Below are 102,688 nucleotides of genomic sequence, written 5' to 3' on the forward strand. Positions count from 1 at the left end.
TGCAAAGGATGGGTTAACGAATGACGCGAGCTACACGGTAAGAGTGGCCTTATGGTAACGACAGGCAAAATTGATTTCCGTTTTTTCATATTTTATCAAACCGGTTAAAGTTAGTTTGGACGTTCCTAGTGCAAAAATCAAAAAAAGTACAAAATTTTCAAAATTAACAAAAATATTTTTCAATAGCCTGTTCAAGTCTTCAATAATGGAGTTTGGCTACCGTAGTTGCAATAATAATAATAGCAGTAATCTACGTTTTTATTGTACATTAACTGTTTACACTGTATGACTGTATTTAATGTAATGATTGTTTTGTGGCTGTTAGTTTGTTCTTGTGTTCGCTAATCAATATCATCTGCACGGAAAAAATTACTTTATTATACAGGCGGCCCGTGAAATGTTCGAGAAGCCTCTCACTGAGCATCTTCTGCGGATGACTGCGATGGTCGAGGGTAACCCTACCGAGACCACGGATTCTATCAGCGTCCTACCGGAGGAGTTGTTGCTGGAAGTGTTCTCGTATTTGGACACTGTGAAGCAAACGGAACTGCGCGCCATGTGTGCCACATGGAACGTTATCGGACAGAAGCCGCTGTTGACCATGAACATTGTCATCAACAGCCGCGGACGCGCTGTGTTAGCGCAGCGGGATGGTGGCATGCGCGACTATCTACTGACGTGTCCCATCTTCAAATGTCTGCGCACCACCACCAAGCGCCTCATTGTGGCCAATGGGGAACGGAGTCTGGATGCCAGTGATTACCGGAAAATTGGCGACATGATCAACTTTATGGCGCAGCACAATCCCGGCATCCATCTGACCGCCGTCCATCTGGTGGGCGCCCGTATCCGGCTGGTGATGGGAACCGCCAAGAGGCTGGGCGACCACATCCAGTGCGGGTTGCATTTGCCGGAGGGTGTGCAGTCCCCATCGGGCGATCCCGACCAGTTTCGCCTGATGGATTTCCTGCGAGGTTGGCGTCATGGTCCGTGTGAGACGATCCACTTGACCCGCTATGAAGTACAGCTGGTGTTTGGCCGGGAATACGATAGGCTCGCACTGCCGCAGCTGTTGGCCAACGTCCCCGCTGGCCGCATCCCCATGAACATGTGGACAGTGCCGTGTGGGATGTTCTGGAGGCGACGCTGCCGACACCGAGCGATGAGCAGCTGGACATGGTCTCCCAACTGCTGGCTTTTCTGACCTCCAAAGGCTGGGTCTGGAACCTGGACGTGTACTGCAAGGTATAGAGAGCGGGAAATGCAAAATCTCTTTATCCTGATCAGCGGTTATTCTTTGCTGTTCTCACTCCGGTATCATTACTGGTTGCAGTTGTTGTGTGCGGTGCAGACCGGTGATCCGCGCTCGACCTCCCAGTATCGCGGGAGAAAGTGGTGTGTCGACGGGCTGAAGAATTTGCGGTTGGAGAAGCTGTCCCGTCTGAGGCTACATTTCCTGATCCAGTTAGATGGCATTGTGCGTGAAGAGTTTCAGGGTCGTGGGGTGGTGTTTGCCTGATTATCGTCATATATCTCTGTGATTGGGTTGCGCCAAATACTTCCTTATCTTGATTAAATTTTTATTATTCCTAAATTAATCATAAACTGGGAAGGGTGGTTAGTTGATCATTTTGTTGCTAATTTGCGGGTTTATTCCGGTGACGTAGTGTGCTGCGGTTTGCGCTGGATGCTTAATTACGGTGCGGTAGTTCTGCCGATAACTTGCAATCAAATGTTTTTTTTCGTGGGCTTGAAATGTTGTGAAATCGAAAAGTTGGCTTTTGACACGTACAGATATGATAATTTCTTATTCAACAATTTAACTTTGTGTTAAGCAAAGATAATGACTGGATTAGCTGTAGATTAGCAAGATCTCGCAAAATGCTATCGACAAACTTCGAAACAGATCGCTGGATAACACGTCTCTTCAACTGTTGTACACGTGCATGTGTTTAAAAAAATTACAGTCAGTCAGTTAATCCTTTTGCGGCTATTAAATGGGACGTGTCGTGAGTAAATACTCAATACCGATCATGATTGATGAGTACTTATCATGTTTATTATAGTGTGTGCTAACCGTAAGTGACAATGGTTTATATGTCATCACAACAAAACATGCATCACAATAAAGAAAATTACAGTGGTTGTCGTAATCCTCGTATTACAGCCAGTACGGCACATGACCTTTCGAAACCGCAACGCACTGTTACATACAGTAACACGCGGTCATGTCAATCTGCGTATTCTAATAATATATTTTGGGGAAAATGATAAATACCCATATTCTGCAAGCTCATAATTACCCTGTTGTTGCGTGCAAATTTGTCCGTCCTTGTTAACTACACATTCAACATAAAACGCGAACGCGTACCCTGAGGCGCCGATGAACACTGTAAAGCCACACCCCCATATGTATTTCCTATACACGGCACAAAAGAATGCTGCTCATATGACACTGCGTTAGCGCAACATCCACCGCTCAGTAAATAAACAAAATGGAATTTGCCATTCGAGAACGCGTGTGTTTCCCCATATTTACGCCATTTTCCAGTATTCTGCAGAAAAAAACCCATTCACGTACGGCGTTCTGCGTTATTGTGTATATAAGCGACACGACCGTGCCAACCATTTCCAACTCAAACTCACAAAGCAAACTTTCCAATTTTCTTTCAAGTTTTTCGAATAAGTAAATCCTTAACCTTTAAGAATGTCCTCACGTGTGGAACGTCATATGGAAGCCGAAGTGTGCCGTGGCGGTGCGTACTGCCCACCCAACTGTGCCTACCATAACCGGAATATGAAGAGCGAGCAGTACGAACGCAAGGAGGTCCACCGCGATGATTCTCGTCAACCACAGCAGGAGATGCGCCGTGACAGTGCCGGTTCCCGTCAACAACAACAGGAGATGCGCCGTGACAGTGCCGGTTCTCGCCAACAACAGCAGGAGATGCGCCGGGATGATTCTCGTCAACAACAGGAGGTGCGTCGTGATAATAGCGATTCCCGCCAACAACAACAGCAGCCACAGTATCAGGAGGTCCGTGTGGAACGGGAAACCTATGAGCAACAGCCGCGGGACTCGCGCGGCGAACAGCGAGACGACTATAATCGTCAGCAACAAGTATATCGCGGTGAACGCCGGGACGATTATGATCGCCCCCCGATGCGGGAGCACGAGAAGGAGGTGGTCAATGAGACGCATGTCCATACGGAAATCCGCGCCCCGCTGGTGGCGCCCCCGGTGGCCCATGTCGAAGTCCAAGGTAAAGGTCAAACTCCTTTAGAGACCACATATTATTTAAATCATTATTCCAGTTTGCTTACATTTTTTAATTTTCGTTTTTTTCGCGATGTGCTTCTTATGTTTTTGTGGCATAGTGCTGAAAATATTTCGAACTCGAAATCTGCCACACTGAAATAATTATTCAAATACCGATTAAGGTAGATAACATTTCGTACGAGGACATTTGGGTGCTGTGAACATACCCTGCACGATTAGGCTGCGATGAACAGCCGGCTAAATTTATAGCCGTTTGCATTCAGACTGTGATATCAGTAGCGTTGCGAGCTACGGCTAACCAGCTGTTCATCGCAGCCTAATCGTGCGGGGTATGTTCACAGCACCCAAATGTCCTCGTAGTGGAATGGCGCGTTCTAAATGCAGCCGATGCGATTGTAGGTTTATAAATTAATGCGCCACATTATAAAAGAACTTATTCGAGGGCAAATAACTATGCAAACTAACTATTTTTTATAATAAACTATTCGGAATAAGCCATACATTTTCCTAAATACTTTGGCTTTAGAGCCATAAATGATCCATGCGGTCAAAAACGACGCCGATTTATGTTTGAACGTGACTTGTCAGTGCTGCAGTGTATATATTGCATGCCCGTGACCTTATGGTGACCCTTGTACTCCAGGTGGTTTTGGCGATCTGGCGGCCGGCTTCACGGGCAGCTCGGCCCGCTACACCGCCACCAGCGGTGAGGTCTTCGTCCAGCCAAGTCCCCGGGCGTTGGAAGAGGCGCGCCGCGATTCCCTGTCGCACCAGAAGGAAGCCGACTCCATTGCCCGCGCCCATGAACAGGATCTGATGAAGCGCTCGGAAAAGTACCAGAGCGAGACGGAAGCCGAAGCCCTGAAGATCCGCAAGGAGATGGAGAAGCAGCACGAACGCGATATCGCGTTCCGTAAGAGCTTGATCGATTCGGCCGTCGACCGACAGATCCGCGAGGTGGATCTGGAAGCACGCATGGCGAAGCGGGAGCTGCTGCGGGAGGCGCAGATTGCCAAGGAGCAACTGGATCGGGCATCGGCGGCTACCACGGTGGAGGTGGATCTCAAGACAGCCGGTAAGTTTAGCTATTTTTAAAGCAAAATAGCTCAGTCAAATAAATGTACATATTAATATTGTACTGCTGTAGATAATTAGTACCCTTAAAAAGGTAGATAATTTACAATAAATTAAATAAACAATGCATTATATTGTACATACTATTGTCTATTGTTACATCCATGTATGTAGTATGGCATGGTATACATTTATTGAATAATATATCCATTATAATTATGCATGTGGATTCATATATTACTGATAGAGTGATAGTGTAACAATAATATTCTACAATAAAATAAAGAATAAAATTATATGTCCATACAGTGTTATATTTTCTCTTAAAAATAATCACAGTTTTATTTGATTTGAAGTAATCCGTGAACCGACATACTCGTATAAGCAGAATATCGATCCATTTGCACAGTTACTTAATTAACTGCATAATCACTTTTTAAACGAATAGTAATGCTCAAACAGCGGCTTATTACGGCAAATGCAGCGTAGGATAATCACATTGTTCCCAAGACACGTATTTACAGAAATTGGCCGATTACGGCGCAGAAATAGTATCAATAGCTGATGGCGTTTTTTCATGTATTGCAGTTGGCCACACCCATTCTGCTGGGGTAACGGCATCGGAAACGGTCATGCGCGACGTTCGCACCAACCAGTAAACCCGGACATCACGATGCTGCAAACCGATGCCAAATGCTTTCAGCCAATTATTATAAATTATAATTATAATATTCACTCATTTTATAATGATTACAATTGTATAAAATTTTCGCGCTTTAGCCGCACAGATTCTGGTTATGCAGAATTAACTTCTTTTAACGCTTCGTCTCATTCCTTCTTTGTTATTTGAGACAAAAACGCACTGAATCACTGCACGAGTGAATCGCTTATTAAGAAAAATAAAAATCAAGCAATGACTATTTCTCCTACATATTAATAAACTTTAAGCACTTTATTGCTACACATCATCATATTTATTTATTGTATATTCCATTCATTTATAAGCACACTTGTTTTAACCTTTGTTCAGTTTGTTTAGCCATACGAATATGATAACAGTGTATGGGTATTTCGCGCTTTAACTTCACAAATTCCGTTTCTACAGAATTTCCTTTTTTAATGATTCTTCTCATTCCGCATTTATTGTCCTGGACAAAGCGCATTGAATCAGTGCAAACATCAATCGCATCACTAATAAATAACAAATCACATGATGACTATTTTCTTACACACATTGTATAACAACAAATGCAGGACAACAAATGTATATAACAACAAATGCTCGGACGTACAATAAAAAGCATAAGACACATAAGGACTCAATATAACACATAAGGAATAAGACACAAAAGGACTTAATATACTCGTATAATACATTCCAGCAAATAAAAAGTGGAAGTCCACAATAAGCATTGAGTGCCGAAACGAAATACCGGTAGAACCGTTGAACGTGTTGACCTTTTCCCGGTATACTGAAATTCCGCGGCTATTTCACGATTTAATTGCGTTTCAGTTGCTCCATGGCGTATCCGTCACACCGCTGTGCTGCCCGCCATACCCGGATGACCTGCAGCGCCTCCTCCTGTGTCAAGCAGCGCAGTCGGCGCAGCACACTGAGCTGCGCGCAGAGCGGCGCAAAGGCCTCGCCGGCGTCTAGCCCGGCGCAGTGCTGCTGCACGAAGCGGCAGAGGAGGTCCTTGAGCCCGATGGAGAAGACGGGGTTGAAGGGGCGCGTGAAGGTGTTCCACTGGCACATGAGCTGCTTCTCGGCCGGCGAGCAGTCGATGATCTTGTCGTGCTCGTCGTCGCTGTCGTGCTCCACCATGTGCAGCCGGTCCGGCCGGATCGGCTGCACCGTGTTGCTGTGCAGGTGGTGCCGCAGGGGGGTGATGGGCACGCCGTACACCGTCAGGATGTTCCGCATGCTGAACACCGGCAGCGTATCTAAACAAGAAATACAGATACAGCAAAATTATATGTAATTCGAATTGGTGATTAGAGACTGGTTAATTTTCTTAGTGATTAGAGACTGAAAACCGGCAGGTATCTGATAAATACGAACCCTGCACGGTAAATTAACAGATTTCTGCCGATTCAATAATTTTTCTTGGAGATTACACATTGAACACCGACAGCGTATCTGTCAACAGCAAATACACAAAATTCGAATTTGCTTTTTTTAGTCGAAGTGTAGATTAGAGATTGCCCACCGGCAGTGTATCAGGTAATTAAAAGCAAAACAATAACATTTAGTCTCAATACTTCTATAAAAACTTTTAACGATTTACAGGTACACCGATAGATCATCTGACAGTCAAGCATGTCCTTTCAACTACATTTCGTATGCGCGGCTGTGCACACTACTCTGTAAATTTAAAATTTTTTAACAACCGACAGTGCATGTGACGGCAAACGCAAGCGAAATCCAATTAATGAATTTCTAGTTGTATGAGCTTCACCTATAAAAGTTCACAGATACACCGGCAGTCTAACTGGCAATAACAGCGGAAAAAAAATACATTTATTTCGAGTTTAATAAGCCAGAAATGACCCAATAACTATACAAATAATGTGTTTTAGTGATTTAAACTAACAAAGTTTTATACTAAACTCGTAAATTAAATAAAACCGATTGCATTGGAAACGTTACGAAACAGCCGTCGATAAAAAAAAAGTGCTAACTACGGTACCCATCATTTCCCTGGTAAAATCTGCGATATTTGGTTCGAAAGTCCATATATTTTGTAGTTTTATCTTATATCATATCTCGACTGCCTAAGTTATTTTTTTTTACATATTTAAATACTTTAATATGTTCTATTTAAATATTTTAATATTAAATATTTAAATACGTTCTACAGAGTGTAGTTAAAAAATTACTAATCAGTATTCATAAAAAATACCACACGCATTTAATTTCGTACCGGCCACTCTGTTCTCCGGCCGAACGAACTTGGGCCCGGTCCAGCACATCACCGGCTGTGCCTTCTTGTAGTGCGTCGGTACCCCGAAAGGACGGCGACTGCGGGCCAGCTCCCAGCGGTCCAGCATGCCCGCAACGGGATCCCGCGTGAACTCGTGTTCCGGGGCGAACCAGATGTACAGTCGCTTCAGCTCTGGATCGTACTCGCAGCCCACTGAACGATGTAGGCCTTCGAGATGGCGGATGAGGTGGATCAGCGAGTCGCAGCGCATCCGGCACACCAGACAGACGTGCCCGCCCGCCGGGCGCCAGGTGTTGCTGAGGATGGCCATGTCGCACACCTGGTAGCTCTCGCCCGCCGGATAGATCAGTACGTATTCGTAGCCCACCTGTGCCGATACAAAATGCACTGAATTGCGCCAGCTAACCATAAAAGGAATTATTATAGTATAATAAAAAATATTGTGGCCGTTTTTAAAAACAGAACCCTGCAAAGGGAAAGCGTAATAATAAAGTAATCACTTTAACTACAATATAAAAATTCAAAACTAAAAAGCCGAGGAGTAAAAAATGGATTTAGTAATAATCAAACAAACGAAAGGTCACCCCGAAATCAGAGCACTTTTTGGCAGGCACCGACCTCGGCATCATCAGACGGCGAATGCTCATTCATCACCACCTCCATGACAGAGTCATCGTTCGCCTCCGGATTCAGTCCCCCGTTAATCTCGTTCTCCTTGTTACAGTCGCTGCTGCCGTACACAACAACGAACAAGCGGACGCGCGAGCCGCCTTTGGCAGGATGACGACTATCTGAAGTGACTGGCTCCGATCTGTGAATGGCCACAAGGAAGCTATTAGCTATACGCCTTTCAAGTCGCATAATGACTACTGCGTTCTCCAGACATTTTTTACTTTATCAGTATTTTTCTATTTTATTTATTCCTAATTTATTGCGTTTTAGACTGCTACACCAGGAATCGTTAATAAAAGAACTTCCTTGGTAATATTTTATAGCGTACGCTCATAGGTATAACCTCCCACAAAAATACTTATCCGCTACTCGGAAATTTTGTAAGCTCTTAATAATTTTCTTAGACTTATATTAATAATAATAACAATAATTCTGTTAGACTTATTAATTGTTTATTGAACTGATGTTTTTTTTTTAAATTTGTTACTGGTGAATCAACTTGATCTGCTCTTCTCACCTGTTGATGGCCACCTGCTCGACGACCGCACCGGCCGTTTTGACGCGCTCCCTCAGCTGCGCCACACAGCGTTCCAGATTGAGCTTCTTATCCACCTTCTTGCGCTGTCGACACGGGATCAGCGCGGCCAAACGGCGGTGAGTTAGGCTGTAGTTGAGAGCGCGGGGCAGGAAGACACCGGCATGGCGCAGCTCCTTGCCGCGGATGACCACGGTGGTGAACTGCGTCTGCAGCAGCGGATAGCGGCTGATCAGCGCCTCGATACTACAGCGAGGGAGGTCCTCAGGAATTAAGACAGCGGGATCACCGGCCGCTCGGTTGGACTGCTCCGGCACGAGAGGATGCTTGGACTTCTTGCCCAACTTTGGCTTCTATGATCACACAGGAGGACTGGCTTAATTTTTGCTGGAATCTTGAACATTTCGCTACGACGTTGCGTATTGCGTTCCTACCTGACATTTGCAATGAACGGCCGAGCGTTTAACACGCTTGTTTTGCCGAGGTTCTGCTTCACACAGCACTTCCACACAAGAACACGAGCGCGACATGACTGGGCGTTGATATTAAAGGTCATCCAATTTTAAGTAAAATATTTTGAAAATGCGGGGAAATAAAACTTGGCAGATCTGGCGACTCCGTAAACCATTACGTTGACGCTGCTGAAAGCGACCGATCTCGTACCTTGCGCAAAAGTTAACATCGTCGAGGCTTTGCCCGGCTACTGGTATACACGCCCAACGGAGTAGTACCAACAGTGTTCGTTGATCTACCAGATTGGTCTCGTCTAAAGCCGACTCAAAAAGACAAATAAATTCCGATAATCTTCAAAATACAGTATTTTATTCGTTTTCTTTGAACGCTTAGGCGCATTTGTAAAGCAGTTGATCCAGTACTACGCTAGTACAGTAGTTGAATTATGGATACGCTAATACGAAAGCGGATTGCATGGCCCAATAATCAGAGGCATCGAAATAACGGTTTCAAAACGCCTGCTAAAATAGCGCCCACGTAGCTGGCGTATGCATGGACGTAAAAACTGTTTGTGCTGGCAACATTCGGTTGCGAAATCTGAGAGAAAAAAAATTTCCAAAAGTTCACAGGTAGAATTGGCTCAATGGCCCTTGGGAACTGGAATGTTTCAGCAGGCCTTCCCGGAAGTTCTGCGTGTATCGCGTAGTGGGCAATGTGATCGACCCCTGACAAAAACAACCAGAAACCTTCACATCCAGAAATATTCTCATGCTGTACTCGTGATAAGGCGGTACAACTCTCAGGCAAGCTCCATGTGGTTGACATCCATGGATGCCGCACGCTATCTACAACGGCATCCAAGTAGCACAATTTCGAGCGCAGACAGTCCGCTTACCCTGTAAAACTATAATTACTGAAAACAACACAAAAACTGCTGAATAGTAACCAAAATGGAGTTCGTGATAAAGCGAGCTGTCCGGAAAGCCTAGCGAACGGACGCAAGCCAAGCCAGCATGGCTGCCGCCTGCCTCCGCCTTACGGCGTTCACGTGAGCCGTGCAGGCGTGCACATCTTGATGTGAGAAAAACGAGAATTCTGGCTGAGTTCTGCATTTCTGGTGTTTCTGCCTTTCTGGCGAAGTTGTCAGATTTTCTGATTTGGTTCTTTCACTTCAGGAATTTTGTTGGTAAACTTTACTGTAGTGATTCGTGTCCGTTTCCGTTCGATCAGTGGCAATTTTCTTCTGTAGGATTGAAGAGCAGCCTACCTTTCCAGTTAGTCAGTTACTAACGTGACCAGTTATCAACACAGTGACCCAGTCATGTCGAAATCCGACTGCGTTGTCGACGGTTCGTGGTGTGCCCAATTCGGAGGGTACGATAGCGGATAGCATGAAGGAGATGCTGTTCAGCGGACACCTGAGTGATGTGCATTGTGTGGTGGGACGGGATTTTGGGGGAACTAAAGAGTTCCACGCACATAAGTACGACTGTATCCCGTATCTTGATCGCACAGATGACAGATCCAACCCTGCTGCAGTGGGCAACATATTGGATGTGTAGCTGCGTTCCGTATTATACGTTCTTACCCGATAAATTATACTTTTAGGGTGATCTTGGCTGCCCGTAATCCGGTGTTCCATACGATGTTCTTCGGGAGCTTGCCGGAAAACGGTAACAAGTCCATCGACATCCCCGATATGATGCCAGACGCCTTCGCCAATATGCTCGGGTACGTAGCAAAGAATATTGTACTGTTCATCGTTCTCGCTGCATTCCGCTGTTACTGCTCGTAGGTTCCTGTACGCCGATGCGGATGATCTTGAGAATTTGAATGTGGACAACATCGTCTCGACGCTGGTTTGTGCGGACAAGTATGACGTGCCGCGGCTGACCAAGATCTGCTCCGACTTCATCGCCAACCATCTCAGTGTGAACAACTGTTTGACCATGCTGGAACGGGTGCGTCTGAATTGTGCGCCGCATTTTTACGATATTTTACGCAACAGGAATGGTTTGATTCGTGATTGCAGGCTCTCGAATGGAATGCTGACAGTGTCGTGCAGAAATGCCTGGATTTGGTGGATGCGAAAAGTGATCCGGTGCTGCGATCGGATCCGTTCACGGCCATCCGTCCGGCGGCATTGCGGATGATTCTGCAGCGCAGTACCCTCACGGCGGAGGAGAATGCGGTGTATATGGCCGCCGAACGGTACGAGTAACTGGCTGCTATCAGCTACCTAAGGTAGTATCTACCTTGCGGCATTTGTTGTGGTGGTAATTTTGGACATAAGAAACGTCAGGGCGTCAAATTTCGACATCTATTAGCGAATTAATTACATAAGCCAAAACAGGATACCAGTACCTCATAAAACACACTGATAAGGTAAATAAGGTAAACACACTGTATAGGTAAATTTTTTGTCAAAGTAAGCCAAGAATGCTTCGCATAGCGTGGTACTTACCTGTACTTTAATTTCAAAGGGAGGACTTGTTTATTGATAATAATTCTGCAAATCACGGTGGGTTGTTCTACGTAGATGGGCAGCGGCGGCCTGTGCCTGTAATGATCTGGAAGCGTCCGCCGTCAATCGGCGTCAGATGCTCGGTGACGCGTTGTTCCTGGTGCGGTTTCCCCTCATGACTCCGTCACAGCTTGCCGACGGTCCTGGTCAGGTGAGGTGACGTCTGGTTGGTCATTTGGCACGCTCATTGCAAGGTGCGAATTCAGTGAAGCTGTGTACTTACAGAGCGGTCTCTTGAATGCAGCGGAAATCGCCAGCCTCTTCATGCATCACAACGCCAACGTTAAGCCGGCGGCACTGGCATTTCCCACGGAGCGCCGCACTGGATTGCCGAGCGTTGTTGCGCCCGGTTTTCAGGCTGATGAAGCTGTGTTTGCGCGAACTACTGCAGTAGGAAAGTGGTGGACGGCGGCAAAGGTTATCAGATCGGATGGGATGCAGGTGACTGTGCAGTGGTGTCTTTCCGGAAGTCAGGATACCATATCGGCGGACAACGTGGTGCGCGCGACAGACATCTTGCAACCTGGCCAGCCACTGCATATGTTCTGTCCGGAAGGTTCTAAGCTTGTTAGCTATTTTATGTCCCCGGCGAATGGCTGGCATCAGGTCATCCAGGGTGTCCTTACGCCTACGGTGCCCTTCAGATGCTTGGCCCTTCTGCACCAGCAGGTCACGCAGTGGAAAGCGGTCAATGGGCAGTAAGAGCGCAAGCCATAGTCCTGCATGGACTTTTTAGCGTGTAGAGGTGGATTGTCCTAGTGTATATTTAAAATTTACATAACTATTTTTATAATTGATTTTGCCAGCAACCTTGGTCCTTTGTGAATTGTGATGCATGGGTTGTCTGCTCTTGTGCAATAATAATAACAATTTGTGCACGTACGGTTATACACACTCCAATTCTTGTTCCCAGAATCCCAGTCTATTGGCAAATCACCTGACTTATTATCTTTGCTGCAGAAAAATAACTATCTGTGGTATAACCGTGCTGGCTTACAATTGTACACAGCAATTGTCATTGCCGCTGCCTCCGTCGTCATGAGTAATTCTAGTGTTCCACATGTACAATCTGGCATATCTCCACGGGCGATGAGCAGTCAGAACAGCAACCCAGGTTCCTACTGTCTTTCGGTTGTGATTGCCATACTACCGCACTGCACAACGTGGAAGTGAGTAGCTGTTTTCACTGCTTCTCCAAACGGCCAAACCTGATTATAAACATGTTTGTTATTTATTACCAACAGCCGATTAACATAACAGCACGCCTGCGCTGCTAGACACTAATAAAGCATGTTTTTTGGAAAGGTTAAAGACTATAATTATGATATTAAGACATGTTGTGTCAGTCATGACACGTAGTATCGCGGTCTAATGCAGCGAATCACCCCAAAGGGCAGCTTCTGGAGATATACACGTTCATATTGACACGAGAAAATTGATATACACGAGAAAATTGATAGACAATATGTACAATACACGTTCATACGCTGTCATAAATAACACTTTACTATGAACGCTGGTATCGGCGCGCATTCCTGTGCGCAGTTGGAGCGGGTTTATGTACTGGCCCGTTGTAACGCCTGGAATAGATGCTACAGTAGATGTTCCGCCTTCTGAAGCACATTACCGGGCATGCTCCAGGTGGTTGACACCCGGTATGCAGCGTGCCATCTATGCAGCTTTCATTTGTCCTTTAGCGATATGAAAATTTTACTTCTTCGTTTGGCTGAGTGAACATTTTTAACTCTTATCCATATGTATAGTTAGCGCCTGGTGACCTTGGTGCGTGGAAATGTCGCCGGCTGAGCGCACTTTCAGTTTTGTGCGCGGCCTGTCCCGTCGTGGCCGCGCCGCGTCCAGTATTTCAAAGTGTTAGAGCAGAAAGCTCTGTGCACACGACAGCCGCCCAGACCGCCGCCTCCCTGATTGCTCAACACTAATTAATATTTTATCTGGATCTCAGCCAACATGCGGCGATGGTAAAGTGGCAGCCAACGGCTCGATTCCGCTTCATCACCACTTTTCGGAATTTCTACAACAGCTAGGACTTCATCTGGCCGCACTCCCTCGCTGAGATCACCACGGACAGCCGCACTTAGCTGGCGTCCTCTGTGACAAAAGACACGGCTCATCACCAAGATCAGTATTCCCCTGGCTCGGCTAATCCGCCCAGACTGCTGAGGAGATCGCAAGCATGGCACACTTCCGGTGTTATGGCTTGTGCGCGTCGTAATTTCTATCCCAACAACCTAAATTGTTTCATTAATCTGTACTGTACGGAAGTACGCAGGTTATCAGCTTCTTCCGCCCTATGGCGTTTATGATTTTATACAGTACTCCGTATTCCGCCGGGCACGATTATAATGCAGACTGCACAATCAGGCGATTGTAAGTTATGATGATACGGTAGAGGATGTTGGCTGGGGAGCTGAATGATGTGCACTTTATTGTAGAACGCCAGTTCTACCCAATTAAGAACTTCTCTGTGTATACAACGAATACAAGTACACGTAGGACCACACTGACAGCTAGCGATGTGCTTCCTTCCTTCGCGTCGCATTTGAGTTTACAACGGTGTGAAAACTGAGATACGAGACTGTGGAAATGGCCAATGGGCGGTGATTAGCATTTGCTGCTGTCCCTGGACACCCTTTCGTTCGATCAGTTGTTGTGACCTTTCGGCTACGCATACATACTGGCAGCTTGTGGTATTTACAGTTTATGAAAAAGATTCAAAATTATTTATTTGATCAAGGGATTGCAAAAACTGTTAACAGTCCAAAGTTAACGTTACGCCGGATTAAAACAAATGCGTGCACTGTGCGCTTACATCGTACGTACATCGTATTTTTCATTAGGCGTAGAAATTCGAAGGAGAAAATTATGTGTTCCCACAAGTCCACAACTATGAGCGAGCTGCTTAAAATGAACAAGTTTCAGAAAGACAAGAAAACTTGTTCGGTTCGGTATATTGTTTCGAACAGTTTGTCTTTGAATCTGTCTTTCGCTGTTCGGTCTTTTTCTTTTTTGTTCTGTCTTTTGAGCGAACACCAACTCTGGGAGCGCCTTAACTCGCAGCCTTCGTCCTGAGAATTCTGTAAAATCTTCGTTAAATCATCTCGGTCTTCGTTAATTCATCTTCGTTAATTCGTCTCAATCTTCATCATAAGTCGACCACCAATTTTGGAATATTACTGTATATTACGAGTATTTACATACATTTCACAAATTATATATATTATTATTGTGGAAGAATTTCCATACTTGAACAAAATACCACATCCTTCATATACTTCATCTTGTAGACTTCAAACTCAAGTTCAAAGTATTAATTTCAGAACATCCATTTTTTCAAACACTGGAAATAAGTCTGGAATAATGTGGTTTAACGGGATGTAATTGTTTGCAGCATGCCAATTTTATTGACAACTTTGAAAATTTGTTGTGCGCCTTTGGTTCGTCTGTTCTCGAAGTGCAAAGATTCATTATAAATCTTATAAATTGCACTTTTTAACATATAAGTTTTTAAAATGAAGCCTAAAAGTGCAAACGGGATATAGAATTTTATGTTGTATGTGCCCCAAAAAAACTGCGCTGAAGCACCCAATGGGGCAACTTCAAGTTTGCTGTTTCTAAATATAACGTATAATTATTTTACATATTGGATTTATTTTAAAAAAATCTTGTGTAAAAAACAGTAAAGATATAAATTTTTAAACATTAAACTAATTCCCCTAACTGAGAAAACCACTGATCGTTGGAATTCGAATGGCTCAATTCCAAAACCAAAAAAACCCAGTATGTAAAATAATTTTGTCTTTCCAAAGGTACCAAGAACAGCCAATTCCATTGCGGCAATGGATTATAAGGCGCGTAGAACTGTCCGAACTTTAATTCTAGTAAATATGGGTTTTTTGTTTTTCGAAAATGGTCCTCTGCATCGGCGCAGAAAAGTAAACATACCACCACGCTACCTGCAGGCTGCATAAAGCGTTCATCAAATCGCAGTCTGCGCGCGGTAGCAGCGCAACGCAGACACGCAGCCCGCGTGCGGTTGTTTGCGGTTCGGTTTGAGAGGAGATGGCAGTTAAGTGAATCGAACGTACTGCTGGACCCGAGCGTCGTTTTAGACCCACGGTACCTTTTGATCTTTTACACAGTTGTGCTTTTATTTGGATCTTCGACTTTCGAAAAAACATCCATTTTAAAGAGCATTTTTTTCTACCTGGGAAACTGTAGCTATTGTAACTCCTCTGAAAATGAAGGCAAAACAATTACCTCGCCTTAATAGAGAATTTACTTCTTTAATGCTTCGTTTAATTTCTTCAGTTATTGTCCAAGACAAAAATGCACTGAACCATTGCACGCGTGAATCGCTTATTTAGAAAAGAGAACAGTAATCACACGATGACTATTTTCTGTACTATTGTTATAATTTACAACAAAAGAAAGAACGTACAAAAACAGAGACGACAAGCACTGACTGCGGAAAAAAGGACCATATAATACAACCGAATCCCAACAAATCAACACTGTAATCCGCCAAATACGCATTGGGTCAAAATACTAATGCCGAATTTACAAAAAAAAGGTATCCCTAACAAAAAAAGCACACAAAACTTGTCACGATACGCAACCACCCGACGACCATCGTGCGTGTGACACAAAAAACCCCCGTCTGAATTAAAAAAATCAACAAAATAACAAAACTCCCTGAAAACATATCGGGATTGTCAAATCCGCAATAAATGCCATAAGAAACGTTGAGCGTGCTGTCTTAACTTAGTTTCGCGGTCTTTTCCCCTCCCAAAAATCCAGTTTAACTGCGTTTCAGTTTCTCCAACGCGTAGCCGTCGCAGCGATGCATCGCCCGCCACACCTTGACCACTTGCAGCACCTCCTCCTGTGTCAAGCAGCGCAGGCGGCGCAGCACGCTCAATTGCGCGCAGAGCGGCGCGAAGGCCTCGCCGGCGTCGAGGCCGGCGCAGTGCTGCTGCACGAAGCGGCAGAGGAGGTCCTTGAGCCCGATGGAGAAGACGGGGTTGAAGGGGCGCGTGAAGGTGTTCCACTGGCACATGAGCTGCTTCTCGGCCGGCGAGCAGTCGATGAAGTCGTTGATCTTGTCGTGCTCGTACTGGTCCTGCCAGTGGTTGTCCTCGTCGTCGCTGTCGTGCTCCACCATGTGCAGCCGGTCCGGCCGGATCGGCTGCACCGTGTTGCTGTGCAGGTGGTGCCGCAGGGGGGTGATGGGGACGCCGTACACCGTCAGGATGTTCCGCATGCTGAACACCGGCAGCGTATCTACACACAAAAGATGCAGGAATATCGCAGTTGATATTAATTAAATTAACCCACATAACAATTGCACTATTCCCAGCTCGTGCCCAGAAAAACTATACGTGCACACCGGCCGTGTAAATATCTGACAACAAAAGGAGCAAATTTACCGTTACTGTCAACCAACACCGGTACAATCGTTACATTCGTCAGACTGGACTCAATACGTAGCATGAAACGAATATGTCCATAGGCCATAGCACTACCACTCACAGAGTTAAACAGTAAAAACTAAAAGCAAAGTAAAGAGCACGGCCTTCAAGATCAACACATATTACAAACTGATTTTACTTATCGTACAAATTTAAAAATAATTTACAGTCACCACATATAAAAGAAATACACGCATTTCATACCGGCCACTCTATTCTCCGGCCGAACGAACTTGGACCCCGTCCAGCGCATCACCGGCAGCGCCTCCTTGTAGTGCGTCAGCACCCCCACCGCACGACGGCTGCGGGCCAGTTCCCAGCGGTCCAGCATGCCCACCACGGGATCCCGCGTGAACTCGCGTTCCGGGGCGAACCAGACGTACAGCCGCTTCAGCTCCGGATCGTACTCGCAGCCCACTGAAGGATGCAGGCCTTCGAGGTGGCGGATGAGGTGGATCAGCGAGTCGCAGCGCATCCGGCACACCAGACAGACGTGCCCGCCCGCCGGGCGCCAGGTGTTGCTGAGGATGGCCATGTCGCACACTTGGTAGCTCTCGCCCGCCGGATAGATGAGCACGTACACGTAGTCCAGCTATGCCCACACAAATGCGTGTGATTAGTCTAGCTACCATGAAACCCAGCGCTGCGAACGTTTTGAACTCTTAGCCTTGTAACACAAATTAGTAAACACTGAAAAGTAATAAATAATGTCGATTTTGGTGTTGCTTATAACTCTGAACGGCTGTACATTGTACAACAGTACGTACTAATTAAAAAATACAGTTTTAAAAAATTTTATGATTTATTAACAATCTAAGGATTTTGAGAAAAATTTTGAAACATTGTTACAGGTAATAAATAAGCGAAAGACGACTCCAAAATGAAAAATTTTAACCGGCACCAACCTCGGAAGTATGGGACGGCGGGTGCTTCTTCATCACCACCTTCATGGCATAGTGGTCCTTCACCTCCAGACTCAATCCCTCCTTGATATCCCGAATATTAAACGCGCAACAATTCGGTCGCCGCAGCGTGCCCGCCTCGAAGTTCACCACCAGATAGTCATTCAGATTCCAGCATTCCAGCCGGAAGCGGGCCCGCCCAAAGGCCACTTTGTTGTGCGGCCCCACCACGCCCTCCGTCTTGGGAGCGTGCTGCAGGACGGGCGGGAGCATGGCGTGCGATAGTTTCTCTTTGGGATTCTTACGCAGGATGCCCACCTGCAGGCGCACCACGTCGTCGCCGTGGGCGTTGCGGAAGGCGTGGTGGGCGATGGCGGCGGTGGAGCGGCGCGTCGGACAGCGCGGATCGTTCTCCTTCTTGCAGTCGCTGGTGCGGTACAGGACGAAGGACTGGATCTCCAGGTCGACGGGGTAGCCGCAGTTGCCGGGATGACGACGGCTCACCGGCTCGGGTCTGTCAAGAAATCACCGGCATGACCTTTTACGGTTTTCAATTCGTTCAGGCCGCTGATTCTGCGGGATATTTCTTTATTACATCTTGTAAATAAAAATTCAATAAATACAAAAAAAGCTAATACCGAAGAAATAATAATCGGATAGGATCTGTGAAGAAAACGATTATTTGCATGACCTTTAGGGTTAGGGTTTTCAACTGCGTGAAGACTGCTGCTTCTGCGAAATGTTTCTTTACGAAATTTCTCGATTAGAAATAACACAAACAAAATAATTATTATTAATCACAATTATAACAGTTTAATCGAAAATCTGATTTTTTAAATTACAAATCTGGTTATTAAAAATCTGAAACGTTTCTGCTGATGTCTATTCTGCTTTATTGATACGCCGTACGTTAAAGTTGATTATTTTGCTCTGATTCAAATTTCTGAGCCCGGAAACAGGCGTCACCAATAGAAAAAATTCTTTGCGTGTCAATTCTTTATAACATAATCGGTGAATTATTAACATCAAACAAAACTTTTGCAGTTTTCAAAATTCTATACTTAATAATATCCGCACAAGACAAGAGACGCTTGACTGTAAAGTCAGACTTCTTAAATTTTTCTATGCAACGTAATATATTGAACTGTTTCTAATGTTTCATTTTTGCTGGTTGGATTACTGCGTTTACCCGTTGTGGGTGGCCGGATTGGTGACCGTGGCAGCCGTTTTGACGCGCTCCCACAGCTGCGCCACATAGCATTCCAGATTGCGTTTCTTGTCCTCCTTCTTGCGCTGTCGACAGGGTATCAGCGCGGCGAAACGGCGATGCACCACGCTGTAGTTGAGAGCGCGACGCAGGAAGACACCGGCATGGCACAGCTCCTTGCCGCGGATGACCACGGTGTTGAACTGCGTCTGCAGCAGCGGATAGCGGCTGATCAGCGCCTCAATACTGCAGCGAGGAAGGTCGTCGGGGATTAAGACAGCGGGATCGACGGCCGCTCGGGTGGACAGCTCCGGCAAGAGCGGATGCTTCTTGAAAATCATATCCAATTCCGGCTTCTATGATCACACAGGAAGACTGCCTTAACCGCTGTTGATTACTAAACATTATGTCACAACGCTGCGTTTTAAGATTTCTACTGACAGCGGACATAAAAGCATATACGGTGCTTACAAATCGCACCAACCGGGATGCGATACAGAAGCACGGCACTGCTGGGCATGTGCATGATTAGCGAAAGGTCATATAAACTAAAGCCTTAAAATTCCTAAAAACAAAATAAAGCAGCATTTTTCCGGTCTGGCGTCAGCGCAAGTTTCTGCGTTTTCACGCTGCTAAAGAGCACAGTCAACGGCGTCGGAATTCAGCGTACTTGCACTTCGTCATCTGTGTAACTGTGTTCAGATACGGCTTTGCTCTGCCGTTTGTGAACGTCTTGGAAATTTCGTCGTTCATTGTAATTCGAATAAAAACAGCGTAGCTACGTGACAGAAATATTCACCGAAATCGATCACAATATCGCATAATGTATCGAAAATTACCTAACTACACCTGGATAACCATGCTCGTCATCTGTCTCGTTTTAACCCGATAGAAGCGAGCACCAAAGAACCATCAAGCAGACTGACAAATTCCGATAATTTTCCAATTATTTCATTCGCTTTCGTCGAACGCATTACTACTTCTGGTCTTCATGGCAGGCAATAACATACGATACCAAATCCCGTACTCTCCGGCAGGAAACTGCCTACGTGCTCTGCTTTAAGTTGAATTAAAATAACTAGCTGAATATTAACAGCATTTTAATTTAACCCACCTTAGGCACGACGGAAGGCGTCCGCGGGAGCAGTGTGCGACTCTTGCGGCGCTTCAGCGGCACTTTGGCATGCTTGATGCTGCCGTTGAGCAAGGGGATGTGGAGACTGGATGGCCCGGATGGCGCGTCGGTGGATGTCGAGGGGGAGGGGCTGTCCGGGTTATCCAACAGGGACATCTACGCCAATGCACAAACTGTACACATGCCCGTGCACATCGACCCACAACGCAGGTCTATCACCGTTTGTGCATACTGCACACAACTTGTGACCTCATCAAGTCATCATGCGTGTTATGCGACTGAGCGACTTCGTAAATAAACGCTGCAAATCAACACTCCCTGTTCGTTATCTGCTGATCTTTTGCACTGTAGCGAAAATAACGGCCGTCATCGCCATGCAAAGCCGCCCAAATCATGCAATTTCGACTGACGATTACAGTACATTACGCAAAAAGAAACTAAGCGTCATGTTATGGCAATTTGAACAGGCATTATATAATTTGTACGCACTAGCTTTCCATTTTCAAACAGAAGACCTGTCAAATCGCAAATACTAAAAGATCATAATATATTATTCAAAGTTAATGATTTAATATAATACGACTTCGAGAAGTTTCCTTTTTCTTCCAAGCAGCATCGTATATACTAATAATACTATACTCGTATAGAACGTTCAATCGGCGTACATATGTGTACCAGTGCTTCTATAATCTATCTGTTCTAACTTCTCTAACACACTGGAACGCGGTAAATCTGGATCGATAAAAAACAACTGCATGCGTCTGGCCTTGATTGTGAGGCACACCAACTCCTGTCTGTAACACGAAACTAGGTCAAACGACTAGCGACGCTGCTGACGCTCACTAATAACCGTTTTACGCAAGAATTGGCGTCGCGTTGGTGCGAAATGTGGTCTCACGAAAGCGACCACATTTTTTAAATTAAAGACCTTCAGATTTTGAGTCCCACCCCAGAAATAAAGCCCCCCTTTTCTTGTCCCTCTTTAAATTTTTTTCCTCTAAAATAAGAAAAACCTCATCCAAAACCATTACGAAAAACAACGACCCAATAGATCCAGCATGGTAAATAAAAATCATCACACAGTCATTAAAAAAAAGCTGTTTAGAGAGTTGTAAGTTGTACCTGCTCGGTGAGCCCGTTGAGCCGTGCCAGCTCGTCCTTATGCTTCCGTTTCCGCTTCACCCCCGCCATCATCCCACTGCCGTCCGTCTCCACCGCCAGGCGCTTCTTCCCATTGGCCAGCGCCCGGCCCAACCGCTGCCGTTTGGTCCGTTTGCCCCCGTCCCCCAGGGGGGTCGGCGTGTCCGCCAGGGCGCGGGTACGGGGTAGTTTCCCGCGGATGGCCCGCGCCAGCGGCGGCTCCGGGGAGTACTTGCTGCGCGACGATAGGGAGCGGGTGCGGCGCTTGCGGGCGTTGATGGCGGCGCCCTGGGCCCGCAGGGGGGACTGCAGGATCTGGTCCAGACGCGATTTGGAGGCAGCGTGGCCAGTACTGGGATCCTGGCTACTGCTGCTGCTGCTGCCGTCGGAGAAGCTGGTCTCCACGGAATGCGACACATTCAGATCGTCCACAGCGTACTTCATTGGGTGGGGGAAGACCAGGACCGGGGGAAGATGGTGGAGAGAAAGACTGGATGGGGAAAAGCCAGCGTCAAATCGTTCCTGGCTTCAGAGTCTCATGATTCTGCTGGTTTCGTTCGCGTCGTGCATACTGTACATGCATCCATCAGGAAAAATTACTCTGCGACAATTTCTACGGATCCGAATTGCAATTTTAATGGAGTGGGGAAAGAAATGCGGGTTGGAACAGGAGAGAGGGAATTGTGCGGATCCCACAGTTGAAAAATTTCACAATTTTCTCTGCTGCTCGGTGTGTGCTGTGCAGCTTGAACTGTGCGCAGCGTTTTGCAGGGCATCGAACCAATTAGGCAGAGTTTATCGCCATGCCCAACTTCCAATTAGGCCAACACCACTGGCTGGCCTGCGTTGGCTGGAATTCCATTGCAGCCAGACAGTCAGACGCTGGCTCACTGTCGATCCCAATGGAATTGCGGAGGCCGCCAATATGGATTACCCAATGCTCGGTGCCTTTATCAATATTTGTTTACCATTTCCGTTTTAATATTTCTCCCACCGTTATTGGTGGGTGTGGAAATTGACCAATGGGAAAATTGGCGTTTTATTTGTCCGTATCCGTACGACTTTGAGTTTTTTGACAGTCTCTTGTCCCTGTCAAAAAAATATCAGTGACAATCGCGACATTTCAGTGCTGGCCAGCGAAATGACCATTGCTTTATTAGGCCAGGGATAACAAGTGTCAATCAAATCAGAAGGATATTTTAGAAATTAGTCGAAAAAAATGTTGACAACCGTTGCAAACACCGTTGTAATTATTGCGACAAGAATGCGACGAATTTTCCGGCGTTTGCTTTTACACATTTTTCCATATGGCTTGATTGTGTATTCTGCATGTAAATCAATAATGGGACTTGTGAAAGCGTACGGCAAATCTTATTACCACACCCTACTACAGGTTTTACCGGTTTTCTACGGTAAGCGCACACCCTTCTATAACGTAATCATAATTTATCGGTAGCTGTCGACCGTAGCCCGGTATTGGTGTGTTTTGCAGTAATATGGCACACCTTAATCGGACAATCAGCGGTACATTCCCAGGGCTACAATTACGCACTGATGGGTCTGTCGGTGACGTGTGATTTCGAGTGGGGATTATGCGGATGGAACCAGGAGACAGCGCCGTTGGATCAGTGTGACTGGCGACGACAACGCGGTGTCGCCGGGAACGGCTGGTTTAAGATACAGGGCGATCATACTCCCGGGAAAGATGCACGTGAGTGGAAAATATAATAAATTTATTTACATTTAATCATTAAGGAGTAAGGACTAAGGTCATAAAAATTACTAGTTAATGCATGTAATGCAGTTCATAAAAATTAGTAATTACTAATTTATGCATCGGCTAATTTATTATCCGGTGGTTTTTTTAACTGGTCCGAGTATTAATTGTACGAGTAGTTCTAGCTGAATTGTTATAGAAGTACCGGTTTTATAAGTCACAATTTTTTAAATGAATGAAATAATTAACTACTACTCTAGTAGATAATTAATTGCCGTTAATGCTAACGCTTTATATTATAATTCATTGATTTTCGGCGGTTAGTACGTTTTGTATTCATACGTTTCCAGATTTCTAAGAGCTTAAGCTGTAACCTAAAGAAATATCAATACAATAATACCAATCAACATACGAGTAATTACGAACTCGGTTTTCTGCTGCAATATGCAGGCGTACAGCTACGAGTAGGTGGGTGGTGAAATGCATAATGTGTGAGAAGGAATCGTAGTGTAAAGGGTTTAGAGCACGAAAAAATATTTCTACCGATAGGCTAATCTGCTGCCAGTATAAATCAAAATAAAACTGGTCCGTAATATAATTTTTTGAAATATGAAGAAAGGATGAGTTCAGAGGAGATGAGATTCCTATAATTACCAGAAAAGGTAGCCTGCGAATTGTGTAAAGAAAAATGTGAATACATATATACGTATATATACATATATATATGAAATTATTTGAAGACACATACTCTGTATATTTTGTACAAACGCATTATTCCCATTGACCAGGGGTTATCAACTCACAAGACTAAGTTACACGCTAGTACCGTAAAACAAAATAAATCCTTATCAAACCGAAACAAGCACAACATGGGTTTATTATGGAGCAGATGGATACTTCCTGTTTCTGGACGCGGCGGACTGCCTGCCCAAACCCCGCCCACCCAGTATCCCTATGGATCCCGACCTGATCGACAGCTTCGAACAGCCGGAGCCCGACGAGATCCTGGCGCAGCAGATGGGTGTGGCCTCTTCCTCCCGCCTCCAGCCGCCCCTTACCGGCCGTCTCCAGGATCCGCCGCCGCGCTTCAACCGTACCCACCGGAAATGGCAGAAATCCCTCACCGGTAAATTCCTCCACCATCACCGGCCGCGACCAGCCGCTCTGACATCGGGGTATCCGTATAATCAGCGCCAAGGAATCAGTTACAATAACTATAATTATTATCCCGACACCATGTATCCGTCGTCGGCGTCCTATCCTGTAAAAAATCAATACGCCACGGGGCGGTATGTGCCGCCGGTTAACACGGATACCAACTCCGATACCAAGCCTTATGATCTGCCGGCAACGGGGGGTTATAATAGCGCGGGACAAGCCGCACCGGATCCCCGGGATTTGGCTGGGATGCCGGTGGCGCCGCCTATGACCAATCCCTTTAATATGCAACCTAGTAAGTGCGCGTAGTAAAACGATTTGTCCTTGATACAATAAGAATGCATTGCGATCGACTGTATAAGATGTCACTTATAACTTATAAGTGACATCTTATAAGTTATAAGTGACGTGTATACGTTGACAATAATTGCGAAAGAATCGTAATTTGTATTGGGTTTTAATAATGCAAGCCAACTCAGTTAGATGACACCATTATAAGAATAAAATTGAATTTTTAGCGAACTTATATGTTACGTTTACTTCTACAGTCTTTCTTGCAAGTGTAAAGAACAATATTCGATCGTATGAGCTCATAGTACTCGTATCTATATGAGAAATTGATACACTGTTGTTTAATGAATGTTGCGAACCGTAGACAATCATGTCGGACATATGCCGGCCGGCGGCGATACCGCACAGCCGTACACCGCCCATCTGATGGGGCCGCGCATCGAGACGCCGGTGAACTTGACGTTGACGTTCTGGTATCATATGCGCGGAAACAACCTTGGCCGGCTGACGCTCTACCGGAAGGTACTGGCACGGCCCGACCAGATCATCTGGGAGAAGACCGGCCAGCAGCATTCGGGATTCCAATGGATAGAAGCGCATGTCGCTCTGCAGCGCGGCAGTTATCAGGTATGCAATTAAACATCATTTTGTAATGAAACCCGTGTATAACATCTGTACGAAAGACCGCCTATACCTACTACGTATAATACACGAAGACGTAGTGTGAATTAATTCTTTGGCACGTGTAGCTCTTTTGATTCCTTTTTGCACATGCACGTTAAAAGCCCATAATACGTAAGTGTAATTTCTAATGATTGAAGATGTAAATTAGGTTAAGTTTTCTACCACTAATTTTGATCGTAGTTACTTTTCGAGGGCACCATCAACTCAGCCCAGTCTGCCGGTGCAGGTGCCGGTTACATCGCCTTGGACGACATCCAGTTGGACCGAGAAGCCGGTACAGAAATTCATCCTTAATAAATTTTCTGCTTATTCATCAATAATCACGAGTGTTGCGTTCAATTAGAATTACCGCTGCTTAACAGCCCGTCATACGTTAACCCCGCCACTCCACCGCCACATCCAGCATCCGCTGCCCAGCTCCCCATCTCCCACTACAACGGCTACATCCCCGTGGACACCACCGTCTCCACACACTCCACCCGCACCATCACTTCCACAACGCCTCCGCCCACCACCACGCCCACCACCATGGGGCACCCATTCCTGTTGCCCAACTGGAGCATCTCACCGGAGGGGTACCTGGTCTTCCCGAAATTCGTTCCCGAGACGACGCGTGCACCGATGACCTCGAGGGTCACCTCGACGATCGCGATGGAAGGTCACAGGACACCGGAAGGAGCGGCTGGTACGAAGGCCTACATTCGTATGACGCCGCGTATTCTGTCGCGGGAAGAGATGCCGATGGTGGGGCGAGCACGGATGGACAACGGTGGGCGCCACGAGGGGAATGCGCTGCTGCCGTTGGACCATACAGAGATCTCCGCGGTGATCAAACCACCTCCGGACGACGGGTTCAACCAAACCAAATTGTTTATAATTATCGGTAATTGTCGATAAAATGCAATACATCGAATTGAAGAACTGGTTGCTTCTAATTTTCGTACTATTTTATTATTAATTTAAGTATAGTTAAACTGATTTAGCATTTTACATTGCAGATAGCGATGGTTGTACTTCTACGTATTTAAGTAATGTCTGTGCAAAACTCAACATTATGGCTCCGTTTAACGTACTTTACTAATCCAATCTTAGTTTTTGCACTGCACCATTTAACAAACTTAATTGTACTGCGATTTGGGAACTGCCAGTTGCATGTTGACGTTTACTTGTATATTATGCTAAACGTTATGATAATTTGCTCGTACCCTGTGTAATTATGATTATCACGATTTGCAGCCTCCTGTTTCGGAGCGGCCGGCGTCCTGGCTATCATTGCCTTTATCGTTAAGCACGGCAAATCCGGTGTGTATAGTTTGATACCTTGCCTACGCCACCGGCTAGACACGATGCCGGTAACGCCGCGTGCCTCCTACGTCCGGCGACCGCGCCATCCTCCTCCGCCGCCTCCTGTTGCGCCCCGACAGTTTACGTAGAAACGAAATCCCCGGTTTAATTTAGATTCTGTTTCCTGGAATGTGTAGCGTTAAGTGTTAATGTTGCTGCTTAATACAACAGCACTGACCACATGAATTTTATACACTTCGATCTTGGTCTTTGACCTACAAATGTATGTGTCGATATATAGATATATGCAACGTCATTTGTCCCTAACAAAGGTACTTAAACATCGACACGATATTAGTAACACGTTGACATTATTAAATGATCATTTAAAAATGTTAGAGTGAATGAAAATCCCGTTTTCCTTATCCCTTGACTTCATATAGGGGGCGTTTGTACTACAGTTTTTTCTTAATTTTAATTCTTAATTTAATTTCATTTGTTGAGTGTAAGATTAACTTCGACGACGAAAATGCATTTTAATGCTTGTAATAGATGTACTCGTGTGTTTACTACGAATCGTGTGCTTTTGAATGATGCCTACTATGCACTGTAATTCATGTAATGTATTAACGTAAGTATCAGTCCGGGCTTTTGAACAGTTTTTTTACCTGATATTAACGGCTCCTGGTTTCACTTGATCATATTACGCTAACATTTAACCAATCCATACAAATGTCGGACAACATGGCTTCCTACAATGCCATATAGTTGCCGCATGGATGCACTGCACTTCCACCTGGATTCATGTCAAGATCTTCCTGATTATTATATGATACTTAAATGGCCGCATCGTGGTGTGTTCACTCATCCGGTCACGTTAACCGTACTCGCGTTTTCCCGACGGCTGCGTTGTGTGGTGTAAATCATAACAGACAAATATGGGTATGATACTCGGTAAAAGCTCTGCTCGACAAGGGGAAAATACAGTAATCATGCTAACAGTTTTCTCGGTAGGAATTTAAGGTTTCCGCCGGATGCACGATGCGGCGTCTTAGGTTGTGATCTGCAAGAAGTTCCACTGAGCCGCTAATAAACTGTTCGCATGCAGGCGGATCAGCTTGTATCATCATTATCCTCGTCAATGTTCCATTCGTACATCGCAAAAAATGACAATTTTCTCTTTATTGGGCAAAAAGCCATCAACATAAAAAGCCACGTATTCGCGTAATACTACATATGTACTTAAAATAACAATTTATCAGAAAATAGCGATGACGTGCCCCTGGATTTGCAAATGTAGATGTTACAGGAATAAAATATAAAATTTATAACAGTGTAGCCATGATTTCCATAGCCGCAATCCACAAAACAGTTACAAAACCAGTCGTGTGATTGTACAAATCACAAACGGGCGTTTATTTGTACTAGATTCTTCTGACAGAAAATAAGCACTTCTACAGTATGCACTCGTATAATAAGATGCTTTGATAAACATTATCGAATCTAACAGACATACTATCTATATAAAGCCGTATAATAGAGCAGAAATAACACGTTCAGTCTACCAGTATAATAAAGTGCGGCAAAATTTTTATTTGTATTAATTCCTCTTCGAGAAATGGCGATCTGAACCCTATAAAAAAACAAGTACAAGTACTTCTAGTTCTACTTATATTGTACAGAGTAGGGCAGTGATCAGTCGTTCGGCTATAGAATGCAGTTGGGCAGGCCCGCTTTTACCATGCCATATTATAATTTTATCTTCGAAAAATTTTCCCGTACAGAGTTATAAGCAGATTGCTAAGGGTTTCAAAAAAATGAATCAGGGATTCATTTTTCACATTTGTCAGATCTGCATATAGATATTTAATTGTAAAACAAGGATTTATTATCCGTATCGAAAACTAATTTTACCCGTTCAAGCCCGGGAAAAGGTATCGGAAAACTAATTTTACCCTTACAAAACATTTCAAGCCCGGGAAACAATTTCGATTTCAAACGCAAAACACCGAAGAACTCCAATAGCCGAAGCCCAAAGGTGGTGCCAAGATAGTGAGAATAGCCATTTTCTTGATTTTTTCTGCTCTATATATAAGCGAGGGCATTTGTGGATATACCCGTTGTCAACATCTGTTGCTGTTCCTTATAGGAGTCCGAGGGTCGGAACAGAATGGTTTTCACTTCAATGCCTCCGTACGAGCGGCTGTTGGCTGATGCGCAGCAGATGAGCTATCAGAACACGGTCGTCGTACGCCACGATGACGACGCGTATTGGCTGGGCCACATTCAGGATATCTCCGGAGAATTCGCGCTGATCGACTTTCGGTCCGCAAAGGTCAGATCTAGAGCCAGTTGGATCCATGCGGGCTGCGTATGGCCCTTGCCGTTCAGTAGGGATGCTAGTAAATATGCAAGCTGTAGAAATATGCAACTATTTGCGGCACTTCGTGATGAAGACGACGGGCCATTTCGTTTTCAACCTGCCGTTGTGATGGGCGGCATTAGTGGGTGCCAATCCTGCCAGATCGTTTACGTCAGAGTGGAAAGCGGAGAAAATGAGGGCGTTCACAAGGCTCGCATGGAACTGGTGGACAAATGCCAAATCGTCGTCAGCGAGCCGCCGTTGCTGTACCGAGTCAACGGGCTAATGTTCAAAACACTGTTTATTCCCTTTGACGGAGCGCAGTATATTTTCGCGGACGCTTCCGACCCATCTCGCATCATCAAGCATTATCGTGACGCGATGAGGCGTCACCGGCTGATGACCAACTTATCGGATTGCTGTCGGTTTCATCTTCGAATTCTACGCGATGGATGCATGTTTGTGGTCTTGACTCTGGCAGCAGATTCAGAGACGGCGCAGCGGATGGCCACCGCCCTGTCGGAAATGCTGCTGACCCATTTAGCCAGCCGAGCCGACCTGCCGCCGTTTATTCACAGCGATTTTAGCGGCGGTGAGGAGCTCCCATACGGAACAGATGGGAAATGTTGTTGTGCTTCCTACTTTTGCTGGCAAAACGTGGAGTCAGAACCCATACGTATGCTAGGTAGGTCTGGCGAAATGTAAAATTAAGTGCCTTGAGCTAGACAGATGCGTAAGGCCAATGTCCAAACGTCGGCAGAACTTGTGCCGGCCGAAGTTTTGTCTGGTCAAGATGCCGGCAAAAATTCTTATTCTGGTGGTCAAAACGCCGACAGAAGTTTTGCTACTTAGCGTATGTTTTGACTTTAATATAGCTTATATAAAAAACACAGTCTTGCATATTATCTGTTCGTTGATAGGCGGTGTACTACATGTAAGTACTTATATACTATGGTAGTACATGTGAGACTTAAGTGAATCTTTGTTTGTAGTACATTACTTTGTTTTTGTTAGTGGTACATTTGCTTTTATATGGATCGCACTCTATATACGGATATTACAAACATCATCTTAACAGCATCTTTCGGTTCTTGTAGATTCGCAAGCTGACCAACTGAGTGAAGATGCCTGTATTAATTACCTGCCGCTTGTCCTCCTGAGCGAAATTTTCTCTTTTGTGGAACTGCATTCGTTTATGAGGATTAAAAGGTATTGAGACGTTCGTATCTCTATTATCGCGTAGACTGGACGGGGACGTGCCTGGCCTGCGTTATTGGACAGATAATATTGCGAGTATATCCTCGTGTCTCAGGATCTTTTTTGCTTCATTTAGCTTGAGTGTACAGATAGTCCCGCAAAACATAAAAGAATCCTACGAAAATATGTATATCCCAAATCGCTACTCCCTCAGTACTGACGATTACCCGGTACCTCTTTTTTTGTAGAAGTATATACGCGATATATATTTTTTTCACTACGCTAGGATTATTAATTATTTGGTTTCTTTGTTTCGCAGAGTATGCACTTTATGGCAGCAGCTCCTGAGCAGTCGTGGCGCAATTGAGCATATCCAAGTCTGTTTGGAAATGTGTACTATAGAAACAGATTCCGACAACATCAATTGCTACAAAGTAGCATCTCTTCTGAGCCGTACCATCAGCTCAACGACAAAAAGTCTTGCTATATTGAAGCCTTTTTTCAACGAGCATTATTTAGTTGGTTTGTTGGAAGCCATGCAGATCAAGGTGCCTACTTTAATTTTCAAAGATTACACGATTACCGATTCCGGATACCAACGTGACTTCGACTGTAGTAGCTTGTCATCATCTCACGACAAAAAATTTCGAGTGATGCATAATGCGACAACATGGCTAACATTTCACCAAGACAACAGCGAGCGCATCTTGCTGCACAACTGGAAACAGAGCAATATTTTCGGCCGAGCGCTGCATGAAATATTTTTTACTTTGATTCTGCGTGACCTCGTGGTTTTGCCACCCCATGAGAGGGAGTGGATGAAACCGATCTCTCATGTTGATGTGCTGGAGATTGATAAACTGCAGATCACGATTCCCCAGCTCATTTTGGATTGCAGTCAAGAATCGCTGAGTTTGACTAGCCGATTCATGTGGGCTTTGGACAACAACTTCCCGCCCGTTCCGGACGACGTTCATACACAAATCAAGAAGGTCCACGCTCGCTGGGTGCAGACACTCGCTTATCCGCAGGAATGGGACAGCATTCGCGTAAATCTATCGTTGTAAGTTTATTTTAAAATTGATAAATTGAATTTACTGAAAATGATTAATCCGAAGTCAGTAAATTAAAAATTATGAATATTCTCAGTATTTTGCCACGTACGGTATTCTGCTCTGCGTCCACTTCCAGTCTAGAATCTAGCAGTCTTACGTCTAGTAAAATTTAGCAGTTTTGCGTTTAGTAAAATTGAGCAGTCGTATACCAATTGCTGCATTTAGAGTGGCGTTATAGCTTTCGACCTTTCTCAGCGCAGTGCGTTTTAGTTTACCTTCTGCTTTTCTTTTGGTTCCGCATTTCTCACATTTCTGTAATGGCATTATCAGAATACATACATTTTACTGTTTAGAGTCAAAGATTAAATTATTAGAAACGCCGGCTACACAATGGCACACTGGCATACTGCACGTAAGTATAGACTGTGTAGTACTATATATGGTCCCAGTAGCCACACGGCCCACAAAGCAGATTTTCCGAATTTTAGTTTGAAAACGAGTTATTTTCTCGTATTCATTATATCGACGAAATCGTAGGAGTTCCCAATTAGGTATAGCCGTCCTCATTGATAATGTTAGCTGGGCATACAGACATTGTTTTGAATTAAACCTTGATCCCGTACCCTTCGGTGATAACCGGCATGATAACCGCTGGCGTAACGCATGCTTGAGCCACACTTTAAATGCGAAGCCAAAATCGTGGTGGATGTCCGGCAAGAGGATATTATTGTCGAAGTGTAAAAATTGGTAACCGGCTCGGATATCTTTTGGGTTTGCGTTTGATTTGCCTGGACGTGTAGCAGTCACAAAAAATATGTTCGCAACGGGAAAATAAACAGCTAAAATGGCAGCAAATGCCAAAACGGTTCCCAATCGAAATTCTCAGTTGTCACACATACAGACGGCGACAGGCCAGGGGAACAAAGTTCTGTCTTTGTTCCCGCGCGTACCGACCTCTCGTGCACAGTGCCGTAATCGTAGAAGAGTGGTGGATTTTCAAGTACTGCGGTTATACGTTTGCTCTTCGTTTGGAGCCATGTGCAGGAGGTGGAATAAACGGGTTTTTGTTCGCAGGTTTAACGGGTTTCACGCGGACGGAACACCGAGATCATGGGTAGAAACCGATTTGCGAATTGTGGATGTGTCCAAGCTGAGCAGAATGGCGCTGTTTGGACTCGGGGAGGTGTTTCGCTTTGGACAAAAAGCGGTACCTTAGCGAACGTCGTTTATTTCATCTCGCTCGCTCTGCCCTGATTGTTCTTTCCCTTCCTTTAGAATCTGCTGACGTGGGGAAGATTTTCAGTTAACTAGCAAATTTACAACGGCCTACAGTTGTTGCGCTACAGTTGTTACAGTTTTAAAACCCTGAACAGCTTACCTGCTTTGCTATGGTTTATTTGATACGCTAGAGTAGGATGTAGTCCGTTATATTACTGTTGTATATTAAGTACAAGATCTATACTACGCGCGGCGCCCCATAGTTTTGAGATCTCTATAACCATAAAACTTCTGGAAAAACGGACAACGCCATTAGATCCGGGATAGTTCAGAAGTGGCCGGCATGTGTTTTTTTTATGAAAATATCGAGCCGGCATCAAGTCGGCATCAAGACCAGATTGATCCAACCCATCTTAAAGGTCACCTTGAAACTTAGAAATATTTGCCTAGATACAATACAAAATACCAATTGACATAATTATCACTCTAATTAAACCGAAAAATAAATAAATTATTGTACTTACTCAAACACTCGCGTTATTCAAACATTGCTGCCAGTGTTGCCGAGCTCGAAACACGTTTAAAATCAACCGATATAAAATGTAAAAATATCAAATATAAAATCAATACGAAAAATCACTGGACGAGTGAGTGACCGAAACACTATCACCGACCACTGAGCGGAATCTCTAGATGAGTGGGTGACCGAGCTACCACCACTGACCAGTAAGAAAAATCACTAGACAAGTGAGTGACCGAAACACCATTACTGCCCACTGAGCGGAATTTCTAGGTGAGTGAGTCATCGAGCGGGCTTTGCTCTTGCTCACCTAACGGGCTCTGTGCACTGGACAGTAGTTGTAGCAGGGTCACATCCTCACCTAGCGATTTTTCTCCTTACCTAGCGATATTTCTTACTGGACAGGTTGAGCTCGGTCAGTCACTCACCTAGTGATTGAGTGCGTCAAAAAATCGCTAGGTGAGTACGTGACCGAGCTACCACCACTGTCCAGTGCCCAGAACCCGTTAGGTGAAAGAGTACCGAGATACCACTACTGTCCAGTGCATAAATCCCGTTAGGTAGATGGGTGACCGAGCTACCAATACTGTAAAGTGCACAGAGCCCGTTAGGTGAACGCGTGACCGAGCTACCACTACTGTCCAGTGCACGAACTCCGTTAAGTGATCAGTGACCGAGCTACCAGTACTGTCCAGTGCATAGATCCCGTTAGGTAGATGGGTGACCAAGCTACCATTACTGTCCAGTGCACAGAGCCCGTTAGGTGAACGCGTGACCGAGCTACCAATACTGTCCAGTGCACAGAGCCCGTTAGGTGAACGCGTGACCGAGCTACCACTACTGTCCAGTGCACGAACTCCGTTTAGCGATCTAGTGACCGAGCTACCACTACTGTCTAGTGCATAGATCCCGTTAGGTAGATGGGTGACCGAGCTACCAATACTGTCCAGTGCATAGATCCCGTTAGGTAGATGGGTGACCAAGCTACCATTACTGTCCAGTGCACAGAGCCCGTTAGGTAAACGCGTGACCGAGCTACCACTACTGTCCAGTGCACGAACTCCGTTAAGTGATCTAATGAGCGAGCTAGCACTACTGTCCAGCGCATAAACTCCGTTAAGTGATTTAGTGACCGAGTTACCAGTACTGTCCTTTGCATAGATCCCGGTAGGTAGGTGGGTGACCGAGCTACCAAAGCTATCCAGTGCACAGAGCCCGTTAGGTGAACGTATGACCAAACTGCACTATTACTGAGCAAAACAGAGCAGGGCCTGCTAAGTTCTTAATGGGTGACCTATCTAGCACCACTGTCCAGTCTTAGCGTCCTTTTAGTTTGTAATGTGATACTCTCGTGGGTGATTAGATTCGGATGGTTTTTCGCTAAGAAAATTTAACAAAAAATGATCTGTAAAGTCAAAGTAACTGCGTTCGACTGCACGAAACCAAAACATCCATTTTTTTATAAAATTTTTGTTATCGGGCTTTTCAGATTTATCCGTTCTAGTTAACAATCCGTAAACCGGCCAAGGAGTTTAGAACCCAAGAAACGCGGAGGCGAAGCCGAGGCTGTTTCTTGTATTATATATGTATATCTATATATATATGGTGTTACTAACGTACTTCGGAGTACAAGTACTTACTGTATTTTACATGGTGCTGACTCTGAGCTCATTAGTCTTTGTTTACTCGTAGTATTTTTCGTGCCTTTGTGAGTGACGCTATTTGACTGAGTTGTTTAACTGCTCGTACATAGTTATTAGTTATTACAGAAATAACGTTTGTCGACATTCCCATATTTAAAGGAGACGGAATAATGCGCAGTAAGGCTGGCTCTACTTAATTAATTTTAAAACGAGCCAACGAAATAATTATGGCATCCGATGTAAGTCGATAAACTGAACGCAGACGAATGCTGCCCTACAGTTACCACGACTTATAAACTCTTGATATTCCTTTCAGCATTGTGCTTCATTTAACCGGAATCGGCATAATTATTGACTTCATTTGACCGGCATCTGTATAAAACCAGATCGCAAAACAACTAATTAATTTTTGTAAAAGTGGTGTAATTCAAAACCTGAAATGGATTACTCGACCACATACTTGATTACCCGGTACTTGCTCGACTAAAATTCTTGTATGCAACGATAACTACAAAATATTTATGCGGTTGCATTTTAACGTCGCTGCTATATACGAGGTATTATGGTATACGTTATAATAATGTGCTCGTACTCGTTTACTACGGTTGTACGGTAGCTTTCTGTTCCGGAGCGGCCGGCGCTCTGGCTCTCATCGCTTTTATCGTTAAGCATGGCAACTCCGGTGTCTATAGTCTGATACCGTGTCTGCGCGCCACCGGCTAGACACGATGCCGGTGACCCCGCGTGCCTCCTACGTCCGGCGTCCGCGTCATCCACCTCCGCCGCCTCCTGTTGCGCCCCGACAGTTTACCTAGGAAAATCGAAAAAAAATCCCCGGCTTAATTTTGATCGCGGCCTCCGCTTGTTTCCTGGGGCAGCTTGTTTCATGGGCTGTGTAGTATTAACGCAGTTGCTTAACCCAACAGCACTGATCAGCTCGTAATCGTTAAAATGATAATTAAAACACTCCGGTCTAGGTCTGCGTCAGTATGCAACGCCAGTTGTAACTAACCAAGGTACTCAAATACCTGCACCATATTACTTGTCATGTTAACATTATCAAATGATTATTTTGCATTCATATTTGCTTACTTCCGGTACCAGATCTATGACTAAAAACCTCGTTTTCTTTTTTTCTAGATTTCATAGGGTGGCGTTTTTACGTTAATTTTTCTTAATATTTATTAGGTGCTCTTTCATTTTTTAAATTGTAACAACTCCAACGAAAGCAATACATTTTAATGCTTGCAATAGCTGTGCTCGTATAATTCTACCATAAATCGATATCGTGTGCTTTTGAAGTATATCTACTATGTACTATATCTGTATAACGAAAAGTATCATGTGTTAATCCGTGCTTTTGAACATTTTTTAAAACCTGACCATGGTGAATCGGTGATATTAACGGCACATGGTTTCACTTGATTATAGCGCATTGACATTTAACAAATCCATACAAATGCGAGACAACAGATGGTTTCCTATAGCTACAATGTTATACAGCTACCGCATCGATGCACCGCATTTCCACCTGGATTGCTGTCAGGATCTTCCTGATTAATATATGACTTAATTAGCCGGTGTTCCATCATAGTGTTTCACTCATCCGGTCACAATGACCGAGGTCGAAAGCGGTACGGCATAAATGAAAAAACGTTACTGCTACATTCACCTTTGTAGAACTACCTTAAATCGCCAAGAGGAAAAATTACCACCACGAGCAAATCTGTTCGTTTCTTGGGTGTTTATTATCGAGGGAACAACAACAATTTGCGCGCTTGTTTTTGCTAGCGCATTTCCGGTACGATATGAATAACACTGGTGCCGTTACACCGGCTGCCGTAATATTCCTCCATAAATCGGCGCAGCTGCCGGTATGTATTTCCCGTACAAATCCGGCTGCGGCATTTACCCCGCCTGTATATATCAGCTGATTTAATAACCACCGCGGCACTATGCGTAATTAAAGGAACCGCTGGACGATCGATGCCACACCGTCCACCAGAAGATTTGTTCCTAATATGCTACATGATTGGCTTATAAATCCCGGTTATAATTGCCGCTAGAATCCCGCATGTATCGATCCAGCCAGCCGCTCGCTGTAAGCGTTCACATTCCAACCTTGATCATTTTATTTTGCTAAGCTGCCAAAGTGATTAGCATGGTCATGCGGGAATCGTGCTATTTTCCATGCCTAGCCGATATTTACTGTCTGCATGCTTCTTATTATTGAGTACCGTAATATGCTGTGTTGGCGGTGGACGGCGTCCGTTGAACGTCAACCTGATGACCTTTGGCTACAGCCAACCGATTTACACCGGGGCCATACCTTATGTGGGACCGGCGTATGATATGGCGCTGGAGGATATACGGGAACGATACGGGAGTGTGCTGAATATTACACACACGTATTTGTTGAATCACACGAAAGGCAGTTGTGATAGTGTGGAGAATGTGGAAGCCCTGCTGGCGGAGTTCTATTACCGGACCGAGGAGACGGCCGATCTCACCACCATGATTAATCCCGGTATTTTGCGGTGTACTTATACTAGTGTGATAAAGGATTTTCTATTTATTTGTCAAATTGTTGTAACAACGTATTTATAATGTATACCCTAGCACTTTAGTATTTTCTTTAATCCACAAAAAATTGATCAAAATCAAAATTGTGTTTAAAGCTTTACGCAGCATTTTGCTTTAGTATACCACTTATCATTACTGCTTTGTTTTATGGTTTTCTGCATTTAAATTTAACGCATCAGTATATATACTACCAAATTTTCATTACTTTGTTTAACCAAACATTTGATAATATTGAAAGTTATGCAAGTTTTTGCTATGCATACGTAGTGCAGCTGCCTTTTTAATTTGCCAGTAGATTAGTGCTGTTTGACACTGAAATCATGGCGAAATTGTTACAAATTTATACATATACATACATATATTCATATACATATACATATATTTATATATCATATACAGTATTTATACATATACATACATTTATTCTTTATACATATTTTAATCCTGCAAGTACTTGGAAACCCAGGAATACCTCGTCCATCTTTTTAATCGAATTGTTAATTTTTTGAGATGTACGCATGAAACATTAACGCGATTACAGGCTGCAACGATCCGCCTACGACTGGTCTATTAGCGTCACAGTGGAACATCTTGCAAATTACAACGTAAGACGCCGCATCATGCATCCGGCGGAAACGTCGAATTCCTTCGGAGAATACCGCAATAACATGATTACTTTTCCCTTCGAGCTTTCGAACAGACCTTGTACCGAGTACCAGTACTGCATTAGAAAAATTGTCTAATATACGTACTATAAAACCTAAATAGCGCCGCCGCCGGCAGAATGTACTATGTAATAGTTATCACGGGGATTTTTTCAACCGGCTCACATGCTTCATAAATTCTGATAATTGGCATCTGACCAATCTATGCGATGCGTGGATATAACCTGATATAACCGTCAGTGTAATTTGGGCTGTTCCGTTTATTAAGAGATCGTATCACATTATACGGAAAACCACACTGCCGGCGGCTATTTTATGTACTGTACCGATTTTTATTTATGTATTGGTATTTATTTATTGTGCGTCATGTATACATAGGGCATCGGACGCCGGTTTCAAGCAGGAGCGCCGGATGAATCCCACGTGGATCTCCCTGGCCACCGGGACCATCTCCAACGTGGTGCTGGCCATTCGCACCCTGCTGGAGGACTGGGCGTGGCGCAATATCTACCTGGTGTGGGATACCGGCTCCAGTCCCATGTACAAGTCCCTGACCAGCGCCACACAGAACAGCCTGAAGAATGCCAGTGTCGGCAAGGAATTCCAGACGACGCTCCGCACGCTGAATGTGCCGGGCGATCCGGCGTGGACGCTGCTAGAGATGCTGGCGGAATTCCGCAAATCCAGCCGCAGTATGTGCAAATTATTTACTAGTAATGAAAAAATTATGGATCGCCTCGTGTTATTTATATGGACCAATGTTTATTTTTTTAGAACTTTTATTTCATAAAATCATTGATTTATGTAAGGAAAACTGCAAATAATTTTGCATCGAATGCAAATTACAAAGTACTACTGCATCTTCCTGAATGTAGTGCAAACTCGAATACATATTAGCAAGTATTAAGTTTTTAGGATTCCAGGATAAATCAAAATTGACCTTTTTATGTGCAGTACGGTAGCGGATTTTTTGCTTTAATAATTTCTTTTGTTTTCAGTTATGATCTTTTTTGGCCATTCGAATTCGTTCCGGAGAACTTTGGTGAGCAAAATAAATTGTTGTCGTTTTGTTTTCGAGAACGTGACTTAAATGTAAGAAACAGCCGCTCGAATTCTGGCTTAAATTTTTTGTCAGTTTTGAACAGTTTAGAAATTATCGCGGTAAATGGTAACTTATCTGTACATGTGTACACTGTTGCAGATTGCGGCTGCCGGACAAAATATGACAAACGGGGATTACGTATGTCCATATTTAAATAATATTTTATTACCGCTTTGCAGCAAGCATTTTGTATTTGTGTACTATGTAGCAATAGGTGAAAAGCTTGCAACTTGTCCATGACCGTCGTGATTGTATATTTTATACAGAAAAGTAATTCAAGCGATCGTGTAATTTGCAGATATACATCGCCATTCAATCACTCTACCATATGCAGATCTGCGGCAATTTTTCTTGGAAATACGATGATGCCGATGATCTGGTAAGTGCATGCGCTCATTTAGTATTCTGGCGGAAATAATTACAAGTTAACAATGTTAGCGGTAGCATACAAGGGTGTTCCAGTAAACGAAACCTCTATTACGTAGATCGTAAACACAATGTCTCTTGTAAGCCAAAGGCATCCTTAGCAAAACATCTGGAACAGCATGCATATGATATGATACAGAGTACGTCTATAATACGATTTACTCTATTACCCTCGTATAATGCTGCTAATTTTATAATTCGTAGATAGCCAAAACCGCATACGAATCGGTTCTGTTATTGGCCGCTGAACATCCAGAACGAGAGGAATACGAGAAGGATCCGTTCTTACGCGAATGTCGCCAACGCTCCCGATCCACCTACAATCTCACCTATTTCGAGCCGGTACACCGTCCGCGATTACCAACAAAATTGCAGGCTATTCTCAATTTTTTATATGGCTGATTTATTTATTTTCGGTATCCCCTGCAGTCACCATACCTGAAAGCCACATATGCCGGCGTCTTCATGCTGGCTGAGGTCAGTATGGCGCAGAGACAGTGACCTTTACTGCACGTACCGATGTATTTGAAGCAAAGGTTTTTGATTAGGTTTTGAATGAAACGTACATATCGGAGCCGGCGTTTGACTGGAAAGACGGGGAGAGTTTGGCCGGGAAATTTCTACGCCGCACCTACCACTCCCGGGTGGGTCTTACCGGGGTTAGCCGCTTCGGGGATGCGGTGGTCAATTTAAGTCTACGCGCCAGCAGTCCGACAGGAGATTATTTACAAGTAAGTGAACATCAGCAAAATACTACTGTAGTAATTATACTTCTATACTCATGTTGCTACATACGGGATATCTTGCTACCTATCTATTTCTGGTTCGGACCATATTAATTTTGACTGTCACTTGACCGCGAATTCGTCGAAAGCTTTTGAAGATTATGTTCAATGTTTTTTGGTTAAATGTGATATGTAATTGCCAGCGTCTGTCTATAGTAAGAAAATTAGAACAACGACGATAAAGAATCTAAAGGTCATACATATACTGTAATATGGGATTTAATGTAGTCACATTGTAGTGCAGTGACAGAAATGGAACTTACTCGTATATAGCACAACGTGCATATCTGTAGCAAACGAACGTATTATACATATTATGTTTCCGTAAATTAGCATTAAATTTTTTCTGAAAATACTGCTAATTTTTTTCTTCCTGCCGAGCTTTTTACAGCAGCTTTACTGGCAGTATACCCGTAGCTTTTTTTGGATAGGTCGTTAAACAGTGGGACAGCGAAAATCAACGTTACCTGAACGTCAGTAGCATTTATTGGCCCAACGGCTACGGTCCACCGCCCAACGTCCCGGTATGCGGATACGAAGGTCTTTCGTGCCACGATCCAGGTACACTAAAGATTCTTTCAATATCGCTCGCAATTATCTTGTGATTCTGCTTGGATAGCGGACTATGTGCCGATTGTGGCTGGCGTAATTGGAGCGGTATGTGTGGCGATCGGGGCTGCGATCATGGCCGGATACCGCATAAGGTCATTCATTTACTTTTCCCGCTGCAATCGTTATTGATTAGTTGTTTTGAAAAATGGTTGTGCGACGCGCAAATGCAACTGTTTACTGACAGACAATTGATAAATAAAGGTCACGCGCAGCACAAGCCCTGATCAGCGATCGCAGTTGGGTGTTGGATGCGCTGCTGGTGCAAAGTGTCTCCATGCAGGATTCTATGCACTGGACACGTGTGCCGCCCCAGGCAAGTTAAAATGTGTTTATGTGGTTATTTATCTACGCCCATAAATCATAATTATTTATATGTATTTCTATACAGTATTCTGTTTTTATACTTATGAATTACAATTGTTAAAAATACCTTTACACCGGTATGCTTTTTTCAGCTTTAGTTTAATATTTGTAAAAGTAATACTAATTTATCTGTCACATTTGATGGTATTTGTACACGTTGTACAGATAGAATGTATAACTAAAAAAGAACGATGGAAGTGTTCGTCATAATCATGAACTCAAAGGTTTCGGTTTTTCCAGAGAGTTTCGTGTTACGCATGGTTTTCGCGAAGTCGCTTGGACATGATGGAACCAAGTTCGGTAATCAGCTAACAACTTATAAAATTCATGAAACTGTAAAAAAGTACTAACGAAGCCCTCGCAGTCATATTAATTTCGTTTTGCGTACCAGACAACGGCAGCAGCGCATGTCGTGGGTAAAGCGCTGTACGACGGCAACTACATCTGGTCGAAGTGTCTGCACACGCTGCCCATTGGCGGCAACAACGCCAGCAGCATGATGACGCGCTACAATCCCTCTTTACAACTGCTAATGTCACAGGTGGTAATACCTGTTCGTCGCAGATATTACTACGCTCTGTATTATGCATGAATTATGATTGCAATTGTGTAGATTCGTGGAGTAACACATCCGTGTATTAATCGCACCGTGGGACTGTATGCCGGTCCATCGTTGGGCCGGCTGCAGTGGATCCACGTGGTCAGTCAGTGGTGTCCCCGCGGGTCACTGCATGATCTCTTCCAGAGTGCTTCCGTCACCGTGGATGTTGAGTTTCGTTGCTCATTAGTCTGTAACTTAGTTGAGGTTAGTTTTTTGCAAAAATAATGGTGTATGAGTAATCATTTTTATATGCAATTGCAATACATTAGGTATACTTACAGGGCCTGAATTTTATCCACACACAGCCGGTAAAATTCCACGGGAATTTATCCGGCAGCCGGTGCCTTATTGATCAACACTTTACACTGCGGATTAGCCAAGTCGGTAGTTATCAGCTGCAGAACTTGCTGCAGCTGCCGGCTGACAATAATCGGCGCTATCGCGATCCAACACGGTTCTTCTGGACGGCACCGGAAGTGCTGCGCCATGAGTGCCCGCCCAGTCAGTTGACCGATGTCTACTCCCTGGCCATGATCCTCTATGAGATCTTGCTGGCCAAACAACCTTACCAAAATGATCACGGCATCGATCCGCACGGTATATTCCAGATTTCGGCAAAGAGCTGATGAACCCTGTTATTTATACGAGTTCTATAACTACATAACAAACTGATAAATTTCAATATGACATTTATTTTATTATTTTTACTTACGATTTATGCTCAGAGCATTAGCATGTCCTATTTAAATATTATTATTATAAAAATTTATTAATGACCATGGTATATATAGTTCTAATCCTGCCGCTTCATGACTGTTTCTGTTCATATATCTGTTAGACATTTGCAACACAATCGTCTTAAAAATCAGTGGTTTTTATGCGCCTCCAACTTGTAGGCGCATAAAAACCACTGATTTTTGGAGGCTCCAACTAATGCAATAATCAGCTGTCACTTCGTGATCTTTTCATTCAGTTCCACATAATTTGTGCAGAAATCCTGCGAGCGCTGACGCGTAACAGCGGCATTCTGCGCAACGAGCCCATTCTCCGCCCGTCTTTCACAAACCAAGAGCTGCAACCCGAGTGGATCGACCTCATTGAGCACTGCTGGGACGAGAATCCCTTCCGTCGGCCGGACCTTCGCCATCTCCGCCACGCGGTGCACCACATCATGGACAGCATGGATTTGAAGTGCGGTCGCTTGTCCTATGGGGAAAATGTCCTGCAACGCTTTCTCCTCTACTCCAGTCAGCTCGAGCAGGAAGTCAGTAACCGCACCGCCATGCTCTTTACGGAGAAAGCCAAGTACGACCGCCTACTGGAAGAGATGCTGCCCAGGTGCATACCTGTATGACTGTATATGTATAGCATCAATAAAAATCATATACATATTAATATAGCATATTTTTAAAGTATTTATTTTTATACCATATTGTATAGCAACAATATAGCATACTTTTACTAACTTTACTGAAGATGTTTTTTACTGAATATTTTTACTGACTTTTCCGGTATCGTTCACGGTGTATTAGCGTTAATAAGACAATTTGTTTATAAAGCACATACCTGGATTTATTAGAACGTTGGTGCTGAGACTACAACGCGGAGAAGCCGTGACACCCGAAGTGTACGATTCAGTGACGATCTCCTTCAGCAGTCTTGACGGAATGGCAGAACCTCTGAGCCGGGCCACGCCCTGCGAGCTGATCCTGGTGATGAACCATTTTTTCGAAGTCCTGGACACGGCCACGGCGGGATTAGTCGTCCATAAAGTGCGCACTGCCGGTGACCTTTACATGGTGAGCAGCTGTACATATGCTACAGTCAAGCAACCATTCAGATTTCTGGACGTTGTTTGATAAATCAGCGTTGTAGATGGCGTGCGGCATACCGGATGTCAGTCACATGGAGCATGCTCGAGAAATGTGCCTTATCTCGCAGAAGATGCAGCATTTGTTCGAGGCGTCGGGACGGGAGGATATTAATCTGTTACAATTGCGCATCGGCATACACACGGGTATGAATGCTCATAACGAAGTGTTAACGCATTATGGGGACGAATACAGATAATTCTACAAATTTTTATATTTGGCAGGGAGCTGCGCTGCAGGAGTGATTGGCGGCAACCGGCCGCGATACTACTTGTAAGACTAATACGTCGCTTATACAGGTTTCTTGAATTCTCCTCAGTTTTATGGCTTTTAAACTTTTGTGCCAGGTTTGGGGAAGCGGTGAAAACCGCTAGCCAGATGTGTCAGTACGGGGAGGGCGACCGCATCCATCTCAGTCAGACTACGGCGGATGTACTGCTGGATAACTTTCCCCATTTCCACATTGTGCCGCGCGGTCGCATTGCCATACACAACCGGAAGCGAGTACTGACCTATTGGTTGCTGTTCTGAATTTTGATTGCTCAGTGCGTGTCAGTGGTGGAAGTTGTCTATAGTCGTACCTATAACAAGCGAAGTGCCAATATTATTCGCCAATGTGCGGCCATAAGAAAAATTAATTTACTTTTCTACAGCGCAACAAATGCTCAGAATTTGTGTATAACAAAATGGAAGCAAAAATCATAATGAGATGATGGTCGCACCGAAAAAATTTATAATATGCCTTTAAAATTATCTTGCACGCGTTCCGTACTAGTCGTATTGTGCATATAATTATGTATTGTCTACGATACTCGTAATTATTTTAACGGCGCAGGTGAGTATACGTACCGGCAATTTCCGAATTTTTTATCACTGGTTGAAACAACTGCCTCCGAAAAGGCACCCGACGCGTGCTACAAAGATTACTCGTTGTAAGTATGTGAAGTTCCTTTACAAAGAGTGTCTTAACTCATGTCCTTGAAATTTGCATGAGGAAGTACAGTACGTTTGTGCTTCCAAGGTAAGAACGTTTTTGTTGCACTCACTTGTCGGTGTCATTCTGCACTTGTGAGTTATGACTACCCGTACATGTGTTGCCGTCTTCGATAGCGGCACGAAGTTGCAAGTGATAACGACGTCTATCGCACCAACAGTAACGAACGTTCTTGTAACTCTTCATCACAAATAATTCCTAACACGTCTGTGGGAAAAGCGATGCGAATTCGCGCACCCAAAACATACGAGTAGAGGCAACCCAGCATTCAATAGAAAAACATTTAATAAAAGTGACTAAAACACATCCTTCACCGGTTGTTTTCACCGACGTTAACGTCAAAGCAAAAAGTAAACATTCGTCGGAAATGAACAGAAAGCCGGCAAAATAAATCGTATAAAAATGAGTAAACTGTAGCCATTTCTAGTATTATCCAGGAACTGCATATAAAGATCGATAATTAATAACCATTTCCACATGCCCCTACGCCATGCAGTCCCGCTCGCCAGCCGTTGTTCGCTTTCCACTGCGTCACCTGGTAGTGCGCCAATATCAGCTCACCGAAAAACATTTTGCGGCGCATATTGTTATTATTCTTGACAACCCAACGACAGGCCGTGGAGTAAAGAAAGCGGGCGGACTCACAACTGCCCCGAAATGAGATATGCACCGGCTGGCCGTGTTGCAGGATGTCCGCCGCACGCACCACATTGTCTGGCATCGCTGTGGTATGAGTATGCGGCATGCTAATGGCAAGCCACACCAACGCCACCTTCTTCCCATCCCATCCGGTAACCTCGGCTGGCATCCACCAATCTCCGTTACGCACAAAGACACTGTCATTCAGCTGAAACTCGGGCACCACAACGCGGAACACTCCAACACGGCGCTCCGTGGGAAAGGCCAGTGCCGTCGGCTTCGGGTCGGCGTTGTGATACAAGAAGATGCTGCCGATTTCAGCCGCGTTCAGGAGTCCACTCTGTTCATGTACACCTTCCATTATATACCGCAAAAGAATAAACAGATAAGAGCTCACCTGGCCAGGACCCTTGGCTAGCTGCGACGAAGTCAGCAGTGGGAAGCGCACCAGGTACAAGGCGTCTCCCAGCATCTGACGCCGATTGGCACCGGACGACTCCAGATCGTTACGGGCACAGGCCGCCGCTGCCCATCTAAACCATGCCAGCATGTACAATAGTCAAATATATATACTAATTATATTTCTACTTTTTGGATTTATTTTTATGTGGTCCTTATTTCAATTTTTCCGTTCAGTAAATTCATATACTAATTCACAATGTCAGTTCATTAAATTCGGTATTTTCAAAATCGAACGCGCTGGCGTGTCTAATGTTTATGAGCCTCTTGGCCGTTTTACGGTATCACCGACACAGCCGCACGACGATAACTGGTTACACAGGGTGAAAGGAGTGCATAACTGCAGGCTTGTAGCCAGTCGTTCGTACCGTTCCACCGCCAAATACACCGCATTCTCCTCCGCCGTGAGTGTATTGCGCTGCAGAATCATCCGCAGCGTCGCCTGGCTGATGGCCGCGAACTTATCCAATCGCAACACCGCTTCACTATTCACGTCCACCACATCCAGGCATTTCGGGACGACACTGTCAGCCTTCCATTCGACGGCCTGCAATGTACAAATCTAACCAATCAGTTTTAGTTTTAGCATTACATGATAATGCGGCGCATGCTTACGACGCACCTGTTCCAGCGTGGTCAGGCAGTTGTCCACATTGAGCTTGCTGACGATGGAATCACTCAGACCAGAGCAGATCTTCACCAGTCCAGGCAAGTCGTACTTGTCAGCCGCACGCAGCGTTGCAAAGACATTGCCAGCATTCAGATTTTCCACGGCATCAGTGTACATGAAGCTGCAAACAAGGTAAAATGGAGGCTGAGATGTGGAAGAGGAAACGGCAACAAACAAGTATCCATTTCCCAGCGACCTACCTGAGGAGATTGTCGAACGCTTCTGGAAGGATATCGGGAATATCGAGAGCTTTTTGGCACTTCTCTGGCAGACTCCCGTAGAACATCGTGCGCAGCACGGAACTGCGTGCCGCGAGGATCAGCCTGCAAGAATACATACACCACATTTCTGCAACTGCAGAAAACACGCCTGCACCGTCCGCTGTCACTCAGTCAGTGTGATCTCACTTGTGCGCGGAGAAGTTCTTCGATGGGCCGAAGTGGCGTCCTACGGTGAAGTGCACATCACACAGATCTCCATTCACCAACAGTTGCTGCATGCATTTCGCCAGCTTCCATTGAGAATCGGGCCCAACACACGCCGTCGAGGAAGTCACATTCTTGGACATGATCGGTTATTCTGAATATCGACAGATGCTCCAAAGATGCAAAAAATGCCTCAAATCTGAAAATAATAGATCGTATGAAGACTGGCGTAAGTAAATCAGTAATCACGGTGGTAAATTTACTCAAATTAGAATAACCAGAACCTGCAAAAGTCCCCAACACAAACAAAATTTAAAAATTCGAGATCCGCAATAGAAGCTATACAGGGAAACGACCAGTAGCGAGGAAGTCTCAGGAAGGCTAATTTGCCATTGATAATCTACGGCGCAAGTCACTTCCGGAAGCTGTTATTTTAAGTGGTGCGCAACCTTTGCGAGAAGACAGTTACCAGTACTCACCTGTTCGGTGATTGCATTGTGCAAACTCGGCAAGTAACTAGTAAGTACTCGTACTTCGCACGTACGACGTACTTACATATTTTGAAAAATCTCATACAGCATTTTTGGTTTTCGAAAAAAGGAAGTTGTGGAATCCTTGTACGTTTCAAATTATTTTACTTATTATCCATTTAGTCGTCTTTTGGGTTTTCAGGTTCTTTGTGCTCTTCCTGCCCAAGCGAGTTAAATTCGCCTATGACTTACAATTGCAATTAGTGTAACAAAAATTAAATGCGAATAATACGGATCGAAATTCTTTACCGGAGTTCTTTGTTGTAATTCGTATTAATTTACCAAGATAATATCGGTCTTGATCAGGGTTCATGTACACATCTACACAGTTAAGCGATGACAAACAAAATCATCATCAGAAAAGTCAAAACTTTTTTATGCGCCTCTAAATTATAGTAGTGATTGGTTTACCTTGCCGTGACCTTTCAAAACCTTTGCAGCATATACCTGATTTGTACACAAATCCCGCGGGCACTGACGCGTAACATTGGCAAGCACCCATTCTCCCCCCGTTTTTTCCCAATCAGGAGCTGCAACTCGGAGTGGATCGACCTGATTGGGCACTGTTGGGATGGGATTCCTTTTCGCCGGCCTGACCTTCGGCATCTCATCCCCGACGTGCACCACATCATGATCAGCATCGAGCATTTGTACGGACACTTGTCCTATAGGGAAAATGTTCTGCAGCAACGTTTTCGCCTGTGCTCCAGTCAACCAGAATCGTCATGCTGCTCACGGAGAAGGTCTGATATGATCGATTACTCAGTAGGAGAGTGTCATCCCTGTACATTTTATTGCTCCAGTTAAACCTACTTCATGGGGATGGTGATGCTGTCGCCTTTACATGGCAGTGTTTAGTGCATTAGCGTTAAGACAACAATTTGTTTAAAAAATGTCTTATAGATTATGTGAAGATTGATGTTGAGATATGCAACCATGGAAGCGGCGACACCGGAAGTGGGCGATGCCTAGACGATCTCCTTCAGCAGTCTGGACGGGATGGCATCTCCTTTGAGCCTGGCCACACCTTGCAACCTGATCCTGGTGACGAACCATTTTTTCGGGGTCTTGGACTGGCCGTGCACAAAGTGGGTGCTGCCGGCGACCTTTACATATGGTCATCAGCTATACGACTATTGCAGTCAATCAACCATTGATAGCTTTCATGTTTGACAAATGACCGTTTTAAATGAAGCGGCACCCCGGACGTACGTCAACCACATGGAGCGAGCTCGCGAAATGTGCCTTAGTCTTGCAGAAAATGCATCTGTTCGAGGCGTCGGCCGGGGCGGGAGGATAGCAAACTGATACAACTGCGCATTGGCATACACACCGGTTGGAGCGATTGTAATTTGTAATGAATGATAAACACAGCGTGTCAATGCATGCTTCTTTTTTGTGAAGCGAACTGCGCAGCGGGAGTAACTGGTGGCAACTGACAGCGCTACTGCTTGGAAGATTGACTGGTACAAGTCCATTGACAGACAGTCTATCCATTTTCACTTTGGCCGGAAAAAATATTTATTATCACGTTTCGAGAAGCAGTGGGAACATTCAACGGGAACAAAACACAATTAAATTACGGAAGATTATTAAACTAGTGCGGTCTCTACTGTCATGCAGAACCACATATAAAGATTACCATGAACTAATACAAGTTACACAACCATCTCCGGAACCAGTAAGTCCATGTGGTCATCACCGGCCATTATGGGCTTTCCACTGCGTCACCTGACGGTGTAGCAGGCTCAAGCAGCTGAATGGTACGGACACAGTACGAGGACCCCAGAAGACCTCATGCAGACCATCCGCCGCAGCCTTTGAGTAACTGGCTGTCTGGCAGTTGCCAGAATAAAGAATGTGCAGGGGCTGCCCCGGCTGCAGGATTTCCGATGCTCGCACCACCTGGTCCGTCGTTTTGTAAGAACGTGTGCCACTGCAACTCCACTTTAACACTAGCTTCAGCCCGTTCGAACCGGTGATGGTGGCCGGCATCCACCAATGTCCTTCGACAGTCTGCGCAAAGACAGTTTCATCCGGCTGAAACGTGGGCGCTGCAGCGTTCGGCAATCCCGTGCGGCACTCCGCGGAAAAGGCTGGTGCCGTCGGCTTAACCTTGGCTTTCTGTTGCAGGAAGATGCTGCCGATTTCCGCTTCAGTCAGGAGACCACTCTGTTAACGTTAATGAATCAAACACTGCAGGGTGCGTGCAAAGGGACAGCCCGACATCAGCTCACCTGGCCAGGACCGTTGGCTAGCTGCCACGAAGTCAGCAATGGGAACCGCACCAGGAACAAGGCATCCCCCAACATCTGACGCCGATTGACGGCAGACGAATCCAGGCCATTCCGTGCACAGGCCGCCACTCCCCACCTACAAGTTGCCAGCATACATATAATTACCAGGTTTATTATTATCACCATAGTAATATTAATAGCAAGCCAACTTCTTCAAGTAATGATACGAGCTACGTATTTATTGTAGAAAAAAGTTTAATTTCCGGTTCATTTCTACGAGGTTTCTGTTTACAGTTTTCGTATAATCAATCCTGTATGGCGTATAATGTCTAGATTTCCCGCGCTGGCATTCTTATCTTTCACGAGACTGTCGGCTGTTTTAAATGTCAGTTGTTTTAAATGATGGCTGGCCCATACGCCAATCAGCCATTCGTACCGTTCCACCGCCAAGTACACCACATTCTCCTCCGCCGTAAGTGTACTGCGTTGCAGAATCATCTGCAATGTCGCCGGGCTGATATCCGTGAACCGATCCGATCGCATCACCGCATCACTCTGCGCATCCACCAAATCCAGGCATTTTTGCGCGATACCGGCAGCACTCCACTGGATGGCCTGAAATTAGCAGTCAAACAATCCGTGTTGCATAAAGCACCGTAACCATTCGGGCCACAAAACTACACACCTGTTCCAACACGGTCAGACAGTTATCCACACTAAGATGGTTGGCGATGAAGTCGGAGCAGATCCTGATCAGCCGCGGCAAATCGTACTTGTCAGCACAAACCAGCGTCGGGATGACGCTGTCCGCAGTCAGATTCGTAACATCACCGGTGTACAGGAAACTAAGAGCAGCGACAGCGGGATGTCCGGAGAATTAATCGAACAGAAACAAGCTGGCAAAAATTAATGTGAACAGCCGTGCTATTACGAATGCTCGTGCTGTTTTTCGTATCACGTACTGTAGCATATTAGAGAAGGCCTCTGGCATCATGTCGCGGATGTCGATCGCTGTGTCACCGTTTTCAGGCAAACTCCCGAAGAACATCGTCCGGAACACCGGATTGCGAGCAGCCAGAATGAGCCTAAAGCAGCAAGCATAACAGTAATAACACCAACGGATTTAAGAAAGTATACGGATACACAACTACGCATGTCATTACTGACAATCTGTTGTACAACCTGTACACTACAGCGATGAGCGAGGCTGGATTCGTACACGCCATCACGATTCACCATAAACTCGTACCTGTGCGCGTGGAACTCCTTGGCTTGTCCGAAATCCCGTCCCACCACAAAGTGCACGTCACTCAGATCGCCGCTGCACAGCATCTCCTGCATGCTAGCGGCGACTGTATCCTCGGAACTGGGTCCATTACGAACCGTCGATGATGCAGACGGATTCATCGACATGGTCGGGTTACCCGTTACTGCGTCGAAAACCCAGCGACTGGAAAGACTGCGCTTGAATCCTACAGAAGAATATGCCACAGATCAAAGGAAAATGCCGTACACGGTCACGAATCACGATCCCAAAGTTAATAAAAATAACTTGCAAAATGCGAAAATCAAAACCTATTTACTTTTTAGTACTTGTATCGAGAAAATGATTGAAAATCCGATTGAAGTCATATTAAAGTGCCAGAAAATAACCATGTGAGTGGCTGAGTGCGAATTTTCATTTTCCATGCAAAGTGTTCACGGCTCACGTAAACGCCGTAAGGCGGAGGCAGTGGGCAACCATGTTACGATAGCTTGCTTCCGCTCACTGGGCTTTCCGAACAGCTCGCTTTGCCACCAATACAATTTTGATTTTGTATGCCTTTAACACTTTTTTCATTTTTGTTTTGTTTTTCAATGCTAAAATTTTAAAATTGAGATGATAATTTAAATAGTTTAAATATTGTCCGTGCTTGCAATTGTGTTACTCGGGTTACTGTAGTGCAGCAAGAACAGCCCCGCAGTCCACCGTATCTGCAACATGCTAATACTGCGACGTGAATGAATAGTAAGTAAAAATTATAAAATAAATTTCACATAAAATTAAATTAATTTTATAAGTTGTGGTCGTAGACTCGTAGCTGTATAACTTTTATAAATAAAAGTGAAGTCTTTCGTGAATTTATTGATGTTTACGCTTCAGATTTAATGAGAGAGGTCGTTTTTATGAAAACTAACCATTTCTGTGAATTTTGTTTTGTTAGGACATTTTGCTACCTGGTGACCGGAATATGAAACTGTTTAGTCACACTGACCGGAATACGAGAAAACGCGAAGTACACTTAAACAAATGTTAGCTTGTCAAAAAAACCGTTTTGGGCAAACAATAAGTAAAACAGTGCAGGACACGGTCTAGCGCGGCACGACGTCACGGTGTATACTATATCTATATTTATAAACATAAGCACCAAAATGTGGCGCGTCCATTTGGACTGCAATGAGTTCTCATGGCGAAATGTGCGCAAAGTTGACGATGCTAATTCACGAGAATCACTCCGTTACAGACACCTCATTTCCCGTTCTTATACTCGTCTAAGAAAGCACTTTTATTTCCAGTACTGTTATGAATCAAACTATCAAACACTTTTACAGGAGCTAACGTAAACACCGACCAGAAATTCCATCGCAAAAAAAACAGAATGGTGGCGAAAATAATAATGCAAGACAGTAAATGGTAGTGATCTCTAGTGTGATGCAGAAATCCCGTACAAAGATCAAATATAACCTAATAAAACCTGTGGAAGTCAGTAGTAAGTCCACGCAGCACTGTAGATACAGTACCATCCTCATTGTTTATTGTCAGCTTTCCACTGCTCCACCTGATGGTGCAGCAGACGCAAGAGGCTGAGCGGCGCGAAATACGGAAGGCTACCCACAGTGACCCAGTGTTCATTGTTTGCGAACATCGGGACAGGATCCATATCGTGCTCTACATGGCTAGCCGGCTTATAGGAGCCTGCAAGGCGAATTTCCAAAGGCTGGCCCGGTTGCAGGATGTCCGCTGCACGCACCACCTTGTCGTCGTTGTGGTAACCCTTCCGCCGTTGCGACTCCAGTCTAATTCCAGCAGCATCCCATCCGATCCGATAACCGTGGCTGGCAACCACCAATCTTCGTCCGCAGTTCACGCAAAGACAGGCTCACCAGGCTGAAACGCGGGCGCAACAACTTTCGGCAATCCAATACGGCGTTCGGTGCGAAAGCCAAGTGCCGTTGGCTTAGCGTTGGCATGATAGTGCATGAAGAGGCTGGTGATTTCCGCTTCATTCAAAAGCCCACTCTGTTAACAGACAGCGTCAAACACTCACATACTGCAATTTAAATGTCAAAGATAGCCTGACGGAAGCTCACCTGGCCAGGACCGTCTGCTAGCTGCGACGGAGTCAGCAGTGGGAACCGCACCAGGAATAACGTGTCATCCAGCATCTGACGCCGATTGACGGCAGACGAATCCAAGAAATTACCAGTGCAGGCCGCCACTGCCCATCTACAACGTGCCAGCATGTGTACCTAATTCCCGTTTTTATAATTTATCATCGCATACAGGAAAGCCCAGTCGTTTAAATCATTTTTCATAAAAACTTTTCAATTTTTTGTTGCATTTTTATGAAGCGTTTGGTGTTATTCTTGGTATAAGTAAATCAAAATCGAATGCGCTGGCTTTCCTATGCTTCAAGAGCCTGTCAGCCGTTTAAAGTAACGATCAACACCGCAACCCTGAGAGCCGCCAGCTATTCGTAGTAGTTAATTTCGTACCGTTCAACCGCCAAATACACAGCATTCTCCTCCGCCGTGAGTGTGTTGCGCTGCAGAATCATTCGCAGCGTCGTCAGGCTGATGGCCGTGAACTCATTCGATCGCAGTACTGCTTCAGTCTTCGCGTCCACGAAATCCAAACAATTCTGCACGACACCGTCAGCCTTCCAGTAAACGGCCTGCCACCAGGTACCGATCCGTATGAGTATTACATAATAATGCGGTGCACGATGACGACGCACCTGTTCCATCATGGTCAGACAGTTGTTCACACTAAGGTAATTGGCGATGAAGTTGGAGCAGATCCTGATCAGCCGCGGTACGTCGTACTTGTCAGCACAAACCAGCGTCGGGATGAGGTTATCCGCAGTCAGATTCCTAACATCATCGGCGTATAGAAAACTAAAATACAGTCAGTGGCAGCGGATTAGGACGAGAATTAATCGAGCAGAAGCAAACAGCAATGAAACTGAACAACCGTACTACGAATGCTTGTGCTGCTCTTCGTATTACGTACTGGAGCATATTGGCGAAGGCGTCTGGCAGCATATCGGGGATGTCGATGGCTGCGTCACCGTTTTCACGCAAACTACCAAAGAACATCGCACGGAACACCGGATTACGGACAGCCAAGATGCACCTAAAGTTAGGACAAGCATAAAAATAACGGATCAGAAACGTACACAGATACGCAACTAGGCATATCAAGTAAGTTGCACACTGCAGCGAGACTGGATGTGTGCACGCCATCAAAATTCAAGATACAGCCGTACTTGTGCGCGTGGAAGTCTTTCACTTCCCCGAACTGACGTCCCACTGCGAAATGTACATCACTCAGGTCGCCGCTGCACAGCATCTCCTGCATGCTATCCGCTATCGTCCCCTCAGAATTGGGCCCATCACGAAGGTCCGTCGCCGATGCAGTCGGATTCATCGCCATGGTCGGGTTACTGCGTCGATAACTGTTACGCCAGCGACTGGAAAGACTGCACTTGAATACTACAAAAGAATATGCCACTGATCAAACGGAAATACCGTACACGAATTAGGATCCCGAAGTTAATAAGAAAAACTTGCAAAATGCGAAATCAAAAACCCATTATGTAGAAAATCCGGTTAGAGTAAGTACAGTACTAGTACTCGTACTTCTACTGTAAGTGTTGTAGCAGTCTACGTACTTGTACTAACCGGTATATAAAAGCTTCTCCAGAAGTAACCGCACGACTGACTGTAAAGTGTGAAATTGCGAATTTTCATTTTCCATGCAAAATGTGCACGGCTCACGTAAACGCCGTAAGGCGGGGGCAGCGGGCAACCATGCTACTGTAGCTTGCTTCCGCTCAATGGGCTTTCCGGACACTGGACAGCTTACGAATTCCTTTTTTCGCAAAAAAAAACTGTTAATCGCACACCAAAAAGTTTTTTTGTATGCATTTAAGTTTTATGTTTGGCTTTTTCTACGCTGATAATTTTAAATGTGAAGAGGATTTTCCGCGCTTGCAATTGTGTTATCCGGGTAAGTCGGGTGAGTCGTCTAACTGTAGCACAGCAAGAAGCAGGCTCCAGAATGTCACAAGCCTCTATAATCGCTTGTTTCTATAATCGCTATAATCGATTGTTCGCTATAATCGTATCAAAGAACACTAATTCTGAATGTGAGCTGGACTGAAGGAGTTGTGTAGCTGCGGACCATGTTATGATACAAAGGCCACCGGCTGTCGCACTCTGTACACGGCCCCATGCCCATGGCCACTCCGCATAGTGCCGCCCAATCTCTTTCCGTAACGCGCAGATTCTGTAAAGCATCGTAGCTAGCAAATAGCAATGCACGAATAGAGTTAAACTGTTAGTTGGTTAAAGATTTTTCCCTAAACCACAATAGCCTTTTCAGCTGGCACAGTGATTAAGCAAAAATTTACACGCACTCGGTAGCTCGCCTGGATACGCGTAGCCGGGGTTTCGCGTCCATTCAACGAAAAATGCAAGCTAGGATGGGAAGCGATTCTTTTATGGAACTGGTCATTGTGTTTCCTTCTGCGCATACAGGGTACGTATTCACCGCAAGTATCTGCGAAAAAGAGTTCTTGTGTACATGAGTAAAATGAATGAAACGTTTGGCTTTGCACAAACACGTTAAAGTGTTTTCGACTCACTTCGTTTTCTTCGTTTTCTTCGTTTTTTACAGCACAATAACCACACAGTTTTAAAACATGCGAATGCTTAAGTACAGTAATGCACTCGTAGACTTCGGGACGGGGGAACATTAATCTGCTACAACTGCGCATTGGCCTACACATTCTGACACTGGTACGGTTGCACATACCGGTAATTATAAAAACGATTGTGCCCCATGATCGCATAACGCACTGTAGGATATATAATGCCTAAATTATTATTTGTTATACACTTGCGGATACTTGCACCATATTTTCCCCATTCTATGCGCGAATTAGGGGCATTACTTGCTTTGCAACAAAAATGGAAATGAGGGAAGTTATCAGGGCAGGGCATCTGCCGTAGTATGGCTGAGAAGGATACGGTCGTAATATATTACGAGGATTTTGAAATGGTTCACAAAGGACAAAAACTGTAAATGACCTTCACATTCTGTGTTAGGACTAGGTATAGACATAGCCGCGTAGGGGCATCTGGTTAGTGGACGCAAATACACAGAAGGTCCCGGCGCATCCACTGACCATTCATTGGACAACAATGAGAACTGGTTGTAAAATATCTTACTCAAACCTGAGAAACCGACGGAGGCCTAATCCCAAATTCTTCATGCCAAATAGCTTCCGATACAGTTTCGTTAAAAACGAGGCGCACTTATTCGCCGCATTTGTTTGTGAAACGCCTTATAGAAGATATCCGGTGAGTCGGTAACTAACAATACCATTACACGCTTCCACCGGAGCTAACGCAAACACAGACAAAAATTCCATCCCAAAGGAACAAAATGTCGGCAAAATTAATCACAAAAAATGGCAAACTGTAGCGATTCCTTGCGGAATGCAAAAGTGAGGTACAAAGATCAAAAGTATAAACTAAAAAAGGCCACCTCTACAGGCCAATAAAGTCCACGCAGCCCTGTGGTCGTCCCCTCAATGCCCATTGTCGCCTTTCCACTGCGCTACCTGATCGTGCCGCAGGCTCAAGTGGCTGAACCCAACGAAAAGCGTACTATGAACCACGGTGACTTCATGCCTACCACCCGCCGTGGCTTTCAAATAGCTAGCCGGCTGATGGTCGTCCAAACGGAGCACGTACAGAGGCTGGCCAGGTTGCAGGATGTCCGCTGCACGCACCACCTCGTTGGACTTTATGGTATAATCCTGTGCGCCGGTGCGACACCACTTCAGCGCCACATGCATTCCATCGGATGCGAAAACCTTAGCTGGAAACCACCAGTGTCCTCTTCCGGTTTGCGCAAATACCAGCTCATCAGGCTGGAAACCGGAAACGTGGCCAGGCGCCGGAGCGCTCGACGACCCAGTGCGGCGCTCCGTGGGAAAGGCCAGTGCGGTCGGCTTCAGGCTGGCGTTTTGGTGCATGAAGATGCTGCCGATTTCAGCCTCGTTCAGGAGACCACTCTGTCAAATAACAGCAGACTTTGCAATGCTTCACTTAATCGCATCAAACATCCATACACTCTGCCTGCAAAAGGAGTCTGAAGTCTGCTCACCTGGCCAGGACCGTCAGCCAGTTGCTTCGAGGTCAGCAATGGAAACCGCACCAGGAATAGCGCATCCCCCAGCATCTGACGTCGATTGACTGCGGACGATTCCAGGCCGTTACGAGCACAAGCCACCACTGCCCATCTGAAACACAGCAAACATGCGTTGTTTCTATCAATGACTATCATCATAATATCAGCCCAATCTTTAAAAAAAGATAAAAAAGCAGGTTACGGAAAAAGTTACGGAAAAAACGGAAACAGTTACGGAAAAAGTTGAGAGTACAGTACCTAAACAAATTATACTTTAAATTTCCTTATGGTTTGTAGAAATTCCTACCGTTCCACCGCCAAATACACCGCATTTTCCTCCGCCGTGAGCGTGCTGCGCTGCAGAATCATCCGCAGAGTCACCGGGCTGATGGCCGTGAAATGATCCGACAGCAGTACTGCACTACTCTTCGTATCCACAAATTCCAGGCATTTCTGCACGACATTGTCAGTCTTCCATTCGAGGGCCTGCAGTAGCAATCGACCAAACCTTACGCGTATGCAGTGATGCTAAAAATAACAAATGCCGCGCACCATTACCACGCACCTGTTCCAGCATGGTCAGGCAGTTGTCCACACTGAGCTGGTTGGCAATGAAGGTGGAGCAGACACTGATCAGCCGGGGAAGATCGTACTTGTCAGCCGCACTCAGCGTCGCAAAGACATTGCCCACATCCAGATTATCCACTGTATCCGTGTACATGAAGCTGTCAACACAAGCAAAAGCAGTCGCAATAAAGCTGAGTTCTCTGCTGAGACCAAATACACAAATGGCTGAAGAAAACAGAAAGAGCACAAACAACACATTAGTCTTCATTTCCCAGCCACGTACCTGAGGAGATTGGCGAACGCTTCCGGATGGATATCGGGAATGTCGAGAAGAGTTTGGCATTTCTCAGGCAGGCTTCCGTAGAACATGGTGCGGAATACGGAACTGCGAGCCGCCATGACGAGCCTGCAAGAATTACGCAACATCATTCCGTTAAGGCAGAAAACGCAGATTCGTTTATCGTGAGTTTCAGTGTGGGCTTACTTGTGCGCGGAGAAGTTTTGAGCGGTGCCAAACTGGCGTCCCACTTTGAAGTGTATATCGTTCAGCTCCCCAGCCAGCATCATCTGCTTCATGTAGTCCCCCAGTTTCCATTCAGAATCGGGCCCATCACAAACCATGGAGAAAATTGCGTTCGTGGACATGTTAAAGGTGGTAATATATGATCCGCGGATGTTCAGAAAATCAAGAAACGACTGAAAGCTACAGAATAATATGCCAATACGGCAGTAGCCGAGTACAGGTATCAGTACGTATGTACTTGTAATCGTAAAATAATTTCAATGCCAGTGATGTTTGATCACAAACATTGCTTGCAGTAACTGGTAGTAGTAAGCACAAACCACAAACGTACATACAGGGAAACGGCCCAAAACGGTCACAACTAGACAGGCTAATTTGTCAACGAATATTTTATTAAGTTCAAAACTTCAAATCGCGACATTACAGTCATAATTCGATTAACTACGGCCCGGGCCAGCATTGCATTGCACAATTAAGAATTAAAAAATCTTTAAATTTGTCAGTTATAATACAGCGCAAACCACTTCCGGAGCCTATTACACATGGTGTAGCGCGCAACCTTTGCGAGAGGGCAGTTACTCCCGGCGGCAGTTTGTCATTTTGCCAGTTTACAGCGCTTTGCTGGGTGTCTGGGTGTTTGACAAACACTACAGTACTTACGCAGGTTCTTTTCTGGAAGATAGTGGTACTGCTGCAGTTTAGCGATTAGCGAAGGTGTTGAAATTCTGCGTAACTTATCACACTTTCCATATTTTGTCATACCATGATGAGCGCAAGTTGTGCAACACCACGGCACTTTCGCGAACTGTGGTCGGGAACCCGGGAAATCAACTTCGCGGGAACACCGTGCTGGTGCAGCGCGACTGCGGCAAATGGTGGTTGGGATACGTGCAGGATATCAGTGCCCCGGACTTCCTCGTCGACTTCGATGCCAGCACAGTTAAGGCCGAATGGACTCATTCCAGTCGTCTCTGGCCACACCACAGCTTGTGTGGCGACCAGCACGGCAGTTTGAGGCCATATGTTCACACTACCCTGCAGGTGGCGCTGCGGAAGACCCACGGTGGGCCGATGGTGTTCCGTCCCGCCCGGGTCGTAGCGGAATTGGAGACACTGATGCTAGGTGTGCGTCTGGACGAGAATAAGCCAGCAAAGTGCCGCTTCGTCCATCGCGGCCAGTTCGTTGAACGCCTACCGGCGCCGAACGATGGGCAGAGTTTTTTCCGACGAACTGATGGCTTGACGTACACAAAGCACGTCATCCACTTTCCCGCCGCTGAACAGCTGCGCCGCGTCGATTGCCTGCCCAAGTTAGTGGGCCGGACTTGCAAATTTATCTTGGCTAGTGGGGATGTGCGTTGGCTTTTCGGTTGTTCTTCCATGCGAACAATTGTCTGCACTCTGCAGTACTGGAGCCACGTGTTTCTATTCCATGGGACCGCCTCTGGTCGGCGGGCTGCACGCGCGAGATACGGTTCACGTGGGTGTACGCATGTTCGTGCGAGCGGGAAGCGACACTATGACATTCATCTGTCTGGAGGTGCATAACGACGCAGGTGGGCGCAGGATGTCCTGGGATGAGGAGGCTCTCAGGGATGTCTGCAACAGTTACTTTAAAAAGAGTTCAGCTAATACCGTCGAAGCTTTTCCATTGGCTTTGGATCTCTGTACGGTCAGTACGACACGCTCGAACAGTCGAATTTACTTAAGTATCAATGTATCATGTCTGGTATCCATATGATCTAATATTCCTTCAAATGAAAAATTCCGGGGGGAACGTGCCCCCGTGCCCACCCCCCTTAAATTCGCCCCTGCTGATATTTATTGCAAAATCGCAGATTCGTAGTAGTGTACTCGTATCAAAGTAAGTTTAACTAATATTTATTTAGAGTACTTACGTATGATTTATAAATTATAAGTAATGCATAACGGTAAGTTTGTGGTTTACTCTGGTAAGAATTCGTTTACTTTCATGGTTATCTACAATTTAATTTACAGTAGACTGGAAAGGTTAAAGGAAAACAACCACAGCTGTAGGGCCATGATCGATGCCGCTTTTCCTCGCTGGATTTCGATGCTGATCCGCTGGCAAAGACATTCCGTGGTTTTCTCTTATTTTCTGTCCAAGCTCCGTTCAATTTAGTTAATGGTACAGTATTGTTACGAGCATGGAAGCATTTAGTTGTTCTTCTTTTGTAAAAACTGTTACATGTTTGCGTGCAGCCGCTTAATTCTTGTGATTCATTATATTCATGTCAATGTGCACAAGAAGTCCTTTTATTTCGCAGATTCGTCCGGGGATTATTCCACGGACGTACAAGGAATGTCCATAAATGATTTACCCCACCCGATCTTAGCTTGGGTTTTTGGTAATATGGATGTGGATAGTAAACTGCGCTTGTACAGGTAAATTCGCATCAGTCCTTTCCTAAATTAAACTCAAAACGGTGTAAACGGCTGTTGTGTAAAATGTGGATTGTGTCACAGCCTTTCACATGGAAACTGTATCCATAGCATTAGTTATTTTTTGTACATTATTCTACTGTTTCAACCAGGGTTTGCGCGTTGTGGAGGGAGATTTTGCGGGGATATAAGGGCCAACAGCCGGTTATCCTGGAGTTTGCGCAGATGTGGCCGAAGACGACTTACCTGCCTGATCGACCTTTTGTGTACGATTATCGCCACCTACCAACTCGTAGCCCTGCTGGACCGTAGCATTACGACGCAGACCAAAGCGCTGGTGCTAATAGACTGCCAGCGTTATCCACCCGGCGACGATCTCGGACCGAAGATGGCCGCCGTCAAAACTGTACTAGCCGCTAAAGGAATTCGTTTGTCCCTGATTATCGTGAAGAACGGCTTTGATGTCACTACAAAATGGGCAGCGATGTTTCTGGCCATTGACGGCCATAAGGCCGGTAAAAACGTCGACGGCCAGCGAATGAGCGCTCTGTCCGACGTGATGAGCGTATGCGACAAGCTGGTTCTGATCAACTACATGGCGTCGAAATCGGTCAGCGAATCAGCAGAGAATCTGATATTCTTCTTCGACGACCAGGATGAGATTGTACCTAAAGCCCTTACTTCGGCCGGCTGGCGTACCCATTTTGTCTTCGTCGATTTGGGTGAGAACATTCCCTACCTTCGTTTTCGCCGCGAGGAAACAGCGACTGAACAGTATCTGCGGTTTTTACGCGCTGCCAAGGATAACTGCCCACCCGTCAGCCTGTATCTGCAACAGAAGGCCGCAACGATGTATGCGCGATGGGTGAATATAGTGGAATACCCCTATGGATGGATCGGCATTCGCAAATTCCTGAAACTGTAAGCAGCATGAAGTAGCAAGTTAGCAACAGTGTTATTCGATGGTTTGATACTTGAGTAAACACGCACGCGTACGTACTTCATATAGTAATACTATTCACGGACATTTCGTATGCACGTGCTGGTAACAATTCTAAAGGTCATCTGTATAAATTACTGTATAGGAATATACTGTCTTATTTTACAATGTCTCCATTTCATAAGTCAGTTGCTGCTCCGCTGGGGTACTGCTTAGATTAAGAAAACTTATACATTTCTACATATACGATAGAAACTTTACCTTTTTAAGAAAACTTGAACCGTTGGGGCAAAGGGAAATGATTTTTGTGCGATCAGGTTCAACAGTCTTCATCCGGATGATAACGCACAGCCATGGGACACGATGGATCTTCGCCATCTGGATGTTTCCATTTTGAACAACTTGACCGTCGCGGCACTGCATGGATGCTTCGATGGCTCAGGCAGGTGAATGGCGTCGCTGTGTCTCATTGTGTTTCTTCGTTTTTTGTTCGACACCTTTGTCCCGGCACTGGTATCGCAGCAGGACAGGCTTTGCACCTCATCGTATCCCCATTAACAAGCTTCCCATTGTGGTCGGGTAACTTTGTAAGAACCGCGAGCTGTGCATTTATTTTTTACCGGAGTTTAGTCTTTTTCATCCGCGCGTTAGACTAACCAGGCAAAACTGATGTCTTTCGTTTTCGTTTTCACTGATAGCTTCCGGCAGCTGATGCGAATACATTACGAGTACAATTTATAGTTATTAACTAATTTTGAGATTAAAGTACGAACAATACGGCTGCATTGCGTGGAATGATTGCTGTACTTTTTCTTAATACCAATCGTGACCGTGTCTCACGGTGAAACAGTTGCAATAACGTGCAGATTCACTGCGAAGATCTGCTTGATACTTCTGCATAACCTTCGAAAGTAGAAAACATTTACTGTACACACGTTCGAGAAAAAAAGATAAACCCGTCAAAAACAGTGTTCTCTTCATTCGGTAGCATTTACAGAGTACTATCCACTGCCTCCAAACTGTGCGGCTAAGCCGTTAATAAGGTCGCTATAGCATTGCGAGGGATTCGGTGCGCAGACCGGATACTGCGTGGTCCATGTCTCGGTCAGGAAATCGTTGGTGGACAGGCAATAGGGCTGCAGGACACGGTCCACGGCGGCGCGGTACTCGGCCAGCACCGCCGGCGGCAGCGTGTCGGGACGCTGGCGGGTGTTGAAGAAGAAGTTGGAGTTTTTGCACAGGTTGGTTTGGACGTCCTTCTCCAAGCAGAAGAAGCGCAACTGCCAATGCGTGTAATTCTCCGCGAAGGCATACGAGGTCAGACTCACTGCAAAGGTTAGTGTTTGTCAGGATAGTACGAGTAAAAGCAACGAAGCAGTATCATGACGAACACGCACTGTGCTCGTAGTCAGTGTTAGTCTGATACAAGAGTATGTTGTTTTTTCATTACTTGTACGTGGCGCAGGGTATTTCAGTTATACGGTAAAGAATTTAATTAAATGTAATGCATAGCCTTTAAATAAAACGCAGGAAGTTATTGGTTCAATTAAATACAAATCTTTTGCAACAAAGATCATACTGGTGCAAAAACAGATTCTCAAATTAGCCAGTAATAATATGGTTAGGGTCATTGTACAAGTAAGTACATAATATATCTATTCCCGAAAAATTGGAACTGCTTACGTACGTACGAGTAATTAATAGCCGGTTATAATTAGTCGAAATATGACAATTGATACCTATAATTATTCCAAAAATGCGCTTGCGGTTAATGCAGCGGAATTTGTAGTACCGGCTACAGCTGTTCCGTGAATAAAAAATAGTTATTATTAAATGTACGTACACGGCTGTGGTGAATCATAGTTGTACACCACCATCACCTCCCGTCCGTCCTTGGTGACGTAGGTCTGCGCATACTGTCCGGCACAGGTCTTATAATCCGGCGTCCACCAGGTGATCTGCACATTGGCCACCATGGCCTTGGTACGGGTGCCCGGCACCACGCCCTTCCCGATCTTGGCGGAGTGCAGGGCGTCGTTGACGCGCGGCGGATGCTCTCCTAGGTACATGTAGTTGTACCATTGTCCCGCTCTCTACCAACAACAACAACAACACTTCCACTGCACGTTTGCCGTCAGCCTGTAAATTATAGGGAGAAATATACCGCTTCTGGATCGATGTGGGGTACCGTGGGAATTTCGGGTATACAACCACTCGGCCATTGCCGCGCGGATGTCACGGCCACAAAGGTCACAACTGCAATTATACAACGGTTATTTTGTTGCGTATTAAAAAATCAAGACCATCCCAAATTTACTGTCATAATAATTAAAGTTACTATTGGCGACTGCATTAATAAAATTAAATAGCTCGCTTCGTTCGGTTAACACTTAAGATATATAAAGAGGAATAAAAACAAGCCGGCACTTACATAGTAAAACGTGTACAAAAGAGGCCATACTAATCGTACTAATTGTTCCCAGTGCAAAATCCAACGAACGTGTTCTTGACAATGAACTTTCCGCAGCAAAACACAACGCAGTGTAATTAACGTCCGTTTGATGGCCTCGTCGGTGGAACGAATCACATGTGCACCGATCACATTAAAAGTATTTATTTACTTTGTACTGTAGTTCTGCAAGTAGAACGGTGGAAATACAAAGTTATGTAACTTCGTGCCACATCGAGGTCATACACAAATACAGTAAAAAACCGAAAGATTAGAATCTGCACGTTGCATAAGCGTTTTGATTAGAACGCGTATTGCATAATATATTTCACCAAGTACACATACAGAGAAAGACTGCAGCCGATCTGACCAAGCATAGAAAAAAACATATAGTTCAGCGTGCTTTAGAAAAAACACCGAAGTAAACGAGATACGTACATATCAGCGCCAATCAAACAAACCAGCGTATAGAAAATTAAATAACACAGCCGGAGAATATCCCCAAAATTTATTATATAACCGAGACGCAGCCATCTCGATAAATTTTCTTTATTTTTTTCAAGGTTTTTGGCCTTCCACTCGGACATCCACCGACTCAGTCGTCGGGCGGGAGGGGATGCGGCACGAACGCCGGTTCCCCGCTGTCGCCCGGCGGATGGTGGATCTCCACGGCCACCGCCCCCGGGGGACCGTCCGCCTCGGCCAGGGTCTCGTCGATAATCTCCGCCAGGATACTGATGTCGGTGCTGTACAGCCAGAAGGTGGCCAGGTCGGTGTGGCGGGTAATGGGCGGCTGGCGGAGTTCCGTGGCGAATTCCGGGCAGTCGGCGATCAGCATGGCTGTCGGTTTGGAGATGTGGATCTTGTCAAAAAGGCAGTGGGTGCACAGTACCAGTCCCACACGCAAGACGTTGCCCAGACTGAAAGTTGGTGTCGTTAAAACACACGTATGGTTTAATTACGTAGCTGTATAATCCCCGTTCAGATGATTAAACTGGATTTGCAGTATATATTGTATGCTCGTATAAGGGATGTGCGTGTACTTACAGTCTGTACTGGAGTTTCATGCCTTTCCCGGTAATCACAATTGTGCATGAACCTGTAACGATTAGTTTAATGACCTGGGTGGAATTTTGCTGCCGCACTCCAAATTTGCAAACACCTTATCGCTTTTTCGTTAAGTACCGTATGCCAGTATATATATGTACAACCACCAAAAACTGAATGCAAGAAAATTAGCTAAAACAAATATATTTATTCTAGTATTAAAATGTTCATTCATTCTACACGTGTGAATTGGTACGAGATCAGTTATTTCGAATATCACAAAATTTTATTTCGTGTCGAATGACTAGAAAATGTTACAATGTTAAGAACACCGAAAAAGGTCACCGGACTGAACACCAGTATATGTTGTACGGTATTTTGTACCTGTGTTAATGGCCATTTTAAGAAAGACCGGAATTTGTTTAGCCGCAAACGTCTCCCGGACTGTCGACTGTACGGTTAAGGCGAAGGCACAGATCTCGCGGGCGTTGTCCAGTGCGTTGGTTGTGGGCGACATACCCGAGACAAACTGTCAACACAAGTTACCAGGATAACGCGCTGTTCATCGCGGTTTTATCAGGCGTCTTACGGCGTTGTAGTCGGAGAGTGTGGCAATGCGGGACACATGGAATTTACTGATCAGATCCTCCAGGATGGCCTCGACGTCATTTATAACGACGGTGGTGTCGGCGGGGCTGTTTTGCTCTATAAAGGCACCGAGCCCCTCCATGGAGGTTAGCAGTACCGACACGCTATCCATGCGTTCCGCGTCTTTTAAAGGATTTTCTCCCGCTCGTATTCGAGTGACAATATATCTACAGAAATATATCCTTGTAATTTGTACAATAGTTCGCTTTGGTTGCTTCTACAGATATATAACATCATATATATGATGATTCATATATATATTCATATATATATGATTCATTCTTTCATATATACGAGTATATGATTTGTATTATTTGTATCATATATAGATATAAAGTATGTCATATAATATTTCTATACGTAATATGCGTAATATATTGTGCATCGATGTACTGATATATCTGTATAACGCGTTTCAGCCAGGTATACAGAACCCGTACTGGTACAGATGCAGTAGGAATGCATGCTTTCTTTTGTTTTTTTATCGTTAAAATTGTATATATTATATGCAAAGGTCATTATGAGCAAATGCCTACTTTTATAAACGGCAGGTGCATAACTATTCCGTTCAAAGGTCCTGGCAATAATTTAATTTTGCATATGTAATTGTCTGTGACCTTTGGAAAAGAACATTCCTACGACGAAATTAAAGAATTGCTATATATTTCATATGTACATAATACTTGTGATGTTGATACATATTACTTATGTACATATTACTTAAGCACATATTACTTATGATGTTTCATATAAGACGATCTACTTGTATATAGGCTTGTATTGTACTAGTATGTAAAAGCACTTTTGTACATACGACTTACGCGGGTAGTTTGTAGGACAGGATCTCGTAATACTTCTCCACCTGCTGCTCTAGTTGCAGCGCCTTCTGATTAATATCATTCTGCAGTTCCTCCGTGTAATCCTGCAGTCGCTGTATGAGCTTATCCATGACCTGTTCACCGGCGATCTTCCGTGCGCCCGACGGGCCGGCCGAGAACTCGTTAAAGTAGCTTTTCAGTTGAGCAATGGATGGACGCAGGTCGGGATTGGCGTTCCAGCAGGACTGCAGTGCCGGGACCATGGGTTTGAAAGGCTTCGGCAAAAGATTAAAGTTCGCCGTCTGCTGCAGAGGATTGTGCTCGCCAAAATCCAAATCTATATGTACACGATGATGTTAATAAACGAAAAGGTCACGCTGATCAAGAAATTTCAATTGTAGTAATAGTTAATAATTGTCAAAAAGTATTTTGTAGCATTCTAAAAATATTATTATTGCTGTCTCTATTTCTTTAGCATAATTACTTTTCAATGTCCAGAAATCGTAGCGATTATTCTTAAAGCAATACCAATTACGTATATCATTAAATATATTTAGGTATTTGTTTAACACCGTTAATAATATTTTAATATTGTTATTTAACAAGTATAAGTACCTGAAGGATCCAAGTACAGCAGCCGTTTATAGAGTCGCTCCTGCGTGATAATCTCAAACAAAATAAATCCGGTGGAATAAATATCCCGTTTTCTTCCCGAGACAATGTTGGAGGTGAAAAACTCGGGTGCCGCCCAGTACGCCGGTTCCCATTCATCACAGTCATATTTGCGCATCTTAAAATAGCGCGGATCCAGCCCGCGTTGGATACGCTCATAGGCCAGGTGGATGATCTTCACCGAGAAGAACTTATCCACGTGCAGCCGGAAGGTACTTAACCGGCCGTGATACATTATACTGGAGTTGTGGATGTACTCCAGCGCCTGTAAAGGGCAATGACACAAATACGTCGCACTTGTGCATTTATTCGGTTATTCCTATGGATTCTGTGGAAGCGGTAGAGCGATTCCCACGCTGCCTCAATCTTGGGAACAGCTGTACTCACATCGAGGTAATCGCGGGCAAACGTACTGCGCACGCCTAGATCCAGTTCCCCGTAGGAGTCGAAGACTTCGTAGAGGGATGCTTTGGATGCGTACTCGGCGATGACGGTGATGTGCTGCTCGAAGTTGTTCTCCAGAATGGTCAGCCCGATGAAACGGCATATACCCGTATGCTGTACTTTCCTTAACTGTAAAAACAATATTTTTTCATGTTTTTTTATTGCATGCCTTTTGATTTATACCACATAGTACACTCTTTATAACTTTATAGCACTGTTTTATACTGCTATATACTTTACTTTTTGAATTTAATCTCTCAATATGTATACAACGAGCTTCGCTCAATGATACCAATCAAATGAAGAATTTGTCCCAATTAACATGAGAAGGGACTGTGCACAACACATTCATAGCATCTCAACACACTCTTTACTTTATACTACATGTATTGTATATTTTCTTTATTTTTCCTTTTACGTTTACTTTATCTTTATTACGAATTTTCATGTGCATGTTTTGATATGTACAAATTGGTATAATATACTGCAGCAGATACCGGTAAGGCAAATACAGGTAATTATTTATTGGATAATTTAATGTTATTTGTATTTCTAATTTTCCTAATATGTTCAGATCTAATGCCGGCGTACCCGTTTGAACAGCAACAGCAGATGCCGATGCGTGGTAATCTCCGACGTATAAATGTAGCGATTGGATATGGCGATGGAGTTCAACTGTACCGCTCGATCATCATAGACAGCGACAGCCGGCTGTTCGATAAAATATCATTATCATATTAATAAATTACCATATCAACATTAGATTTTCCCAGCGTTTTTTCCGTCAGTTCAACTTCGCTTATTCAATAATACTCCTTTTTTAAACTATATACAGCTATTTTTTGCACAGGTTATTTGTGTGGGACATACGATTTTGAATTTGGTATTGAGCGTCTTCGGTTGCTGTGACTGACTGGTGCCGGGTACGGCGAGCGGCCGGATGAGTTCGCTGTTGATCTGCCACCAGGGATCGAACAGCTTCAGCTCCTCTTCCTTCTCCTTAATACGCCTGTAAATTTATCCGGCGTTATCAATCATTAGTTCATCATGCCAATAGCTTGGCTACGTCATACTCACCTAATTCGTCGCAGAATGATCCATCCCAGTATCAGGACACCGGTTATCGTTCCGAAGACCGTCCCATAAATCCACCGCTTGTCCACTACAACCAGATTAGTGAAATTACAATTTCCATTGACAATTTATACGAATTAAATGCAGCTGCGGAAAAATCGTTAACAGAAAACTTGTTTGTACCTGGCGGTAGACAGTTAGGATTGATCACGTTTTCGTTGCGATATCCGCATTCTGGTACGTTGGGCGGTGGCCATGAACGCGGCCAGCTGGGATCACGCAGCTCTATCAAGGTACCGTTTTCCGCGGTCATGTACAGGAACGCCTGTTAAAATATTTACGGATGAATACGTTTTTAAGCAAAGTACTATTCAGTAGGTAATGATAAGTACGTACAAGTACTGCTCATAAATTAGTTACAATTTGGGTGGTTTTTTTCTGCATTTGATTGTATTAGTTTTCCCGGAAATATTATGTGATCATTAACCTAAATTTGTCGAGTTCATTCATGCTGCAGCGTTTTATACATCACAAAATTAGTTAATATTCTTTATAATCGCTCGGTTACTTTACTGTCGCTTATTATATTATTATATAAATATTTTTATAGTCCTGTACATTGTACGAGTATTTCATTTAGAAATGGACGAAGTGCATGTTAAAATTAGGTTTAACGAATGCTGAAAGCATTGTTGCATTAAAACAGCGCAATTCAAGAAATCAGTTATGAATTTTTATCAGCATTTGTTTGTAAACTAACAGACGTATTGGATTGCGATAGTTGTCGGAAATTATTATGCCGGCAAGATGACTGTCCAGTACACATTACGGAAAAATATCAACCGATGCTGACCCTGACGGTATTATTTTGAAGGAAACCACCGGATCGATGCCGGGATGGAACTCGCGTTTGGCAAAATTCCTAGTATCTTAATGCACATCAATAGTTACTCGAAAAGGAAATACCTCACGTTGGCCGCTGGCATTGAGGAATGTCACCATTAAATCCATGCGCCGTTCACCTTTACCGTCAATGTAGAATGGAATGTTGGTCTCATCGATGAATGACTGATTGATAAACTGAATGGCCAGTGCCTTTCCGCTGGTGACATCAAACCCGTCCTCCGGATAATTGAAAAACACCAACTGATCCAGAATCTGCGCGGCAAACGATTAGAGAAGATTAATTGTGGTAATAATGGTGCACGCAAATTGATGGAAATGGGATTTCAATTTACCTGGCATACAGCGGCAACAGCTGAGTAACTGGCAGCGATACTGCTAAAGGGCTGCAAAAAATCATGTTAAGTAAATGGGGATCGAAAGTGTTTTTAACGCATATCGCTAGAATATAAAGTAAAGAAATTTACCTGACATGTCAACTTTATGTTTACTAAATTTTCATGGTGTTAATATTAATAACTTGTTACTAATAATATTGTTAACATTATTATCATCAGTTTGTTTGGATTTATTTTTGCACCTTTGATGCACATGACCTTCTTTGCTAGCGTCAAATAATTATATGTTGTCTATAATACGAGTATATAACATAATATCTGTATTAAAAAATCTTAACTTAATTTACTGGCCATTACTGCGAACGCGGATGTGATATTTATGATTTTATTAATTATGATTACAGTCAGTTGTTCACGTAAGTATAATTATATGCGTGTACCTGATCGGAAAGAGGATAATTGTAATTGTATACCTCCCGGGATCGACGATGAAATTTAATGGAGAGATTACGCGCTAGGGGCAGTAGTTCGTCGAGGACATGCGGAAGCCCGTCGGAGCTGTGTGCCGGCTGAAAGACGAGGAGGGAGCGGAAGGCCTCGCGTGCCACCTGTATACGGGGAACAATAGTCATGCCGGCTCCCACACTCTTCCGGTTATTTAATATTCTATGCTGCATTACATGCCGAATTTTATGCGCATACACAAAGGTATTATGCGCTTACTGCGTCGTTCCCGTCATAATACTGCCACGATGTATTGCCGAATAATCGGTTTTGGAAGATCTCCACTGCCACATACACCTACACAAGCAACCGTTTTTCACGAAAAGCACAAACTGTCTGATTCAAAGATTTTCAGATAACTGGAACAGTAAAAATTATTAAATAATAATTACTAGTTTGTGTTTTACTTATAGGAAGTTATTCCTAAACTCAGAAACGCATTTTATATAATTTTAACAACAATAAAAATTTTTGTTATTGCATTCAAACATTGCATTTTATCGCTAAAAACACCAGTTGACAATATCCAAATTTTCAAACTAATTGTTATAATAATTAAAATTCAATTAGCTACGCTGCCAACAGCACACGCTTGTACACGTCAATACGTACGTAATCGCCATTGGTCATATTGAGTCTAGACGCTTGTATCTGTCAAAATAGACCCCAGTTTCAATTGACCTTACGCAGCACATATTTCAATAGTATTTGGGTTTCTTACAAGGAGCTGGCGTAAATAAACCGGATGCATGAAGACCAGCATAACTGCAAAACACCACCGCATAGAGAATTGCCGGGGTAATTATAAGCCGGTATATATAATACATGTGTATTGACCGTACTTCGACTGCGCCAGCTGAACTCCATCAATTCCCGTTCGAAGTCGATACCGCGGCGCGAACTGACGTTTTGCCGCACCACCAACCGCCCGGGGGTCTGTTCAATGATCCGCTGAACGGAGTAGGCCAGGGATAGTTGCGACGGCAACCCGGCCACATCCACCAGGATGACCACCGACGTCCAGTGGTACTGCGCCAGCAGCTGATCATAGAATTCCCCGTACTGCGAGCTGGACACGTACGCCGTGGAGATCCACGTCGGGTTGCGCTCCCGGTCGCGGATTTTATACGAAGCTGATACGCTGTACAAAGAGAAATTCATCGGTTATCCCGAATTCCCGATTACTAAAAAATTTCACCGATCAAAATAGTTTTTATGATCTACCATTATTGCGAGACCGCAGATCATTATTTACACGGTTGATGCAAATCATGCAACGTTTATAACGATCCCGAAAATCGCCTGAAGCCTCTGAACTACAATTTCCACTAGTGTATGGTGCGTTACAGAAGACAGCCAGTCGATTATTTTGGTTTATTAGTCTGGATTTTTGGATAATTTGATAGCGTTTTTCTGAAATCCTTTAGTTTTGCGCCTACGCATTGATAACATATGTTACCGCGACTGGTACAAATTTTCGGTACATGATTTTACTTCATGCTGGATAAATGTCAAAAATGACCAGTATCTGTAATTAACCATTCTGAAACATTTTCTTCGCTTTCTGAAAATTTACCAGGTGATCGATGTGGCTCTGTATTATGTACATAAAAACATTTACTGCTGTACGTAACGTGCATGGTAAAATTAACGTATTGTGAAGTTGGGAATTTTCGTGATACGTTGACGGTGGAGGAAAATAATACCCGTAGGTCAAACTGTACAATTTGCAAAAATCGTTGTCAAGAAATTTATTATGCATTTACAGTATCTCTGTGCAGAGCCAGCATCATCCGGTCCCAACCCCGTTCTTACATTATTTTTGCATCTTGTTATTCTTCCGCAATCCGCGATCCTATGTAAAGGAATCGCTTAATGAGAAACCGCGGGCTATTTAATTATTATTTGGTGATTTACCGAGACATTTCTGCGATTTGGTGGCACACTAAAACTATAACATGTTGAAGTGTTTTTCCTTCCAGGTAGCGGGAGTTTCCGTGCTCCCGTTACGCAGCGCACAACACAAAGCATTGCCTGCACAATGCCCAAAGTCTCGAACAAGCAGTGTCATTATATCGTGTAACTGCTGTCTGGCACGCCACCGGGAATCAGCAGTTGCTGGGGCGGCTGCAATCTTAATGTGCAAGTATTTTTAGGAGAACCGGATGCCGGCACTCTTTGTGGCAGTCTTGCAACATACACTTATTAATGGGCACATGTAGTGAAAAAGAGACTGAAAGTGTAGCACAGTGGCTCAAGAGTTGAACGTGTATAACCTTGAGTTTGCCTCTTGAAAACCAAAATATACAAGCCATGTACAATAGGCGACTCGTGTCAACATTTTTGATTTTTGCCGTCAAACAGTTCTTCCGTCTCTTCTATCTGGATTGTGGCCATTTTCATAGCTGTCCAAACGTCGTTTTACATTATTCACCAACAGCAACCTAATAGCGTTTCGGTAAATTTAATCTTTGTTGGTATTTTATTTATACCTTTCTGCTTTTTTCGAAATGCTTTTTTTTAAGTAAAACGTACAAATCTGGTCAGACGTTCCGAACGACAGCCGGCATAACTTACGTGGAAATCAGCAAGAGATCCCAATTGGCCGCCATATAGTTGACCGTACTGTCTTCCAGGCACGCTGCAAAACCAACAAAACATAAAGGTCACAATTCCACCTCTTACTGTTCCGACCAGCTGTCGACAATTATATCATCACATAAAAAAGCAAAAAAAGCCATTACATCCGCTTCGATTAACAGCTCATTGAAGCGCAGCAAATTGCTGCGCTTTTTTACAGGGAAACCTTGATGAGTGGGTTCGGGAGGGGATGAATGGGCGTGCGGACGCGGGACCCGGCTTCCGTGCGTCTCCCGCGTCGCAACCAATATATATACGCATTAAGCGGGCTAATGAGTATTACGGCCTGTCACTCCGCTGACCGCGTGCTGTGCAGGGCCACGAAACGAAGTCATCATTAACGAAGTCAGCCACTCAATAATCCGCCCTTGGTGTCCTTGATTACCGCATCGAATAGGCTGTATATGCATCGATTCCCGAGTTGGCGAGGTGTGCGTACCGGTGATCTTTTACGCTGCTGCCCGTGACTCTTTCACCACACTGTCTTAACCGGCAACTGTCTTAACAGTAAGGTGTCGACGCCAAGCGCTTTAAATGCCGGGTTTCTCCATCTCACGGTCATCGATTGATGTGAAACTACAATTTTTACCACCTGTCGCCCGGCTTCGCCGCCTTGTCTTACGCGATGCTGGGGTTAAGGCGAAGATATAGACAACGCGATGCAATCGTCAGTTGTGAATTATGGGTGTCAATTGGTAAGACGGGTGTAATTACAGCCAGTGGATACCTATCAGCGTTAATCGCTGTCATAGATAAGGGTTGCAAAAAAGGTCTATATTCAGTTTCTTAACAGAATTTATCAGCTTCGGAACGGCAACACAAGCAAACCTTTTGGAAATCAAATGAATGCTGAGAAAATTTACAGTGTTTCAGGAAGCGCTCTAGTAAACCAGTGTGTATGGTTGCAGCTGCAACAAATGCCATGTACCGTACATGAAGGGATGCGTTCAGTAAAGCTACTTGCCGCTTAAGCCGAGCGGGGATAAAAATTTTTTGGGCCCAAATTTTGGCCGGTTTTTTGTTATTCGGGAGGCTGTTTCTGACACATTTTTATCTAACTTTAAATAAATATTGAGTCTGTACTAAACCGCTGCATGAAAAAGGCGATCGCTCGTCCATTTTGCTCTGCTGGAATTAATTTTCTGGCCCTTAAAATGTATAATCTACACGTGATGTCGGACCAAACAACTCCTAGTGCTGCAACTCCTACTCTGTAATAAAGAGTAGAACAAGCTTCATTCTCGAGAAACAGTATTTCCGGCGCTTGACATTCTCTGCAAACTGGGCCGTACATATCTCCGTTTCTTCAAGCGAGCACCTTGTTTTCTAGCGCTAGCAATTGTTTCTTTAATTGGCTTTATTAAAAATAATGGTAGCGTTGTGTTGATAAGCGATGGCATGCCCGTTGTGCGTTAGAGAATATGTATTAATGTTGTACAGAACGCCGGTACTGAAACGATTTTACGCAAACCTTACCGGGAGCAATAAGGACGTAAACGGCGTCCTTCGTCCGATTAAGATTATAATACCACCGCCCGACGATATCATCGGCATGCAGCCCCAGTGCCGCACAACTCGAATAGTTACTATCGGTCAAATACGTATTGTCGACACGCAGCGTCTGGGCATACTTCATTGGATGGTTCATGTTTTTCACGGCGTAATCGATGGCCGGACCGATGTAGGCGTTGGAGGCGAAGGTATTGGCCGGGGTCATGTAGCCCAGGGTCACCAGGTGGACGTCCAGCGGGGTGCTGGTCGTCGGCACCACCATGAAGACGCCGATGCGGAGGAGGATGAGGACAACGCTGAGCATCGCCGCTGTACATGATCATTCAACCACCCGGCATCCGCGCTGATGGATAGCGTGCTGCGGCGGACGGAGGATGATGATTCAGCCTCATGTGCGGATTAGACAACGCGCAGAAAATCCCGAATAAATACCAACATTCTCCGGCATCTTCGCCATGATATAATCCGTAAAAAAAATAAATATAATTCCTCCTCGCCTCGCTCGTTTATTTGTCAACGGTTTCAGAACGAAATTCGGCGCGTATATAAAATAAAATTAAATCCCGCTCGATTCGTTCGTTTATTTAATCGGCACCCAGGTCAAAAGAAGTTAGACTGTATATAAAAAAATAACTGCAAAATCCGTTAGCAAAATAAATGTTCAATAAATCCCGCTGGCTTCACTCGTTGATTCTATCGGCGTCAAATTAAAAGAGATTTAACGGATATAAAAAATAAATCAAAAAGTCCGATAGCGCAATAATTGTCACCACTGTCAACGTGTCTGAAAATCCGATAAAACCCAGCTGTACGTAAATTTCACAGTTTAAGGAGCAGAATGCCGAAATCCATAGTCACACATTTCAATCAACGGCGTTTTTTTTGGCTTAACCAAGTGCATCGGTGATGGGGAAGATAAACCCGTAACATGTACATATGATCTCTTTTACCAGCTCATGTTAACATGATCCTGCATCCGAATGGAATATTTGCGGAGAAAATAAAGATGTGATGCCGGGGTCGCACTCAGCGTGTGATAGGCAAATAACACTGGCAATGCTGCCGGGCATTCAAGTGCCGGTTTACCGATCACATTACTCCCGTGTGCTGCTCCACAGATGCATCATCACACGTACCTGTGCTATATAAAACTATATACAACGCCTGTATATATAAAATCCCCGTTTATACCGGTGCCGGATCGATCGCGTCAAAACCGGTTGGCTGGCGCTTGTCAAGAGGGGATTTATTAGGTTTTATCTTCACCGTTCCCTTGGCGTCCCCGTGGTTGTGGATATGGAGAGGGAGAGCGCGTCACGTCAAATTGTCAGTCGGCAGGAAAAACACTTCCTCTTTCCCAATGTGATGCATGCAAACGCAACTCTTTTCACCACATCCGCAACACGTAGCAGGTACCGGTGTGTGTTTTGTGTTTACCAGCTGGTGGATCCTCTGTGTACTCGTGCAGATCCCGTTACGTTGAATCTGACCTTTTGTCAATTTACTCTTTCTATAAAGCCGCAAAAAGCCGGCGTTTCTATTGTGTGGGGAATGTACTTGAGGTGTTATTTTTTCAGCAGAGCCGTTGATAAAATTATCAAGATGTACCAGCAACTTTCAACTGAAAAAATAATGTAAACGCATTTTCGCAGTTTATTGCTTATATCAGCTAATTTAACTGCACATTGGCTGCATTTTCATAAATTTTCATGTTTTTCGGATGAACTGAATTTTTCTTTATGAAAAATTTGTTTGACTAAATCTTCATCATTATAAAAATTGTATTCGTACTCGGCGTTGTCAAAAATTGTACTAAATTGAGTTTGTCCCATTTGTACAAAAATTTATGTTTAATGTTGCTGAGTTTTTTCCCTTGTAAAAATCAGTATATTGAGTTACAATTTTATCACTGAAAAAATAAGATTAATTTGGCTGAATGTTTCCCTTGTACAAAATTATATTTCGGTTCAATTTTTTCCCATTGTAAATTATATTAACTTTACAGAGCATTATATTATCATAATTATGATAAAATTAATAAAAGAACATTATATTAAATCTGTACCTGACCTTTTCTTGAAAAACTATTAAGTAAATCTCGGGCTAGCAGATAAGAACGTGATATACAAGTAGAAGTGCAAATCTTCAACGCATGCTTCACAGTGCGAACATTAACAAGTGCACCTGCGCACAAACACCGGGTGGAGGGAATTGATGGATCGATGCGATAATCATAATGATCGGGCACATTTGTGCCGCGGCACGGACGCTGGTATTTAGCGACGCGTAATAACAGGATCAGTCATCAGGTGCGTGGAAGGAAGTAGCGAACCCTTCTCTCCCTCTCTTTTACGTTTATATTTGCCAGAGTGAGCAATTGGCTTCCACTTGATAGCGTGCTAAAACGCAATGACCATGATGCATTTAAATGGCCGTACATTTTTTATGCGCACCGGTTTTCAGCCTTGAAAACGACGAATCGCTGCATATATATGGCATACGGCATGTACTGATAATATACGCGCGTATATATACGGCATATATCGATCGTGACCCGGCGTCGCTGTTTGTCTGTTGTCCTTGCCGACAATAATTCTATGTGGATTTTCCACTGTGCTGCTTTCCTTTTTATTCGATTTCTCGATACAGCACCGGACAATGGGGAATTGTTGGGCGCTGCTGTTGTCCGCAGTATACTGTATGCGATACAGTCAGGATCGATTGCGCCGTGATTGTTCACGAACTCAGTTCCTTAAACCGATGTGTGACCTTTTCATCGTAACGCCGCTACGCCGACGACAGGAACGCTTTGGTCTTGTCAGCGTCAGCGAAAGTCCAGCTTTGCTTAAATAACTTCTCAGTGTAATGCGTACTGCATAGAAGTGTAAAGCACACAAGTACAGACTATTACAGTCGTGTGTGCACCACCTCGATCCTGCCTAATAATATCGTCATGGTTTTGCAAATTTCAAGCCGGTGCAAAATATAAATTTACAGCCGAGTACAGTGCGATTAATTCATTTCCAGCATAGAAAAGGTAGTCAAGTGGCTCGCGTTCTAGTGCAACCATGCGTGTACAATGTGCCCAGTTATATTACATAGTGAAGTTGTCGACAATGCTTATTAAACATAAAATAAAATGCCGATTTTTGTCAACAGCGAGGCTGATGCGAGAACTGGTATCTGTTGAGCATGTTAGGTATTTCAGTTAGCATTAGGGACCGAAAAAATATTAAACTTATCGACGCAAGTATTCGCAGTTCTACAACGCAGTCTTGGCGGTCCAACACCTATAAAGTTTAAAGAGCAAACCATCATTTAATCGGTAAAAGTTAGCATGACAACAAAAATGCATGCAGTGCTCCTCTGACGCAAATTTTAAATTTTAATCTAAAGCCAGTTGTTCAGGGCATGACTCAGAATCAGCCGCTGCACTACGACACTACGCAAAAAACAATTAATTTTCTGCTGTGTAATGGCCTTTCAGTTTTCTACCCGCGTATCTGTCGCAGATACATATTGTACATGTCACATACCTCATAATATATATATTGTACATGTATAGCCGTTTAACGGTAGCTTCGCAGGTTACCGCCTTCACAGCGCCCTCACAAGTCAAAATCCTGGCAGAAACAATCTTGTGCGACACGTCGCTAATTTAGAAAGGAAGCATCACATAATTTCTAATCAAAAACAATAATAAATAATTATTATTTATCTTAATTTTACTACCTTTAATCGTAGATTTCCGTACGAATCACGGAAAAATCAACTGAAAGCTACCTGAACGACTATTCCTTGTCCTTTTCTTTACTTGTAAATTTACTGCATTGCAGTTTATAACTGATAACTATTCTGAATCCATGATTCACAAAACGATTTCATTAATTGCAGTTCACTGATTTAATCAGACAGCTTCCGCCAGATTCCCTTTTTCCCATACAGAAAACTCTACATGACTACTCAGCCGCCGGTAGAGAAAATTAATATACAACAGCGTCGGAGAGAAAGAAGTAAGTATCGGGTCTACAAATTCTATCACACTGTGTGATAGAATTTGTGGACCCTCACACACACAACACACACAAACACGACAATAATCAATAAATACACTCGCCAATATACAATGAAATGGACACCAAGATCGGTTATAATCAAAGGCCTCGACCTTGCGCGAAACTACGTACACTACGATTTCTTCCCTTTAATCCAGCAACTCACCGGCGCCTCAATACCGCAGCTGAGTATTTTTGGTCTTGTAAACAGTGTACAATTAAAATTAATTAACACGAACACATGCCAGTACCAGTATTTACAATAATTATATGTAAAAAATAATGTTCAAATCGTTATAACGGAAAGCTTTATGCATTTGTTTTATTCCGCTACGCTACAATTTCTGTCGATAATATTCTCTCATCTGCAACTCTTATTTATACCGCAATATCAGCCAATATGAAATTGGTCTGTTATTGGTTACCCACACATTATAAGCAATCATCAGTACCTACCAGGACAATTCGTAAACTTCGGTTCATGTATAATTTTTCCAATTAAACACAAAAACGTTGTATTACGTATTTTTTCAGGGTATTTTCCATGCGTGATCTTATAAAACCACAAACAGCAACGACGCTATCCAGATAATACATTTATCTTTCAAAAACGACCGCGTTGACAAATTAGCAAAATCCGGCGGATAATATCAATCAGCATAACCAAAAGCTAAGCATAAACTCCAAACAACACAACCGTTGCTTTGACAATCAAGCTACACGTATTTTCCCGCCATTTCAAAATTGAACGACCGGCCAAACCGTCAAAATTCCACTACACCACCACCCACTATTCACTCACACAATATATAGCCCGTACATCAAGCTCTCTGCTTCACCACAGTTCAATCGGTCAGAAAGGTCAACATCGCCACTCCCTTCACATTACACAGGTCCATCCACCACCGTCTCTGTTTTCGCTCCATCTTCCTCCGCGGCCAGCGTATCCAGCCGGGTCTCCGTGCTGACGGGCGTGCTGATGGGCGACACGAGGTCCGTCAGCGTGGCCACCTCCGACAGCGGCGCCACCTCCAGATTCCCGGCCACCTCCACCTCGCCCATCCCGCCGGATCCCGAGGGCGACCGCACCAGCGCCACGACGCTCTTCCGTCGGCTGTCCACCAGCACGGGCACTTCCGACACGTCGGGGGCGGAGAGGTCGCCGGGGAAGAGCTCCAGGAGACGCAGGACGGTCCCGTTGGTCCAGCCGAAACCCTCCTGCACCAGGTACTCCCCGCCGCTCCCGTACGCCCCAGCAGTGTTGGCGTCATACTACCGGGGATGACACAAACGTTGGGGTAAAGTAGAAAAAGAGGAACATTATTATAAAGTGTTATTTTATCCGTGTATTAATTATTTGTGCTATTAAGTTGTTTTTTATGATTCCCCCAATGGCGCAGTAGTAATTAAGCAAATTAATAAATAAATATAATTATCATCTGTTTATTTTATTAATTAATTAATTATTTTATGCGGTAATTTTATGGAACTAATTTATTTGGTTTTTATTAATTAACGAATTATTTTTTACTGACAATTTAATTATTAATAATTCTTGATTACCTTTTCGTATAAATGCGATGTCGCGCTGAAACCGGTAAAGACGGCTGACACCCACTTTTGCGCCCAGTCCACCGCCATCTCACGGAAATCCGGATTGTGCAGAAAACCTAACCAATTAAGGATGCGGATCGTGAAAGAGCAAACTGTAGCCTTAAAGAGTAAAAAATCAAATACACCGAATGCAGAAGTGCAAACAGTGTTAAAGAAAAAATTCATTCAGACACAACAACAAACTAATATACGTATTCCGGTACGTAATCGTTCAACTTTATATGCTTCAAAGTGCATCTCGACGAAGATTTTGAAAAGATACCGTGCCATTACACTACACCGACCAATATTCATTATATTTACCGATTTACCAATATTCATTATATTTACCGATTTACAATATTCATTATCTTTACCGACCAATATTCATGTGCTTCACAACGCACAGCGCTGTTCTTTGCTGACATTAATAATCTTTACGAATAAAATATATTTACAATCGCTTTTCAAGCGGTTATTTTTCAGTAATACACTGCACCAGAAACCTGGGTACGATCGTGTTCTATCTGTACTAGTAGGGCCACGCAGGCACAGAGTCATATGACCCAACTGATTTTCTCTGGCAAAGAACACAGCTATGGCACCAAGTTGCGGCTGAAAACCGTCCCGCATCCAGTTTATTTAATAATGAATGGTTACCTTCAATCAGCATGGTCTGCAGCGGCGGCCAAGCATTGGGGAAGTCCCATTGCGTATGCCGATCCGAGCTCTTGGAGAAGGAGCAGGGAAATCCACCGGGATATCCGATCACTTTTTGCACCTACACAGAATATCACGCTAACGCTACGGATAGGAAATGACCATCCGCAACTCGAAAACATTCATTCGATCATATGTTTTCGAAAAAAATTGATAAAAACCGCTAAACTGTGTAAAACAAATCATTTGTAGATTATTTTCAAAGTGTCTTCAACTGCATTTCGTCGATTTTCTTCGCGTGCAATGAGAAAAAAATTTAGCACAATTAAATATACAATTTTTTTCTTTTTAAGCTATTTAGAATACACGAAACTTCAAGTCAAAGGTTTCGCAAAAATGTTCAAAACAGATGCATACAGCTGGAAGATAAACATTTGATTTACGCCTAAATTATGCTTAAAAAAATTTTGTTTATTTTCAAAGTTTCTAAGTTGCCCTTCTTCCGATTTTCTTCGCTCACACAGAGTCAGAAAAATTCACCATATTTAGAAATTAAAGTTTAATTTTTTAATCATTTTTAATACGCAAAACTGGAATGTTGGGTTGGGTCCCGTTTCCGGCAGACTTACATCGGCCGCCTGCAGGACCTGCTGCATGAACTGGCTGTCCGTGACGGTGACATTGTGGCCGTTGCAGCGTGTGTACAGCGGCGCCAGATTGGCCAGATAGAAGGTCTCCCGCTGCCGGTGCAGCTTCAGGTCGAAATCATACCAGACACCGGCGCCGGCGTTCCAGAACACCGCGTGGATGGCATCGCCGCGGTTCAGCGCCATATTGTCGAAATGCTGCGCTTTCTCCTCGTCACCTGTGGATGAACAGCAGGAATTATCCTGGACGCTGCACAGTCAGATGCAAATAACCCCACAACATCCAAATAACAGGTGCGAAGTTCATCAAAGCACATTCCGTCACAAATGCTTCATCGTATGTAAACACAGATAAAAAACCGCAGTTAAATATGTCGTACATAACCAGGTGACCCGTTCTAGCGGACTAAATTTCAAATTTAATAATTAACTTTAACTCTCCATTAAACTTAACCAATTTCTATCGTGATTAATTTGTTATTACCAGATTATTTAAATTTCCGCTTAATTAAATAGTTTACGTGCAGGCGATATACCCAGTTACAGCAATACTCGTATTAATGAGAAATAAAATCCTACTGTTCATCATCTAACGCATTTTAATCTGGATACCCTCAAGATTTATTCTCCTAAAAACTACGCTTGCTTTCCGTCGGTCAACCTATCTATACACTGCACTGGAGCTGAAAAAACTGGAAAACCTGCTACGGTACGCGTCATGGATTTAGTGTACGCCAGAACACTGGTTGGAACAAACCTGCCCGGCTTCACGCCACTTCACTACATTAACTATAATGCTGGCACGCTGGGCGTCAGTTGCTTTGTTAGACATTAATAAGCGCGTAGTTGCATACATCAACTGCCAGCGCCTTATTGTACGAGAACATGAACAAGGATCAACACAACACCTACCCACGTGACGGTAGAGTGCGCTGAGAATTTTCTCGTGGGCGTAGAGGAAGGCATTGAGATCCACCGGGATGATGGTCTGCGTGCGGATGGTGAGGAATTCGGCATCCGGGGTGTCCAGCCAGCGTGTGGAGAAGTCCACGCCGCTCTCCGCCGCCGCCGCGATGTTCTCATGGAAACTGAAGTGGCCTGTAAAAAATAATCACATCCGGCATGGCTCTAAATATTTCGCGTCGACAACCGTGCTGAAATGCGGAAATGGCAGCGTATCGTTCATCCCACCCATGTGTGTGATTAATCTCTAGGTGCTCTGTATTGCTAGTAGGCATTCATGCGACGGAACACGAAAAAATTATCCAGTAAACAAATGAGCAACGTCAGAATAAAAAAGAATTACAACAAATTAGGAGCGGCACAAAAATATTCATTATTCAATGGTGTCAGTTCCAAATCAAACTTATTTCCTGCTGAGAGAAAGGAAACGGGCAATACCGTGCGATTTTTTAAACGTTCAACCGATAGCGTACGATAATTTTTATAGTTAAATACACTCCTTAAATCACAGGTACAAAAAAACTATAAGTACTAAAAAATAATAAGAGCAACGCTGCTTAAAACTCAAAGAAAATAAGACATTTAAACAACTTAAGAAGACCGAAACGCAAACTGAACTGGCATAATGCTGCCAATAAATCACTCACTCTGTTGGGCTTTTTCAGCAGCGGCCAACAACGTCCTAGCATCGGTTAAATCCTCAAAATATGATTCCGGTCGCGGCAGAGTCAATCCTCCGCCGGTGTAGCGGTTCAGCGTGTAGGTCTTCCCGTACCAGGACACCATGACGGAGCGGGCGGTCATCCAGAAGGTGTGCTCCTTATCCACCGCCGGCAACACCTGCCGGATGAACTCATCGCGCTCCTCCTCGGTGACCGTCTTGTGGTTGATGTAGTGGTCCACCATCAGGGCGAAGAGCGGCGGCTCCGAACGGTACGAGTAATACGTCCGACTTCCGTTGGGGATTAGGCCAATTCTAATGAACGGAAGATAGGGGGCATGATGCAACAGAGGATTACGTTTTGCTCAACTTAACGCATTTTCTCGGGATAGAATACCATCAGCAGCTCAGCTTTCCAGATAAATACAATAAGTGCCAAATTACAGCACTTCCAATTCAGAAACAGCATACTTCGAATGCTGCCTTATATGGGCTCCCCTTATATTACTCTCCCTTATCTGGGCTCCCGGCTAGTTAGCAATACCCGTCAAATTAAATTTATCGGATTTATAGCAGAACCGGATCGGATTTATATAAGATTTTATCGGATTTATATAAGATTTTGAATTTAGAAAGATTTAGAATTTTAGAAAGATTTTGAATCTGTCGTTGATGCAACCTGAGAACTTTGAAACAAACTACTAAATGCTACAAAAGTACTGACAAAATAAGTATTTCAATAAATTTCAATAAATCAAAAATTTCAGTCAGGCATAACACTGATAACAGCTGCGAAAGTGTGAATAATAACGTAACCGCCCATGTAGAGGGTTGCTCATATTGCTCGGGAGCCCAGATAAGGGAGAGTAATATAAGGGGAGCCCATATAAGGCAGCATTCGAAGTATCAATATAAAGAAATAAAATACAAGAAATCTGTCCTGTAATTCAGAAAAACGAAAACAAAATACAGTCTATAAAATATTTGAAAGTTAAAAAGAAACTCCAGTGTTTTACGTAATCCTCATTCAGAAAAAGGACTACCAAAAAAAGAAAGAAAAATTCTGACATCAAAAAGCTGAAATATAATCTGTAAAGAATAAAAAATATATTTTCCGTAAATATACTTGTTCGCAGCGACGGAGAACAAAACAAACTAACACGTATTTAAATTTCGTTTTTATGGACAGCAGTGTTTTTTGGGACTAATGCTGATTCTCACATATTTAAAAATTTAATTCGTATAAATAAATGAAGACAAAAACGAAATAACATTTGTTGCTTTCGTTTTAAGCAGCTAATAGCGTGAAACACAACTTCCATGATGTGAAAAGCCGACAATTACACAGCACTGACTTGTCAATAAGATGGGCGAAGTTGAGGATCATCCCCTTGGCCGTCTCCTTCATTCCCGACACCATCAGGCCCTGGATGATCCAGAAGGAGTCCCAATAGTACAGCTCCCGGAACCGCCCTCCCGGCACGATGAAGGGGAAGGGCAGGGCGATGAGGGTGTGGCGATCGGGATGCAGGATCACATCTTTATTCACCTATGCACGCATAGCAAACCGAAATCAAAGACATCAAATTTACGGTCGAAAGGAACCGCCTGAATAATTAAAGCGCTGCACCGTACGTCAATAGCATCATCCCACCAGCGGACGCCGTCAGTGAGCAATCAAAATTAACAGTAACAGAGTAACTGAGCCTGTGATAATCTGCGGAATTTATTGTCTACCTTCTTTCTCTGTTTTCTAGTTTTTCTAAATTTCTGTAAAATTAGCAAATAAAAATGCGCGTAAAATTAAACATAAAATCGGCAAAATTCGACTGAATTCCCAATAAACGGCCACACGCCAAAACCGATCAGAAATTAAAATTTTTATTTAAATAAAAAAAAAATCTGACCATTAAAGCAGCACAATCCAAGCAGCAATTAATTATTAATACGATAATTAAAAAAATAAATATTAAAAATACAGAAATAAATCAACAAAAAATCAGACCAGGATCAACTGTAAACAATTTGGTTTCTTTGATCGAGCAACGATTATTAAAATCATTAAATAAAAGCCAAATCTTACGCACACAGTAAACAGCGAAAGTTGAAACAGATCGTTCTGTCATCGAAAGCAATTAAGAAACCGTCTCGTTAGACGGTTGCTGATCACACGCCTGGCTGATTCTTTTACACTGCAATCGCCCAGAAAAATTTACACATCTTCTCTACAAACTGTCCCCGTGCCTTACCATGCGGCCGAGCTCCTTCCACTTATTATGCACCCGATGCGCGAACACCCGCAGCACCGGATCGACAATCCAGCTGGCAAAGGGGAAGCCCCCCTCGTCGGGGGTGGCGAAATCTCCAGGGACCACCTGGTCCAGATCGGCGCCCGCCGCCGCAAAGTACGTGTCGACAAAGTTGCGGATGTCGATCTGGTTGATGTTGGGCCACACGCCCAGCTTAGCGAACTCCTCCAACACCACCGCGGGATCGGAGAGCAACGGACGATCCACGTACGTCTTGGAATCGGTGAAGATACCGCTCATCTGCACGGTGTGCAGCAGCGGTCCGGTACAGAAGATCTCGCTCTCCATTTTCAGCGTCCAATCACGGGGTAATTAAATTTCGGATGGGAGGAATTATGTACGAATTGTGTCACAGAGAAGGCATAGATGGTCGACAAAATAAGTGTCAAAGAAAACCGTAAACACTGTATAACAGTGAGTTGTGATCAGTTCTCCGTTGTAGAAGAAAGGAAACGATTACTGATTATATAAGTAATTTTTACATTGAATTTGACAAAGATGCGACTCAGAAAACCGTAAACAAGTATACAGCGTGTGGAGATTACGCAGATTCTATCACAGAAAATTGCCACGCTTGCACGTATAAGGCTGCAAACAGCATCCAGATTTTTGGCGCTGATATTTTGGAAAATTCCTTCGTCGCTCCTTGTTTCTAAGCGTGGTGGCGTGGGGAGGCGAGGCTGCTACGCGGTGATGTAATAGCCGCAATGCTCAGTCGCAAATTTAAAATTACTTAACCGTACATGTGAATGTTGTCCCATTACACACCGCCATGGGGATCGGTCGGGGGTGTTACGGTCCTGTTGAGTCTGCTTCGCTACTACCAAATGACCAACAACTGCCGGCCAGTGGCAGTGCCATACGGCATTTGCAGTTTTTTGCACCGTCACACGATGTTACTCAGCCATGTTAGCAAAATAACGAGCGAGTCTGCGGCTGCTATGATTTATTAGTGTTTTTTATGACTAGCCGTCAAACAACTAGCGCTTTCGAATTTTTTTAATCAAAGTTTTCCAAGGTTTGAGGTGTTCTCAGTGTTCTGCGCCTGATAACCAATCATAATGGATGGGACTATCTATAAACACAACACCGTCGACGTGCTAGATGCGGGATCACTGCGACACGGCCGCGTCGTAGTCGACGTGGCGAACGTACGGTTTGTTCGTGGATTTTCTCTGCCCCGATCAGCGCCGTCAGTTCTATCCCTTCCACCAGGTCTTTCTCTCGGACTACTGCCACTCCATGGACAATCGCGAACTACAATTGCTCTTGATACCATCCATCGCGAGCAACCAGATGGCGGCGTTGAGGTTCTGGTGCGGGCAACCCCCTCACAACCCTTCACGTGGATACCAGCCAGCGTGATTTGGCCACAACCGGCCGTGCTCGAGGGCCTGCGCTGTACGGCCTTGGTGGAGTATTCCCGTCCGGGCATCGCTGGTGGGCAGCGGGAACTCGTCCCCACTGGGCGGCTGCGCATTGCCGCCGGTGGTTGGCTGGATGAGCCACTGGACGATGACATGACGCAGGCGGAACTACACAAGCGCGAGGAGGCCCTCGGGCAGGTATGCGTCTCCCCGGGGCGGTTTGTTGTGCACCGGGTCCCCTTACCCAGCCGTCTGCGCACTATGGCTCCGCCAACGCTGCTGGCCGCCATGGAGACGCAACTGGAAAGCTGGAGCGGGTATCATCGGGCCGTCTGGACTGTTGTCCCAGCGGCGGTGGAAGGCGAATCTGTAGTGTGTGTGGAGAAATTGTGGCGGGATGGTAATAACGAGCCCCACGCGGTAAGACAATGGGTGGCGCATACAGTTTAAATTGTAAATGTGATCGATAATATTCGATATCTGTTGGTTTTACTATAATTCGATAAAAAATTTACTATATCCACCAGAGCACAAAAAGGCTAATGGCCCTGCGGCATCAGTTCAATCGCAAATTCGCAATTAAAAATGATAATGCTTACTTCTGTAATCGTACATGTTTTATTTAAATGGCCGGCTTTGGTTTTTGGGTGTCATCCGACGATTTGAAGTGGATTACTATATTGAGAGTATTTGAGAGCCTTATCTGGACCGAACAATTAACCAGGCGGTCACAAATTCACAGTTTATGGGTAAAGTTGCGGTATCCGACTTTCTAGGAATTTTTGCAATATTTCAGGTAAACATGCCGAGATTGCTGCAGAGGTTATTCATAGCATCGCTGATGTGATCCACAGCTTGACCACCAGCGGTCTGCAGATCATCCCGCATCCCCCAATGACCAACACTTCCGCCGACATTGACGATCTCCCCTCTGAGCTGCTGTCCGAAACCTTCTCTTGCGTGGACAGCTTCCAACGGGTTCGATTGCGTCGCGTGTGCCGTGCCTGGGCGGACATCGTGGACGCGGCAGGCTTATCCAACACCCTCGTGATTCCCGGCGTCCTATCTAGATGCTACCATAGGGAGCGCCTACACGACCCCGAGTATACACTGGTGGCGGTTATCTTTAAACGGCTGCGCAGAGGCACGTGCCGCCTCGTGCTCACCACTTGTCAAGGTGGATCGCCCGAGAAACTCCCGCATTTCCCAGAAATGGAAACTGTGCGCCCTGCTGGAGCACATGACACCCGCCATCGGGTGTCGGCTGCGCTCCCTCACCGTGGCATATGCGGGATGGGCGTGGAAGATGCGGGTAACAGAGGCGGTCACCGTGCACACGGACCGCCCATCCGAGATGCAGTGCTTCCTGAACTCCTGTCGGCGTCTGCCGTCTGAGTTGATCGTGTTAATGGGATTTACGGCGCAACTGGTGTGCCGCTTCCCAGAGTATCCGCCGATGGTGCTGGTGGTGCGAATTCCGCGGATGGTGCTGAAGAACGACGCGGATATTGAGTGCATTCTGTGGAATGCCCTGGAGACTGGGTTGCCGGCCGTGGACAGGGAGGAATTGTCGGAGACGTTCGGTCACTGGTTGGGCGTACCCATGGACTTCGTAAGGGTATTAGCAATTTCAGTTTACGGGCCAAAGTTTTTTTTCTTACGCAAACGGATTACAGAATCAAAATCAGCGAATTTTTCTGATTTAGAAGTGACTTTTGAAAATCGGAAAAGGTCAAAACGAAATTCTGACTGCCGGTCGCTTACCCATGCGCAGCATGGGAATCACCTGATTATCATGACGCTGCCCAAGGTCAGTGAAGAAACCGATACACGTGGTGTGGTGTTATGCCATAGTTGTACCTGTCCCGTTTTGTTGGCTTGGTCGTGGGCCACGGCAGCACAGTACAGTACCTCATGTTGTTTACTGGATTGCATTTTCAAGATAACTTTTTTTTCTTTTTAGTTCGTCGTTTCTCGAAGCAATTTACTGATGTCTTTTGGTTCTCGTCGATAACTGTTACAATATTAATATCCGCAATTACAGATATTTACGCTGCAATTCTGGCTGTGGCAACTGTGCTATACAATATACTTCCGTTGTTTGTTTTTTAGATTTTGTGCGCGGTTCAAGGCTTAGATCCACACCCAACTTCGCCTAACCATGGTTTTCAATTCTCTTGCGGCGATATGAACCAAGTCAAGAAACTGCCCGTCATTCCTTCGTACTTTCTAATGAAAGTCATCTTTTCATTTCCTTTTGTGTAATGCAATTTTCCGGTGAATCGACCTGTGGACAATTTGGTGACTACATAATTCTTTGTTTTTACTGCAATTCCGGATGATTTACTCGTACATATATGGGTCATTGGGTTGCGTTTGTTGCCAACACTATATTTTATACTGTACAGTGTATCTTTCGTTTTCTAATTTTTCGGACAATTAATTTTGTACATTTTGTCGTTCATTGATCTCCGGTTAGCGTTGATTTCTGCTGTGAAGGAGGGCGTTTATCTGGTGATGCAATTATTCATTTTAGTTTTAATCTACGGAGAAGGATAGAAATTAAAATTGTCGATTTATTGGATTTTTTCAACATCGTTCGTAGAATATTCCGCATAGAAACAGAATAAATAAATAGCTGTCTACCGTAATAACTCTCACTACTCAGCTTACGCACCTTTTTGTTCCAAACCGGTGTAGAACTTTCTGGTATCGATGTAAAATGTCTTCTGCATTTTATTTTTCCTTTTTATCAAGAATACACACGGATATTCTGTATACTAAAATTTTGAAAGAAACAAAGAATAGACAACTTCAGCCTTCAGGAACATTTTCACAGCAAAATTGAACCACGCTGCTACACGAGGTGGCTGCCATGTGCGCACCAGCCGGAAGCGGATGTAAATCGTTTGTTTTAAAAGTTTCGGTTTATTTCTTCTACTTGCAGTACATTTTATAACTTAAAAGCAACAAAGTGTTTTGAGAAGTTCAGGGAAGACACTTCAAAATCCACTGCCATTGCGATGTTTCGTGAATTTACAAACGATTCAAAATGCGCCTTCCGTGCAAATGGACCACCAGTGCGAGCTACAAACAAAGGCGCTCTTCGTGTCAGCGCGCCACCACGCTAGCTGACAAAAATTAGCCAGCTGCCGGCCGCAGGGCGGTTGCAGTCGTATTGTTGATTCATGTTTTTCGAATTTTGCACATCCAGTTCCGTTCTTTGCTTGTTTTGACTTGTGCAGTTTTGCTGCAACAGACTTTCGTAGCCATCTTTCAAGCCCTGTGATTTTCTGAGTGCGTTGTTACATTTTAAAATTGATCTGTGCCTGAAAATCAGTCATGATCTTTGTGGATATCTACAAAGTGAACAGCGTCGACGTCGTGGACGCCACGGGATCATTCCGTCACGGCCGCGTGGTGGACGTGGGTAACGACGGGCTCTTCATCGATTTTTTCTGCCCCGACCAACGCCGCCAATTCCATCCTTTCCGCGACGTCTTCCTCTCCGACTGCTGCCGCGCCCTGCACCATCTGGGCGTCGAGGATCTCCATGCCGCCGATCCCGCCAGTCCCCAGCGCGCCGTCGAGGTCCTGGTGCGCGAGAACCCCTCGCGACCCTTCACCTGGGTCCCCGCCACCGTCCTCCCCCTCCAACCCCCCGCCCTTCACGAACTGCAGTCCACGGTCGTGGTGGAGTACGCCCACCCCGGAACGGAGGGTCTCCAGCGGGAGATCTTCCCGGGGGAGCAGCTGCGCATGACGTTGACCAACTGGCAGCAGGAACTGGCCGGGGATCATGAGCTGGTGGGGCATCGCGATGACGCGGAGCTGGGGCTGGTGTGCGTCCCCCCGGGGCGGTTTGTCGTGTACCGGGTGGCGTTGCCCAGCAGTCTGACCATCGCTCCGGCGGCGCTGTTGCCCGCCGTGGAGGCGCATCTCAAGTGGTACTTCGACGATTATTTCCGCGCGGAAGTGAATATTATGCCGGTGGCGGTGGAAGCCGGAGCGGTTGTGTGCCTGGAATTGTTGCCATTGGCTCGGTTTGACCGTCACAAGCACCTCACGGTATGATCACTGCAATTCATGGCCTTTCAGTATGGAATTCAGCCAATAAATAATAATCTGCTTCATTTGAAAAATGTTTTACGTACAATAAACTAAGTTAATTAACAAATATTTATCTGTTTCTGTTTACAGTTTACTTAGAAATTTTAAGGACTTTTCAAGTATTTATTAAAAATTTTTTTCATTTTTAATGAAGTCACAAAAACAAATCTTTTTTTATTACGAATTATGAGTTTAATTTCCCTTGATTTTTGAATTATTAGATATATATTGAATATATTGAAATATATTTGAAATATATTTGAAATATATAAAAATATATTTGAAATATATTTGAAATATATATTTGAAATATATTTGAAATATATTTGAATTATATTGAAATCCTCTCGTAAATTTATAAAATATTAAACTTGTAAGTTTCCAGTAACAATGCCAGTCAATAATTTTCAATCAATAGTCAGTCAATGATATCAGTCACTAATTATTACTCTATTATGGCTTCAATTAATTTTGGTTTCCGACTGAATTATGTAAATGATGACCAGCGGGTGCAACATACTTACCATTAGGTTGGTGACACACGGAATACTGTATGTCGAAAAAATAGTAGTGAAGTGGTTAGCACATCCAGTTTTTCACCTGTCATTATACCGGTGTGCAAACGACTTAAGTTGTTTAAAAATGAAATTAATTCTTAATAATATTTTTTTAGTGACCAGAATCGTTGATTAGATTTTCCGCAATCACTTGAGTCCTAAGATTTATTAACCATCGTTTTTTAATCAGTTAATAAAATTTACTGATATTGCATCAAATTATGTATGTTTAGTTTGTCTAATATAATAGAGTATAATAATGGGGCGTACGATATTTCAGTTGAACCCGACGATATTCCTGCCGAAAATCATTCGCAACATTGCCACCAACAACCTGCAGATCACCCCCAACCCCACCCCGACCGACGACACCTCCGCCGACATACGCGACCTCCCCACCGACCTGCTGACAGAGGTGTTCTCCTGTCTGAACAGCTTCGTCCAATCCCGCACCCGCCGCGTATGCAGCGCCTGGGCGGACCTCCTGGACACGGCCTCCCTCGCCAACCACCTGATCCTGACCGACGCCCTATGCGCCCGCAACCACGAGTACCCCCTGGTGGCGGTCGTCTACAAACTCCTGCGCCCGGACACCCGCAGCCTCCTGCTGACCAGCTACGACCCCCACGAGGTCGCCCCGACCCTTTTCCCGGATTTCCCGCGGATGCAGTTAATCGCCGGCATGCTGGAGTTCGCAGCGCCCACCGTGGGGTGCCGGCTGCGTTGCGTGACCATCGCCAATGTGGTGTGGGAGTGGCAGATCGTGGGGAATGTGCCGGCGGATGCGGTGTGCACCGCGCACACGGAGGACAGTGCCTCCGGGGTGCGGGTCTTCGCGGAGATGTGCCGGCGTCTCCCGTGCGAGGCGGTCAAGTTGGTGGGGTTTTCGGCGCAGCTGGTGTGTGGTTTTCTGGAGGTGCCCTGCCCACGGGTGGCGCTGGTGGTGGAGATTCCGCGAGCGGTGCTGAAAATCGACGCGGATCTGGAGTGCCGGGTGTGGAGTGCTCTGGAGGCCGGGTTGCCGGCGGTGGACGGGGAGGAATTGTCGGCGGCGGTCGGGCGCTGGTTTAATTATGTTAATGCGCATGGCGATCAGCGGGTTGTCATGGCACTGGCCAAGGTGAGTGCATTGTATAATAAAAACAATAATAAAATAGTGGTATTGATAAAATTAATAAAAATAAATAATGATAGTAAAAATAAATGGTATAATAATTATTATTATCAGGTAATTAATTAATAAAAATTTAATTATAGCAGTTTTTTACTGTGCGCCACATTTTTCCGACACGTTGATGACTGAGAATGTTTTGCCGCAGTATGAACAATTTTGCCTTGTAAATACGTCTGGGTTTTGGTGAATATTTCGGCGTCCCGATGACGTGTCCGAATACTTGTGGATTATATTTTTTTAAACGCAAAACAGTCACCCAGTTTCTTAGTTCTTATTGATATAGTGTTTTTAACCGCTCCGATGCCTAGCCGCAGTAGAAAACGTGAAGCACGGCAGATTAGGTTGGTTGTTTTGCTGCTTTTTATTTCTGCGACCACTTAGTTTTGCTTTATTCGTCTTCTTCCGTTTAAAAAGTTTGAACAGTTTTTCTGTGGGATCATGTTTATGTTGCCGTAATTACATACGGGAAAATACTGGCTTTTACGATATGCTTTATTTTGTTGGTTCAGATTTTATGCGCCGTCCAAAGCCGAGATCCACGCCCAAATGCGAATTATCAGGGCACCCAGTTCTGTCGCAACATTAACGTCTACCAGATGAAGAAGTTGTCGGTCATCTCCTCGTACTTTGTTATGAATATCATTTTCTCTTTTCCCTTTGTATAACGTGCCTTTTCCGGATGGGTGTCTGTCGATAATAACTATTTTTTTGCGGGCCCACACGTTTGCCAACAATCTTACATTTTTTATAATTTTTTACGAGTATTTTTTTACATGTTCTCCTTTGTTGATCTCTTTTTACCTGTAAAGCGATGTGGATTTTGCAAGTGCTGTGAAGCAATGCTTTAATTTGCATGCGACATGATTTTCCGTTTGATTTGCGGATTTGACTCAGCAGAAATTAAAATTTGATATTCTCACCATTTTTAATGTTGGGAATTTTCTACACTGAAGAGCATTTATGACCGGTATAACAGGCGCAACGTTAATTAACGAAGTTTTCATCCGGGAAACAACGGATTGTGCCTGTTTCTCGGCGCTTTGGGAAAGAATATCAGCGGTTTACTAGTGGTGGTGGTTGTGGTGGCCAACATGGAATCCGCCACTTGTCCGACACAATCGGAATCCCAGTCGACCTGGATGGGCGGCAGCGGCATGTAGGGGCTGAAGGGGAACAGCTGGGCGACGGTCTCGTTAATCGCCGGCACCGGCGGGTACAGGACGTTGTCCACGATGTGTAACACGCCGTTGTCGGCGTAGTAATCCGTTTCTAAGACTAGCGCTTGGTCGGGGCGGGCGCGATCCGTCAGGAGCGACGGAGCGCGGGACGGACTGAGGGAGGCCATGAAGGGCGAGGGACGGCTGTTGATGATCCGCAGTACACCGTCTAGAATAAACAACAATAGGCGGTGCTTTTAGTATGGATTCCATGTGCTGAATAATTTTAGGCAGAATAACGATGTGGCATGTACCAACATCTGTTTACCGTACGAGGTTGGTTTTGCTTTTAAAGTAGTAACATTTTACATATACTGAAATACAGTATAAGGCATTTATTGTGATGGGAATAAATGTGGTTCTGATAACGGTGCCTCTGTACACATTATTGTACAGAAAGTCTGCAAATAATGCCCATTGTACCGGGATAAAAGTGTACATATACGCTATGCATATTATGGTTACTATCTGCAGTTTCCGCACCTGCGGCTATCCGCGCTTGCAGGCTTCCGTAGCTGTTCAGTGTGGTCATTATGTCGCCGTCAGCCCAATCATCCGTTACCAGTGTTCCGTTGGTTACCACCATATTCGTCAGTAATTCTGTTAAAGCATTAAAGCGTAAACACTGCTGCACCTCGTATATACTGTAGTAATATGTATAGGTATAGCTACGTATATTGTACGCTAGCTTTTGTCCGTACACTTCCTGTGCAGTGTGCAGCGTTGTTATTTGTTACGTGCCTTGCATGGCATTGGGCCAGCGCATCAATAGTGACATTCTCTCCAATCCAAAACGTTCCCATCCATCGTTATTTGCGGCAAACATTGTTACCGGACCATTACCTGTTTATGCAGCTTGGGTGAATAGTTATACAGCAAATATTCTCAATACAGTTATTTTTTTAATGAGCAGTACAAGTATCAAAACTCTGACAGTAATTCCTGATCACAGTAATTTATCACAGTAATTCCTAACCTCATAATGCTTTCTGCATGGTTCCGTATTATCACTACCAGTAGGCCCTAGTTAACATATTATTACCTCGTATTATTAGTAAAGCTTTGACAACTACATACATATTGGTGAAACTATAATTATACATATTGGTGACTTTTTTCAGTGCTAACAGACGCCTATGACCTACATGCTAAATATTCCGGAAGTCCCGGTACTGTCTGGATGGCCTGGTGCAGGCGCGATAGCTGCGGCACTGACCGGATGACATCGAGGATACTGCGCTTCTTGCGCTCTTTCCCGTTGTAAATGTGGATGAAACCGCTGGGCATGGGGAAATCAAACTGGTCCTCCGTTTTATCCACCCTTTCCCCACTTTTCTACAACAATGTTATGATGTTTAAGCGAAACATTGCAGCGCAGTCGAGCATAACGCGACGCTCACGTACCATCGTGTAGGAATGGAATTGTACATGGCAGAACGCGGTGATACGGCTGGACAGCTGTACGAGTAACAGCGACGGATCATTGGCATCCACAATGTACCGGGCATCCAGGAAATTCGACCTATTATTACATACAGCATATCTCGTGTTACAAGGTTTCCTGTAATGATGAATAATTTAGGTTTATAAGATTACGGTTACCTGAGCAGTTTCCCGTAAAGATGCCGGTTAGCGGTGATATTGGCTGTACTTAAGGGTAAAAAGATTTGCTGTGCCGATGCTGTAGTTAACAACAAAATTATATTTTAACGATGAAGGTAAACGGCAATTATACGTTGTACACTTACCGGACTTCAGAAGTTCTTGCATAAACTGACCGCTGTTTGGTTTAACGGTTCGGGCGGCGTTACATAACACTGATAACAGTATTCCGGCGTAGAGGAAAATGGCGATAGTCCATCCAATACAGCGACGTATGGAGCAAACGCAGTAAGTATTCAGTAGTGTCATTGTTACCATGAAAATAGAACTGTTAGAACACCATGCTGGTAATGTTTAGTGGACAGTAGCAAAGCCCAGCGTGGCATAACTTGGATGAGCCAAATTATTCAAATTAGCCATCCAAGTGTGACACCATCGCATCATTAACGAATGGTGTCAGTAGCCTGTTGATCGTAAACCTGGTTGAGCATTCGGCCAATAACAAGCCGTTTGTATTTTGTACGTACACGTATACATACCTTTTGCCTACCCCGCTTTAATAACCGCAATTAGTCTGCAGGATGCTTATGGGTAGTTAACTCCCATATAATGCAACCGAAAATATCTTTTTAAAAAATGTATCACAGCAGTTTTACTAATTTTTCATGTAACTATGGCATATGCGCAAAATCAAATACTGCTTCGGTTTTGTTCTTCTCTTCCATGTACGTGCACAGAAATCTAACTGTTTAGACAAGATACCTGTTGTGGATCTCCAGCAGTTGTACAAACATAAAGCAGAACTTAACGGGATGTAATGCGGGTATTGCGCTGAATCAGTTAAATTCCAAATCCCTTCGCGTACTGTCCTGATCCCGCAATCCCATAATAAATGCCCATACAGCTGATGTTGCACTTTATTGACTTATTCCAGGTATTTCAAGTTTGTAACCATACCATCCCAAATTAAATTCATCTTAGCACTGACATGGTGACAACTGGTCAAATCTCATTACGATTGATGCTTTTCCCCAAAATAAATATACAGCGTACCGTCAACCTCGCGAGTTTAGTAATGAAACGGCACCGGTCCAACCGCATTACGGATACAACCATGCAGCACCCAAAATCTACTTCCTGGTTGCCAGCTGTGTGCTGTCTCGTGGTTCGTTTTAACACCACACGCTCCATGAGGAATTTTCTTATATTTTTTCGAATATTCTGCATTTTTAGTGGAATTTTTATAGCGTGTATCTTTACGGTATCGCATATCATCGAACTCAAGGGACACATTCGAAAGCTGCTCGATCAGATTTTTGTCACCTGTCAAGACGCCATTTCCGCGCTCCGTGGTCCGTCAATAATCTTGGCGTTTGTTCTTAGCGAGAAGCACTTCAGTTCTTTGCAAAATTCAATTTATGCGATTACCACTGAAAATCGCGAATCATTCGTGCGATCCCGAATTCTTCGTTTGTTGCCCGTGATAACAGGAAGTTGCGTCTTCGTGTTAGGTTGGATATGGGATTTCCTCACGTGGTTCCAGGAAGGCACCATTGACATCGCGCGATGGGAAAACCCCAGTACCATGCTGGGACAATTCGGTGTGACCTTTCCCATTAAAGGCTTTTACGTTGTTTGGCTGTTCAGCGGCATGCTGCCGTACTTTGTCTCCATCCTCGTGCAAACCGTCTTTTTTACCTATGGAATAATCATTTTGTTCGGCATGCGATCGCTGAATCGATCGGTGCAAATGACGCCGGTATGTTCGAGTAAAAATACCGAAGATCCCGTGGGACACCTGGAACGGCGATGGAGGGTTTGATCAACGCGCATGCACAGATGCGCGCAGCAATGCAAGCGTTTAATTGGTGCTTCACGTGGCCGTTGACGGCCGGTTTCGTGTTGGATACCGCTATGATGTTGTCGTGTGTGGCGGATTTCCAGTCGAAGACCCCGGTGAATGGGCATTTTGTGTCGGCGCTGGGCATCGCCACGTTCGGGCTGTCGACGGTAGTGTTCTCGATGCCGGTTATATTAGCGGAAGAACAGGTAATACTGCTTAAACGAATCAGAGACATAGTTCGAAGAATATGAGACTGATGCTTGAAATAACTCGCATAAAGAGCCTGTCTTAGTGTACGATATGACTCAAAAGTACGTACGTACGTACGTAAAAGTACGTACTCTTAGTGTACTTCGATATGACTCAAAAGTACGAGGGCGACAACTTATGATAGGGCCCTCGTACACACTACATACCATAGGGCGCGTTACATAAAGAACTGTTGCATGATCGCATAACGTGAATGGTCGGTGTTCTAGCCCGTTACCAATTTAATCGATTTTCGGGGCAGATCGAATGAACATTACGAAAAATTTTGAATGATGGCAACAGCAGTAGATTATAACCAGGAATGCAAGATACGCAACCGTACGGTGTACAATAACAGCAGTAATTAAAGTCCATATCTGGCAGACTGACCGCTATAATTCCATGAACCGCATAATCATAATATTTTATTAATTATTTTTACACAGGCAAGCGATTTAAATTTAGAAAAATCAGAAATAGCTTATTCCGGTTTAAAATTACTACTTGCATGATGCAGCTACCGTATTTTATGAACCTTAATTAAAAGCATAGTTGTTACATTAATGCTCCTGCCACTGCACTACGACAATTTGTAATATTATGGTACTCATTTCTGGCTAACATCATTTTGTTGCACCAGTATGACCATGTACCAGTATGGATATTTCTGCATGATTTTTCTTGCACATTGAATAATTCTAGTATCCTTTTATTAGGGAAATATTCTGCATTTGTCTTCGTGCGAGCTGTTGGAAAGGTCAACTTCTATCATGCGCTCGGAAAAGGTAAACTTATACCTTTGACGAAAATCTCACACGGATAGCGTTCAGTGAAAGCTTGCCTTTACAGGACAACCGGTTAAAAATTTTGCTGGATGTGTTCTGCTTAACAACCGATAAGTTGAAGCCAACGGTTTTTCTGGCGGCGAGCGTTCCCCTTCGACCGGGTCTTATTGTGAAGGTCAGAGGTCAGACTTTTCGTTCACACAGTCATGGATTTCTTGAAGGGTATACGCATTACGCACTGAACATATATCACTTTTGCGTTCGCAGACATTTGCTTTGTTGATAACCGTGTCCGTCCTTGCCGGTGACCTTTTTCGCCAAAGCGAGGTGCCACACTGCACTGCGGTCAATAATTTGACCGAAGTAATGGAGACCAATTCCAACTAAGGTGCTGGTCGCACTCACCCTCTCGAATACGAAGCCGAAAAATTTGACTTTTCGTACTTTGTGTTGAGTACGTATGAGTAAAATAAGCTAAAAGTTTTGACTTGTTTGCATCGTATCACTCGGCTCTGCCATGGTGATGTTGCTGTCCAAGCCAGTTCCAAAAGGAGCTGATCCCAAATAGGCATCTTTTAGTAAAAAATAAAATAGCCCAAACTTATTACAAGTATTGTACGTGATTATCGTAGTGTGGTGGCTTTAAGAGAATATGCTCAAAAGTTCAACACAGAAAAGCTGTTTAATTTTGGCGAAGCATCGATATGTGCTGAAGGATCGAAGGGCAAATCACAAATTTTTCTGGCTTCTTGTTGTAACGGCCTTGTGTCGGATAGTATCGGGTTTATGTTTATTTTTGACAAACCCGATCGTCAAATGTTTGTTTGCATAATACGATACACATAAATTAAAGCTGCAGCTGCCGGGTCCTTGGAAATCCGTTGTATTCGCCACGCGCTGAACTGCCGCCTTGTATGCTTACATTTGGCTTCATATACAGAACAGCAGGAGAATGAGGTTCATTGTGATGCCGCTTTTGAAGACCGATCTACCGTTAACGCCAGTATGAGCAATATGCGCACTAAACTACCCAGGTTATTTCTGCATACCCGTACAGATACTGTTCTCGGAAATCAACGACTGCCGTGGAATTTAGTTCCACTTGATTTACTTCCACTTCGTTTAGGCCACAATTTATACATGTATTCATGGAACACTTTACAAGCAGTAATCTGCTTTCCTCGCACTTACGGTGACTTTCTTGTGCGACGCTCCAATTTTTGTGGAGGCCGGCGTTTGTATTGAGTGTCTCACTGAGAATTTCCGCGTTATTGCAACATGGACAATACTGATCCCGGTCGCACGGAACCGGACGAGTTCCAGTCTTCGGACAACCCTGATCGGAATATCCGTTTGCGTCATGGCTGTTTGGAGCGGGTTCTCGATTACAGCGGCCGCTCATCCTGGTTACACTGTTCACCGGAGCAGATCACCTTCTACGCTGTCTTCATTCCCATGGTCGTCTCGCAGCGCATCAGAGCCAGGAAGAACGGGGAGCATCTGCAGAAAGAAGCCCAACAGGCTCTGCGCAGTACCTTCTGGTCCGAGTTGCAAGCACGGCGATCGGACTGCAGTTTGAGACAGCACTCTACCTTATTGGCCCGCAATCGCTCAAAAGTAGACCAAGTGTTGAAGGATATTTTGCAGTTTCGAATTGATGATGTACCGGGTTCAAGCGATGCTGGTCAGCTGGATAAAAGTCACATCAAAAAGATTCAGCTTGCCGCAAAGGCCATCCTTGATATACAAAACCAGTTGGAAGATGTGGAGAATTTGTTTACGTGTACCAAAGAACTCATTCGTCAGCATCCGTTGTATGCCGAGCCGAAAATTCAGAAGAATCTGGAGGCACTAAATACATGGTATAATTTGTACAGTCAGTTGTTCTGCTGTGTGCAGACACTGGTTGGAATTCTGAGCGGTAAAAAAGACAAATATTTGTTCCCGCTATTGTTCGGTGTTAGTGATGCAGTTACTGAAAGCGGAGATCGGTTTGAAGTGAAGGATAAACAAGAAGACGCATCTTCCGGTACGGAAAACACGGATTTCGACGTTGAAATTTTCGAGGCGAAAATTGGCTTTATAGCGACAGCGCTGCGTCCGTATTTAGAACGAAGCATGCGAAAAGGTCATCTGGAAAAAGCTATGGGTACTATTAACGACACCGTACAGCGTACGCTCAAGTACGTCGGTCGAAATCTAGAGCATCTGCACCTGCAAGACGACCCAACGTGCATCATGACCTCCGGTGCTAGAGATCTGAACCTGCCTTGCTTGTTTCGTTTACTGGTGTTGATCGTACAATGGCCGTTACGCGCACTGGAAGAGGGCGTTGCTTTGCGTTTGGAGACGTGTTGTTCGGAGAATTCTGATTTAGTTAGCAGTACACAACTCATGAATCGGTGTAAGGATACTCTGATTCTGTCATTGGTCGTCCGAAATGACTACCATGATATTTGTGCCGTACTGCCTGTAAGAAAGATCATGCATAAAGACATCGCCATACTGGATAAACTGCGAAAGAAGCTGATTTATCTGTACATGAAACATTTACGACAATGTATACTGCTGGCTGCCAAAAATGTAACGTCTGATGACCTCTTGCATTCTGTACTTGATAGCGAGTGGAAAAGTTTAATGAAGTTGTGTTGCGCTGCTGACGGGTGTTCGGAAGAAATGCTGCAGGAGTTTTGTTCGACTGTAAAAGTGGTACTAGATGAAACTGGCGCGGCACTGAACACATTGGTACAAAAGGCCACTTTATCTTCTGACCTTTACGATGAAGAAGGCTGGAGCGTGTCCCAGTTTCTGAGAAATTTCAAAGGAACATTGACGGACGCCTTGGAACACTGTCTAAAAATCCAGAAATTTGCCAAATCGTTGTGCAAGGATTTATTAATCACTGCGAAATACCCTTCAGCGACGGAAGCCGATGTTGTAGCGATGTTGACCGCAACCGATCACACTCGTGTTGATACAACTATGCCACAGACACCTGCTTTACCGTTTTATTTTTTCATCCCATCAAAAATTGCATCAGACGCGTCGTTAATTGATCGCCTACTGAAAGCTTTGCTACTGGACCGGGATGTGGAGAATACCGCGGTCGATCAAGAGGGGTACATATTGATGGTTCCTGCTCATAATTTGTCGTGGAATGGTGCGACTGCTTCTGCTACTGATACGTCGTTGCAGTGGCGTAGATTTATGGCGCAACGGAGTAAAACTAACACGACTGTAACGGCTTTGACGAAAACTCGTCTCTTGGCTGCAGTCCGACACCTGAGGAAAATTCTTCCTGCTCTATGTTGGCAGACGATTGATGGAGAAAGCAGTTTGTATCCAGCAATTATCGGAGCTCTTGAGGCAGTTAAGGTACTAGCATTATATAACGCTCGTTGTAACTTGTAAGTACTTTTTTCTGCATTTGCTTTCTGATTCTACCTTGATTGTAGGTCGAATGTCTCCGTCTTGGCAAGCGAATGTGCATGATGATGTCAGGCCTTCAGCAAATACTTAACATGGTGCAACACAATGATTACGATGATCAACAGTCACTGGTGTTATTGGTTGATTTCCTGCATGACCTTCTCCATCATAGTTATAATTTGTGTATTAAATTTCACCGCGAACTCCCGCGCATCTGGTTTCGTGATGAGAAGGCCTTGGCCATACAACTCTTAACGCTGGCCGAACAGTGGATGGATTTTGTGACAACACAGAATTCAACTGCGCATCGACGCTTGAATGCTACGGGCTTGTATTATTTAGGTAAGTAAGCGTAAAAAACTAGCAGAATAGGAATACGACTTTCATGATACTTGGTACTTAGTACAATGTATACAAGGTTTAGACCATTCCGCAATGCTGCAGTATGAGTAGAATAAGGGGATAGATTAAAATACTGTAACGAAAATGTCGAAGTTTGTTGTTTATGTCGCTGCGCAGCCACATAGTTTGTATAAGGTACAATGCAGTGAAAAACGGTTTACGAGCGCAACCTATGATTGCGAATTAAAATGACGTTTCCCTTGAGCAGCCCACATAAAACATGGCCCACATAAAACTTCTTTACTTATTCTGGACACGCTTCAGGGAAAGCAATATTCTGCTTTATTATTACGAGTACTGCGTATACACTGATACAATACGTACGATAGTCCACCGGCATGAACAACCCAGGATACTTGTTTGTTTTTGTAGCGATGGCGCTGCAACCAGCATACAAAACCCACATCTCCCGTGGAAAAGTTTTCCGCTTTACTGGCACAAATTGGTACGTGCGTTGATATCGTTAAACAGCCACCAGAACGACAGGATGAATCAGGCGTAAACACCAACGGAACTGTCTATAATTTCGAGGAAATGCCTTTTTCCACCAGGACTGGTGCATCTTCCGATTGTGATGAAGAAACAAAAACCCATCTGAGACGTGTAGTCAACGCAGTACATGCTGCAGACGACCGGCGACAAAACTATCTGACAAACCAAAGAATAATCGGTCG

At 44.4% G+C, this 102,688-nt stretch overlaps 17 protein-coding genes across 19 annotated transcripts; 7 read left to right on the forward strand and 10 right to left on the reverse strand.

Moving 5' to 3' along the window:
- The first annotated feature begins 2,616 nt into the window (after nucleotides 1-2,616).
- On the forward strand, nucleotides 2,617-5,271 carry LOC129595177 (cytosolic-abundant heat soluble protein 94205-like). Its single transcript, XM_055492098.1, has 3 exons — nucleotides 2,617-3,263; nucleotides 3,924-4,355; nucleotides 4,943-5,271. The coding sequence occupies exons 1-3, from the start codon at nucleotides 2,708-2,710 to the stop codon at nucleotides 5,011-5,013; spliced, it is 1,059 nt and encodes a 352-aa protein (XP_055348073.1). The 5' UTR covers nucleotides 2,617-2,707; the 3' UTR covers nucleotides 5,014-5,271.
- Nucleotides 5,272-5,530: 259 nt separating this feature from the next.
- Nucleotides 5,531-9,840, reverse strand: LOC129595244 (uncharacterized). The gene is made up of 6 exons (XM_055492180.1): nucleotides 9,706-9,840; nucleotides 8,941-9,169; nucleotides 8,489-8,859; nucleotides 7,918-8,110; nucleotides 7,279-7,666; nucleotides 5,531-6,298 (listed from the first exon to the last, which is right to left on the reverse strand). The coding sequence occupies exons 2-6, from the start codon at nucleotides 9,034-9,036 to the stop codon at nucleotides 5,853-5,855; spliced, it is 1,494 nt and encodes a 497-aa protein (XP_055348155.1). The 5' UTR covers nucleotides 9,037-9,169; nucleotides 9,706-9,840; the 3' UTR covers nucleotides 5,531-5,852.
- A 250-nt stretch (nucleotides 9,841-10,090) lies between these two features.
- On the forward strand, nucleotides 10,091-12,352 carry LOC129595256 (BTB/POZ domain-containing protein 3-like). Its single transcript, XM_055492194.1, has 6 exons — nucleotides 10,091-10,442; nucleotides 10,568-10,690; nucleotides 10,755-10,920; nucleotides 10,992-11,170; nucleotides 11,499-11,634; nucleotides 11,709-12,352. Exons 1-6 carry the CDS (start codon nucleotides 10,351-10,353, stop codon nucleotides 12,183-12,185), a joined length of 1,173 nt encoding a protein of 390 aa, XP_055348169.1. The 5' UTR covers nucleotides 10,091-10,350; the 3' UTR covers nucleotides 12,186-12,352.
- A 3,429-nt stretch (nucleotides 12,353-15,781) lies between these two features.
- On the reverse strand, nucleotides 15,782-22,089 carry LOC129595171 (uncharacterized). Its single transcript, XM_055492089.1, has 6 exons — nucleotides 21,339-22,089; nucleotides 20,196-20,372; nucleotides 19,064-19,437; nucleotides 17,878-18,388; nucleotides 17,177-17,564; nucleotides 15,782-16,784 (listed from the first exon to the last, which is right to left on the reverse strand). The coding sequence occupies exons 1-6, from the start codon at nucleotides 21,798-21,800 to the stop codon at nucleotides 16,303-16,305; spliced, it is 2,394 nt and encodes a 797-aa protein (XP_055348064.1). The 5' UTR covers nucleotides 21,801-22,089; the 3' UTR covers nucleotides 15,782-16,302.
- A 584-nt stretch (nucleotides 22,090-22,673) lies between these two features.
- LOC129595246 (uncharacterized) lies at nucleotides 22,674-26,793 on the forward strand. The gene is made up of 7 exons (XM_055492182.1): nucleotides 22,674-22,768; nucleotides 22,849-23,067; nucleotides 23,963-24,526; nucleotides 24,887-25,149; nucleotides 25,387-25,480; nucleotides 25,550-26,089; nucleotides 26,443-26,793. Exons 1-7 carry the CDS (start codon nucleotides 22,699-22,701, stop codon nucleotides 26,637-26,639), a joined length of 1,947 nt encoding a protein of 648 aa, XP_055348157.1. The 5' UTR covers nucleotides 22,674-22,698; the 3' UTR covers nucleotides 26,640-26,793.
- A 9,669-nt stretch (nucleotides 26,794-36,462) lies between these two features.
- Nucleotides 36,463-44,047, forward strand: LOC129595239 (atrial natriuretic peptide receptor 1-like). The gene is made up of 21 exons (XM_055492176.1): nucleotides 36,463-37,012; nucleotides 37,610-37,673; nucleotides 38,112-38,425; nucleotides 38,732-38,775; nucleotides 38,935-38,973; nucleotides 39,134-39,214; nucleotides 39,466-39,603; nucleotides 39,691-39,738; nucleotides 39,810-39,992; nucleotides 40,478-40,607; nucleotides 40,666-40,750; nucleotides 40,860-40,975; nucleotides 41,266-41,321; nucleotides 41,413-41,562; nucleotides 41,635-41,826; nucleotides 41,904-42,219; nucleotides 42,615-42,960; nucleotides 43,202-43,421; nucleotides 43,498-43,639; nucleotides 43,718-43,766; nucleotides 43,841-44,047. The coding sequence occupies exons 1-21, from the start codon at nucleotides 36,676-36,678 to the stop codon at nucleotides 44,022-44,024; spliced, it is 3,234 nt and encodes a 1,077-aa protein (XP_055348151.1). The 5' UTR covers nucleotides 36,463-36,675; the 3' UTR covers nucleotides 44,025-44,047.
- Nucleotides 44,048-44,754: 707 nt separating this feature from the next.
- On the reverse strand, nucleotides 44,755-46,970 carry LOC129595243 (BTB/POZ domain-containing protein 6-like). The gene is made up of 6 exons (XM_055492179.1): nucleotides 46,663-46,970; nucleotides 46,456-46,578; nucleotides 46,208-46,376; nucleotides 45,954-46,132; nucleotides 45,524-45,659; nucleotides 44,755-45,466 (listed from the first exon to the last, which is right to left on the reverse strand). The coding sequence occupies exons 1-6, from the start codon at nucleotides 46,821-46,823 to the stop codon at nucleotides 44,948-44,950; spliced, it is 1,287 nt and encodes a 428-aa protein (XP_055348154.1). The 5' UTR covers nucleotides 46,824-46,970; the 3' UTR covers nucleotides 44,755-44,947.
- A 1,793-nt stretch (nucleotides 46,971-48,763) lies between these two features.
- Nucleotides 48,764-51,080, reverse strand: LOC129595252 (BTB/POZ domain-containing protein 3-like). The gene is made up of 7 exons (XM_055492189.1): nucleotides 51,031-51,080; nucleotides 50,697-50,919; nucleotides 50,410-50,532; nucleotides 50,133-50,292; nucleotides 49,884-50,062; nucleotides 49,448-49,583; nucleotides 48,764-49,382 (listed from the first exon to the last, which is right to left on the reverse strand). Exons 1-7 carry the CDS (start codon nucleotides 51,077-51,079, stop codon nucleotides 48,909-48,911), a joined length of 1,344 nt encoding a protein of 447 aa, XP_055348164.1. The 5' UTR covers nucleotide 51,080; the 3' UTR covers nucleotides 48,764-48,908.
- A 986-nt stretch (nucleotides 51,081-52,066) lies between these two features.
- LOC129595259 (BTB/POZ domain-containing protein 3-like) lies at nucleotides 52,067-54,270 on the reverse strand. The gene is made up of 6 exons (XM_055492197.1): nucleotides 53,977-54,270; nucleotides 53,721-53,843; nucleotides 53,446-53,605; nucleotides 53,204-53,382; nucleotides 52,799-52,934; nucleotides 52,067-52,727 (listed from the first exon to the last, which is right to left on the reverse strand). Exons 1-6 carry the CDS (start codon nucleotides 54,141-54,143, stop codon nucleotides 52,572-52,574), a joined length of 921 nt encoding a protein of 306 aa, XP_055348172.1. The 5' UTR covers nucleotides 54,144-54,270; the 3' UTR covers nucleotides 52,067-52,571.
- A 1,702-nt stretch (nucleotides 54,271-55,972) lies between these two features.
- LOC129595236 (BTB/POZ domain-containing protein 6-B-like) lies at nucleotides 55,973-58,334 on the reverse strand. Its single transcript, XM_055492172.1, has 6 exons — nucleotides 57,961-58,334; nucleotides 57,760-57,882; nucleotides 57,475-57,634; nucleotides 57,217-57,395; nucleotides 56,886-57,021; nucleotides 55,973-56,793 (listed from the first exon to the last, which is right to left on the reverse strand). The coding sequence occupies exons 1-6, from the start codon at nucleotides 58,119-58,121 to the stop codon at nucleotides 56,305-56,307; spliced, it is 1,248 nt and encodes a 415-aa protein (XP_055348147.1). The 5' UTR covers nucleotides 58,122-58,334; the 3' UTR covers nucleotides 55,973-56,304.
- Nucleotides 58,335-59,558: 1,224 nt separating this feature from the next.
- On the forward strand, nucleotides 59,559-61,844 carry LOC129595262 (uncharacterized). 2 transcript variants are annotated; one of them, XM_055492201.1, is made up of 5 exons: nucleotides 59,559-59,671; nucleotides 59,998-60,148; nucleotides 60,288-60,405; nucleotides 60,555-61,323; nucleotides 61,660-61,844. In XM_055492201.1, the coding sequence occupies exons 3-5, from the start codon at nucleotides 60,378-60,380 to the stop codon at nucleotides 61,790-61,792; spliced, it is 930 nt and encodes a 309-aa protein (XP_055348176.1). In that variant the 5' UTR covers nucleotides 59,559-59,671; nucleotides 59,998-60,148; nucleotides 60,288-60,377; the 3' UTR covers nucleotides 61,793-61,844. The 2 variants fall into 2 exon arrangements, with proteins under 2 accessions (XP_055348176.1, XP_055348177.1); XM_055492202.1 differs by having other exon boundaries at nucleotides 59,588-59,671; nucleotides 60,031-60,148.
- Nucleotides 61,845-62,136: 292 nt separating this feature from the next.
- LOC129595249 (uncharacterized) lies at nucleotides 62,137-63,925 on the reverse strand. Its single transcript, XM_055492187.1, has 4 exons — nucleotides 63,774-63,925; nucleotides 63,507-63,598; nucleotides 63,186-63,435; nucleotides 62,137-62,669 (listed from the first exon to the last, which is right to left on the reverse strand). The coding sequence occupies exons 1-4, from the start codon at nucleotides 63,799-63,801 to the stop codon at nucleotides 62,344-62,346; spliced, it is 696 nt and encodes a 231-aa protein (XP_055348162.1). The 5' UTR covers nucleotides 63,802-63,925; the 3' UTR covers nucleotides 62,137-62,343.
- Nucleotides 63,926-64,025: 100 nt separating this feature from the next.
- Nucleotides 64,026-75,466, reverse strand: LOC129595185 (atrial natriuretic peptide receptor 1-like). Its single transcript, XM_055492111.1, has 20 exons — nucleotides 74,356-75,466; nucleotides 72,817-72,880; nucleotides 71,082-71,380; nucleotides 70,961-71,004; nucleotides 70,852-70,890; nucleotides 70,459-70,536; nucleotides 70,176-70,343; nucleotides 69,733-69,783; nucleotides 69,461-69,652; nucleotides 68,678-68,819; nucleotides 68,498-68,582; nucleotides 68,291-68,429; nucleotides 68,012-68,131; nucleotides 67,364-67,549; nucleotides 66,920-67,241; nucleotides 66,308-66,641; nucleotides 65,428-65,653; nucleotides 65,223-65,367; nucleotides 64,839-64,890; nucleotides 64,026-64,711 (listed from the first exon to the last, which is right to left on the reverse strand). The coding sequence occupies exons 1-20, from the start codon at nucleotides 74,693-74,695 to the stop codon at nucleotides 64,387-64,389; spliced, it is 3,351 nt and encodes a 1,116-aa protein (XP_055348086.1). The 5' UTR covers nucleotides 74,696-75,466; the 3' UTR covers nucleotides 64,026-64,386.
- Nucleotides 75,467-79,002: 3,536 nt separating this feature from the next.
- On the reverse strand, nucleotides 79,003-85,888 carry LOC129595165 (trehalase-like). The gene is made up of 8 exons (XM_055492081.1): nucleotides 85,220-85,888; nucleotides 84,326-84,519; nucleotides 82,957-83,285; nucleotides 82,259-82,444; nucleotides 81,329-81,564; nucleotides 80,700-80,820; nucleotides 80,010-80,116; nucleotides 79,003-79,718 (listed from the first exon to the last, which is right to left on the reverse strand). Exons 1-8 carry the CDS (start codon nucleotides 85,565-85,567, stop codon nucleotides 79,332-79,334), a joined length of 1,908 nt encoding a protein of 635 aa, XP_055348056.1. The 5' UTR covers nucleotides 85,568-85,888; the 3' UTR covers nucleotides 79,003-79,331.
- Nucleotides 85,889-86,237: 349 nt separating this feature from the next.
- LOC129595255 (uncharacterized) lies at nucleotides 86,238-89,093 on the forward strand. Of its 2 annotated transcripts, XR_008691285.1 has the most exons (4): nucleotides 86,238-87,066; nucleotides 87,443-88,264; nucleotides 88,353-88,456; nucleotides 88,759-89,093. XR_008691285.1 is itself a non-coding variant. In XM_055492193.1 (2 exons), exons 1-2 carry the CDS (start codon nucleotides 86,341-86,343, stop codon nucleotides 87,491-87,493), a joined length of 777 nt encoding a protein of 258 aa, XP_055348168.1. In that variant the 5' UTR covers nucleotides 86,238-86,340; the 3' UTR covers nucleotides 87,494-88,290. The 2 variants fall into 2 exon arrangements, 1 of the variants encoding a protein (XP_055348168.1); XM_055492193.1 differs by lacking the exons at nucleotides 88,353-88,456; nucleotides 88,759-89,093 and having other exon boundaries at nucleotides 87,443-88,290.
- An 805-nt stretch (nucleotides 89,094-89,898) lies between these two features.
- Nucleotides 89,899-93,400, forward strand: LOC129595227 (uncharacterized). The gene is made up of 3 exons (XM_055492154.1): nucleotides 89,899-90,714; nucleotides 91,594-92,433; nucleotides 92,997-93,400. The coding sequence occupies exons 1-3, from the start codon at nucleotides 89,989-89,991 to the stop codon at nucleotides 93,150-93,152; spliced, it is 1,722 nt and encodes a 573-aa protein (XP_055348129.1). The 5' UTR covers nucleotides 89,899-89,988; the 3' UTR covers nucleotides 93,153-93,400.
- Nucleotides 93,401-93,487: 87 nt separating this feature from the next.
- On the reverse strand, nucleotides 93,488-95,649 carry LOC129595202 (uncharacterized). The gene is made up of 7 exons (XM_055492132.1): nucleotides 95,453-95,649; nucleotides 95,307-95,385; nucleotides 95,109-95,226; nucleotides 94,850-95,039; nucleotides 94,446-94,547; nucleotides 94,188-94,304; nucleotides 93,488-93,873 (listed from the first exon to the last, which is right to left on the reverse strand). The coding sequence occupies exons 1-7, from the start codon at nucleotides 95,622-95,624 to the stop codon at nucleotides 93,488-93,490; spliced, it is 1,164 nt and encodes a 387-aa protein (XP_055348107.1). The 5' UTR covers nucleotides 95,625-95,649.
- Nucleotides 95,650-102,688: the final 7,039 nt, after the last annotated feature.

The sequence above is a fragment of the Paramacrobiotus metropolitanus genome, unplaced genomic scaffold, assembly GCF_019649055.1.
Source record: "Paramacrobiotus metropolitanus isolate TYO unplaced genomic scaffold, Prichtersi_v1.0 Parri_scaffold0000075, whole genome shotgun sequence".
In the NCBI taxonomy this organism is placed as follows: Eukaryota; Metazoa; Tardigrada; class Eutardigrada; order Parachela; family Macrobiotidae; genus Paramacrobiotus; species Paramacrobiotus metropolitanus.

What these genes read in the sequence shown, in the direction of transcription:
- LOC129595177 (XM_055492098.1), top strand. Translation starts at nt 2,708, where the DNA reads ATGTCCTCACGTGTGGAACGTCATATGGAAGCCGAAGTGTGCCGTGGC. An exon ending in GGCCCATGTCGAAGTCCAAG is followed by an intron (nt 3,264 to 3,923) that starts GTAAAGGTCAAA and finishes CTTGTACTCCAG; the next exon opens with GTGGTTTTGGCGATCTGGCG. An exon ending in GGTGGATCTCAAGACAGCCG is followed by an intron (nt 4,356 to 4,942) that starts GTAAGTTTAGCT and finishes CATGTATTGCAG; the next exon opens with TTGGCCACACCCATTCTGCT.
- LOC129595244 (XM_055492180.1), bottom strand. Translation starts at nt 9,036, where the DNA reads ATGTCGCGCTCGTGTTCTTGTGTGGAAGTGCTGTGTGAAGCAGAACCT. An exon ending in GAGCAGGTGGCCATCAACAG is followed by an intron (nt 8,111 to 8,488) that starts GTGAGAAGAGCA and finishes GGCCATTCACAG; the next exon opens with ATCGGAGCCAGTCACTTCAG. An exon ending in CGCCGTCTGATGATGCCGAG is followed by an intron (nt 7,667 to 7,917) that starts GTCGGTGCCTGC and finishes GTATCGGCACAG; the next exon opens with GTGGGCTACGAATACGTACT.
- LOC129595256 (XM_055492194.1), top strand. Translation starts at nt 10,351, where the DNA reads ATGAAGGAGATGCTGTTCAGCGGACACCTGAGTGATGTGCATTGTGTG. An exon ending in GTTTGACCATGCTGGAACGG is followed by an intron (nt 10,921 to 10,991) that starts GTGCGTCTGAAT and finishes TCGTGATTGCAG; the next exon opens with GCTCTCGAATGGAATGCTGA. An exon ending in TTGCCGACGGTCCTGGTCAG is followed by an intron (nt 11,635 to 11,708) that starts GTGAGGTGACGT and finishes GTGTACTTACAG; the next exon opens with AGCGGTCTCTTGAATGCAGC.
- LOC129595171 (XM_055492089.1), bottom strand. Translation starts at nt 21,800, where the DNA reads ATGAAGTACGCTGTGGACGATCTGAATGTGTCGCATTCCGTGGAGACC. An exon ending in AATCCGGCCACCCACAACGG is followed by an intron (nt 18,389 to 19,063) that starts GTAAACGCAGTA and finishes ATTTCTTGACAG; the next exon opens with ACCCGAGCCGGTGAGCCGTC. An exon ending in CGCCGTCCCATACTTCCGAG is followed by an intron (nt 17,565 to 17,877) that starts GTTGGTGCCGGT and finishes GTGTGGGCATAG; the next exon opens with CTGGACTACGTGTACGTGCT.
- LOC129595246 (XM_055492182.1), top strand. Translation starts at nt 22,699, where the DNA reads ATGGGACTTGTGAAAGCGTACGGCAAATCTTATTACCACACCCTACTA. An exon ending in TGCAGCGCGGCAGTTATCAG is followed by an intron (nt 25,150 to 25,386) that starts GTATGCAATTAA and finishes TTTTGATCGTAG; the next exon opens with TTACTTTTCGAGGGCACCAT. An exon ending in CCAGTTGGACCGAGAAGCCG is followed by an intron (nt 25,481 to 25,549) that starts GTACAGAAATTC and finishes GCGTTCAATTAG; the next exon opens with AATTACCGCTGCTTAACAGC.
- LOC129595239 (XM_055492176.1), top strand. Translation starts at nt 36,676, where the DNA reads ATGCCTAGCCGATATTTACTGTCTGCATGCTTCTTATTATTGAGTACC. An exon ending in CACCACCATGATTAATCCCG is followed by an intron (nt 37,013 to 37,609) that starts GTATTTTGCGGT and finishes ACGCGATTACAG; the next exon opens with GCTGCAACGATCCGCCTACG. An exon ending in CTGCCGGTGACCTTTACATG is followed by an intron (nt 43,422 to 43,497) that starts GTGAGCAGCTGT and finishes TCAGCGTTGTAG; the next exon opens with ATGGCGTGCGGCATACCGGA.
- LOC129595243 (XM_055492179.1), bottom strand. Translation starts at nt 46,823, where the DNA reads ATGTCCAAGAATGTGACTTCCTCGACGGCGTGTGTTGGGCCCGATTCT. An exon ending in GCCTGACCACGCTGGAACAG is followed by an intron (nt 46,133 to 46,207) that starts GTGCGTCGTAAG and finishes TGTACATTGCAG; the next exon opens with GCCGTCGAATGGAAGGCTGA. An exon ending in TAGCCAAGGGTCCTGGCCAG is followed by an intron (nt 45,467 to 45,523) that starts GTGAGCTCTTAT and finishes GTACATGAACAG; the next exon opens with AGTGGACTCCTGAACGCGGC.
- LOC129595252 (XM_055492189.1), bottom strand. Translation starts at nt 51,079, where the DNA reads ATGACTTCAATCGGATTTTCAATCATTTTCTCGATACAAGTACTAAAA. An exon ending in GTCTGACCGTGTTGGAACAG is followed by an intron (nt 50,063 to 50,132) that starts GTGTGTAGTTTT and finishes TGCTAATTTCAG; the next exon opens with GCCATCCAGTGGAGTGCTGC. An exon ending in TAGCCAACGGTCCTGGCCAG is followed by an intron (nt 49,383 to 49,447) that starts GTGAGCTGATGT and finishes TAACGTTAACAG; the next exon opens with AGTGGTCTCCTGACTGAAGC.
- LOC129595259 (XM_055492197.1), bottom strand. Translation starts at nt 54,143, where the DNA reads ATGGCGATGAATCCGACTGCATCGGCGACGGACCTTCGTGATGGGCCC. An exon ending in GCCTTCGCCAATATGCTCCA is followed by an intron (nt 53,606 to 53,720) that starts GTACGTAATACG and finishes ACTGTATTTTAG; the next exon opens with TTTTCTATACGCCGATGATG. An exon ending in GTGTATTTGGCGGTTGAACG is followed by an intron (nt 52,935 to 53,203) that starts GTACGAAATTAA and finishes GGCACGTTGTAG; the next exon opens with ATGGGCAGTGGCGGCCTGCA.
- LOC129595236 (XM_055492172.1), bottom strand. Translation starts at nt 58,121, where the DNA reads ATGTCCACGAACGCAATTTTCTCCATGGTTTGTGATGGGCCCGATTCT. An exon ending in CAAAACTTCTCCGCGCACAA is followed by an intron (nt 57,883 to 57,960) that starts GTAAGCCCACAC and finishes TAATTCTTGCAG; the next exon opens with GCTCGTCATGGCGGCTCGCA. An exon ending in TGGCTGACGGTCCTGGCCAG is followed by an intron (nt 56,794 to 56,885) that starts GTGAGCAGACTT and finishes GTTATTTGACAG; the next exon opens with AGTGGTCTCCTGAACGAGGC.
- LOC129595262 (XM_055492201.1), top strand. Translation starts at nt 60,378, where the DNA reads ATGTGGATAGTAAACTGCGCTTGTACAG. An exon ending in AGTAAACTGCGCTTGTACAG is followed by an intron (nt 60,406 to 60,554) that starts GTAAATTCGCAT and finishes TGTTTCAACCAG; the next exon opens with GGTTTGCGCGTTGTGGAGGG. An exon ending in ATTCGCAAATTCCTGAAACT is followed by an intron (nt 61,324 to 61,659) that starts GTAAGCAGCATG and finishes TTGTGCGATCAG; the next exon opens with GTTCAACAGTCTTCATCCGG.
- LOC129595249 (XM_055492187.1), bottom strand. Translation starts at nt 63,801, where the DNA reads ATGGCCTCTTTTGTACACGTTTTACTAT. An exon ending in TTTTGTACACGTTTTACTAT is followed by an intron (nt 63,599 to 63,773) that starts GTAAGTGCCGGC and finishes GTATAATTGCAG; the next exon opens with TTGTGACCTTTGTGGCCGTG. An exon ending in CCCACATCGATCCAGAAGCG is followed by an intron (nt 63,436 to 63,506) that starts GTATATTTCTCC and finishes TGTTGTTGGTAG; the next exon opens with AGAGCGGGACAATGGTACAA.
- LOC129595185 (XM_055492111.1), bottom strand. Translation starts at nt 74,695, where the DNA reads ATGCTCAGCGTTGTCCTCATCCTCCTCCGCATCGGCGTCTTCATGGTG. An exon ending in ATCATTCTGCGACGAATTAG is followed by an intron (nt 68,430 to 68,497) that starts GTGAGTATGACG and finishes ATAAATTTACAG; the next exon opens with GCGTATTAAGGAGAAGGAAG. An exon ending in CTGTCCTACAAACTACCCGC is followed by an intron (nt 65,654 to 66,307) that starts GTAAGTCGTATG and finishes ATATTTCTGTAG; the next exon opens with ATATATTGTCACTCGAATAC.
- LOC129595165 (XM_055492081.1), bottom strand. Translation starts at nt 85,567, where the DNA reads ATGGAGAGCGAGATCTTCTGTACCGGACCGCTGCTGCACACCGTGCAG. An exon ending in AGGTCCTGCAGGCGGCCGAT is followed by an intron (nt 80,821 to 81,328) that starts GTAAGTCTGCCG and finishes TATTCTGTGTAG; the next exon opens with GTGCAAAAAGTGATCGGATA. An exon ending in CATCGCATTTATACGAAAAG is followed by an intron (nt 79,719 to 80,009) that starts GTAATCAAGAAT and finishes CATCCCCGGTAG; the next exon opens with TATGACGCCAACACTGCTGG.
- LOC129595255 (XM_055492193.1), top strand. Translation starts at nt 86,341, where the DNA reads ATGGATGGGACTATCTATAAACACAACACCGTCGACGTGCTAGATGCG. An exon ending in GTAATAACGAGCCCCACGCG is followed by an intron (nt 87,067 to 87,442) that starts GTAAGACAATGG and finishes GCAATATTTCAG; the next exon opens with GTAAACATGCCGAGATTGCT.
- LOC129595227 (XM_055492154.1), top strand. Translation starts at nt 89,989, where the DNA reads ATGATCTTTGTGGATATCTACAAAGTGAACAGCGTCGACGTCGTGGAC. An exon ending in ACCGTCACAAGCACCTCACG is followed by an intron (nt 90,715 to 91,593) that starts GTATGATCACTG and finishes ACGATATTTCAG; the next exon opens with TTGAACCCGACGATATTCCT. An exon ending in TTGTCATGGCACTGGCCAAG is followed by an intron (nt 92,434 to 92,996) that starts GTGAGTGCATTG and finishes TTGTTGGTTCAG; the next exon opens with ATTTTATGCGCCGTCCAAAG.
- LOC129595202 (XM_055492132.1), bottom strand. Translation starts at nt 95,624, where the DNA reads ATGGTAACAATGACACTACTGAATACTTACTGCGTTTGCTCCATACGT. An exon ending in ACTTCCGGAATATTTAGCAT is followed by an intron (nt 94,548 to 94,849) that starts GTAGGTCATAGG and finishes CTGCATAAACAG; the next exon opens with GTAATGGTCCGGTAACAATG. An exon ending in GCAAGCGCGGATAGCCGCAG is followed by an intron (nt 93,874 to 94,187) that starts GTGCGGAAACTG and finishes TGTTTATTCTAG; the next exon opens with ACGGTGTACTGCGGATCATC.